The sequence below is a fragment of the Natrix helvetica genome (genome assembly GCF_964273705.1).
Source record: "Natrix helvetica genome assembly, chromosome: 1".
Taxonomy (NCBI): domain Eukaryota; kingdom Metazoa; phylum Chordata; class Lepidosauria; order Squamata; family Natricidae; genus Natrix; species Natrix helvetica.
Genome location: NC_138548.1, coordinates 263,027,144 through 263,171,322, shown reverse-complemented (window position 1 = coordinate 263,171,322; position 144,179 = coordinate 263,027,144). Strand labels below are relative to the sequence as shown.

General features: G+C 39.3%; 1 long non-coding RNA gene across 1 annotated transcript; it reads left to right on the top strand.

Moving 5' to 3' along the window:
- Positions 1-66,500: 66,500 nt before the first annotated feature.
- On the top strand, positions 66,501-138,816 carry LOC309383747. The gene is made up of 3 exons (XR_014173912.1): positions 66,501-66,604; positions 85,722-85,812; positions 138,255-138,816. It is a non-coding gene; the product is annotated as an uncharacterized lncRNA (long non-coding RNA).
- Positions 138,817-144,179: the final 5,363 nt, after the last annotated feature.

Here is a 144,179-nt window from a genome sequence, read left to right as displayed (position 1 = left end):
GTACTATAAATTTGACTTGGATGTTTATTGGGCCATTGGAGTCTTCTGCCACATATGGTAAGGTTATTGGATAAAGCCCTTCAGAACCTGAGCTTCAATGACTATAAGTTTTCTTCTCTGTCTTTAACTAGCAACCATATGGTGGCACAATAGCTCCACAACTCACCAGATGGCAGGCCCTGAATGGCCCTGGGCGAGACAAAGATTATATCCTTTAGAAGGTTAGACCAACATGAAATAAAACATTATGTTTATATAAACAGATTACAAAAATGTTGTTTGACTAGCACACATTAAATAGGATTAATTCAGTAGGCAGAAACTGCAAAGGATTCCCATTCCACTTGCTAATAATCCCTTCTCTAGATTGCAGTTTGCAACTCTGGTAATACAAGATATAGCTGTCTTTCAGTTACCCCGGCTTGCCTTTTTAAAATCACCTTTGGTTTATCAGCGAAACAGAACTCTGTTATAGGAAGAATGCCTGCAAGGCAGCATTCTGTAAACCTATTCCTGGGACTCATGGATCCAAAGTTGTATCTGACTGGTTGAAAAGGTATATCCAAGAGCTGTACTTACTCTGGAATGCCTGCTAGAAGAGTCTTCTAAAAGAAATTAAACTGATTAATAAAAGAACAACAACAACAAAAACACCAGAGTTTTCTGTTGTTGCACATCAATGTGGCAGCATTCCATCCAGCATTTTTGGCAAGGCAATTGAACCAGAGATATTTCTAAATTCTGCTGGTCATCAACTCATTTAAACATTGATTTTGGAACAGATATAGGCATAGTATCATCATAGTGTTCAGTGCTGACAGTCTTTATTAACTGTTAAATTGTTTTGTTGGAATGGATTGCAAGCAGGTTCCAAGGTGTTCCCATCCACAAATGTTGGATGACAGTCTCAAAAGGTCATGTCATGAGTCATGACCTTTGATCTGTGGAAAGAACAGATATGATTTTTTGGGATGCAAAACCCATAGTTTGCCTTTCTGCTATACTTAATTTTATGGGTGTGTTAGGTGTAAGGGTGGCCAATTGAGGCTTTCAAGCTTTCTCTCTCCCCCTACCTCTCAATCTTAAGGAACATCTTAAGAAACAAATTGTTTGAGGTACCTATTTTGAGGGGTCTGTTTTTTAAGGAATGGAACAAAATTCCTTAAACCTTGACAAGTTTCTCATTTCACCCTCCCCCCCCCCAAATATGAAAAGAACGCTGGGACACCACATGCGGCCTGAAGATTGCCATTCTATATGTTCACATGTTGTATGGCAATCTGCATGAAATGTAACAATCAAGTTCTTGAAAGGATTCCTAAATTATCAATTCTTCCTGCAAATTACATGCCTCAATGCATATTATGAATCTCAAACTGCAATTGAAAACTGCACAATTTAAATCTGACCAGTTGGTGATCAAGGCAAAGTCAGTATATAATATCTCATCCAAATCCCTTAGTAGAGTTGAATGTGTTTATCTTTAAAGCCCCTGGCAAGCAAGTCACAAGAATATATAATTCTTTAGCGTTTAAGCTTAATACAATCTATTAATCTTAATGTCAGCTATGATCTTACATTTCTTATTCTTGGGCTTCTAGCTGAATGGTTTTGATACAAAATAAATAAACAACAAATACAATCACCACATTTCTAGAGGCAAGGAAATGTTATGAACACATTCTTTACTTATTTATAGGGATGGGCTAAACTTTTAATGAATGAACCATTTCATCCATGGAACAGGTGGTTTGTGTTAGTCTATGTCCATGCAGAAGGGAGTGGACCAAAAAAACAGACACAAATATAGATGACTGCTGTTTCCTAAAAACTCTCTCTCTCTCTCTCTCTCTCTCTCTCTCTCTCTCCCTCCCTCCCTCCCTCCCTCCCTCCTCTCTCTCTCTCTCTCTCTCTCTCTCTCTCTCTCTCTCTCTCTCTCTCTCTCTCTCTCTCTCTCACACACACACACACACACACACACACACACAGTTTTGGAAGTTGGATTTTTTTTTTCTTCTCAGAAGGCCATAGGTTAAAACACAGTTGTTCTTGGTATAAATCCTTTGGAGGGAGATGGAAGCAAAAGAAAATCAGAAACAGAAAAAAAAAAACCACACACAAGGCTGAAACATTTTTCGTGATGATTTCCTTTATGTTGACAAAGGGTGACGGAAAATTAAAGCACCAGGACTATCAGGAGCAAGCAAGGTAGTGGGATATGCTATATGCAGACATTCATATGTCTGAGGGGAGAAAGAGAAGCCCTAGGTATATGAGATGTGGGTAGGCCAGCATAGAAACCATTTTGGAGGCAGAGTAGGTGATGATAAACATCAATCTTACCAACTGGCCACAGGTGAGTTACTGCTGGTTCGGCCCAGTTTGGCTGAACATGTAGTGCAATGGTTCTCAACCTTCCCAATGCCGTGATCCTTTAATACAGTTCCTCATGTTGTGGTGAACCCAAACTGTAAAATTGGTGTCTCGGTTCTTAATATCATCGAAAATATGTGTTTTCCGATGGTCTTAGGCGACCCCTGTGAAAGAGTCGTTCGACCCCCAAAGGGGTCCCAACCCACAGGTTGAGAACCACTGATATAGTGGAATTCAGGCCTGGGTTGCCATGCCCCCGAAGTGGTTCTCTCACTGCTGCTTGGCCACCACCATTTTGGATTTTGGTTACTGCACATACACAGTTCACTGTCAATTGTTATGCACATACTAAACCACAGCTGATCCAAAATAGAGTTCACTGCAAAATATATTTTCTCTATTGTGCAAAATGCTTCTAGTTGAGAAACTCAACATGGCCCACATAGTACTAACTTCCTCAATTTTATTCCTGAACAATCACCATGTGATCTAAGCTGAGTTGAAAAATAGCATCTGATCCAAAATCTCCACTTAAGCTTCTATAACTGAATGTGGTTTTATAACCAGATCTCATCTATCCTGTGTCTCTTGAAAATAATGTTTTATTTTATAAAAACAAACATTGGCATTAATCTACAGCATGTGTTTGCAAATGCAATTAATTAAAACTTTTCTCAGCTAATTATTATAGCAAAGATTGTAAAGAGTTCTTTAGCAAGAGAATACAAAGACTGCTGTGTTGTTGTTGTTTTTTTAGTCCTGTTCCAGTGGTGGGTTTCTGCCAGTCCACACCGGTTCAGACAAACCAGTTGGTGACCGGACCCGGAAGTAACTTCTGGGAACCGGCACTGGCCCTGTCGCTTGATCGCCCTACCCATCCCATTGCAGCTTGCTTGCTCCCCCGCCTTCCGCACTAAATTAGGCTAGCCCAACCTGCCGCTCACTGATTGGCTAGAGTTCAGCCAATCAGTGAGTGGGCTGGAGGCAACCCGTTTAAAAGCGTGGTACCAACGGCCAACATTCCTCTTTTGAAAAGAGTCTTTCTCTTTTGGAGACTTCTCTTTTCAAAAGAGTCTTTCATTCCTGAGCAGTCTCGCGTCGCGCTTGTTGACCCGGTCCTCCATTTCAAAACTCCCTTCCCTTCGCCTTCCAGGAGCTTGCTGCTTCCCTCAGGTAAGCAACTAAGCATGAGGGGGGACGCCGGGACTCAGGCGGCTAGCTTAGCCAGCTTACGAAAGCTGTGGGCTGGTGTAAGCCACGCAGCCAAAGGCAGGTGGGCGGCGGCGGCAGCAGCCTAGCTTTCATGAGGGAAGGCCTTCAGGCCTCCCTAACAAAAGCTGTGGGCTGGCGTATGCCACGTGGCCAAGGGCGGCTGGGCGGGCGGTGGCCTACGCCACGTGGCTGAAGGTGGGTGGGCAGGTGGCGGTGGCCTATACCACGCAGCCAAAGGCAGCCAGGCAGCGGCGGCCGCAGGTGGGCAGGCGGGTGGGTGGCTGTGGCGCCCTAGCCACGGGCTCATGTACGACACACAGCCGAAGGTGGGCAGGCGATGGCCGCAGAAGCCTACGCCACGAGGGCGGGCGGGCAATGGCGGCAGTGGCCTAACTTTCACAAGGGTAGGCCTTTAGGCCTTCCTTAGCGAAAGCCGCGGGCTTGCGTAAGCCACGCGGCCGAAGGGGGGCAGCCGGTGATGGTGGCGGCAGCCTACGCCACGAGGGTGGGCGGGTGGCGGTGGCGGCAGCAGCAGTCGCCTAACTTTCGCGAAGGAAGGCCTGAAGAGAAAGCCTCCCTAGTGAAAGCCACGGGCTCGCATATGCCAAGTGGCCAAAAGCCCCCCGCCCCCCCCTCCAGCCTCACCTGACTGGCTAAGCCTGCCAGGTGACCTGCTTAGTGACAACCCTGGCCTTCTCCCTCCAGTCCAGTGTCTTGCCTGTCCTGCTGCCTCTCTGCCTGCCTGCTCCATCGCATCGGAGTCGGATCAATCGCATTGGAGTGCTGCTGTTTCTGCCTCCTGGTAAGTGACCCGGGTTTTTTTCTTTTACTTTTTAATGTATTTTAAAATAATATTTTATTTATTGTGCATAGAATTTTTAAAAATAATTTTACTTAAAAGTATTGAGTATAGAATATTTTTAAATGGTTTTGTGTGTGGATTCTTTTTTTAAATTGTCTTAGACTATTTAAAAAAAGATTCTATCCAAAATAAATTAAAATAAACCATTTTAAAATATTCTATACTCAATACTTTAAAATGTATTGTGCATAGAATTGTTTTAAATTGTTTTATTGTAATTTATTGTGTATGGAATATTATTAATGGTTTCATTTTAAATTATTGTGTGTGGAATAGTTTGAAATGGTTACAGTATAAATTATTGCTGGTGGAATAATGGTTACAGTATACTATGGCTGGTACAATACCTTAAAATAGTTACAGTATAAATTATTGCTGGTGGAATACTAAACAATGGTTTTTATGGATTTTTTTTTTAATTTATAGAATATCTTTTTTTTAAATTATTTTTTGGAAAATTTTATTTTTTAATTGTTTATAAAATATATTTACTACAAGAAATGTTATTCCTTTTTGCAAATGTTTTCTTTGTGATGCACTATGTTGCTTAAAAGTGTTCAGACCAGGTTTATGTGTCTCAAAGTGGCTGCTTTTCTATGGGCAGGCCAGGTTGGTGCAAGGCAGCTTTGCCAGATTTAGTGTCTTTTACCCTCATTGTTTAGGTAATTCTGAGGTGGTTGATGGTTCTGTGAGCTTCCTGGCACTGTCCTTTATAATTTCCCACAATGCCTTGATGGTTTTTATTCCAATGGCTTTGTCTTTCCTGTCCTTAGGGTTAGGAAAAATAACTGGTTTCATTTGCAGTCTTTGGGGGGGGGGGGGTTGTTATTTTTTGGTGTTTTCCTGGCACTGTCATAGTTTGTGTGGGTGTGGGTGTGTAATGTCACGCAGTTATCTACGCATTAATAATGATCTAGTAATATTTCCTTATACATTTTAGGGACCTTTCAGTTGGTGTTTTCTTTCATACTTTTGGATTTCTAATTTCTGTTTCCATTAGTTAGCAATTGCTAAAACAAATCCCACGTGAAAAAGTATTCAAAGCCTTCTCGATTTTAATTGTCAAATTATTTATTCCTACACATTATAATACTTATTCATTTTCATATCTCTGTTTTTCCACTGTTGTGCAAACACAATTCCAGCAGCTGCTAACATGTGTAAAATTAAATATATATTGTACTCCCTTTCAAATAGCCCACAAAATATTTCTGGTTTTAATTCCATATCTTGCTTTACCATTGCTTCTAACCACTAACTTTTGAATAGCTACTTGGACCGACCTAAGTACTGAACCTAATTCATATATTCCTGTTTTTTGGAACTGAGAACTAAATTTCAGAAAAAGGAAATCTGTATTGCTTTGGGAATATGACATTTGTTCTTGAACTATCTTCTTGGATGAAAGACAATATCTTTCCTGTTTGTTTATATCGTTCCTGTTTCTCATCCTTCCTGAAAAGACTGTACATTGTTGGTTGAAAGCAGAGGTCCCTTCTGTTACCTGTAGTCCTCAGCTTACAACCACAATTGAGTCCAATGTTGTTTTATTTCTTTGGCAGGCAGTTAGTATTACTTAGCATAATGAAGAAGAGGCAACAGAGTATGACCGCTTTCTTCTCCAAAAGAACAAGAGTTGAGGAATCAGCTGATCCAAAACAGTCACCAGCACCAGAACCGCCAGCAGCACCAGCACCATCAGCACCACCAGCACCGCCAGCAGCACCCGTACCGCCAGCAGCACCCACACCACCAGCACCACCTGCTCCACCAGCACCACCCGCACCACCTGCACCACCAGCACGACCACTACCACCAGTTGAGGTCAGAGAAAGCAGCAAGTCCATCGACTCCACTGAAGTTCCACAACTTCCTGACTGCTGGAATTGCAGCAATACAGACACTTCAAGGACAAGTATGATGGACTGGCAGTATCCGACAAGAAGGTGGGTTGTGAGTACTGTGCAAAACCCATGTCCTCGTTAGAGAAAGGTATTCATGATTCCAAAGAGTGGAAACATTTCCAGGTGACACCAAACGGGAAAACCAGGATATACAACAAGCATCACTCAGAAAAAAATTAAGGGAACATTTTCAATCAAAAGCACACCTTATTTTCATGGAGAGCAGGAAGCAACGGGAGCAGGAAGCTTTAACCAAATCCCTGGATAAGTCAACTGAGAAATATTTATCCAGTACTTGCACAATATTTTCTACGGTTTACGGTCTGGCGCAAAGATGTAATCCATTCTCAGACATCGAAGCGCAAGTAAATTCGCTAAATACGATTGGAGTGAATATAGGAGTTGGTTTGCATTCATAGAGATCTGCAGTGAAAATAGTTGAATTCATTGCAAACCAAATCAAGACCACCGTGTTTTCAAGGATTATTGCAAATAATCAAAAGGTGTGCCTAATAATCGATGAAGCCTCAACACTTTCAATGAAAGCAGTGTTGATAGTGTTTGTTAGAGTTGAGGATCCAGAATGACCAGCAACTGTCTTCATTGAGCTTCTGGAATTACAGAGACAAGATGTGGAGACCATATATTCCGCATCGATTGGAAGCTTGCATAAAGTTGGATTTACCACCGAATATCTATGGAAGAATTTAATTGCTTTCTGCTCCGATGGTGCCAACGTTATGCTTGGAAGAAAATCTGGAGTCAGTGACAGAATAGCTCAAGACTTCCCAAACATCATCATCTGGCACTGCTTGAACCACCGCCTGCAACTTGTGCTGGATGATACAATAAGAGAAGTGAAGCAAATCAACCACTTCAAGATCTTCCTGGATAAAGTACACACCACCTTCCACAAATCCTGCAAGATCCAGAATGACCTCTTCCAAATCTCCGAACAATTGGGCATAGAAATTGTGAAGATTGGCAGAGTTTTGGGACCAAGATGGGCTGCCTGTAGTTTAAGGACAACCATGGCTGTGTGGCGTGCTTATCCAGCACTACATCAGTTTTTTCAGGGCAATGAAAGGTTCCCAGGCATGGCTTCCCGTTTTGAAATTTTAATTTTTTTGCAGGATTTGGCCCTGATGATGACATCCTAAATGAGATTTCTCTTCTGTCAAATGCCCTACAGGAGAGAGAGACAAATATCATTGTGGCCGAAAAGTTAGTATTGCGAACAATCAATGCTTTTGAAGTGCTTAGGCAGAGAAAGGACAGATATGAAAGAGAACTTGTGGAATTGCTAAAAACACAAGCCTTCAAAAACATCAATTTAGCTCCAAATCAATGATTTGTTGCCCTTCCTCATGAAAAACTTTTGGAAAGCATCATCACCAATTTGAAGAAAAGGCTGATGGATTGCGACCATCTAAGCCTATGCCAGCAGCAAACAAGCTACACTTTATCACATATTTTGAGCCAGATTACTGGAATATTAAAGATGTAGTCGTTCCACGGGCTGATGCAGAGGAAGCATTGGTTGCATTTGGCAGTATTTTTAATTATGAAATTAATTTAAACGACTACAGAGATTTTTTGGAAAATGTGCTGAAAAATCCAGAAAAGTACAAAATTCCTGACAGTATTAGAAAAGCTAGAGATATTGTCAGGACAATTGCTGTTAGTTCAGCAGAGGCGGAAAGGGGGTTCTCAAAAATGAATCTCATATATTCAGAGCAAGGAACACGCCTAATTGTTCCAAACATAAGTAATCTGATGGTGATAAGTGTTGTTGGCATACCTGTTGAGAGATGGGACCCAATTCCTACAGTGAAAGTTTGGCTCACAGCGCACCAACACACGGCTGATGATCCACGAGTAAAGACAAGGAAAGCTGCAACAGAGAAATCTGGAAGCCTAAGAACAGTATGGAGATATCAACAACCAGAAAAGCAATAACACAAGTAAGTACTTGAGTGTTTCTCTTTCATTGTGTTATTCTTATGCAAGGTGTAAGTGCAAGCAATTAAGGTCTTGCTTTCTGTGTCTGTCCTTTGTGCAGGTTTTTTGAGCAAAGTAAAGCGATAAGGTGGTGTGCAGAAGACCGGCAAGCCAGTGATCCTTCCTCTATAAGTAGCTATCTTTATTGCTGGGTTTGGTGTGGTCTGTGCTGTGTTCATCCTTGAGATAGTGAAATGCAAGCAATTATGGTCTTGCTTTCTGTGTCTGTCCTTTGTGCAGGTTTTTTGAGCAAAGTGATAAGGTGGTGTGCAGAAGATTGTCAAGCCAGTGAGATCCTTCCTCTGTAAGTAGCTGTCAGGTTGTTGGAGCAAGGTGGTGAGGTGATGGTGCAGGAGACGCAAAAAAGGGCAATAATTTTCCTTTTCTATTATTTTGTGTGCTTGTTCCATCCTAATGCAGTGCTTGCAATTAAAGTCTTGCTTTCTGTGTCTCTCCTTTGTGCAGGTTGTTGGAGCAAGGTGGTGAGGTGGTGGTGCAGAAGATGCAAAAAAGGAGAGTAATTTTCATTTTCTATTATTTTGTGTGCTGGTTTCATCCCAATGCAGTGCATGCAATGTAAGAGTTCATTTCTGTGTCTCTTCTTTGTACAGCCCATTCATTGGAGTCCGTGATATTGAAGATTGGCAAGAACAGTCATCTTCCTTCTGTAAGTAGCTCTTTTATTGTTTTTGTACTTATTTTAATCTTATTGTAGTTCATCCATTGAGGCAAAGAATTCAGTGACATCGTCTTGGCCACTCCCACCCAGTCACATGGCTAGCAAGCCACTCCCACCAGGGCACATGGCCATAAAGCCACTCCCACCAGGTCACATGGCCGGCAAGCCACCTCCACAAAGGAGGCCACACCCACAGAGTAGGTTCCAAAAAATTTTGAAACCCACCAATGTCTTGTTTTATAAAAATGAACCTAAAATATCCCACTGCCTGATATTTAAAATATTCACCCCAATATAAATCAGAGCTTAGAGCTGATTTGTTTCCTTTTGGTCAAATAAAAATCACAAAATTCTGAATAGTAATATGTTGATAATCTGATAATTCAATGACAATTGCTATTTCTGGTTTTGAAAGTCAAGGGCCAACAGAAGACACTTGAGCATTTATCTTATTATCTCAGGACCACATTTTAATGTACTTAAACTCAGAGTGTAATGCCAACTAAGAAATGGTTTGCTTTATATATGGTCCTTCTTTAATGCTTTCTTAAAGATATTAATAACAGATAAGCACTTCAGCACTGTGAATCATACTAAAGTGGCATTTAATGTTTTTTTTAAAAAACATACTCGGTTCCTGCATAATATAGAAACTAAGCTTGCTGTACAAAAAAGTATTTTAAAAGCAGTGATAATAGGTATTAAAAGGCTATATTTGATTTTTCCCTATCTTGTACATTCATGCTCTACCTAGCTGGAAGATTTGCTGCACTCGTTTGAATTAAATGGTTCCCATCTTAAATCAGAAGAAACATTTATATGAAAATCAAAAATTTCAAGGTTGTGTGACCTAAATCTTCCTGCAGTATTCATATAATGGATTTTCTTTTTTTAAGTAAAATATTTAAAGCAGAGACAAAAGGAAGTATAACTCTTGTTTATGTCAACATCAGCTTGTCAGAGATAGATCCTGCTAAGTTTCACCTAGACTGACTCAACTTGAAGATTAGATTAGAAAAGGATCAGTGGTGGGTTTCAAATTTTTTTGGAACCTACTCTGTGGGTGTGGCCTCCTTTGTGGGAGTGGCTTGCTGGCCATGTTACCTGGTGGGTGTGGCTTGCTAGCCATGTGACCTGGTGGGAGTGGCTTTCTGGCCATGTGACCTGGTGGGAGTGGCTTGCTGGCCATGTGACCGGGTGGGAGTGGCTTGCCGACCATGTGACCAGGTGGGAGTGGCTTGCCGACCATGTGACCGGGTGGGAGTGGCCAAGACAATGTCACTGAATTCTTTGCCCCAATGGATGAACTACAATAAGATTAAAATAAGTACAAAAACAATAAAAGAGCTACTTACAGAAGGAAGATGACTGTTCTTGCCAGTCTTCAATATCACGGACTCCAATGAATGGGCTGCACAAAGAAGAGACACAGAAATGAACTATTTCATTGCATGCACTGCATTGGGATGAAACCAGCACACAAAATAATAGAAAAGGAAAATTACTCTCCTTTTTTGCGTCTTCTGCACCACCACCTCATGCTCCAACAACCTGTACAAAGGAGAGACAGAGAAAGCAAGACTTTAATTGCTTGCACTTCACTATCTCAAGGATGAACACAGCACAGACCACACCACACCCAGCAATAAAGACAGCTACTTACAGAGGAAGGATCCCTGGCTTGCTGGTCTTCTGCACACCACCTTATCGATTTATTTTGTTCAAAAACCTGCACAAAGGACAGACACAGAAAGCAAGACTTTAATTGCTTGCACTACTATATTAAGGATGAAACAAGCACACAAAGCAATAAAAGAGCTACTTACATAGGAAAGATGACTGTCCTAGCGGTCATACTCTGTTGTCTCTTCATCCTGTTAAATAATAGTAACTGCAGAATAACTAAAACAATATTGGACTCAATTGTGGTTGTAAGCTGAGGACTACAGGTAACAGAAGGGACCTCTGTTTTCACCCAACAATGTACAGACTTTTCAGGAAGGGTGTCCCCCAACAAACAGCTGCTGGAATTGTGTTTGCACAACAGTGGAAAAACAGAGATATGAAAATGAATAAATATTACAATGTGCAGGAATAAATAAATTGACAATTAAAATCAAGAAGGCTTTGAATACTTTTTAACATGGGATTTGTTTTAGCAATTGCTAACTAACGGAAACAGAAATTAGAAATCCAAAAGTATGAAAGAAAACACCAATTATGTAAGAAAGGTCCCTAAAATGTATAAGGAAATATTACTAGATCATTATTAATGTGTAGATAACTGCGGGACATTATACACCACACCCACACAAACTATGACAGTGCCAGGAAAACACCAAAAAATAAGAATCCCCCCCCCCCCAAAGACTGCAAATGAAACCAGTTTTTTTCCCTAACCCTAAGGACAGGAAAGACAATGCCACTGGAATAAAAACCATCAAGGCCATGGAAATTATAAAGGACAGTGCCAGGAAGCTCACAGAACCATCAACCACCTCAGAATTACATAAATGAGGGTGAAACCCACAAAATATTGCAAAGCTGCCTTGCATCAACCCGGCCTGCCCATAGAAAAGCAGCCACTTTGAGATACATAAACCTGGTCTGAACACTTTTAAGCAACATATTGCATCACAAAGAAAACATTTGCAAAAAGGAATAACATTTCTTGTAGTAAATATATTTTATAAACAATTAAAAAATAAAAATTCCCAAACAATAATTCAAAAAAGATATTCTATAAATAAAAAAAATCCTTAAAAACCATTGTTAAGTATTTCACCAGCAATAATTTATAGTATAACTATTTTAAGGTATTGTACCAGCCATATTCCACCAGCAATAATTTATACTGTAACCATTTCAAACTATTCCACACACAATAATTTAAAATGAAACCATTAAAAATATTCCATACACAATAAATTAAAATTAAACAATTTAAAAGAATTCTATGCACAATACATTTTAAAGTATTGAGTATAGAATATTTTAAAATGGTTTATTTTAATTTACTTTGGATAGAATCTTTTTTTAAAATAGTCTCAGACAATTTAAAAAAAGAATCCATACACAATAAATTGAAGTAAACCATTTTAAAATATTCTATACTCAATACTTTTAAGTAAAATTATTTTAAAAAATTCTATGCACAATAAATAAAATATTATTTTAAAATACATTAAAAAAATAAAAGAAAAAAAACCAGGTTACTTACCAGCAGGCAGAATCAGCAGCTCTCCGATGCGATGTATGGATGCAACAGGCAGCAGACAGGCAGAGAGGCAGGAGGACAGTTAAGACTGTTTAAGACTGCTTAGGGCTTAGCCAGCCAGGCGAGGCTGGAGAGGGGGGGACTTTTGGCCTAGCCTCACGGAGGCTTGCCGCCCACGCCAGCCCGGAGCTTCATCGAGGAAAGGTCCAAAGGCCTTTCCTCGGCGAAGCTAGCCTCCCGACGGCCGTGCGTTCCACCCGAGCCCGGCGCTTCATCCCGGAAAGGACCAGAGGCCTTTCCTCGGCGAAGCTAGCCTCCCGACGGCCGCACGTTCCACCCGAGCCCGGCGCTTCATCCCGGAAAGGCCCAGAGGCCTTTCCTCGGCGAAGCTAGCCTCCCGACGGCCGCACGTTCTACCCGAGCCCGGCACTTCGTCGCGGAAAGGCCCAGAGGCCTTTCCTCGGCGAAGCTAGCCTCCCGTCTCCAGCCAATCAGTGAGCGGCTGGCTGGGCTAGCTAGTTTAGTGTGGATGGGCGGGGGAGCGAGCGAGTTGCGTTGGGACGGCAAGGGCAATCGAGCGACAGGACCAGTGCCGGTTCCCAGAAGTTACTTCCGGGTCCAGTTACTTCTGGGTTTGGTCACCAATCGGTTCGCGCGATCCGGTGCGAACCGGTAGGAACCCACCACTGAAAAGGATATTGTGCAATCACAACCTAGCCTTAACATCTTTATCACATATTGGCAAAGATTGAACTTGTCCACATTGAAACCACTTTATTTTTTTAATAAAAATAAATAAATAACCAAATAAATATTAAAGCAGTTGAGTCTACAGAATAATAATAAAGCTTAAAAAATACCTCTCTGTGAAGTTCCCAGAAGATGACCTAATTAATTTACGAGCCTCGAGACAAAGTTCAAAAGAAATCCATTCATTTATTAGGATCAACATTCTGGTGTGTACTCCTGTGAAGCCAGACCTGATTTACACTTAATGGTGTCTGAACTTTACCCCTGTGTCCCCTCCCCTCTGCCTTGGTCATAACTCACATTCACCACAAGATGCTACTGTAGGTATGGACATGCACAGCTGTAAGAATATGAGACCCGACTCTAGCCAAAAGTATGCATGGAATTTTCCTCCCTTCTCTATGCCACTTGATAGTAGTCATGGCAACACTTTACAAGTTGACATCCACATTTCTTTGATACATGATGCATAACAATTAAAAAATTATTCTAAAATACATCATGAGCAACAACTTCGGCAATCAAAATTTATCTGAAATGTTACAATGCTTGTTTGACAAAATAGCATTATTGCCTTTCAGAATTTCATTGGGAGAAAATGATATGGTCACCCTTGGGAAGAACTTCCTCAGCCAGCATAGCCATTAAAAATATTTCCATTGGTCCAATCCAGGGGTGCGTTGCTGCTGGCATTACTGCTACTTCGCTTTGCATGTGCTTTGCGTGCATGCTGCTTGCTTCACCCATGCGCATGCCTGCCATTTACAGTTGCCTATAAATTGTTCTGCACATGTACAGAACATTATAAAATGACTAAAAAACATGCCGGCAACATGGGTGATGGGGAAACCGGTTCAGGGGCGTGGCAAGCCTGCCATTTCTACTGCTTTGATGACCCAGTCCCAATTTCCACTACCGGTTCGCCCAAACTGGTGTGAACCGGTAGCAACCCACCTTTGCTCCAATCATATACATATAAAAAATTACTGAGAGATAGCCAAAGATCATGATGGTGGAGAGGCTGATTTACAAGGAAGTATCTTATCAAATAGTCTGGTTTTAATGCTTCCAAAGCTATAAAAATTGATCACTAGAAAACTATAGTCTGTTATTTCAGTCTGTTTGGTAAGAATCACAAATATTCCACTGACAGCTTCTTTCAACAAATAGGTCACAACATTCTGGACCATTGTTAATATTTGAATACTCTTAAAGATCAAGACATTTCTCTGTCTGCCTAGCTCTTTTAGTCAAAGGTTGTTTCTGGGCATTGCTGATGACATATTATTTGCGATTAAGAATAATCACATAGGATTTCCAAGACAATGAAACCACATTTTCAGTTGGTCTCGGGTAGGATGTAAATTCCTATTATCTGCATTTATAAAGAGAAAGTTCAACTTGACTCAAGATTTTGCTTTACTTTGTCTGATTTATTCAGTTCCAATATTGTTGCAAGTTTCAACAAACTGGAAAAGAAAAGAAAATATCAGCTACATGTATATATCACCCGCATACATATTAATTCTGAGACTCAACATTCTTCTTGACCTCTCCAACGCTTTTAGAGAAATACTAAGAAGCATGTAGGATAGGGGTAAAAGACTAGCTTTTCTTACTAAAAAGCTCTGAAGTTATTCAATATGAGGTTTCCAAAATCACTCAATGCAAATCAAAGATGAAGGGAGCATGACTGATAGTTGAAAAATTACTGTGAAGTGCTTCATAATCAAAATGAGAAAATGATTTCTGTGTCATTCAAACCTCTTTCATTCCCCAAACTGATCTCAAACTAGAATGATATAAATCAATCACTAGATTGATATAGATCAATGTACATTGACCATTGTACATTTATCATTTCCCAGAAAAAATCTTGAATTGAGAAGTCACTATACACCTGAAAATTTTTCTAAGAAACTTGGAAATTAATCTACTTTGCCATTTTTCCCTTAATGGCAGTATTTTTAAACTTGCAAAAAGACAGGGAAAAATGCAACATTCAGCACTCCCACCATTTTTATTAGCAAGGGGAATATATATTTCATAAATAAATACAATTTCAGAGTTTCTTTTGATATATGAACAGTTAAAAATTAAATAATATATGGAAACATTGTATCTCTAATAGATAGGTATCTTATGCCTGTACAGCATTCTTCCCTTCCTATATTAAATTTAACAAATACAGTGATACACTGAGGCCTTGTGTCTACTGTACAGATAGATCAATACCAATTTTATTGCTTGTGTTAGTAGGGTGTTGTTGTTGTTGTTTTTTCTCCACATTTTCCTATTAATCTATTAACGAGCTATATTCATTTTTACATGTAATTTTTCTTACCTAGAGAGATGTTGAATGTGACTGGGTGTGTGGGGTGTGGAATGGTAATCAACCTCCTTTCTACTCTCAGGACACTACTGAAATAACTTTATGAATTTTTCATTGTACGTCTTTTCCAGTTAACATATATTTCCAAGCATAACATTATATGAAGTGCCCTGAAACAAGAAAATGTCATCTGCTATTGTCAAAGTCAAGGACAAACCTGATTTTATTCTTAGTCATCTGATTCTTGGTGCACAGCCTAGGCACAAAGCGAGTTATAAAAAAAACCTGGAGGGAAAAGTTTAAACTCCTGAGAATCACCTGCCAATTGTTGAAAGATTTTGAACAAATAGTAACAAATAGTGTGTGTGTGTGTGTGTGTGTGTGTGTGTGTATGTATGTGTGTGTGTGTGTGTGTATATATATATATATATATATATATATATATATATATATGTATGTATGTATGTATGTATGTATGTATGTATGTATGTATGTATGTATGTATTTGTGTTACAACCCCCGGTATGCCTAAATATGGGAGGAAGGTCACTACTCCCTCATTTCTGTCCTTCGGCAGAAAGTCGTGGCTAACACTCCTGCCTAAGATATAATACAGCCCAGGTTCAAATCCCAGTAAGGGTATGGCTAGCTGATGATTAGCTCGAAATAGATCTATACTAGTCTCCCTTTATTTATTTATCAGTACAAAAATACAACACAAATATAAAAAGGCAACATTAAAAATAAAAATATGGTTTTCTGCCTGCATGGTCTTCTGTGATGAGCCGAAGGACAGAAAGAGGGAGTAGTGACCTTCCTCCCATATTTAGGCATACCAGGGGTTGCAACACAAATACATACCTATTTCCCTGGCTCAACTGATAAGGAGGCGAGCCTGTGGCTTAGTGGCTAAGACTCCTGCCTAAGATATAATACAGCCCAGGTTCAAATCCCAGTAAGGGTATGGCTAGCTGATGAGAGCAAATTAGCTCGAAATAGATCTATACTAGTCTCCCTTTATTTATTTATCAGTACAAAAATACAACACAAATATAAAAAGGCAACATTAAAAATAAAAATATGGTTTTCTGCCTGCATGGTCTTCTGTGATGAGCCGAAGGACAGAAAGAGGGAGTAGTGACCTTCCTCCCATATTTAGGCATACCAGGGGTTGTAACACAAATACAGGTTCAAATCCCAGTAAGGGTATGGCTAGCTGATGAGAGCTAATTAGCTCGAAATAGATCTATACTAGTCTCCCTTTATTTATTTATCAGTACAAAAATACAACACACACACACACACACACACACACACACACACACACACACACACACACACACACACACACACATATATATATATATATATATATATATATATATATATATATATATATATATATATATATATATATATATATATATGTATTTGTGTTACAACCCCTGGTATGCCTAAATATGGGAGGAAGGTCACTACTCCCTCTTTCTGTCCTTCGGCTTATCACAGAAGACCATGCAGGCAGAAAACCATATTTTTATTTTTAATGTTGCCTTTTTATATTTGTGTTGTATTTGTACTGATAAATAAATAAAGGGAGACTAGTATAGATCTATTTCGAGCTAATTAGCTCTAATCAGCTAGCCATACCCTTACTGGGATTTGAACCCGGGCTGTATATATCTTAGGCAGGAGTTTTAGCCACTAAGCCACGGGCTCACTTGTATGTAACACAAATACATACCTATTTCCCTGGCTCAAGTGATAAGGAAGTGAGCCCGTGGCTTAGTGGCTAAAACTCCTGCCTAAGATATATACAGCCCGGGTTCAAATCCCAGTAAGGGTATGGCTAGCTGATGAGAGCTAATTAGCTCGAAATAGATCTATACTAGTCTCCCTTTATTTATTTATCAGTACAAATACAACACACATATATATATATATATATATTTGCATCATGATTGGTAGATTGGTGCTGATTGCTGCTGGCTGTGTGTCCGTTGTTGTTTCATGTTGTTGTTTCATGCTGTAAAGGCCCGGAGGGTGGGTGGGGCTCGTTTGTTGACTAGGGCTGGTTTCCAGATGTCTGGTAGGCAGGAGGTATCATCATGTTTATTCATGTTGTGGGTTTTTTTTCTCTATTTCGATAGCTTCCATAATTATGGAATTACACTTCAACAAGAGAATAATTATGGAAGCTATCAAAGTAGAGAAACATTCACTAGCTATATGCACACAGTGTCCATACTTATTACTAGTTTAAGCATCAAAAATACCTTAAATTGCTCTGCCATATATAGGAACAATACAGACACAAGATAAAGAGCCCTCTTTAAAAGCTATCCAGACATTTTGTTTCACTCACAAGACTCCAAAGAAAGAGGTTTAAGTTTACCAGATTTGAAATTTTATTTTAATGTTTGCTGCTTAGTCTCGATGAGTATCTGGGTGACTCTCCAAAACAAGAGATTGCTCAAATTAGAAGGCCAAGAATTAAGATTTGGATGGCATGCCTACTTATAGTATGGAAAGGTTAGACGCCAAAAACCTCTGTGTGCATGTGCACTGGCCAGCTGTTTGCGGATCTGCTCTAGAACCCAGTTCGGCTTTTCCGGAGCACCAGCTCTTAGTGCGCACGGCTGTGCAAGAAAATGGCCTACGCATGTGTGTTAGCCAACTGATTGTTGGGTGCTCATGCGTGCTACAACTTGGAAGTTTGGTTTTTCCAGAGTACAGCCCCTCTGGGCATGCATGTGCTCATGCAATGTTTCCGCGTTACCTTTTTGGCACTCGGTGCCAAAAGGATTCGCCATCACTGGTCTAAAAAATGTTTTTATAAAATGATGTACTATAGATATTTAACACCTGATAAGTTGTCAAACATGCATAAAGGTACTTCAAATGTAAAGGTAAGCAAGGAATTTTCTACCATCTTGATGGATTTGTGACCCCCCCCAAAAAAAAAAATACTGGGGTAAGTATCATATGTTAATACAGAAGATTCTTAAAACAAATATAGAAATCAAACCAGAAATATTTCTTCTAGGTATAATGGACAGGTACGAATTAGAACTTTATTATTAGACATGTTAAGAGCAGCAGGAATTCTTTATGCACAAAAATGGAAGGATATATTGATTTCCACAATAGAAGAATGATTGGAGAAACTGTGGAACTAGTAGAGATGGCCTAATTAACTGCTTTAATCAAAAAGAATAATATATCTAACTTAGTTTCAATCTGGAAACCACTTCTGGATTTTGTGCTTGAGATAGAGAAAGTGAAATTTTGACTTTGGGATTTACTAATAAGGAAAAACCAGGGTGTTTTTTTTGTTTGTTTGTTTTTTTGTTTTTTTGTTATATAAAGGGCTAGCATATACTGAATAAGCAAAGTGAAAAATTGACGCTGGCTGTATCATTAATACATTCATTCTACTGCATTGAAAAGAGTCAGAAATTAATGCTTTTTAAATGTTTTTTTTCCTCTTCATCGTACACTTCTCTCCTTCCCCTTTTCCTATTTTCATTTCTACTTGTGTTTTAAACTCTAAGAAGTTTAATAAAATTATATTATAAAAAGACATTTGGTTTTGGCTTTGTGTCAAAATGATGATGTAAAATTATATGTTTATACAGAAAATGTGCTGTAAAAATGTGTACTTGGTACACATTTTCTGGTGTTGGGGAGCACATGGCACTCATTTGCTTCTTCTAGGTGACGATCTGAAAAATTGTGTCTCACCATTGGAGAAAAGCCTGTTTACTCCAGTCACGTCTTGTCATTTAATCAATATAAACTGCCCGATACTACTCTTTTTTCTACCTCTATTCCTCCAGTGGTGCAGATAATGTTTTGTTACCCCAGTAGCAGGACAGCAGAACTTGGGAGATCTACCATTATTCTTCCTGATTTTATAGTCGTTTTACTCGACAGTGGAGGTGTGCAGTTTATACCTATTGCTTGGACCAGTGCTGAAAATTCAATTGCCTCTCAGGAGGAATGATCCAAAGCCCATTTCCTGCTGTTTATGGTCTTGAACATTTAAAATATCTCTGAGTGCAAAACATGAAAATGGAACCTAGGAGAAAGTCTTCAAAGATCAAAAACTTAAACGGGAGTATAAAAGAGATAATACAAATCATAAAAAAAGTGTGATAGGCCAAAGACAAAAAAGAAAGGAACAAAACAAAACAAATAGAAGTCTCCTCGAGAATTGGGGAGGGTGAGGGGGTAGGGAAAGAAAATAATAGCACCATATCAGTTATCAAGCAATGAAAGTGGCCATATATTACTAATCTCTGAAATTTATGGAGCTCAACCCAAGCCTGAAGAAACACTGTGAGGGAGAGACAGCTATGTCAGGAATGGTATATATAAATAATGAGTGTAAGAATGAGTAAGATAAATGGTCTACTAGCATATCTACATTCACATTATAAATGTCCTGGTCTTGATATATAAAGCAAAACAAAAAACAAAAAAAACCTGAGGAAATGTGAAGGAAAAGTTAATTAGAAGAAAGCAAAACATATGCAAAAGAGAGAAATGCCAACATTCACAAGGACTTTGTCGCTTTCACTTTCTGTAGAATTTCCTTTCAATCTAAAAAGTATTGTGAGCAGAAAGAAATTAAAGGAACATTGCTGGCATTTCAAGGATGGCAAGACTAATTATAATCATTTTTTGAAGGAACAGATGAAGGCTAGGCATGGGAGCATGGGATAAAAGAACATGTGTGACTCAGTCACCAATGTGACTGAGAAAAATATATAAATGAGTCAAAAGGATACATGGAGGAAGTAAAAACTAATCCTGAAAACAAAATAAAACCTACTGGGAACCGTAGTGGAATTTGCCTGGGCTGAAAGGCATTCAGGGTTAGATAAAGGAAAAGTAAGATATTTCCCTCTCTTGTCTATTATTGAGCTGGAAGGCTAATCTATGATTCCCAGGAAGTCATTCCAGGAGCCTATGTTTATATTGAATTTCCTTTTTAACAGGGGTGAAATCCAGCAGGTTCTGACAGGTTCTGGACAAACAGTAGCAGACATTTTGCGTATTTCGGAGAATTGGCAAATGCCACCTCTGGCTGGCCCCAGAGCGGGAATGGAGATTTTGCAGTATCTTTCCCCTGCCACACCACACCAAACCAAGCCACACCAAGCCACACCAAGCCACACCACCAAGCCACACCTACAGAACCAGTAGTAAAAATATTTGAATTTTACCACTGCTTTTTAACGTCTGTCATAAACTTGAGGAGGGAATCTCAAATCTCCTTGCATTTTTCTAATATTTCCCTATCCTAAATGACCCCAGTATTATTAGGAAGATACCAATTAACCTTTTGGTTCCCTATAATAGCTTTTTAGATCATTCAGCATCAGTCAAGCTCAAGGTTCCATAGAGAGATGAGTGAAGCACTCATCTCTTTTTCTGCGAGTCTCAAATTGCCTGTTGTTGGGAGGCCTGATATTCTTTGTGAATTACATTAAATTTCATGCAACAACAGCGGAGTCTTTGCTGAATGCTTATTCTGTATGATTAGGGATGTTCAGGTTTGTATTTCATAAATCTTAAAAGAAAAAAAAATCCCAAGGATTCATTTTAATGTTCATTTAAACTCATTTGCCTTCTTCACATATAGCTTTATGAATACATAAAAAGGACTGCAAGAATGCCAGGTCCAGCCTCTTTGATGACAACACACCTGCTGGCAAGACTCCCCATAGAACACCGCTTGAGTTTGAAGGAAACCAATTTTATTGCATGTAGGCTTCACAATACAAGAAATGAGAACTCTGATTTGCTTATGCATTATGAATCTTCCTCATTTTAAATTGAATGTGATTTTGTATCAGTTTGAGTGTGCTGCTGGTGTGCTGTGTCACATCATATCAAGGGGATGGATCTAGTTACATGCAGATGAACAACTTCTTCAGAGATTTATAATGAATATATGAAAAGAACTTTGGTTTATTTCAGAGATAAGTATGATATGGAGTATGAAGTATGAAGACTTTCCATCGGTTTTTGATTGCCGCATTGTGTGTGTTTGTACACACACGCATACACACTATGAGTTTATAAATTCCATCTAAATTTTGTACACACATGAGCAGAATTCACTGGGTAGACTGTTATAGAAAGAGAGATGGAATCGAAAGATGAATCAATCAGATTTATAAAAATGGATCTTATATGCTAGAAGTAAGAATTGATGATACATCAATATTGTTCCAGAGACCTTACTTAGCCAAGGGTTCTCATAGGGAAGGAATGGAGATTTCATAGTATACTTCCCTTGCCATGCCCACCAAGCCACCCCACCAAGCCATGCCATGCCCACCAAGCCACACCCATATAACCGGTAGTGAAAAAAATTGAATCCTACTGTTAGATATTAGCATATATCGTAATAAGTCTCCCCTCTGGTCCGCTGCTACAGCGGGAAACAGGTATCGTTCTGATTGGTCGAGGGGCGTACCCGATCCCTATAAAAGGGGAACCCTCCAACCACAGAGCAAGCTGGATCATTACTACTACTAATAAAGAGCTGTTAAGTCACTACGTGTCCGCAGTCTGTCTCTCGTTGCCCAGATCTAACATTGGCGACGAAGGTGGGATCGAGAGGCAGATAGGACGAAGAACGCTACCTCCAGAATCTCCGGATTCGATCCAGCCCAGGAATTCGGCAGAAATTCCGGCAGCCATCTCAGATCACCGCAGCGCGGCAAATTCAAACAGAGAAGATGGCGATGCATGCTCCCCCCGCTCCTTTCGACCCAGCAAACGACGAATGGGAAGCCTTCATGATTCGTTTCGAGTGTTTCCTCGAAGCAAACGAATACACAGGGATCACCGACGCGAGGAAGAAAAACATCTTCCTCGGCTACTGTGGAAAGGAAGTCTTCAATACGGCCAGAGACCTCACCGCGCCTACTCCAATACAGGCAGTATCATGGACGGCGTTGCAACAGGCCCTGCAAACTCATTACGCGCCAAAACCTTCCCGCCATGTCTGCCGCAAGGAATTCAACACGAGGAACCAGAAGGCGGGAGAATCCATCAATCAATATGTTGCAGCCCTAGGAAAAGCAGCAACTCACTGCGAGTTCAGGGATCTGGACGAGCACATCTTAGCACAGCTCATCTGTGGGTTAAGAGACATTTCTCTACAAAAGAAGCTGTTGGCAAACCCGAATTTAACCCTACAGATAGCGCTGAACTAAGCAAGAGCGTCAGAGTCAGCAGAGAAATCATCGGTGACCATACAACGAGGGGCCAACGTAAACCAGCCAGCACCGAGGCAAACCAGAGTACACTACGAGGACACAAGCCCCGACTACGAGAATCCCGAGTTCGAGGACAGTCACATGATGCGGAGCAGTCACATGAGGCCAGGGGGGAGACCCGGATCCCGTTTGCCGCCCTGCGCAAGTTGCGGAGGGAATCACCCCAGGTCTACTTGTAGGTTCAGGAACGTTGTTTGTTCGCACTGCAACAAACTTGGGCACATCGCACGGGTGTGCCGGAGCGGAGTCCCTGCCTCATGGCAGCCACCCATGTACCGCCAACAGAAGCCCAACCCAGGGGTTTGGCGGAATCAGAAAGGGCGCCCAGAGAGAAATCCACAAGTGTATACCCAGAGAGAAAATTCCCAAAGAGCTGAGCGAGCGTATCCCCAGAGAGATTACTCACAAGGAGATGAGCGAGCGTATCCCCAGAGAGAATACACACAAAGAGCTGAAAGAGCGTTCTATCAAGACGCTCAACGAGAGTATTTTCAGGATGTAGACGATGAGATAGAGTTGACCCAGAGAGAGGAGTTGCGAACGTATCTCACCACAATACATCAGGTCCGCCCTAAGCGACCAAAAAGGCTGAGAGTCACAGTCCTCTTGGAGGGCTCACCCTGCGAGCTAGAAGTTGACACAGGATCGACCCTGACGATTATTTCATGGGCATCCATGAAACAGGCTATCCCTAGCCTCAGAAAGAGCCAACTCCGCGCTCCAGACGTCCTACTGCGAGACTACCAGGGGAACCAAGTCCCCATCGTGGGCCAAGGCACATTCCACATCCGTTTCAAGGACATCGAAGCCCAGCTGCCCGTGACCATCGCCAGCGCGCCATTACAGAACCTTCTGGGGCTTGATTGGTTTGAAGCCCTGGGGTTAGAAGTCACCGGAATCAACGCCGTGAGAAACAGCAGCGCTGATCAGATTTTTAAGGAGTTTGAGGACGTGTTCAGCCCCGGTCTTGGTAAGTATGTGGGTAAACCAATATCATTCAATTTAGACCCCAAAGTGGCACCAATCCGACTTAAACCGAGACGAGTGCCTTTTGCACTCCGCCCAAAAATAGATAAGGAAATAGATAAGTTAGTGGAGCAAGGAATCCTTGAGCCGGTGGATCACGCGCGTTGGGAAACACCCATCGTGACCCCAGTCAAACCAGACGGATCAGTCCGCATCTGCGCGGACTATAAATGCACAATTAATGTCGCGCTACAACAGAGCGCATATCCTGTGCCTGTAGTACAGCACTTATTGCACTCGTTGGGGCCAGGAAAGGTATTTGCTAAGTTAGACATGGCACAAGCTTACCAGCAACTGCCAGTTGATAGCGCCACAGCGGAGGCCCAAACTATAGTGACGCATAGAGGAGCATTCAAATGCAACCGGCTACAATTCGGCGTGAGCATTGCCCCAGGATTGTTCCAGAGCGTCATGGAACGACTTTTGCAAGGGATACCGGGAGTCGTCCCCTATTTTGACGACATCTTGGTGTCCGCTGCAAACGAGGAGCAATTAAATAAAAGAGTCAGAACTGTTTTGGCCAGAATCAGAGAAAAGGGTCTCCGCCTCAAAAAGGAAAAATGCCAAATTAACGTGCCTAGCGTAGAATTCCTGGGTTATAGAATCGATGGTCAGGGAATACACCCCACTTCAAAGAAAATTAAGGCGATCCAGGACGCCCCCACACCACGAAATCAGACCGAGTTGCAGGCCTTCCTCGGATTACTTAACTTCTACAGCGTTTTTCTGAGGCAGAAGGCGACCGTTGCTGAGCCACTACACCGTCTACTCCAGAGGAACGCACCATGGAAATGGGGACGATCCGAAGCTGCAGCTTTCGCCGGGGTAAAGCGCCTGCTCACCACTGACTCACTGCTTGTTCAATACAGCCAGACCCTACCGCTGGTATTGACCTGGGACGCATCACCTTTCGGAGTTGGAGCAGTCCTCAGCCACAGGATGCCCGACGGAAAAGAAGCACCCATCGCCTTCTACTCCAGAACTCTTTCATCGGCCGAAAGGAATTACAGCCAAATGGACAGGGAAGCGCTGGCTGCTGTAGCTGGAGTAAAGCGTTTCCACGAATACCTCTACGGCCGCGATTTTGAACTAATTACAGATCACAAACCGTTGTTGGGACTTTTGGCGGGAAACCGCCCCACCCCGATCTCCCTTTCTCCACGCATGACCAGGTGGACTGTTTTCCTGGCAGCGTATTCATACAAATTGATTCATCGACCGGGCTCCACTCTCAGACACGCAGACGCACTCAGCCGTTGCCCATTACCTGACATTCTGCCAGACCCCACTCCAGAAGTACCGGTATTGCTCATTGACTGTTTGGACTCTGGACCGGTTTCTTCATACGACGTTGCAAGATTCTCCTCTAAAGACAATGTAATAAAGCAAGTTCAAACGTGGGTTTGGAGGGGGTGGCCGAAAGGAAACGTGGGCCCGGAATTCAAAATGTTTTGGTCAAAACGGGACGAACTCTCAGTGTTACAAGGTTGTTTATTGTGGGGGGATCGAGTTGTTATTCCGTATGTTTTACGTAGGAATGTATTAGAGGCTTTACATGTGGGTCATCCGGGGATTGTTAGAATGAAGGCGTTAGCAAGAAGTTACGTTTGGTGGCCAAACATGGACAAAGAAATAGAAGAGTGGGTGGCCACTTGCGACCCATGCCAGGAATCGAGACCAGCACCCCCGGAAGCGCCCGCCACAGAATGGGAGAAACCTAAAGCACCCTGGTCGCGAATACACATCGACTTCGCAGGGCCATTCCAAGGTCAGACTTTCCTTATAGTTGTGGATGCATACTCAAAATGGCTAGATGTAGTCCTAATGACTTCAACCACAGCAGAGGCAGTCATTAAGGTTCTACGGCGACTTTTCGCCACTCATGGCCTGCCCGACCTCCTAGTCTCCGATAACGGGCCCCAATTCACGGCCATGCATTTCGAAACGTTTTTAGCAGGTCAGGGAATTCGGCATGCCCTCGTCGCGCCATTCCATCCGGCATCAAACGGACAGGCGGAGAGAATGGTGCGATTCGCAAAAGAGGCCCTCGCTAGGATGGGTCCAGGTGATTGGCAAACACGCATTGACCATTACCTCCTAATTCAGCATATTACCCCAAGCGCAACGACGGGTAGGAGTCCTGCTGAACTACTTATGGGCCGCCGTCTATGGTCTCACCTGGACCATCTTCACCCAAATTACTCTGCCACAGCTCCCCCAGACTCCACAAGTAAAATTCGGTCTTTCAGCATAGGGGATTCAGTATACGCCCACAACTATGCAGGGGGAACATTGTGGATGCCGGCAAGGGTCATTGGCATCACGGGTCCACGATCGTATTTGCTGGAACTAGAAGATGGGCGGAACTGGAAAAGGCACATCGATCAACTTCGGGGTCGCCTAGCACACTCAGACCTTCGAAACGAAGACGAGATTTCCCTGCCTACAGAAAGTCAACCACGCGAGAGCCCCATCATAGAAAACCACGACACCTGCGAACCAAGCTTGGAACAAGAAAACACGCACGAAGCAGAGCAAACCCCAGACAACGCAACCGAGCAGACTCCAGAACGCCTTAGCAACAAAGGCACAAAACCTCCCGAACGTGAAACAGGAAAAGCACCCGATCCTGCAACCACTTCTAACCAGCCCGAACTACGACGCTCCTCCTGAGCAAGACAAACACCCACATACCTAAAAGACTATGTTACCTACCGCAACGTTCCATCTAGGAGGGGAGGGGTGTTAGATATTAGCATATATCGTAATAAGTCTCCCCTCTGGTCCGCTGCTACAGCGGGAAACAGGTATTGTTCTGATTGGTCGAGGGGCGTACCCGATCCCTATAAAAGGGGAACCCTCCGACCACAGAGCAAGCTGGATCATTACTACTACTAATAAAGAGCTGTTAAGTCACTACGTGTCCGCAGTCTGTCTCTCGTTGCCCAGATCTAACACCTACCACTGCCTCACTTCCTTCAGCAAGTTACTCCTGAATAGCCCAAATAGATTTCCTATGCTTTGGCATTATGTCTTTTGCTCCTTTTCTTCAGAAGCTACTATTTTGGAGACTGGATGGAAGAGATTCCCGACAGAGACTACTGAGGGGAAGGCAAGAATGGTGGGGAAAATAAATATTTCATCACTGGGAGTTGGCAACATAGACTTTGCTGCTAGGATACAGTACATTCTCTTGATCCTCCTCCTCCTCTCCTAATATCAGGCTAGTAAATACCTGAATTTTTTTGATTTGGTAAAATGCCCCATTTCAGATTTATGATTGCAATAAAATTACATCCTGTAATTAAGTAAATTGAAAACTGCAAACACAAAATGACTCTTTTTTTAAAGCTAGGCTCACCAGGGTGGTGCAAGAAACAAAAGTTTGTGATTGATGATGTCTTCAAGGTTGACTTGAATGAATTTAAGTGGTCAGCTGACTGAAGATGACTGTTCTGCTAGGGAGCAATTCCCAATCAGGACAGAAATCATCATCTTTGCTAAGAGAATATCCTGAGTGAGCCAGAGTGTTGGATTTATGATCTGACAGCTATGTACTATTACCCACATAGACTTCCTATATGACACAGTTTTGGAGGCCTTGCAGTATATAACATTCTTCCACTTCATTACACAGAGAAGAATAGTAAGTAGTGATATCAAGGAAGCCAAGCCACCAAGCATCGTGGATGACTAAAGATCCCATTAGTATTGTGTTGTATCATTGTCTCCTTTGGGATTGGATCAGGGGTGCAATTCAGCAGGTTCTAACAAGTTCTGGAGAACCTTATAGCAGAAATTTTGAGTAGTTCGGAAAACCGGCAAATACCACCTCTGACTTGCCCCAGAATGGGGTGGGAATAGACATTTTGCAATATCCTTCCCCCAGGAGTGGGGAGGGATTTTGCAGTATCCTTCCCCTGCCACGCCCACCAAGCCACGCCCACATAACTGGTAGTAAAAAAATTGAATTTCACCATTGCATTGGACCCAAGGAACTGTCACTGCATGACATCTACATCATAAAGCCCTAGGAAGAATCGTTCCCATCATCTCAGAGTAGAAAACCACTAAAAGAGAACAGTAATCCATTCCAGTGTCTCTACTTGCATCATAAGATGCTTTCAAACATCTGAAACAAAGAAATCAATATTCGGGGGGGGGGGGGAGTTGAATATAAAAGTTAGAAAGTTATCAATTAAATCAACAGTCCCCAACTTTTCTGGCTCTGTGGAGCGATGGTAGTGGCAGAGGCTGCAGGGAGGGAGAGGACAGTTTTGTGCATACATACACATGCTGCTTGTGCAAATGCAGCTTTCTGTACTCACCCTGTGCTTGCATGGCCTGGTTTCCAATGGGGCACAGCCTAGTACCAGGCTGTGGCCAGGGGTTGGGGACTCCTGAATTAATTATTGATTTAAAAACAAAGCAAACACACCACAGGTATGAAGGGAACCACAAACACAGAATATACTTTTCTATCCCTGATCTCTTAATGGAGAAAATCTGAATGGCAGAGCTTAGGGACTCTGGAACATGCTAAGATGGTCATATATTTTTCTCATGATCCATTTCTTCTACTATATTTTGTGTATTCATTAGAACCATTAAAATTATGAACACGGGCTAAGTCAATTGTGGCTATAAGTCATAATGACTATATATTAATTCCTATTTTGGAGGCAGTAAACCTCTTGATACCAAGAAGGAAAAGAAAAAGACTCTCATTCTGCTGTTCTGTGCTTCCCACTCACATCTAGCTAACCAAAGTGAGAAGAGAAAACTTGGACTATACATAGCCATTGACCTAATATAGATATTGCTGATGCACCACTAAGAATCCCATTTGCTGTTCATCCATCATTTCTGTCAAGTATTATATTTATGAAAATTAAAAGCCTTAGATTCTTTCAGTTTATGGTATCTTTTGAAGCTGTTTACCCATGGACAAGTTCTTTAGAGAAAATCTGACTGAATTTCTATTTAGATGGAAACCTTTGGATATGATCCAGCTGAATTTAAGTCAAAATGTCCTTTAATTCTCTAATTCTAAGTGATGTTTGTGATTTGTATTAAAAACTCATGTTTAATATTTCCTTTTAAAATGTCAGCAAAAATGTATTTTTCTGGAATTATGTCTTCTTATCTTCTTATGACACTCTGTCCTGTATTTAAATATTGTTTTAAGATGGTTAGTTAGGCTAGAATTTATTTCATCTGGGGCCCTGTTTGTCAATAAGCCTGTAAGTCTAGGAATTAAAAGGAGAATCAGAATTTTTTTAACAAAGCATAACAGACTTTTAGAAGAACTCTTATCCAGCAGCAGTACCAAAAGGTTTTTGATTATAATTCTCAGTATACACTGGGTTGTGTTCAATTTCTTGGAATAATAAAGTAAAGATGAATTGCCTGAGTGACAAATGCATGACAACATTCAAACTTCAGGAAAAAGTTTCTTGAAGGAAATGTGGGACCCAGATGTTTCATCAAATGTGAAATAAAACAATCTGACTGGCAGAAAAATAGCTACTTGCTAACTCTGAAAGATAGTTTAGTATGATGGATTCTCCAAACAAAATTTGATATCAACATTCAACGAGAATAAATGATCTTTTTTCATTGGAAAAAAGGGACAGTTATATGTCATCAATGCAGAGATTACTTTCAAATAACATGCCTTGATTAGTTATTACATATGCTAGTAATCTCCAGTTGTAGTTTAGTTTAGGTATTTACTGTATACATACATACATACATACATACATACATACATACATACATACATACATACATAATACATACATATTTATGCAGTTCTACCAAGTTTTATTGGGTCTTGGATTCTTAGCTTATATGGTAGCTCCATCTCATTTTTATTTATTTCTTGAAATTTCTTAAACCAATGTTTTGAAGTTCATTTCTTAACATTCTTCATCAGCACTAAATTGATATCCCATGCATCAAGAACACAGCAGACTGGAAAAAAGTAATTGGAACCTTATTCAAAGAAATGCATGAAATCACAAAAGCCAACCATCCATAAAGTTTAAAGCTCCGATTAAAAAAAAAAGTGCCACCTTTCAGATTCAAATAGATGGTTCTTCTGTGGAGCAAAAGGATGCATAGTCACAAACACCAGCATATAATCTGAAGGCATGGTCAGAAACTCAATAGAATGTCAAATTCTTTATATTTTGTGTGTGAGAATGACAGGGATTAGGGAGGGAGTTGGGAGGGCAGAATCCTACATGTTACAGGAATAAAATCTATAAGCATATTTTTTTCAGGGCAGCCATGATATTGATTCGATACAATGTTTTGGATTCAATTTCAAAATACTGTTAGAAGGATGAATGAAAAAGTTACCTATCTGTTACTCTTTAAACTTACTGTGTCTTTTCCCAAGACCCATTGATGGCTTCTGCCACTGCCATGTGATTACTAGAAAAGACATAGCTACTTTAGTTCCAGAACAAATATTCTTTAAAATGCAACATTTTGGAACCAAACCAAGGGCACTGCATAAATCTAATAGGACACTCTGTTCAGATCAGTACAAGAAGGATGAGCTGGTACCCTACATGTAAAGCCTGAGAAACTGAATAGTTTCCCAGTTATTGCTTCCCATAAGTAAAACAAGAGGGGATCACTGGATAAAATTCAAAGCTGCTATTACTATACAGACATTTTTGACTCTGTGGCCTTTTCATAACTTGACAAATGTTAATAAGAACCCTGTGTAGTATCAAAGAAAATAAGAGTCTGAAAATGTTAATGATTCTTCTGCTACTGTGAAGAGGGGAAAAAAGTATAAAGTTAAAACAATATCCTAGCTTGTAGTCTAACAAGCTTGAAAACTAATAGATGAATACTGATGAGTTGCCTTTATATACAAAAATAACCTAAACATTCTATAATAATTTGTCAGGGGAAAAAAGGAAAGTAATATGAACTCAGGATAATTGTTAAGGATTATTACACCATTTCACTAGACTTAAAAGCAGAAGTGTTAATCTCAAAGTGCAGAAACGTAGTTTTATGTATACATATTTTATCTGACTCTAATTAGAATCAGAATAATTTCTTTTGTATACTAGATTTGCAAAGCAAATTCATCCAAAGAGATCAATTTTAACTTTATTCAAACACCCTAGATGAGGGTATTTCTATCTCCCTGATCAATATAATTCTATATATTCTCCTCTTAATTCTGAAGCCAACTGCCATTTAAGCAGTTTGTTGATACATAAACTTCTCAGTATCACATTATCCTCGATATCTTCATATAGATAAAATATTCAATTCTTTTCATATTTCTAAGAGCACATATTTGATAAGGGCAATTAGCAAAGAGGCTTTAAATCCAAACTGTTCCCACTCCAAGTCTACTCTTCATCAGCATTCAAGGTGTAAATTTCAACTCATCTCAAAGAAATACAGACCCTCTGTGGATGCCAGCAATATTCTCTTTGCCCTTCTCGTGCTTTTCTCATCTTAGTAGGTCAGACCATTACTTTATAAATAGAAGAATCCAGGTGCTTTTCATATCAAAGTAATTAAGCAATTTAATGAAAATGCATTAAGCTGTGTCCATCCCATTCGCGAGTGTTTTCAGCAGCAAGTGCTGTATATTTGCAAGTATTATGAAACGTGGGTCTCTGCTGTCACCAACAGGTTATCTTGCAACATGGATTTGAAGGTTTCCTTTTCAACTGTTTCTCTACCACAGTGAAGGCAAAATATAAAGTACAGATTATTTATCTCAGAAGCTTCCCTTACAAGCATCCTATCCATCCATCATCTATCTATCTATCTATCTATCTATCTATCTATCTATCTATCTATCTATCATCTATCTATCTATCTATCTATCTATCTATCTATCTATCATCTATCTATCTATCTATCTATCTATCTATCTATCTATCATCTATCTATCATCTATCTATCTATCATCTATCTATCTATCTATATATCTATCTATCTATCTATCTATCATCTATCTATCTATCTATCTATCTATCTATCTATCTATCTATCTATCTATCTATCTATCATCTATCTATCTATCTATCTATCATCTATCTATCATCTATCTATCATCTATCTATCATCTATCTATCTATCTATCATCTATCTATCTATCTATCTATCTATCTATCTATCTATCTATCTATCTATCTATCTATCTATCTATCTCTAATCTATCATCTGTCTGCCTGTCTATCGTTTATCTATCCTGTGCAATTTGAGGAAGGGTTGGCAGATACAAATAAAAAAATCAGACCTTGTGCATTTTGATTAGATGTCTAAAATATCTAAATTCAGCACTTATAAGCTATCATGCAAACTATAGCTGCCTAAAATCTTCACTCTTACACAGCAATTAAAAACTCAGGAGCCTTTGCATCTGGTTATCCTTTAACTAGGGATCTTTTTTTTTTCATCTTCCTTAGATTCCTGTGCTGTCATCTGTTTCTGTCATCTTTGACTGGGCTGGCTGAGGCCAATCAGAGTTGGGATAACAAAACTGTAAAGCCACAGGTTCCCTATTTCTGCTACAGCCCCTAATTCAAAACTCCAGATTTCAAGTTGACAAAAGAACAGGGATGCTGAAGAACTGTGTAGGGCAACGTTTCCATACATTTGATAGAACAACTTTCTTCTTTTCATGCCAGCTCCTTCTGACTAGTTTGCCACAAGTCCAGGGGCCTAGCAAACAGCATATTCTGTGTCTCTTTTAATAGATTGGAAGGATAATAGAAAAACATTGTAAAATGTAGGAGCTTTACACAATGTTAGCTAAAACAAGCCTTGCTGAATCTGACCATGTCTATCTTATTCTAGGATTTCATTTCATTCAGTGGCCAGCTTGATGTCTTTTGAGTGTTTGCAAACAGGAGAATTAAGGCATACATTATATGGGGATATTTTAGGCCTTGTGTTTTCACTATTATACTGTTGCAGCTTGGAAGGAAATACAAGAAGAGAACAAACAGCAGTGAGGTGGATGGACTCCATCACAGTGTGGAGTTACCATTGAAAGAGCAGAAAGAGCAGTTTGGGGATAAATCCCAAAAGTGCTTTTTCCGAAGACAACTGGACTTTGTTTTTCCCTGAGAAGTGAAATGTCTTCAAGGAAAAACAGTCTAGTTGCCTTTACACCTTTGGGACACTCTGACCTGGATGATTGAGAATCTCCATATGCATAGGGAGAAATCATCTAGGTGGAAATTTATGCATGTGCTACCTAAGGATCAACAGCAACATAATATATAGTCAATGAAAACTCTTGCAACTGACATTGCCTCCAGTTTGGACATAACAGTGTATCCTCATGACTGAACTCAATCAAAGAATGAAAAGCAAAGACACACTTTCGTTTTCCTCAGATATTTGTAATTTGGAAAGTATATGTTGGGATGCTGTCCAATTTGTATAGATGAGAAGCAGAAAGAGGGTTGTGCCATTGCTCCTTGCATAGGATTGGATCCAAAAGTATTTAATCTTAGAAGAGCACCAATGAGATTGTGATTAACTGGATTCCATCAAGTTGTACAAGTCTGCTATAAGCATGAGGTAGGATTTTTTGGGGGGTGGAGAGTATGAGGTGATGAAATTCAATTGCATTTCAGGTAAAAAGACCTACTTCAAAAAGCAAAAGCTTGGCAGGGTAGACTACGTGCTTAACCTTTTCCCTCCCCACTGCTTCTTTGTTGTAAAAGCCACACAAGAGGCCCCTTTTTAACCCTGCAGGGGTACAGTGAGTAAAGGACTGATTAGGAGCAGAGAAACAGCAGGTAGAAATAATGTCAGTTGCACAACTGATATGAAAGAACCTTGATGCTGCAACACAAAGGAGTTTCTTCATCTAAAAGAAGGTTCTTTGATAATGTCCAAGATAGAAATGTCCAGTTATTTTATGAATGATCATTAGACTTGTGACTAAAGGAAGGTCATGCATAAAGTTGAACAATTTAGAGAATTGTGTGTGTGGTATGGAGAGGGATTAAGAAACAAATAGTTTCCCAAATGTCAGAATTAGTGCTGGAGAGAAGCAGAGAAATGGTCTCAAAAAAATCTAATAATAGAGTTGAGATTTTGTAGGCATGCTAATGTGTTGAAATATTATTCTTGCCATTCATAGAAATAATCAGGTCTCAGATTGAAGTGGTCTGCCAGATTTGATTACTTATAGTATAAGGTACATTAGAAGCAAATAGACCCAAATCATGAAAAATTGTTACTCTGACCAAATGAACACTTGGTTCATTGGACTTTATGAACAAAAATCTTCATAGTTTAAAACTGAAAACCTAAAATGAAAAGGTTTTAAAATTAAGACTTTTTGATTATGTCAAAATGTTTGTAAAGACTACACCTTTATGGGTCAGTTTGATAACCTGTTTCCCATGACACAAAAATATTTTATAAAGTGTTTTGTAAACATCCTCATGATATCATCTCCAATTTATCCCCACTCCACTGCTGAGAAATTCTAGAGCCATCTTTAGACATTTGAATTTGGAAAGAAAAATGCTTTCTTTCTTCTCCTAACACAAAACAATCTTAGAGGCCTTAGGAATGAATCTATAGCTGGCACAATCAGGGACAATGGTCTCCTTAGCCTGTTTGGCCTGGTAAATCTGCCGTGGAAATGCCCTTCCCCATCTGGTTCATGGACATGCTGCAAAAAAAGACTAAACACCTTACATTTCCAGGAGATCATCCATGCCAGGCAGAAATCCTTCTATGTGATGTTTATTTCCACAGTGTGTATGTCTACTGGGGAAATTGTAAAATAGGAAAAATTTCAATCCCCTCACTGCCCGCACTGCCCAAAATAGAGATGGAAGAGGAAAGATCAGAAATAATTTAACAAAATTACCACATTCTAGAACTTGCAAATTGAAATTGAAGACTTATGGGGAAAAATCCATTGTAATGTCAATAGTGATTTGAACCTTGGAGCAGTGGTGGGTTCCTACCAGTTCAGACCGGTTCGGCTGAACCGGTAGTGGTTTGGCAGCCTGGGTCACTGGAACTGGCAGCAATCTAGGTCTGCCATGTCCCCGAACTGGTTCTCTTGGCTACGCGCTGTAGGTGCCGCCATCTTGTTTTTGGCTTCTGCACATGCGCGAAGCATTTATATAGTATTGCACATGTGCGCGCAGCGTACATCAAGCATGTGTGCATCAAGCACGCACATGCTGTGCGACCATGAGCAAACCAGCAGTAGTGGCTGCTGGAACACACCCCTGCCTTGGAGTGATACCTAAAAGACTTCCCTGATATCTGGAAAAATTGAATTCATCAGACCCAAACACCCTCATTTTATTACAAATCACCTTGCTTGGAATCTTAGATGGTATCTTAATAATTCTTAAGTCCTTGCTTTAGAACATGAATTATTAAGTTTTCCTCAATCTTAGACTATGAATCTAACTATATATTGCCCACATATAATGTTTTCATACCCCACTTCACCTTCAAGAGAATGATTGATGCATGTGCTTTTGCCAATAGGTTATACCAAGTTGGAGAAGAAATTATGTCAAGAAATCCACCAATCATTGCCCTGAAATTATCCTGTGTTAAGCTGTGTGAGGGCGACAACACAGATCAAGCTCATCGCTGAAGCGAGGTAAAGGTGGACAGTGGAGTCAGCACAATTTATGTCAATATACTTGTAGACTCAGTGATGGCAGGAAGGAATATTAATGTGGCTACGAGGGCAGCGATTTATCTAAAAGTATTGGTTTAGCTTTCTCTGTCTGAGATAAAGTGTGAGCCCCACTAGGTAAGCCAGGCAAGAAATCAACTACACAGAAAAACTGCAACCAATTTTACTGAAGCTGACTATACTGACAGAGTATTGAAAGTTTGAATGGGCCTCATTTGGGCAGCGGGGTTTTGGGGGGGGGGTATAAAACTCCAGTGAATCCGGGAGTGTCTTCCAGAGCTTCTTCCAAATATTTGTCCCATCCCATTTGTCAAAATTTTGAAACTTTGAAACAAGATAATGATGTGTGTGTGTGTGAATGTGTGTGTATATGTATATAGGTGTGTGTGTATGTGCTAATATATCTATCATCTATCTATCTATCTATCTATCTATCTATCTATCTATCATCTATCTATCTATCTATCTATCTATCTATCTATCTATCTATCTATCTATCTATCATCTATCTATATATATATATATATATATATATATATATATATATATATATATATATATATATTAGCACCTGTCTCTATATCTATCTCTTTCTTTGCAACTCCTATCACAACCCGCATTTTACATACATTTCACTGGAACCTGACTACATTTTAGTTGGCTGTTTTGGTCCAGCAATTAACTGCAAATTGAGTTTGGGTAAAAAGTTTTTAGCCTCACTAGCTATAAAATACATTTATAGTAAATGACAACATATGACATAGTGCAAAGCAAAATGTTAAATAGAATTTTTCTGCCACAGAAGTAGATATATGGGAATTAGGTTTGAGTATAAGAGAATATGCAGTTGCAAACTTTCATCAGATGGTATTGCATTTGCCTTCATTCTTATGAACAAAACTCATTAGCACATTTAGAAATCTAATTATGTCAGTAAATTTCCTCACGTCATACATGAACAATACTGATATTTATTTCCTATAATAAGATGTTACAGTCTAATTAAAGTTCTTTCTTTTGTAGTTAAGTGAGATGATTCATGATGAATATATTTTTATCACAATATACAACATTTCTTTCTATGTTACATCTCACTATCAACTCAGTCCTTCTCACTGTTAACACTGTCCTTTGTAAAGTCAAAGGTTTTCAGGAGAAAAGCTAGAGTACCCCAAATATCTTTCCCTAACATGGCACATTCCAGATGTGCTGGACTCAGTTTCTGTGATGGCAGTGGATTATACAGTCTACTATATCTAGAAGATTCCATTATTGGTGGAGGCTTGGTTGACTTAAATGGTGATGTTTCCATTTTCCAAGGGTGAGAAATGACTAGGGTTTACAGTTTAATATTGGTTTATCAGTTAACCATGATCTGCAAAATTCTCAGTGTGATCCCTCATCTCTGAAGTCATCTCAGCTACACAGTGTGATTTCTATGTCCCCGTTCTCAGTTTACAGAGTCAAAATCCAGATTTAACAGATTAACATTTGGAAGGGACCTTATAGGTTATCTAGTCCCTTTTTGGGAGAGGGGGCGGTTTAGAAATCTAAATAAATAAATAAATAAATAAATAGTCCAACCCCTTGCTAAAGCAGGAGAACCTAAACTGTTTCTGACAAATGGCAGTCCAATCTCTTCTTGAAAGTCTGAAATGATGAAGCTCCCACAACTTCTGAAGGAAAGCTGTTCCATTGGTTGATTGCGCTCACTGTCAGAAAGTTGCTCCTTATTTCTAGGTTGAATCTCTCATTGGTCAGTTTCCATCCATTATTCCTTGTCTGGCCTTCAGGTGCTTTGGAAAATAACTTGATACCCTCTTCTCTGTGGCAGCCCCTCAAATATTATAACACTGCTATCATGTCTTCCCTGGTCCTTCTCTTCACTAGTCATGCCAAGTACTTGCAACCATTCATTGTGTGTTTTCCAGTCTCCTGATCATCTTGGTTGTTTTTCTCTGCACTTTTTCTAGAGTCTCAACATCTTTTTATAGTGTGGTGACCAAAACTAGATGCAGTGTTCTAGCTGTACAAAAATCCACAAGAAATTCCTCAAATTGTCAATCTCACCTAATGGTTTTTTCTTCCATTCACATGTGAAAGCCGGTGCTACCTGCTGAAAATGTAATTGCCACTTATTAGTGTAACATGCTTTCTAAATTTCACAAGTTAACACATTCTTAACATAGAAGATTAGATAAGAAGTTATTCAGGTTTGGGTATTTGCTGATAGCATGGAATGGCATGGGATATTGGAACCCGTATGCCGATGAGAAGAAACAATTTGCCTACTGAAATGGGCAAACGCTACAGATTTCCAAAAATTGGAAACTATTATTTCTTCAACCAGCTCGCAGCAGATGGCTCTCTGAAGAGCCACCTGTTTTCCAGGTGGCTTTCCATAGCTGTTCAGTCACAATTCCCATAACACCTAATCATTTGCCCATACTATCAGAAGCTGGTGGGAATTGGAGCTTGACAACATTTAGGAAGTGATAAATCTCTATATTATTACAGAGCACATTCTGAAGTAATTTGCTAAAGAATCTCAGTAACTGAGGCTAGTAAGAACTTAATTTCTTACATTAAAACTTAATGTAACTAAAGCCAGTAAAACTTAATTTTCAATTACATTTTGGAAGGAAGCTTCCAAAATCTGGGACATCATCATCATCTTCATCTCAACTTCCCATTTTAACAACAAATGAGTCATTGTTACATTAGATGAAGTTATATCGAAGTACACAGGGATTTAGTAATAGCATCAAGGCAAGTTCAATTAATATATTAACCCACTGGAGACTATAAAATCTATATCATATGAGTAACAGCTGTTTTTGCTGAAAATAAAGTATAAGATATACATAGTACATGTAGATTATTAAATGAAACATGAATGAATAGCTTCCCATAAGAGGCCTTCTGCACTTAATTAACTAATCAATTTTCAAGGGCATGAATAAATGTTAATAGCACAAGTTTAATGCCTGTGCATAATAAATAAACTTAAATATCACTGGCATATATTTTGAAACATCAAAGAGAACAGAAGAAAAAGAGAATCATAAACGTGAACAGTTTGAAAGAAAATGAAGTTTAGGTGACCTAATTAAAGGTTTTTTTTCTCAGCAACAGAAAGACATCAAAGTACTGTTTCTGAAGTTTGAAGCTTCCCTCACCCCCCCATTCAAATAAAAAAGATTTCATTAAATGAGTCAGGGAATAGCAGCCATATGAACCTTTGGATTTTCAGTGTTTCTGTAGCAATATTTATTTTATTTGTTTGTCAAACATGTACAAGCTAGCAAGTATAGATATAAACATAAACAAAGGAAATAAGTACAAATAAATGGAGACAGTAAGACTGGGACGGTAGGCACGCAGGTGTGCTTATGCATGCTCTCTTTATGAACCTCTTAGGAATGGGTTGAGGTCTATGGTAGACAGTTGGAAGTTGAAGCTGTGAGGGTTTGAGGATGTAACAACAGAGTCAGGTAGAGCATTCCAGTTGTGTATATACTCTGTATTTTCTGCAATCAAATTTGGAGCAGTTTACATTGAGTTTGTATCAATTATTGTGGTTGAACCTGAAGAAGTCATTTACAGGTAAGACATTGTAGCAGACAATTTTGTGTACTATACTTAGATCAAACCACAGGTGGCGCAGTTTCAGATTGTGAGTACAGGAGTGGAGTCCTCTTCTAGTGAAATACCTTTGGACCCGCTCAATTGTGTTAATGTCTGATATATAGGGTGGGTTCCAGGTGTATGAGCTGTATTCAAAAATTGGTCTGGCAAAGGTTTTGTATGCCCTGGTTAGCAATACAATGTTACCAGAGAAGAAGCTTTGCAAGATTAGGTTAACAACTCTTAATGCCTTTTTGGCAATGCTGTTACAGTGAGGAAATATGAGGAAAATGATTTCTAGTTTATCATTTTATATAAGAAAATGTATTCCTCAGCATTCCTTTATTCATTCAAAAAACAAATATATAAAGTAACAAAAATAAATAAAACTGCTTGTGCAAATACAGTATAACATGTATTGGGCAGAATGACAGGCCAAATATTATGCAATACTCGAGTGAACAGTATCATTGCTTGTTTTATATAATTTCTATCTTAATGAATTTAAGACAAAAAAGAATATTTTTGCCAGAATAACTGCAATTCTGAACTACATAATTGCTTCCAACTTCAAAGCCACGTATCTGTTTTTCATTCATTTCAGAAGAGCCCATTTTGAAAAGATGCACGTTAATGTCCTTCTCATAAAAGAGATTAATATGCAATGTATTCATTATAAAATTGAATTAAGTGTCTTGAAGAAATCACAAAGGGATCCAGGAGGTGACAAACAATTTGTATGAAGCAAGACATTCCAACAAGAGTGTCTTTTAATAGAGATTGGCAACAATTCCTAACAAGATTGTTTTTATGATTTTTCCCTCTTGCTACCCAGATGTTCCAATGCAATCCCAAGTTTATGAATTTAGTAAAAAACAAATTGTTTGAATATTTTAAAGCATATAAAATATGGAAGAGGAACTTCTATCGCAACATTATACCAGGAGGAAATGTAGGGTTTCACTCCAGATGGGTTTGTGGTAGGACCAGCTCCAGCAACAAGACCTGGCAAACATTTGGCTTTTCATTTTAAAGATTTGATTTAGTTTTCAGATTATGAAGTAGCTTGGGATCTGCTATAATTAATTTATTTTACTCAAATTGCCCTGTCTAATTTCCAGTATTTCAGGATCTCATACAATGAAATGCTGCAGCAGAGAAGCTTGTACTAGTTTAAGAATACAAAACCTTTTTTTTACAGACTGGGGCCATTGTATGCATCTAAGTCCAAATAGTGCAGCAAAAAAAATTGTCCCATTTTTCCCGTTAAAATTCCAGAGGTGGACAAAATAACACAGTAAAATGTATTTTTTTATGCAAGGTTATGCAAAAGGGCTATTAAACACCATGAACTCAATTATGGACTGAAAGAGACTAAATGGAAACAATGGAAAAATATATGGAAATCTGTGTTTGGATGAGTGATGTAAAAAAGGGAAATTATTTGAATAAGAAACATTTAAAAGATTTAAAAGAATATATTTTATATTTTGAATCTCTAGCCCACATCTTCCTGGTATTCAAGGGATATATGACTTCAATTGCCATTTGCCCTCTTTTGCATGTCTAGCAAACAATTACGTTATATGGGTCATGTCTGTTCTCTACCCCACCCTACCTCTAGCAGCCATTTTGTGCAATCATTTTAAACTATGATTAATTGATATTTCCAGGATCAATTATTACCTTATTCGTCAATAATACTACACATATTACTTATATATCCATGAATAATATAGGGCTTTACAGATTTTCTAGGGCAGGTTTTGGTTTTTGAAGGATGGAGAAAAGCAATAGGGCTTCTTGTTTCCAACAAAAATAATGTTAGCTTCATTGCAGATAATAAGAATAATAGCTTCTTCAATTCTTTCTCTTTCAAACTTTCCACTTTAAATATTGTTTTTTTTTCTGATTGGCATCAGAAATCCACTTGTGTGATGTAGTAGTTGTTAGGGATGATATAAGTGTTAGACTATAGCTGAAAAGACCCAAGTCTGAGTCTACTTTTAGCTATGGCAATTCACTAGGTAACTTATAATGAGTCAATCTATCTTAGCTCATCTTTATCAGGCCCACAGGTAGGCAGACCAGAAAATAAAACTCCACAACACTAGAACGAAACTTTATTGAGGCAGGCTATAATATTAGAATCTTTCAAGCCAGAGTATGCTTTAGCTCCCTTCCTTTTTATATCCAGGCGAATCAAGAAAATCAGAGATGAGTCCAAGTTGTTTCAAGTTCTATCTTGCTTCTCAGGATTTAAAGAATATTTCAGCCCTCTTTGCTTATGTAACATTTCTTGCATATTTCTCTCAAGGTAACCTCTCAAGGTAATCTTCCTTATTCTCTATAGTCCATCCCAAAAGTCACTGTTGGGATAAAATGAAGGAGATTCCCATTTTGCTGGAGAAATGTGGCTATAAAGATAAATATGTTTCCTTTTCACAGCCTCCTATGGGAGTCTCCTTCATCATCTCTCTCAAAAGCCAGAAGAAGCTTCTGAAGAGGTCTTGAGCCTTTGCCAATGGCAAGAGATGCTGCAAAGGAGGCAGTAGAAAAGGAACTGCAAGGAGACATGAAGAGCCGCATCAAGGCAGATTACCTGGTTCCTTTCTTTTGCCTTAGCTAGGCAAATTGTATTTCCTTCCTGGTGCACAGCCCCTCACTGAGGCAAAGCAAAGCTTCATGCAGGACTAATAAATAGTGGTACAAAAAGATATCCAATGCTTCTAGGGAGTTAATGAGAAAGAGCTTTGATTTCACTATATAGCCAGCAAGATGTTTTATTTCCAGGCTCAGTATGAATATTTTAAATAGAAAGAAATGTATAAGCATAAAGAGGGCAATTTACACTGAAGATGTTAATCAGCTTTCTTACATATGCAAGCATCTATTTTAGTTTGCATTCTGCAAACATGCACAGAGATACATTTATATTTAGGACATTGATTATTTTTTTCCTGTTAGCTCACAAAGATACCTAGATAATTCTCTGAATGTGAGAAAGTAAATATACTTCCCAGAAGGTAAAAATGGACGTGACAAGTTTCTTTTTGAGCTTTAAAATATGAAAGAGTGGGAAATGGCAATAGGATTCATATTCTTACTGAATGGTTTTAGCTGTCGTCCTTTTACTTATTTTTTCATTCCTTGTGCCATATGAATTGTCTCCCTTAGACAGTCACACTGCTTTTAAGATCACTGCAAGATAAAGTCTTCTACTTTTGTTTCTGTTTTTCTGCATTTCAGCTATCATTTATATCAGCCCCTTTATTTCCATTTCTGTTCTATAAAATGTCTCTGCAAAGCCCCCATTCTCCTCTACCTCCTCCTCCTCCTCTTCTGCAGGCAATCCTTCTGACAAATTGTTTAGACATGTGAAAGTATTTCAAAGCCATTAAGCTTGCCACAGTGTGGTTCTGTGTTGAATATAGTCCCTAAACCCTGGGATCCAAAAGTTGAAGTCATAAATATATACATTTAAATGTCAGGGGGAATCTATATATGCAGATGTCTCATGCTTTCCACACAATTCCCAGTACCATATCCCTCCATTTCCTTTTGCAAAAAGTTGTACACAATGTCCTTCAGCTGGGGTTGAAAGGGGGAGGGGTCGGAATATCCAGGTACACAGAATTTGGATCCTTTTGCAAGTTTTTCTCCCACCAGGTGGCTGGATGCTTAGTTTATTTACTTGGAAAATTACCTCAAGGTTTTTGATAAATGGGTCTTCTAAATATGTGTGTTCATTAAATGTGCAAATCATATTTACAGGGTAAAAAACATTGCATGAAATTTGGAAATGGTTCCTGGTGCCAAGAATTTAGGAGAAAGCTATTCAGTAGTTGGAATTCTACATACAATTACCTGAAAGTCATTTCAATTGCAATCAATGGGGCCTTGCGCTGACTAAATGAAGATAAAATTGTGCTGTTACAATATGGTTTCCAAAGATTGATGCATTTGGTTCCACCTGTAGTAACTCTCTTCTCTCTAAGCCAGAAAATTCATTCCACCATTTGTATTAAACAGAATCCCATTTAATATTTGAATAAAAACAAAAAAAAATGTCATTGTCACATGCTGTAGAAGCCAGTGTCTGAATTAGTTTCTGGGAATTTTAGATGATTGGAATGGCTTTTAAAGTACCATCAAAGTATTTTCAATTCTGTAGAATTAATCATGAAATATGTTCCTGCCAGCTCACTTATCATATCCGAAATATTAATTTTGACCAAAATTAAATTGGACACCTACCGACAGCAACATTTTGCCCTTCAGAACTCCCCTTCATATTGATTTATTAACAGCTGCCAGAAGAGTGCACCCTAGCAATTTATTACTACTTTCTCAATGGTTTTTTGAGCATAGAAATAGTCCTCCAAAGTAAGAGGTCCTATCTGACATCATTGTGACAAGACTACATTCTTCAATTTGCATAATTCTCTTTAGATTTATTGAAAGGTAGAAAAATAGATTTCATTTTACAATCAACAGGAATGAAGCAATTCATTCTTTTTAAAGGAAAAAGTTTCAGGTGCCTAGAAATATTGTGTCACGTTTTTAAAAAAAATAAGTCTGGCTCATTTCACATTTTCACTGGAGGTTGGCAAATTATTTAGCTTGTTTGAAATTTCCAATTTTGCTAATATAATTTCTGAATGGAAAGAAACCCAGTTATACATTTATTTTACACAGGCATAAACAGAAAGACATATATACTGTATATAAGTATAAACATACCGTACATGTACATACACGTGTTTATGCTCCTATATGTATGCATACAGCTTTCCACAAAAAAGTCTCATTTAGCATATTGAGTTGCCACAAGACGTCCCATGCAGTGATATACAGTTTTGAAAAGCTATTGGTCTAAGGAATTAAACACCAGCAATGGAAAATATGTATATTTCTTGACTACTCTGTTAGAAATCTAGGTTACATTTTACTTTCTGTTGACTATCTGCGAACAATTTTGGAAATTGGTTCAAACAAGGAAGACTTCAATATATCCATAACAATATTAGTTAACTACTATTTGAATATTTTACCAACAAGCTGTTAGGTTAGTCTGAGAAGTAGCAAGTTAGTATTACTGTTATTGATGTGGTTCCTAACAATATTTCAGAAGTTACAGCAATTTTACAATAGGTTCAGAGTGTTCTTTAAGTCTTATTAAGTTAGTAAAAACTTTGCTTCTTAATTAAAAATTCATGTTTGTCTACCACCTCCCTCCCTCCTTCATCTACCTATCTACCTATCTACCTATCTACCTATCTACCTATCTACCTATCTACCTATCTACCTATCTACCTATCTACCTATCTACCTACCTACCTACCTACCTACCTACGCATGCATGCATGCATGCATGCATACATACATACATACATACATACATACATACATACATAACCCATTTCATCTATCTCAACTATCAACCCATGCATCTATATCTCCTTCTATCTATTTATTTCCTGTCTTTTCCTTTACCCCCCTCCCTTTCCCACCACTTTTTTCTAAATTGTTACAATGGCAATATGGGGTCAATGAGGGAAGGGATTGTATACACGTTGAGATTATATATACTCTCACTTTCCTTTGAGAATGTTAAATTGTTTTATTGTTACAAACTGTATCCTGAAAATGCTTCGAAATATAAGATGTTATAAATTGTGTGTGAGAGATGGGGGGGGGGGGAGAGGGATATGTGTGTCTGTGTGTGTATGTGTGTTGTATTTGTGCTGATAAATAAATATAGTATATATTTAAACTATATATATATAGTTTACATATGTAAACAAGTACCTAGATACAATGAGGTTCTCTTCTTTACTGAATATGGAAGTCATCTACACATCTACATCCGTATCAGTGGTGGGTTCCTCCCGGATCGCACCGGATCGCGCGCGCTCCCTTTCAGCGCTCCACCTGGCTTGCGCGCTCCCTTTCAGCGCTCCACCTGGCTTGCGCGCTCCCTTTCAGCGCACCACCTGGCTTGCGTGCTCCCTTTCAGCGCTCCACCTGGCTTGCGCGCTCCCTTTCAGCGCTCCACCTGGCTCTCGCGCTCCCTTCCGGCGCTGAAACCGGAAGTACAGTTTTGCCCGGCCCTGGCGAAGCAACGACGCCTGTCTGCGCTCCACCAGCTCGGCTGGGAACGGAGATGTTTCCTCAGCGGAGCGGAGCGCCTGAAAAGTCTTTTCAGGCGCTCCGCTCCGCTGAGGAAACATCTCCATTCCCAGCCGAGCTGGTGGAGCGCAGACAGGCGTCGTTGCTTCGCCAGGGCCGGGCAAAACTGTACTTCCGGTTTCAGCGCCGGAAGGGAGCGCGAGAGCCAGGTGGAGCGCTGAAAGGGAGCGTGCAAGCCAGGTGGAGCGCTGAAAGGGAGCGCTCAAGCCAGGTGGAGCGCTGAAAGGGAGCGTGCGCGATCCGGTGCGATCCAGCAGGAACCCACCACTGATCCGTATCAGATACAGCTCCCTTTCAAATTTCCTATGTACATGCAAGATGTTGCCTAATCATCTGAAGAATGAAACTTAATCCTCACAATCCTGTGAAGTGGGCTTTTTGGGTATGTTTTGAATTCATTAATTCTTTTCCCATCTCAAGGAGATAGCACTCCTTGTCCGCATTATATGAGAAATAAAAGAAAAATGAATCAATTTGTTTCAAGACATATTATTTAAAATTATGCTCAACAAAACAAAACACATTGCAATTTTTTATTCAAATGCATATTTAAATATTAATTTTTGAATATATTTCCTGAAACTCTGGGACAAAGTATCAAAGACACTTTTTTCTTAAAGCAGACATTTTAAAATGTGCATTGATGTAGTTTTCCACAAGTTGCGACACCACATTCGGAAAAGCAACATCTAACTGTGAGCTACATTCCAGTAACAACTGTAGCAGGCTTTAAATCAAGTTTATTTCATATCATTAGTTTCAAAAATTAAACTTCTTATGCATCCTTCCACTGTAGAAAAACATAACTCCCTTTCTAGACTATTACAATAGACAGCATTAATATTCTTCATTTTTGATCTTTCTGAATAATGAATAATGGCTATTTCATTCAGTTAATTGTCAATAAGATTCCAGTTCCATAGTTTTTAGGTTAATAGAGAACAATTTTTTTAAACACACAACATGTAGGCTGTTTTCACTTCAAGGTAAAAAGCATTTATGGAGAAATTGGTTAGAAAAATTATCGAAGCGCAGATCAATTATTCCATTCATTGGTTCTGTTCATACTTAACAAGGTCAGATAAATATCTAACAGATGCATTTACTAAGCTTGGTTAGCATTAACCTTAGTCAGATAGTTGCTGTTAATTTATGGTTCACTATATTGTGCAAATACTGAAAATGAGTTAATTCATTAACCAGGTTAAGAGTGTTTATAAACACAACCACAGTGTGGATTTTTGTCATTTTCACCAGTAGCATATCAATTTCTGCACAAAACAGTATTTTAAACTCCAAGTGTACAATGTGCAGTATTGAATTGCAAGTGAATATGCAAAATTGCATTAGCTCAAAGCATTTACACAAATAATTTTACTAGCATAGAAAAAGAAGAAAGAAGCACATTGATAGGGCTAAGGTCAATTTAGGAAAGAATCCATAAAATAATTATAAATTCATTCAACTATATAAATAGGTTTTGCATCATATTTGTTTACTGTGATCCAGTGACGTGCGGTGAGGTTTAGGGCTGGTGAGGCTGGTGATGTCATCAAATTATCATCATGAAGGGAGGATTGTGACAACTTTGATCTTTGTAAGCGTGCAAGCAAAATACCCCAGGATCACGGTGGTGGGGACAGCAACTCCTTCCACTGCGCTGCGGAGAAGAGCAACAGGAAGGAGGGGAATGGGACCACATGTGCAGGAGGCTCCTCAGCGCCAGTCTCAGATCAGCATGAGCCACAGTTCCCTTCCCCTGCACACGTGGTCCCATTCCCCTCCTTCCTGAGCCAACATGAAGGGGACCGCGGCTGCGCTGATCTGAGGCTGGCGCTGAGGAGCCTCCTGACACGTGGTCCCATTCCCTTCCTTCCTGAGCCAACATGAAGGGCTGCCTCCTGCACACGTGGTCCCATTCCCCTCCTTCCTGTGGCTCTTCTCCGCAGCGCAGCAGAAGGAGTTGCCATCCCAGCCACTGTGATCCTGGGGTATTTTGCTTGCACACGCAAGAAAGAGAAGAAAGAGAAAAGGAGAGATTTTTTTTTCTTTTCATGATGAGAGCGGTGAGGCTCTGCCTCCCCTGCCTCCCCTGACTGCACATCACTGCTGTGATCATTCTTAGGCTAGTCAGGTTCTGTCACGTGTATACTTCGATTTGATAGTGATGGACATAATCTCTTTTTTTTGTTGTTGTTTCTTACCTGCTTCCATACAAACACAAATCCACTTAACTGGAGTTTTGTTCTCCATATTTGTTTTTCAAAATAACAGATTTTATTTTGCTTTGGGACTCATATCAATGATGAGGGGGGCTGGTGTCATATGCAAAATTTGGGACTTCCAATTGTGAAATTAGCCTGGAATATCAGCTCCCATTTTCTATATGAGTTATAAAGGAAACTCATGTAGTTTCAGATATGATGAGTAATTATCCATCCAACAGAGAATTCATTGTACTTGAAGAGATAACAGGTAAGAAAGGCAGCTCTTGGGCTTGTTCCACTGGTCTGTGAAAATATTTCATTACTGTACTCTTATTAAAATCATGGAGTCAGTATGAAAAGGAAAGAAATGTAATGTTTAATATAAAACAATATAGAATCTCCAGTGGAGTTTGAACATAAGAACTTGTTTATGACACAAAACCTCAATCTGAAATACAGTGAGAGCAAATGATGTAGTCAATTCACTGCTTGACTATTAAGATTCCAACCATTCGAGGGGAACAGGAGCACCTATGCCCTTCTTTCAATACAATTCCTGTTCACTGTCAACTACTCTCGATCAGAAACCCACTATAAGGATCTATGCTGCTTGTTATCTATATCACGTGTGAGTAAGCGGCTGGATGAGGCTTCCAGGTAGAAGATGCTGACAAAACATAATGACAATGAAATCAAACCTGAGCATTTTACCCATTGCAATAGTAGCTAAAACACATTAGGTAGGCAGGCAATTACAAAAAAGAAAGAACCCTCAGTCCAAGCCAAATAAAAGAGAACACACCACTTCTGACTCCATCACAATCATGTTTCATAAGTAAAATGGTTTCAACATATTAATTTTTCAGAGTGCTCCTCTGCTACTTTTACTGAACCACCAAATGTTCCTGATCATTTCACACCCAGCATGTATTCCATAATGTGCAGATTCCCTGTTGTTCACAAATACATACATACTTAGACCCAGCAATGGCTTATTTGACACTTTTAAGGACAATTATGCTAGTAGCTGCAGAAGGGGAAGCACACATACACACACATATACAAACACAGCTTAATAGCAAATAGCAAGATATTATGTGCTTATGTATAGAACGGAAAAAATATATATGAGGTGAAAGAGCAGAATGGTCAAATGAGGGGGGAATGGAAATGGTGAAGACAAAGGATTTATTCTTAGACAAACACTAATACTGTGATTCTGTTTTTTGTCTATTCAAATAAAAGGCCCACTGAGCTCAATTAGACTTATGACTAAATACAAATTCATAAATTTGAGCTTGAGGCTCCCAATTATTAAATAGTCCATCACTAATTAAATAAGATATTCTTCATATAGCATTCTTGAAGTGATCTAAGTCCATTTTTCTTCTGACCTGGTAGTAATTTACTATTCTAAAATCTATATAGGATTTTAATTATTTGTGTTTGAGATAGAGATTACAAATGATCCATTGCTAAAATAAAATGATAAAACAGAATTAGATAATACCATAAAAACTAACCAGATGCCCAGAGAATCTCAGTCTTAGCTTTTTGACCAATTAGAGCCTCTTATCTCTTTTATTCATTATTATTATTATTATTATTATTATTATTATTATTATTATTGTTGTTGTTGTTGTTGTTGTTGTTGTTGTTATTATTATTGCTATTATTACTATTATTACTATTATTACTACTATTACTACTATTACTACTACTATTATTATTATAAGGTTGTATCACAGTGGCCAGTTGTTTCGCCAGATTTGGCATTGATTACTAGTCGGGCCCCACTCAAGAGCCTAGGATGTCATAACGTATTTTCGTAATATACATGCGGATCCAAGCAGTGCAGCTTTTTGCATTTGACTGATGGTGATTTTGTCAAGTTTTAGCTGTTTTAAATGTAATTCCAGTGCTTTTGGAATAGCACCCAGTGTGCCGATTACCACTGGAATTACCACTGCTGGTTTGTGCCATAATTGTTGAATTTCAATTTTTAAGTCCTGGTATTTCGCGGTTTTTTCATGTTCCTTCTCGTCGACCCTGCTATCACCTGGTATTGCGATGTCTATGATTGTAACCTTATTTTTCTCAACCAGTGTCATGTCTGGTGTGTTATGCGCCAATATTTTGTCTGTTTGTATATGAAAATCCCACAGGATCTTGACCATCTGATTTTCGGTGACTTTTTCAGGCTTATGTTCCCACCAGTTTGTTGTTGTTTTAATATTATAATTTTTGCACAAATTCCAGTGGATCATTTGTGCTACTGAATTGTGCCGCAATTTATAATCAGCCTGCGTGATTTTTTTACAGCAGCTGAGCATGTGGTCAACAGTTTCATCAAGTTCTTTGCAGAGTCTGCATTTGGCATCATCAGAGGATTTTTCGATTTTGGCCTTAATGGCATTTGTTCGGATAGCCTGTTCTTGCCAGCCAGGATTAGTGACTCTGTTTCTTTCTTTAATGTACCTGTTGTTAACCATAACCAAGTTTTTTCACTGTCCACTTTATCTTTTATTTTTTCCACAAATTGACCACACAATGCTTTGTTCTGCCAACTCTCCATTCTTGATTTTATCACATCTTTTCTGCATTCTTGTTTTGTCTGTTGGGCCTTCAATAGATTTTTGTTCTTTACTTCGATTAATATATGTTCTTGACTTTCTTTTAAACAATCAGCCAGTGCATGTTTTTCTTCTTCAACTATTTGCTTCACTTGTAATAATCCTCTGCCACCTGATTTTTGGGGCAGTTATAGTCTATCAATGTCACCGCGTGGATGTAAACTAGTGCATTGTCATTAGTTTCCTGGTTTTTCGGTCCAAAATGTCCAAATCAGCTTGTGTCCAGTTAACTATACCAGCTGTGTATCTTATAACTGGTATTGCCCAGGTATTTATGGCCTTGATTGTATTTCCGCCATTTAATTTAGATGTCAAAATTTTCCTAACTCTGTTGGTGTACTCTCTCCTGACAATAGTTTTTACTTCTCCATGTTTGATGTTATCCAACTGCAGAATGCCTAAGTATTTGTATGCTTCATTTTCATTGCATTTAATTAGTTGGCCATTGGGCATTTCAATTCCCTCACATGCAGTGATTTTGCCCCTTTTTATGGATACAGTGGCACATTTTTCTATGCCAAACTACATTGAAATATCGGTGCTGAATACTCGGACTGTGTTTGTGTTTTATTATTATTATTATTATTATTATTATTATTATTATTATTATTATTATTATTATTATTTCAATAATTACATATATACATTTACTGACTTCTTAGGCAAGCACTCTAATTTTAATTCCCTAAATAATATCCATCCTCCTTTTGAAAAGCTTTTCTCCAGCTTCAGATATTTTTATTTAAAACACATTCCATAATGATTTTACTAGAACTAACAACAAACCTATTATGGCAATAAAATAACATGGGACAGTATATCTGCTGACTGTGAGACAGCTAAATAAACAATCTAGAAAGATCTTAGCTTTGGTAAAGGAAAATAAATATGTAAGAATAATAATAATAATATTTTTAAAACTTGCATGTCACTTGTCTTTCAATGATTCTAGATAGCTCGCAAGCAGAGAAATTACAATACATCATAAAAAAAGACCAAAGGCAAAAAAAAAAAAAAAAAAGGGCAGGCACTTTAAGTGAAGGGTCTTGTCTTGAGTGAAAGCCTGGGTCTTCACAATTCTTCTGAACAACAACTGAGTGGAGGCCATCCACATTTTCAGGGGAATATGAAACTTTAACTACTAGAATGCTCAATAATGCCATGGCCATATTGGCTAAATCCTCACATATGGAAGGAATCCAGATCTGAGCTAAAATTTTCACATATGGAAAGCATTCAGTTAGGAAAGCCTATCCTATAAAGTGGTTAAATGTCTATGGAGATTCTCAATCATCCAGATCATGGTTGTCCCAAAGGTTCTTTTTCAAGTGGCAACCGGAATGTCTTTGTGTTTTTTTTCCTTGAAGACATTTCACTTGTCATCCAAGAAGCTTCTGAACTGAGGAACAGGTGGGTCTTTAATTTCTTGCGGAAGGAGCGGAGATCGGTAGTTGTTCTAATATCTAATAAGTGAAACATCTTTAAGGAAAAACAACAAAAGTGCAGTTGCTTCTTGTAAAAAATCATCTTTGGGATATCCTATAAAGTTTTACATTTTTCCCAAACCCTGCCCACTTTTAGGAATACAGCCTATTCCAAGCCATTAAAAGGCAAGTAGACTGGAAACAGAAAACACACGGGCGCGCGCGCGCGCGCACACACACACACACACAAATCTTGTACATTACTGACTTCAGGAACATTGTCTGTGTGCATAAGTGTTTCCTTAGGGGTGCAGTTGGCTTTTGGTAGAATTGTGGCAGCTGCTATTTGTCAAAATCATTGATCTGTGCCATCTCACATAGGTTGACCTTCAGCAGTAGGTTTGGAAATATCCTAGGAAAGGTTAGATTTAGCTGTAGACAAGGAAGCTTGTTCCTTTCACTGAAGCTCTAATCCTGGAGGCTTGCAGAGTTCAGTGCTGGCTGACAACAGGCTGATAGTTAGCAAAACTGTTCCCTGAAGCCTGTCGCTCAACATGTGCCTGAACATTTCCCAAATGAACTTTAGCTCCCAGACTGAAGGAAATGTGGGAAAAAATATTTTGCTGGATGGATTCTTAATTCCTCCAAATCATTCTTCCTATGTATCAGAAATGTTACACTACGTCTGATATTGCTGTCTCTCTACCTCCTTAGCTGTCAAACCAACTTGTCCTATTTTCAGTGAAGGGACTGAAAGAATTTCATTGCAGTCCTAGTGTTTGATCTTCATAAGGGCTTATTTCCTGATTAAAGGTATATAGGACTGCACCTTAATGGAGGGAAAGTGAGGAACAAATGGCCATGTCATACAACTGGGCGGAACATAACTTAGTGTGATCATATTAAGAGCCGTGGTGATTAGAATGCAGTATTGCAGGCAAATTCTGCTAACTGCCAGCAGTTCAATTCTGACTGGTTCAAGGTTGACTCATCCTTCCATCCTTCCGAAGTCAGTAAAATGAAGACCCAGATTATTGGGGGCAATATGCTGACTTTGTAAACCACGTAGAGAGGCCTCTAAAGCACTACGAAGCGGTACATCTCCAACTGCTATTGCAATCATTTCTATTTAGAAAGCTGCATGATACTGGCATATCCACTATGCTGTAAAAGTAAACGAGAGACAAGGAATAAACTTTGTTAAATCCTTGAAGAACAAAAGGAAGTTTGTACCTGGAAAAATATTAAAGAAATCCCCAAATTGAGTTTCCCCCCTCCCATCCAAAGTAGAAAGTGCCACATTGCCTCTCTACAATCTTCATCTACTTGTCAGTGTCTACTGCCTGTCTTTTCTAGTCACAGGCAAATGTCTTCTTTCTTGGAAAAATGAAAAGAATCAATTGGAAAGCTTCCTTTTCAGGCCAATTTAGAATGAAAAGGCATTAACTACTGGTTGATCTGCATTGCTACTTGTCTCAGGAGAAGTGGTTTTTTTTTTTTTTTGCAGAAGGAGATGCTTTCAAGCAGAATGGTATAGAGCAACAGTGACATCCAATGGTTGGCAAGCTCATCCCTTCTTCCTCTCTCCTTTCTTCCTTCCAGATGTTGTTTTCAATGGGAGACGAGAGGAAACGTGTTCTTTCTGTTTAATAAGGCTGAGTTGGAGATGAACTATTCTGTGTACAAAACAGACAGAATGAATCCCTGGAAACATATTTCAAGGTGTTAAGGTTTATCTTGAACCACAGACTTAAGCACACGCCAAAAAAAGGCATTCTGGAAACTTATTCAAATACCTTCCTAACAAAGTAAGTCCTGGTGGGAGCACACAAATGAGCAGGAATTATTTTCATATTTCATTCACATGCCAGTAAGATATGCAATTGTTCTCACTGCATAAGACATGACCATAGGGAGGCTGCTGGATTTTCTTTCAAGTGGCCAAAGGAAATAGGAGAAAATACAAATGCATCTTTCTCTATCCTATCACTTCGCTAGCTAAAGGGGAAGGGGCGGTTATGACAAGTGTTAAAATGCAGCTATAATTTGCTTTTCAGAGAAGCATAATTTACATTCTGTAAATCAGAAGCAGCTCAAGCTTTAAGACTGAAGCAGGCTAAATAAATCTAAGCTACTGATGGCAAGAGGCCCAAAATCTAAATGCCTATTAATAGTAAAGATGAGTTACAAGCGTCTAATAGTTTGATGGCAGTGAGATTCATTATGCAACAATAAAATCTACTTTATGAGTTTTTTAACTACTCACTTCTCCAAAATTTAGTTATTTTAGTGTGTGTGTGTGCATGTTTTCATGCAGTACAGACTCTCCTTGCTGTTATGGATTTGCTCTGTTCCAATGCCAAAGTCCCTGCATTTGTTAAAATGTTAATTTATGCACAGTCATATTTCTTGCTGAGAGATGTTTCTTTTTGTCTCCTTCCCCTGCCCCCCTTTTTTTCCTCCTTTCACTAAACCTTGTGGGACATAAATGATAGAGTCACAGTGAGAACAATTTAAATGCAGGAATAGGCCACAGGAATAACGCAAACAGTGAAAAGAAAGATAGTGATGATTCAGTAGTAGCTAAAAGGAGCCAATATATGATGAGTGTGTCTGTGTATGTGGGAGGAGATTAAAGCAAGATCTATACTCGATGCCCTTTGGGTTCATAGATCCCACTACAATGGTAGTTTTTCAAATGACACAATGAATGCAGGCAGCATACTGGGTGCTTGTAATACAATTATAGTGCTTTAATGGTGGGGAAAAGGCAGAGACTTGAGAAGCTGAATTTCTTTTTATGATTTGTGTCTAGAGAACAAAGACCACAAGCCATACTATATCACTGCCACTACAGGGAAAGCAAGAGCTCAGCTTGTCACTCTAGCTTGCTTGTTTAAATGGCTGGTAAATGACTAAACATCTGCACTACTTTACAGAAAGGCAGGTTGCTATGTCTGGATAATGTTCTCCAATGGGTCCAGTTTTAGTTTGTGAGGCCATGTAGGGGTATGTGAAAAACAGTCAAAGCTCTAACTGCCACCACACCATAAACAAAGTTTTCCTACTGCAAATCTCTCCTCGACTCAGAAATAGAAAAATTGGAGCAAGGAGGGATGTTGCAAAATCTTTTAAATTGAAGCTATTCCCACCAAGATTTACAATGCCATTAAATTTATCACATATTACCTGAAAATGGAAAGAAACAGCAATCACGGTGGGAGTTGTTATGAAAGTGTCTTGGGGAGAGAGGAAAAAACACCACCAAACAAGTAAGGCAGAGTGTTGCATGTCACCTGAGTGATCCAGGCATTACAATCCTAGGGGCAAATGCTAAATGCTTTGCCCCTAAAATAAGACATATTGTCTATGACCCAGATGGTTGTTCCTCAAAGACATGGGGGCATGGCATGAAATAAAGGTTCTTCAAAAATTAGAATTCTGACATCAGGCTAATTCTAAGGCTGACTGGGGAGAAAAAAACAGTGTCAGAAGGGTTATTTTTTTCAATCTTATTCCTAAAGCAGCATTTAGATTTCTGGAGTTATCTAGACTAGACGGGTCCCTCATCTGCATCAGTGAGCAGGAAATGAATCAGCATACTATTTTAAATGTACCTTTCCCTAGAAATCCCTCATCCCTCATATGGACTAATGATATAATCAAAGGTTTTATTACCATTATAGAAAAGAACATAATGCAAATTCCTCTGTCTCAGAGGTAAGCATGGCAGACACTTTCTAAAAACACATGAAAGAGATACCAGCTCCATATGTCCACTTCAATGGATAGCTATTGTCTCATATTTTGTCATACAAGGATATTCCTAGGAATGCTGGAACTACAAGCAAAATATTAAGGTGACCCCTAATGAAACCTACATTCTCTGGTCCTAATTTTAGACATTGACTGCATCCAAACAAATTCCAAGTAACACCCTCAATGAAAGAAGATTCTGAGGCTTGCATTTCCTCAAAGTTCCATTTTATTAGAGATATCGTACTGGCACATCTAAGAAAACCCGAATCTGAAGGCTTCCAAGTTTTTCCCACCCAAAGGAAAATTGAAGTCCCTGCCCAGCACCCACATGTCCATCATAAGATCCAATCAGGCACCACCCAAAATTGGAGATACGTCCCAGTAACCTAATGGCAGCTGCAGGGTAAGATGGCCTTGACTTTCTGAGAAAGAATGTTATTTTGACTATATATCACCCACACTGTATATTCCCCCTTCCCATTTTTCCACAGTAGAAAATGTGGCAGGCATGAAGTCCCAAAGGACGGCTTCCAGGACTGACAACAGCAAGTAAGGGAGCCAAATAACATTTCCTCCATCTGTAGTTCAAGCATGGTTTTCAACCAGCCACTGATATAATCAGTGTCTAGTTCAATGTATTAAGATTGCTTTTTATTTCTAAATACTATATAGTCTAAGGCATTTTCCATATACTCCTAACTAAGGTTATAAACATGCCCTAACTATAATATTTTTTCTGCCATGTCCCCATTACATGACTTTCAGTGCATTCCCTTCCCATGAGTAAGTAGCCTTAAATTATTCTCAGCCAAACAACTGTCAGAGTCTTGTCTTCCACCTTGTTCAACTCGGCCCAAAAGCAGCCTCAAAGTGCATCAAATCCGTTTGATTTTGTGGTCTGCTAGCCTGGAGGGAATCTGATGACTGCAGTACCTGAAGCAGAGGCAATAAAAACAGGATAGTTAGTGAGGGACATCATGTTGGGATATTTTTCTGTTGACTTCACAATGAATGGAGAGGATCAGTTCAGCAGTGACAAAGGACCTATGCTAGATCGCTAGCCTGAAGCTTTCTAGAATTCTTTATCCAGACAAATGAGTTCCTGTTAGATTTCTTGCCCCAAAAGTATCTGCACATTTTCTGACATAATTGTTTTTCCTTTCAATGGAGGTAAATGTTGTACAACATCACAATCTCTGTGGGCTGTATATGTGTTTCTAATTAGCTAGTTCCAGTGGCTCGCTAGAGGGTATTTGGAAATATATACACTCTAATTGTCTCTGCTGGGTGTCTAGGGTGTTTCCATAGATGACTTAACCTCACGATTGGAGTTTTGGGCTTGGGGGCATGTCTCAATGCTCTTTTCCTTCTTTCTAAATTTTCTATCTCAGATGCCACAGAAGGGTGACACAAGAGCAATATGCTTAAAAATAGAATAAACATTAAATGAGCCAATAGCCCAGAGATAGTATGAACCAATGAAGTTACACAGCTAATGTGAAAATAAAATAAGAATGCATTGGTGAATGGAAGCATTTAAAAAGCTCTGTTATCTCTCCCGATGAGTATCTTCTAGGTTTAGCTAACAGTTGGAGCTTTTTAAAAGGGAGTTTTAATCTTTACAATAGTAACCACTGTTGAGTTTCAAGTTACTTAGAATTAGTTGTCCAGGAGGCAATGTTTGTGGCTGCCAAGGATCTTAATCTAAAAAAGTGAATATCAGATTTCTGGAGCAAGCTAATAAACATATATTTTACTAATATGCAAAAAGAAGGGGGGAAAAGACTAATTTTTCCAAGTTGGTCCTGAAAATCTCTGAGCTATTTCAGTTTGACTTTTGATCTAGATATGTTTGTTGTGTGCTGAGAACAAACACTCTTTTGGTGGTATTCTGTATTACTGATCATGATATGCAAAACTATCTATCTTGGTTGTGAAATAAGTAATTAAAGTTGAGTAATTGGTTCCTTCTGGCAGACTGAAGAGCTGCTGGGGAGTTGCTGTTCAATTTTCTGGCATTTATGCTGGGTGCATCATGTTTTCCTTATTGTTTAATATTTATATTGAATTTCTGAGCAGATTTGTCCAGTGAAAAGTCATCAATACGCTGATCACATCCGTTTCCATTTCTTCTTGTAATATCTATGCCAGGCAGCTACTAGACCTAAAAGTTACTTATCAATTATGCCAAGAGAAAAAGGGATATGACCACTCTATGTAAGGAAAAAAAATGCCTTCAGGGTTGTTAGCCAATAATGTGGGTCCCAGGTACACAAAAGAAGCCATCAAGATATGGGCAAATACAGAATATACATCTGTTTTTGGATAAAATGAAACTATTGCTGGCAAAGTATGTTTTCCAAAGAACTGGAATTATTATTTTAGCTCCTTCTTAGATAGCCCTTCAAACCAATTTTTTTTTCAATTTATGTATGGATTTATTTGTTTTTTCATTAAATTTATGACCCATCTTTCTTCCATATGATGCTCAGAAAAACTATTACAATAACACTAGGGCTGGTGTCGATGTTACTTTCTTTTTGCTGTGGCAATACAAATGAGCCTCAACAGCATAAGGATACTTTTTGGTGATACTGACTTTATTAGCATTGTGGGCAGGCTAAAATAGTTTCCCCTTTAGGTATCTTTTGGATAGAGAGTTAAGAACCAAAATATGCACACCCCCAATTAAAGCAATTACTGTTTTCTCCACAAATTAGTCTGATATTATTGGTTTACTTTGGAAACTGTGCATGTGCGCATGAACCCTCCCATGTGGAGGGGGAGTTTTCACCCTCCTCAGGCTCTGGAGGCTTTCCTGAAATCTGGGGAGGGCAAAAACAGCCTCTCACGGCCCTCTGGAAGGCTGAAAATTAGCTGGCCAGCGCACACATGTTCACTGCAGCTGATGGTTCACATGCTGGCAGATATGGCTCCGTGTTCCACCTGTGGCATGGGTGCCATAGATTCGCCATCACGACTATATATTCTGCAAATAGCAGAAATACTGCTTTGTTAGATGGCATAATAAATTGCAATAACATTTTTTTCTTGTTTGTTGTATTTTAATTCTTAGTATCACCTACATGTATAAGTTTGTCCTATATTTATAATTGTAGTTGGTTTTATAGGTAGTGTAATACAGTGCACATGCAACAGAATAACTAGTTTACCCATTCTTTTGTTTCTTTGTGTGTGTGTGTGTGTGTTCTAGAGTAGGGGCGTCAAACTCATGGCATCACAGCAGCAGCATATGATGTATTGGAACTTTTTCCCCCTTTGCTAAACTGGGTGTGGGTGTGGCCAGTGCATGAATGCATCCAGCCCATCGGCCAGGAGTTTGAAATCCCTGTTCTAGAGAAATTAAATAGATGCCTCAATCAGAAGAATGGCCTTCTCCATGGTGGCTCCATCCCTTTCGGATAGCATCCCTTCAGAAATTAGACCGTACCCCACTTTGACATTCTTTTGCAAGGCCCTGAAAACCTGGTTTTGCCAGCAGGTCTAGGGAAAGCAGAGTGGAATGGCACCCATCAAATGGCTCATTTGACTGTGTGTGGTTTCCAGGGGGTGGGTGGAGGATTATTGTTTTATATTTTATTTCTGTATTGTGTTTTTATTGCTTGTTAGTGACTTAGAGTTTCTGTGAGCAAGTGCTATATAAATTTTCTAAATAAATAAATAAAATCAGTTTCTACATTTTTGTTATTGTTGCTGCTCCTGCAGCTGTTCTTTTTGAAATTATTCTATGCTTTCAGTTCACAGGGCACATTGCTACTTCAGACCGTGAGTTAATATTCAGAAATGGGAGGTGGCTGCATAATATGCAGCAGATGATAATTAAGTAAAATATCTGGTCATTCTGGTTTAATTGTTATCTATGGCTGCAATATTGTTGCCTGATTTATAAGTACGTGGAAAAGCTTGCCAGTTTTTTCTAAGATCATTAAGAGACATGAAATAAAGGGGGGAAGAGGTAGTGAGAACTGCAAACTCTACCCAAAATATTTCTAATAAAATATTCACACCCCCTTTTAGAAGGCCAGTAAAGTTCATATCCAGTCAGGAAGATTATAGTGCTGCTGTAATAAAGCCAAAGCAGGGCAAATTAAACAAAATGGAGAAACCATGTTGTATGGTGGGTTTTTTTTAAAAGAAATATACAGTAGTTTCAAACATAAATCATAATAAAATGATTTATGGCTGAATGTTCAAATTAAAGCTGAGTAGTTGTTACACTAACCTGGTGCTTAGCCAGGAACCGGAGTTAGCTGATGAGTGGTCTTCTTAATCCCAACCCTACAGCTTACCTATGTTGAGTGGATAGAAAGATTTATTTATTATTTATTTATTTCTTAGATTTTTAGACCGCCCCTCTCCCAGAAAGGGACTCGGGGCGGTGTACAGTCAATACAAATAAAATCAGTCATAATAATAAAATACATTTAAGATACATTTGGAGGGGGAGATAGGCTGTACTAAGAAATAAATATATTCTAATCCTAAAAACATCACAATTAAAACCCCAAACCCAATTAAAATAAAGTAAATCCCCGGGAGGTAAAACTAAGAAAGTGCCAGGCCAGCTGATTGAAATAGGTGAGTCTTTAACTTTTGCCGGAAGGAACGGAGGTCGGTGGTAGTTCGAATGTCTGGGGGGAGGTCATTCCAGAGGGTTGGGCCCATCACAGAGAAGGATCTACTCCTAGGTGTCGCCCGCTGGCATTGCCTAGCAGACGGCACCAGGAGGAGCCCCTCCCTGTGTGAGCGGATAGGTCGCAGGGACGCAGATACTACAGAGGGTGGTGAGCATAGCACAAAATATCATGGACTATCCCTGATACCACTAGGGCTCAGTGCCTTAGAAGAGTGAGGAAAATCTCCAGGGACAACTCACACCCTGGAGTAGTCAGCACTACTTTATTCTCCTATCATTGGGAAGGAGATATAAAAGCATAGGCAGCCACACAAACAGGTTTTTATCCGTGGGCTGTCAGACTCCTGAATGAAAAATAATCCTACAACACAGTACGATTGACTTGCGTGGCCAGCATGAATTGCAATAAGTTCACATGGTGCAATAGGAGTGGGTGTTTGTTTATCAGGATTCACTGGGCTAGGGATTTTCTGTCTTTCACTGTGAGTTGTATTGTGCATGAAGGGAGGCTCAGCGAATCTCACTGAAAACATGTAGTATTCTGACAATAAAGTTTGAATATTGAATAAAGGTTTGAAAATTGAATACAGGTTTGAATATTGAGCAAATGGAGATAAATAGATCCAGTTCCTTGCAATACTTATGATTTAAAGATCATAGCAAAGAAGAAATGGAGTAAACCAAAGGCTGAGAGAGACAATCTCCCCACAGAGACTTAAAAAAAAAAATACTTAGCCCTGTAATGCCAAAAATGAAGCATTTTGCCTGGATTGGCAAGGCAAATTGTCCCATATTTCAGAAAGTTCAGTTTAATTAGTAGAAACCTACCATACAAAATTTTAATAGAGACCCTTTGAAAGAGAGCAGCCCTGTGTGAAGATTCATCTTAGCCCCTTCCAAGTTTGTTACAGGAAGTTTCACATTTCACTCCAGAGTTTTAGACATTCTGATTCCATGTATATGTTTTGAATTATTATGGGAGTAGCTAAGGGTCCTTGGCATATCACAAAGAAAAAGGGGAAACTGTATTAAAAAGAAAAGAAGATGGCAGCACACAAGTCCCTTTCCAAAATAGAGTGCTGGTGGAACTTTTTAAAAGTAAAAGAACTTTCGAGAGAAGATTCTTAGGTTATTTCTTCTCCGTATAACATAGCCTTAATCCATTTTAGTACCCACACATAATCCCTGTTAAAATGTATTTTCCCTTAAATCTTTTGATAAGTTTGCCTCGACATGTTGCAAACAATCTAAACAGTGATGACTGGCCCTTTTGGGTGATGATGGAAACAAGTGTTGCTTTCTTTCTTCTAGTTTTGCATTCCCTGAAATAAGACTTTGAAGGATATCTCTAGAAGATATCAGAAGAGGTCCCTTCCATTCCCTGGAAGAAGACCTCAGACAGAAATTCAATGAGACTCAATGGTCACTAAGTTGCTGCTGTTCTAACTGCATTTGCATGTCATCCATTCTCAGCCAATGGACAGTTTGCTCCTTTTCTTCCCTATAGATCTGATTAATGAGAAATTTCTTGGCAAGGAGCAAAGGAATCAAGTTTTCCCATAGGGAAGGCAGCTGTATTGTGATAATCTGAGGAACTTGCAGCTAGAGAGAGTATTTCCACAACAGTCTTTCAGCTGTTCTAGTCAAGATAGGTGTTGGACAAATTCTTCCTTATTCTGAATCCAACATGTGTCAATTAATCCCAAACACCTACTATGTGGTGTTACATTTTCATTTTACTCCATCTTGATATATTCAACCTAACTGGGTATTACATATGATTTAGTTTTGTGCTCAGGAATGTCTGATAAAATCCAAGACTATTTTTTTCTCCAAATGAGAATGTGTTTTAACACATACTCAGTGGTGAAATACTACTGGTTCTGTGGGTGTGGCTTGGTGGCCAGAGGTGGTATTTTCCAGTTCTCCGAACTACTCAAAATTTCCACTACTGGTTCTGCACAACCTGTCAGAACATCCTGGTCATACTCCAAGATCCCAAAGTTAAAATTATAAATGTGAGTCAGGCACACAAACAGTATTCCTATACAAATGTATATGGAAGATAAAAAATGTTACCTGTCAGAAATAGCCTTGAAAAATTAAATGTCTGCTTACTGTGAAGCTTCAAGTTTTGCAAATGCAGCATTCATTATCATAAATGCAGTAGCATGATCTAATTAGGCATTCTGTATTCAATATCACGTGAAGTGTTAATACCACTTTATAATGCCTTGGTAAGGCCACACTTGGAATACTGCATTCAGTTCTGGTCGCCACGATGTAAAAAAGATGCGGAGACTCTAGAAAGAGTGCAGAGAAGAGCTACAAAGATGATTAGGGGACTGGAAACTAAAACATATGAAGAACGGTTGCAGGTGTAATGATGTGTATGTTTTATGTTATATTCCAAGTTCAATTGTTATGCCTAGCTCTTTAAAAAACAGTTAACTTTTTAAATGATGTCAGCTAGGGCAGAAGGTCGATTTCTAAGATGGCTGCCGCTGAATAAAGACTAGCCTCTAGTTCAAGCTCCTTGCAGTCTGCCTTTATATTATGCCAAGAGTTTATGGTACCTGGAGTGGGGTGAGAAGAGTCACGGCAGCAAACAGCAACACAAAGAACATTCCTTCCCTGGATTTGGAGTCAGGGAACATATCTGAAAACTGGTCAAAATGGAGGGAGCTGATAGAGCTTGTGTTTGCAGGACTTGATGCAGACAAATGGACTAATTAGCAGAAAGCAGCACACTTTTTCATATGTGTGGGACAGGAAGGACACGATGTGTGCAGAGCCTGGCAAGCAAGTGGGTAGATCACTGCAGAGGACAAAAAGAAAACAGAGGTACTGTTTGCAAAGTTTGAAGCATACGGCAACCTGAGAAAAAACTCCACAGTGCAGAGAAAATTGTTTTATGATAGAAACCAGTGTGGAGGTGAATCTGTGGATGAATGGGTGATCCAGCTGCACTTGCTTGCCAAACACTGTGCTTTTTATGATGCTGGAGATATGATTAAAGATCATATTCTGATGGGCAGTAAGTTTAAGGAAGTTCAGGAAAAACTGCTGCAGGAAGAAGACTTAAATCTTGAGAAAGCCATAAGGATTGCCAGAACATATGAAATATCAAGAAAGGACATGCAGATACTGGAAGGAACATAGCACAAGATCAATGCTATAGAAACTCAAAGCAGTAGATATGGTCAAGAAAAGGCACACAAAGGAACAAAAGGCACCTATGGCACTGGAGCAAGTAACAGAGAAGCAGCTTGTGAATATTGTGGAAATATGCACCACAAAAACAGTGTCTGTCCTGCAAGGGGGCAGGATGTAACAAATGCAAGAAAAGAGGATACTTTGTGTAAACACTCTTCGGAAACCGGAAGGCCACAAATACGAGCTGTTCACACCATAGAGGACAATGATGACAATGCAGGGTCAGACTCGGACTGCTCCCCAATATATTTTGCAGTGATACAGAAAGCACATCAGTCTGCAGATGAAGCCAAGGTAACATTACAGATAGGAGCCAACAAAACTCCAGTCACATTCAAAATAGACACTGGAGCACAAGTAAATTGTGTGCCAAGCCACATGTATCTGTAACACCTCAGGAATGAATCCCCATTAGAGACTCTGGACCTACCGAAATTAATGGGATATGGTGGTGAAAAGCTGAAAGTGATGGGTCGCTGTCAGGTAAAATGTGCCTACAAGAGATCTGAAAGAGTTTTACAAATGCAAGCCCCAGCCATGCTAGGTCTCAAAACAAGTAAAGAGATTGGACTTGTGAAGATTATAATCACTGTGGATGGTGGGCATAGAGGTCTGATGGAAGCTGATATTAAACATGAATACCATGATCTATTCAAGAGCCTGGGGTGCCTTCCAGGCATAAGCCACATACGTATAAAAGAGGGTGCACAGCCTGTCATCCATGCCCCAAGGAAAATACCTCTAACTCTTGTGGATAAAGTTAGACAGGAATTCACTAGGATGGAGAAGTTGGGAGTAGTAAAGAAGGTCACTGAACCATCGGAATGGATCAGTTCTATGGTTGTGGTGGAGAAGAAGAATACAGGTGCAATTCGCATATGCATTGACCTAAGTGATTTGAACAAAGTAATAATGAGAGAACACTACAAACTCCCCACCATGGAGGACATAGCACACAAGCTAGTAGGAGCAACAGTGTTCAGTGTATTAGATACCCAGTCTGGTTACTGGCAATTGTGTCTTGATGAAGCTAGCAGTTACCTCACTACTTTCAACTCCCCTGCAGGACGATGTCGCTTCACAAGGGTGCCCTTCAGTATAGTATCGGCACAGGAGATATTTCAAAAGAAATCACATGAACTGATTGCTGGTCTACAGAGTGTTGAAGTAATAGTTGATGATTTGTTGGTTTATGGAAAGGATCAAGTAGAGCATGACAGAAACCTTACTGCATTGCTAAATCGATGTTGTGAGAGAAATCTTAAACTCAATCCAAATAAAATGCAAATTGGGGTAGGAGAAGTCACATACTTTGGACACCTACTAATCAAAGAGGGCTTGAAGCCTGATCCAAAGAAGATCACAGCAGTTCTTAACATGAAGGCTCCGCCTTCAGAAAGGAACTGGAGACATCATTGGGTATTTTCAACTATCTATCTAAATTCTCTAAGGGCCTCGCTCAACAGACAGCACCATTATGTGCATTGGTGCAGAAGGATGCCATTTGGTGTTGGGATGCGAACATGGAAATGACTTTTGATGAAGTGAAGAAACTGATCACTAAACATCCAGGGCCAATACTGAAATACTTTGACGCAAATGCTGACACCGTGCTTCAAGTGGATGCATCCCAGTTTGGGCTAGGTGCTGTACTGACTCAACAAGGACATCCTGTGGCATATGCTTCACGTGCACTGACCACGACACAAGCTAATTATGCTCAAATTGAGAAAGAGATGCTGGCCATTGGATGTGAGAAATTTCATCAGTACTTATATGGTCACCCAGTAGTTGTAGAAACTGACCACAAGCCGTTGGAGTACATACTACAAAAACTACTAGCTTCTACACCTCCACGCTTGCAACGAATGGTTATGAAATTACAGCCGTATGATTTCACAGTGAAGTATAAGCCTGGGAAGGAAATTCCAATGGCAGATTGCCTGTCAAGGGTGCTTCCACAAGGATATGAAGCCAGGGATGACTTGAGTTGGAAGAGCAGGAATATACAGTACTAGTGAACATGCCAATATCAGATGTACTGCTGGAGAAAATAAGACAAGACATCAAACAGGACAAAGTACTAGAGAAACTAAGTCGTGTCATGTGCAATGGTGACCGTATCCTTGTTCCTAAGTCATAGCAGGCAGAAGTAATGGAACAATTTCACCAGAGACATTTGGGCATTACTCTGTGTAAGCGCAGAGCACGGGAGGTGGTCTACTGGTCTCATCTGGACTCTGATATTGAAACACTTGTAAAGAAGTGTGACACCTGCCAGACATTTCAAAAAAACAATGCGAAAGAACCTCTTACACCATGGAATGCTCTTTCATGGGCATGGCAGAGATTGGCTACAGATATTTTTCATTTTGAAGACATCCACTACCTGATGAGATTAGACTACTATAGCAAATACTTTGAACTAGTGCAGCTGGGAAGTCTAAAAGTGTCAACAGTCATATGGGCTTTTAAGACAATACTTTCAAGACATGGAGCGTGTGAAGAACTTGTGTCTGACAATGGGCCACAATTCACATGTGCTGAATTCCAGTGTTTCCTGCGTGAATGGGGTATCAACCACAAACCCACAAGCCCTTATTACCCACAGGCCAATGGTCTAGCAGAGAAGTATGTTGGCATAGCCAAATCCATTATACAGAAAGCACAATCATCAGGATGTGTATTTAGGCCTATTAAACTATTGTGCAACACCCATTGAGGACTTATGGTCACCAACGCAGCTGCTAATGGGGAGAACAATGAGGACTACAGTGCCTACTGCTCTGCATAAATTGCAGCCTCGTTCCATCCCACATGAGTGGGTAACAGCTCAGAGGAACATAAATATGAGAAAGCAAAAACTGTATTTTGATAAATCTACCAAGTCTCTTCACCCACTGTGTGCTGGGCAAGCTGTGAGACACAGAGTCACTGGGAGAACATGGGAACCTGCTCAAATTGTCAGGGAAGGCAATTCACCAAAACCATATGTAGTTGAAACCAAATGTGGACAGCAATTGAGAAGAAACAGGTGTCATCTTTGTCCAGACACTGCTGCTGATACTGTGTTGGAAGAAGTAAACAACAAGGAAAATGAAGTGCAAGCATATGATGGCACAGAATTCCCGAACACGGATGGATATACAGCGTACCGAGAACGCCAAGGATAATGTAAGCATATCAGCATGTGACAATGCCGGGACTGACTCACAACCTGACAGCAATTTTACTGATGATGAGACAGCGGTAACTTTCTCTCACTATGGTCGAGCTACTAAACCAAAAATATGGAAAGACTTTGTATCATATTAGATGTTTTATACTTAAGAAGGGAGATGTAATGATGTGTATGTTTTATGTTATATTTCAAGTTCAATTGTTATGCCTAGCTCTTTAAGAAGGTTAGGAAACAGTTAACCTTTTTAATGATGTCAGCTAGGGCAGAAGGTAGTTTTCTAAGATAGCTGCCGCTGAATAAAGACTAGCCTCTAGTTCAAGCTCCTTGCTGTCTGCCTTTATATTATGCCAAGTCATCACAGCAGGAACAGGGTATGTCTAGTTTAATGAAAAGAAGGACTAGAGGAGACATGCTAGCAGTGTTCCAATATCTCAGGGGTTGCCACAAAGAAGAGAAAGTCAAACTATTCTCCAAGGGACCTGAGAGTAGAACAAGAAGCGATGGGTAGAAACTAATCAAGGAGAGAATCAACTTAGAACTGAGGAGAAATTTCCTGACAGTTAGAACAATTAATCAGTGGAACAGCTTGGCTCCAGAAGTTGTGAATGCCCCAACACTGGAAGTCTTTAAGAAGATGTTGGATAGCCATTTGTCTGGAACGGTATAGGGTTTCCTGCCTAGGCAGGGGGTTGGACTAGAAGACCTCCAAGGTCCCTTCCAACTCTACTATTGTATTGTATTGTATTGTATTGTATTGTATTGTATTGTATTCAGCCTGTCAGATAACACACTTTTAAACTAGCACAACTAAATCAAACATGTCTACTTACCTATTGAATGGTAGTCAAACTGCTTATAAAAGACTTGGATCTTGAGTCAGTTTTGTGGTGCTAACAAGACAGTAAGGGATTATGCTGAGTTTCAAACCTTTACTATTAAGTAGAATTATAAAGCATATAGTGAGTTGAATATTATAAGAATGTTCACTATTCTCATAATTCTTTCCTACATTGCCTAGATGCCAAGTTGGTTGGTAAAGAATGCTCTCTTCATATATACCTCAACATATCCAACTATCCATTGCAGAATATGCAAAACACAGAAACAAGTTTTCTATGTATAGACACAGACTATCTTGTGTTAAACTACAAGTATGTGACATTAATAATTTTCCTTTTGCATCCATTCTATGATACAAATTAGAAATTCAGAATGGCTTTGTTGCTATTGCTCCACCTATTTATATTGGATACATTTGTTGTTTCTTTTGTTTGGCATTAATTCATAGCAAATTATATAATCTAATTGTAAGGTTCATGCTATATTGATATTCATGCTGTTCTACTTAATTCATAAAGGAGGTGTGATGGCAATTAAAGACACTGAGCTTGTCAGCTGGAAAGCTGATAGCCCAGGTTTGAGATTTGAGCACTGTGCAATGGGTTGAGCTCCCATTCCTTGTCCCAACTTCTGTCCACCCAACAGTTTGAAAACATGCAAATGCAAGTAGATAAATAGATGCCACTTAACAGCATTCTATGTGCCTTTGGCTTATAGTAATGTTGGCCATATGACCATGGAAATGTCTTCAGGCAATGCTGGCTCCCTGAGCTAAGAAACGGAGATCAGCACACTTTTTGAGTCAGATACAACTGTACAGGTAAAAGCTTTATCTTCACCCTTACTTAATTCATTTAACTGAATTAAAGGGAAGAAGGAACAGCCAATTTGGTGTTTGTCCCTTTCTAACATAATTGTCTTGATTACAGAATAATGACTTGATTACAGAATAAGCAGCAGAATGTATGACCTGACTGAGTGAGATGGAAGGGGGAGCCTTTTGAAGATTTATATCAGTTAAAATTCCCAGGGTCATCAAGGAGAAGTGATGGTCCTGGGCAAAGGTGGTATTCAACAGGTTCTCACCAGTTCTGGAAAACCGGTAATGGGAATTTTGAGTAGTTCAGAGAACTGGTAAATACCACCTCTGACTGGCCCCACCCTCATCTATTCTCTGCCTCCCGAGTCCCAGCTGATCAGGAAAAAATGGGGATTTTGCAGTAACCTTCCCTGGAGTGGGGAGGGAATGGAGATTTTACAGTACCTTTCCCCTGCCATGCCCACCAAGCCACACCCACCAAGCCATGCCCACAGAACTGGTAGTAAAAAATTTGAATCCCACCACTGGTCCTGGGTGAAATCTATTACCAAAGACTATGTTCTACAGAGAGTTGATCACTATGGAACAAGCTATGAAATCAGTTCATATTTTTGCCCAGTAGTTTCTTTTTCTGAAATCCTAGATTACATTGTGGGGCTTGAGGATAAATTCCCGGCTTGTAAGTGTTGTGTACCGGTGAGCCTGGCCAGCAGAGGGCAGTCGAGAGTAGGGCTCCTCTGATTGGCCCAGGCGCACCGGCCAGCCGGCGGGAGAAATACTTTGTCCCTATTGGTTCGTCGTCTGACAGCTCCTGGTATAAATAGCTGTCAGACGACTAGTTTGTGTTCCTGTCAGTTCTTGTTACAATAAACAACGTTACGTTATATTCGTCTCCGTCTCCTCATTCGAGACTACAACACTGGCGACGAGGACGGGCGACGTGGACCCCTACACCGTGCCTCCAATGGCTTCTAACGCTGCCTTTTCGCCGTTCCGGCCAGAGGCTGAGGCTTGGGAAGCTTTTCTCGAGAGGTTCGATTGCTTCCTCATAGCCCACGATCTCGTCAGCCTCTCCCAGGAACGAAAGCGCGGCATCTTCTTGAACTACTGCGGGAGGGAGATGTTCGCCACTGCGAGGGCTCTCGCTGCTCCCGATCCTGCCAATTCGCTGCCCTGGGACGAACTCCTGGCTCGCCTCAAGCAACACTACGAGCCCGCCCCGTCTCGTTTCGCCCGGCGGCAATATTTCCGCCGGTGCATTCAAAAGGAGGGCCAAACCATTGCCCAGTACGTGGCCGCTCTCCGCGCTGAGGCAAGTCTCTGTGAATTCAGTGACTTGGAAGACGCGCTGCTAGAGCAATTTATCTATGGGCTCCGAGACATTAAACTCCATCGCCGCATTCTAGCTAGACCTGAGTTAACCTTGAAGATCGCGGTCGATGATGCCAGGGCTTATGAAATGGCTGATCAATCCACACCAGATTTCAGCCACCTCAGTCAGCACCCGCATGCCGCTTACTTGCCGCCCGCTCCCTACGCGGCACCTTCTTCTGCCTACGCTCCATCTACCGCTTCTACGTTCCACGCTGAGGTAGACCAAACCGCCGACTGCCTCCAAACCCTCTCCACCCGGGATGGACGCCAGTGCCTCAGTTGTGGCGGCCGCCACCAACGCTCCCAATGCAGGTTCCGGCAAGCCCTCTGCCACCAATGCGGCAGGAAGGGCCACCTCGCTGCAGTTTGCCGTTCCGGCCAACAGGACCGCCGCAGCCCTCTACCTCAGCCTCCTCCGCCCCGTCAGCCACCTTCTATGGCTTTCCGCCGTCAGCACTCCCTCTCCGTGGGGGACCCAGCTGAAGCCTACCCTGAATGGCTTGTAGACTCGGCCTCCTCAACTTTGGAGGGCCGAGGTAAGCTGCACCTCCAAATCTCCATTGAGGGGGTTCCCTGCCCTATGGAGGTGGACACAGGGTCGGCCCGATCCGTAATGTCATGGGCCACCCTTAGCTCCTTACTACCCTGGGTCAAACCTCACCATTTACAACCCCCTGACTGCCGCTTGCGCGACTATCAGGGAAATGTCATAGACCTAATGGGCTGCCGACCTCTCCCTACCGATGTCCATTTTGGACATCGCTCAGGCCTCCCGAACTGACCCCATCCTGCACCATGCCATGACCGCTGTCACTCGGGGCTGGTCTGCAGCCTCCAATGATCCCCAACTCTCCCCCTTTTTCCGCCGCCGCCTGGAGCTATCCATCATGCAGGATTGCCTCCTGTGGGGCAACCGCGTGGTTGTCCCCTCTTCCCTGCGGCCAGCTGTCCTGTCTCGCCTCCATGACGGCCACCCTGGCATAGTCCGGATGAAAAGCCTCGGCCGCGGCTATGTCTGGTGGCCGTCCATGGATGCGGACATCGCCGCCTACGTCCAACGTTGCACCCCTTGCCAGCAGGTGCGCTCCGCGCCACCTTCTTCCCCACCTAGGGAGTGGGAACTCCCTATGGGCCCGTGGAGCCGACTCCATGTCGACTTCATGGGGCCCATTGAGGGCCGCCTCTTCTTCCTCCTGGTGGATGCCTGGTCGAAGTGGGTTGAGCTGTTTCCTATGCCCAGCTCAACCTCTTCGGCCACTATCCGCATCTTAGACTCCCTATTTAACACCCATGGCCTTCCGGACGTTATCGTTTCCGATAACGGGCCCCAATTTTCCTCCACCGAATTCCAGTCCTACCTTGCCTCCCTGGGCATCCGCCATGCCCCGGTTGCCCCCTACCACCCTGCGGGCAACGGCCTTGCCGAACGTGCGGTTCGTTCCGCTAAAGAAGCCCTGGCCCGTATGGCCACCCTTCCCTGGCCGTCCCGCATCTCCACCTACCTCCGCTCCCAGCACTCCACCCCTTGCCCCGCCACGGGCAAAAGCCCTGCAGAGCTATTGCTTGGTCGTCGTATTCGTTCCCTCCTAGACCGTTTCCACCCTCTCTACCACCCTTCCTTCCCTGCCGTTCCTCCCCCTCCCAGGTCTTTTCTGGTGGGTGAGGGGATATTTGCTCGCAATTACACCGGCGAGCCAAAGTGGCTACCTGGCAGAGTGACTGACATCACGGGGCCCTGTTCTTACAGGGTCCTCCTCGATGATGGCAGACATTGGCGGCGGCACATAAGCCAGTTGCGTCGGCGACCGGAGGGACCTGAACACAACACACCTGCAGAAAAGCAACCAGGCCCTAACGACGCCGCCTGCCGGCTCGACCGTCCACACGCCACTAGCTCCGACCTCGCAACAGCCCCTCCCGGTGCGCTGGCTCACTTACCATTGGCCGTTGGTGCATTGCCGGGAGGAAGACCCATCCAGGACGCTGCCAGGCCTGTTCGCCACAAGAGCGGAGCCGACACTCCATCCCCCCTGGGCGAGGCGCCATCTTCTTTGAGACGATCCCAGCGCGTGCGCAGGCGTCCGTCGTACTTAGACGATTACGCCTGCGCAATCCAGGGGAAAGGGGTGTTGTGTACCGGTGAGCCTGGCCAGCAGAGGGCAGTCGAGAGTAGGGCTCCTCTGATTGGCCCAGGCGCACCGGCCAGCCGGCGGGAGAAATACTTTGTCCCTATTGGTTCGTCGTCTGACAGCTCCTGGTATAAATAGCTGTCAGACGACTAGTTTGTGTTCCTGTCAGTTCTTGTTACAATAAACAACGTTACGTTATATTCGTCTCCGTCTCCTCATTCGAGACTACAACACTGTGTTGTAAGGCCTGCCTCAGCTTGAACCTCTAAGTGAGAATGGTCTTTACTCCATTTGTTGACAAAGGTATAGTTTACTAGAAGTGAATTACAATAATGCAAAGCCAGAACTGAAAATTACACATAAAAAACTGCCCAAGTCTAACTTTCTCTTCTATTGTTGTCCCCTTCATGTCCAATCAAATTCAAAGAAGAATTTGAATTCGAAGTGGCTGTTTTTTAAACGGCCACTTCAAATGTAGGTTGGCATGCAACTATATTCCATTCCTGCCCAAATGACTTTGAAGCTGCATCTTGGGGAGATTAATATTTTGGGCTAGTTAATATTTTGCCATAGTGAGATTGCTTGTTGGTAAGCATATAGTTAGTTACTTCTGCTGACCACTGCAAGGGATAGGGGCAATTCTACGATACAGATGGCTTGCACTAACCCATAAGATACAATTGTTAAATTTTCTTGAATTTTGTTAAATCAGTGGAGGCAAGCTGTTCCACTTAATCAGTGGAACAGCTTGCCTCCAGAAGTTGTGAATGCCCCAACACTGGAAGTCTTTAAGAAGATGTTGGATAGCCATTTGTCTGGAATGGTATAGGGTTTCCTGCCTAGGCAGGGGGTTGGACTAGAAGACCTCAAAGGTCCCTTCCAACTCTACTATTGTATTGTATTGTATTGTATTGTAAAGCAGTTGAATACAGATGTGAGTTTAGATGCCTAACCTGCCAATCAGATGTTTGTAGCTAGGACCTCAGCACAGCAGTGCCAATAGAGTTTGTTCTTAAACATTTCACAGCATACTCCTGGATGATTCACCCTAGGCATCTTATAAATCCTGCTGATTTCCAAACAGTGATATGTCAGAAAATCTGCCACAAGCTTCATCATTCTTTAATTCATCATCCCTTGTACAGATGACTAGGATGCTGAATGTTATTGCCATGAAACAACTCTCACATTGCAGATCCCAGGGTGTCTTCTATTTTTTAGACTAAATATGTTACATTCCTTAGCTGCTCCTCACAGAATTTAGTCTCCAAGCCCCTTACTATCTTTGTCATTCTTACCTGCTTTTCTCCAGTTCTTTTGTGATCTTTTTCTATTGTGGCACCAGAATTGGACAACCTTTTTCAGCTTCAATTTGACCAGTATAGCTTCTGCACTTGTCAGAACTGAAGAACCTTCCTGGATGAGAAATGAAACATCTTCAAAAGAAAAAAAACAAGAAAGTCCAGTTGCCTCCTGAAAAAGTACCTATGGGACAACCATGAGTTGGATGACAGAGAATCTCTACAGATGTTTAGCTATACAATTTGGGATGAACACCCTTTGAATGGTGTGGGAGTAGGAATGGATTTCCAGAGGAAAAATTGCAGACTACAGGAACCAGGATACATTACACTCAGGTGATCCTGAGGACACAGATAAACCTCCAAGTGCTTCAACAACTCTCTAAAACAGTGGTTCTCAACCTTCCCAATGCCGCGATCCTTTAATACAGTTCCTCATATTGTGGTGACCCCAGTCATAAAATTGGTGTCTCAGTTCCTAAGACCATCGAAAATATGTGTTTTCCAATGGTCTTAGGCTACCCCTGTGAAAGGGTCATTTGACCCCCCAAAGGGGTCCTTTGAGACCCCCTTAGAGCAGTTGAGAACCACTGCTCTAAAAGGATGCAAATTACCAGCTGTCTGCAAGGAATATAAATCCTTCCATTTTCCACTATCCTGTCAGAGCTGAAGATGCTTCTTGAATGAGAAGTGAAATATCTTCAAAAGAAAAAAACAAGAAAGTCCAGTTGCCTCCTGAAAAAGCAGCTTTGGGACAGCTTAGAACAATATTATCACTTCCCATCATCTTGACCTCTATACTTCCATTGATGCAGCCCCAAACTGCATTAGCTTTTTTGACAGATGTGGCATGTTGCTGAATGGTTAATCTGTGGTCTGCCTAGATACCTAGATTGTTCTCACAAATTTGTATGCAAAACCTATCTTGTACTTGTGCATTTTTTCCTGTCCACCTTACATTTTAACCATTGAACAATTTTTGTGGGACAAGGCTCAATGTCCCAGTGTACCAAGATCCTCTTCAATTTTGATCCTGTCATCTAGAATATTAGCAATTATCCCCAACTTTGTATCATCTCTTCTATTCCTTCATCTAAGTCATTCATTAAAATGTTATGGGCCCAGGACCAAACTCTGAGATAGCCGACTGCATACCTTTCTCCATGTGAACACAGACACATTATGGACCACATGTTGGCTGTGGTTTAGCAGCCAACTATGAAATCATTTGATAATAGGACTATCCATCCCACATTGTTTCAGTTTGTGAAGAAGAAAACTGATCTACATGAGCAAATTATTTAGTGAAGTTTAAGACATGACGCTCACAGCATTCCCAAAAATCTAGTCATATGTCAAAAAGAGCAATGAGATTTGTCCAACACCTATTAATCCCATTGTTCCTTTTTAAGGTGCTAGCAAACCTACTGTTTGGTTTTATTTTATTTTTTAGGATTCTTCCTGCTATTGATAACAAGCTGATTTGTATGTAGTTTCCTGGATCTACGTTTTTCCTTTTAAAAAATATTGGAACAATGTGACTCTTCTGTAGTCTTCCAGCTTTTCTCCAGAATTTCTCAAAAATTCTTTTAACACCTTGAGTTGCAATCCACCTGGTCCAGGAGACTTGAATTCATTCAAAACAACTGGGTGTTCTCTCACCAGTTCTGTCTCTATTTTGATCTGCAATTCTCTGTTGCTCCCCACTGTGCTGCTTCTGACAAGTTGGACTGCTTTTTCCTTTTGTGAAAAGACAGGTGCAATTAACTAGGTATCTTTCTCAAAGACTTTGAGAGCTGCATTAATGTGTATTCCCTCAGTCCTTGAGTTGGCAGAAAAATATGCTGGCATAATTTGCATTCCCTGATGGCTGGGCTGTTGTCTGCCTCAGGAAAAGGCTTGCCAATGGTCTTGTCCTTGCAGCGTTGCTACAGGACAGCTGAAAGGCAGGGAATAGTGGATTCCTCTTACTTTGTTTCTTCTCCCACACAGAATTATCAGCCAGCTGGGAAAACAAACCACCACTAATAATTAAAGTGAGAATAATCGGAGAAAGGCACCGACTGCCTTTCAAAATGTCCGAGTGAGAGGTCACTGCTGCAGTGATGCCTTGTACTGGTAACCTGCCATTTAGACTTCTTCTGAACAAGGGTCTGGAAGACCAGGAGGCTTGGCTCAAAAATAGTCTGGCTAATCATTCTGGGGGATAGAGGGAGACTAGGAAGTGAAGCAGTGGGAGGTTTTCATGGTCATTGAGAGATTTCCTTCCTGCTTTCTCCTGTGGCTATGTCTTCATGTAAAAGTTCTTTGTGAGACAAGCCACTAACCTGTCAGCTGGAGTGAATTACAACACAATCTTCCTGTCACTGGAGCTAGAAGGGGTAACTGGTAGAATTCCTATCCATTTCACCTAATTCTTAATATCCCAAACTGATTCAAAGCACTGGCAAAGAGTGTCCACAGTCAGCACCTGGGAGAATTACTTGGTGTATGGAAAATTATATTACAGTAGTCAAGCTGCACTGAACTCCTTCCAAAATAAGAAAAGCAGAAGGAAATTTGGCCACATAAACACCTTATTGGCAGAAAGTAGCAGAAAACAAGTAATGCCTTCATTGGGGACAGACCTAGCAACAACATTACTTTTCCACCTGAAATTAACTGAGAGCTCTTTTTTTTTCCAGACAGATGTAAAAGGATTACTGTACATATGTTTAATAGCAGCTCCAGAAGATAAGAGTACCAGTGTATTAGAATAATCCCTCACTGGTATTTTGCAAAGCATGAGTCAAGCAGTACACAGACAGAATCCTTCATTGAAATCAGATGCCAGTTTATAATTGCAGCTTAAGACCATAGACAACAGCGTCCAATGAATGGGGAGGGCATTCTGTTCATCTCAGTAGTTTTACCTGGCCAAGGCTCCAACCATATCATTCATTCATGAGGAAACCTAGATTAGCCATGGTGACTTGAATTAGGAGAGGCATAAAATAGTACTTGAAAAGGGGAACACATGAGTAGCTTTTGTGGCAATCAAGTTAATGCCCTTTATCTATTTTTAAAAGGAAAAGGATTTTTTTTAAATGACAGTATGTCAGGGAAGAAATACATATCTATCTGATGAAATATTTTTACAATATAGAAGTGCTTGATAGTCTTATATTCAGGATATTATTGACATTTTGAGATAGGCGTTAATTAGGAGGGCGAATTCTGGCTGCAAAAAAATGTGTTTTACAAGATGTTTTTTTTTTCCCAAATAGAAAAATATGTATTCAAATTTGGAAAGTATAGTCAGTGAATCTGCAATGAAAATGTAAACTGCAAATGACATTATGATTGTGATGTGTTCACTATATAACAACTTTCATCCATACTATCATCTATAAATTTGGTTTATTGTTAACAAAATCTTGCCCATTACTTAATTAGACAATCTTATGTGCATCCACTTGGGAGTAAAGATTCTTGAATGCAGTAGAAGTTATGTCTGAGTAAATGCACCTCGTTTCTGTTTGTTCTTCAAAACTAGAAAAAATATAGATGTCACGCTGCAAAATATGCAGAGATAAAGTTCAAGATAGATAGCCATGAACTGAAAATTCATATTAGAATACAGACCCAAGATGATGATGATAAAGCATTTGCCTACTGCAATTACAAATACACTTTGGGAGGTCTGTAATACCATTTCAATCATGGAAAATGAAATGTTAGTGCTACAGCTGAATTCTACAAGGAATTATGTGTGTATATATATATATATATATATATATATATATATATATATATATATATATATATATATATATATATATATATATATATATATGTTTTCTGAGGTTTTCGCGGGTGTTTGTATGTACGTCTTTGGTTGTTCGGGTTTTCTCCCGCGTAGAATTGGAAGTATCTTCACGACGTTTCGATGAAGTCTCATTCATCATCTTCAGGCTGGTGCTTCTGGCTTGGTGCTTCCGGCTTGGTGCTTCCGGCTTGGTGCTTCCAGGAGCAAAGGGAAGCTCCTGGAAGCTGGTGGAGCTTCCTGGAAGCACCAAGCCGGAAGCACCAGCCTGAAGATGATGAATGAGACTTCATCGAAACGTCGTGAAGATACTTCCAATTCTACGCGGGAGAAAACCCGAACAACCAAAGACGTATATATATATATATATATATATATATATGTATGTATGTATGTATGTATGTATGTATGTATGTGTATGTTACAACCCCTGGTATGCCCAAATATGGGAGGGAGCTCAGTACTCCCTCTTTCTGTCATTCGGCTCATCACAGAAGACCATCCAGGCAGAAAACCATATTTTTATTTTTAATGTTCCTTTTTATATTTGTGTTGTATAGATCCATTTCAAGCTATTTAGCTCTCATCAGCTAGCCATACCCTTACCGGGATTCGAACCAGGGCTGTATTACATATTAGGCAGTTATTTTAGCCACTAAGCCACAGGCTCTCCTCCTTATCAGCTTTCTTTCCAATTTGATAGTTGACACAACTGAGGTGGCATGTGATGAGATCGCAGAATAGATTTCAGAAACAGGAGAAAGCATGCCATTCAAGAGGAATATTTTTTTAACTATCTTGAACTTTGCCATAGCCTTGCCTTTTTCTTGTCGAAAATTGTTAGTAACAAACTCTCATAACAGATTGGCAAGAGACTAGAAACAAAGAAATCTGCTTTCCTGTTATCTTGATTTTTCTGGGAGGAAAGGCAGGAATTGGAGGAAGGGGAGTAGTATTCCCTAAGTCCTCCAAATCCTACTTCACCATAAAGTCATCTACAGCATTTTAAAGTGTTTTTAAGCAAAAAGAAGGGAGGGACTCTTAATTACTTCCTCTTCATCAAGGTTTTCTTTGCTTTTCCAACATCTTTCAAAATTATCATCTATGAACAGGGCTGCAAACGCAGGACAAATATGGGAGGAGGATTCAATTTTAAGTTGTGTAGACAATGGTTTGATGTAGGTATCTCAGGATGTGTAGAAGATGCAAGCAAAGCATCTCTCTATAATAACCATCTTTTTTCAGACTTCAGTGCACATTCCAAAACTTTTTCTAAACAATTTTCAAGACATAGTTGGACAACATTATTTCTGTTTTTAGGAATTTAGTACCAAGCTTATGACGTACCTATACCATATACAGGACCTAATATTCATTTATTTTATTGTTTGTTGGAGATTTTGTCCATAGGCATTCTCAGTTATACCTACCATTGAAATTTTCTAATTGTTTCTACATGTTAGCTTGTTCAGTTTCCTTTTTTAAACTCAACTCCACTGGTGAATTAATGCTATAATACAGTATATAACATAAGTCTAAGAAACAAGCATAGCAAAAGCTTTAGCATACTTACATGAAGTCTTCTAAGGTTAATGAAATAGGATTTCAAGATCTATGCTTACAGCATCTTCATCTTATTCAGTGGAAACCTTTATATGGCACAGAATCTACTCGGATATTATTATTGGCTTTGAATGATGTTTGTTCATTTCCTCCGATGTTAAGTACTAGCTTTCCTTGGTAGATTTTGGCTATCTTTTTTTAACAGAATAATTCATTAACCTGGCTCTTTTTTTCAAGAGGTGACAAGGACTTTTTTTTGTCATAGAATTCATTAATTTGCATTTACATGATGGGTGGTGGTGGTGAATTTTCAACTAATTATAATCAGTGGCTAGGTCTTTATGTAAAAGTTCTTTGTGCATTCACAAAGAAAAAGATCAGCAGGCATAGTGCTACTTTATGCCTCTTCATATTTTCCTTAAATGCTGCCTTATTATTACTATGCATCTCATTTTTGTTAACACTGCCTGTTCAGCATATATTTTATTGTGCAGTCTGAACATCCATTGCATTCCAATATTCTGTTTATGATGTCTTGATACCTCCCTCATTTCTCCTCTTTTTCATGCATTCTTTTCCTTAAGGCAGGGGGGGAAAATCCTGCAAAAATATACAGAAAACAAGTTTTCCAGGTGTCCCATTAAAATGCACAGGATGGTTATATGGAATAAATTTGTTATAGTGGCAATCCAAAGAATTTATATACAGATATAGGAAAAAGCTTATTGATCAGAAAGATCGGCAGTTCGGCGGTTTGAACCCCTAGCACCGCGTAACAGAGTGAGCTCCCGTTACTTGTTCCAGCTTCTGCCAACCTAGCAGTTAGAAAGCATGTAAAAATGCAAGTAGAAAAATAGGAACCATGTTTAGTGGGAAGGTAACAGTGTTCCTTGCTCCTTCAGCATTTAGTCATGCTGGCCACATGATCACAGAGATGTCTTCAGACAGCACTGGCTGTTCAGCTTTGAAATGGAAATGAGCACTGCCCCCTAGAGTTGGGAATGACTAGCACATATGTGCGAAGGGAACCTTTACCTTTACTTATAGGAGAAAACTGTATATGCTTAATCAGAGTGCTGCTTTCTGATAGAACCCAGGGTTGTATGAGCAGAGCTTATGGCAAGTGATTCTTTTCCTACTAGAAGTCATCTAAAATATGTTTGGGGTTGGTGGTTGTGGAGGAACACTGGCTTCCCATTCCCAGTTCTGCTTATACTGCAATGGTATAGCTTCAGTGGTGTCTGTTAAATATGTTTTCTTTTTCCAAAGAGCCAAAACATCTTACAAACCAGACAGCTTCTTCTCTCTTTGGGAAACTACTGCCATTTTTTTTTTCATTCAGCTGGTTGGAAGTTACGAACTGACACCTGCAACCTGTATGTCTGTGTTAAAAGCCAGTCAGAAGGAAGGAATGCTGTAGAGACCACAGCAGAATAGATCCCAGGAACCTCTCATTTTGTACTGCTTATTCTCCCAAACTAGGAGGAATGTTCATCCCTTACTGAGCACAATCAGGTTTCAATTGTGACTACTCATTCCCTTTCTCTCTCTCTCTCTACCCCCCCCCCCCCCATCCTCAAACCATTGCATAAAAATAAGTATACTATATGAAAAATACTGAAAACAGTTCTGGCTTCTTTGACGATCATGCCACCTTGTCATCCAAACGTTTGCTTTAAATAGTTGTAGGTGATAAAGCTTCCTTTTGCAAACATATGTCAAAGTGACAAGCTGTTTTATTTTATTTTTTTCATCTTCCCCCCTGCACATTCTTGCGGGACCTTTTTTAGTTAGTCAGCTCCCAATCCAAACTTTCATTTCATTCTTTTCATTTATTCTCCGAAGCATCAGAGGGTAGGACAAGAAACAATAGTTGAAAACTAATCAAAGAGAGAAGCAACCTGGAATTAAGGAGAAACTCCCTAACAGTGAGGACCATTAACCAATGGAACAGCTTGCCTTCAGAAAGTGTGGGTGCTGCAGCACTAGAGGTTTTTAAGAAGAGACTAGACAGTCACTCGTCTGAAATAGTATAGGTTCCCCTGCTTGATAAGGGGGTTGGTCTAGAAAACCTCCAAGGTTCTATTCTATTCCATTTCATTCCTTTTTGTTTTGGTTAACTGTTAATAGTGGGAAAACACAGCTTTCAGGTTTGTAGCTGGTGTTAAGCCTTCATACACATCAGGTTCATCACACAAATTTAGGAGATCATAATGTATCTGCATAGTTTATTTGTAGACCTAAGCAGTGTGGTTGACGGATCATAATGTATCTGCATAGTTTATTTGTAGACCTAAGCAGTGTGGTGGACAGATAGAAATTTTGTCAATGTGCAGATTTTACTTTCTTCTTTTTTTGTTTCCTTTTATGTCTATGTAGTTTGTTTTATTCAATCACTCTTTTGGGGGAGAGATATTTGTGTAGATTGTATAGGTTCTCCTGCTCGAGCAGGGGGCTGGACTAGAAGAACTCCAAAGTCCCTTCTAGCTCTATTCCATACTAATATTCTAAACCAATATAATATACACAGTGCATGGAACTCCATGTCGATTATGTGAAATTTTTCCTATTTCTTTCTCAATTTTTCAATTCATTCAGGCGGTGTCAGTTTAAACTCCTGAAATGTCCCGCACTTGAAACAGCAAGATTTGACTTTCTCTTCAATAAAGGAACATCTTATAGCCACCTCCTCCTTTTTACTTCTGTCATGAAATATTTTTTCTAATCTACTGTTAAAACATTTCATGAGCAATTTTTTATCATCTCACTCCTTTTCCATGTCTGGCCTGGAGCCCTTCCTTGTTTCCCCTAGGTTCATGTCGAAAGCCCCATGGTCATCACCCTGTTTACCTTCTGCCACGTAAGGTAGCAGCCCTTTAGAATAACCTACATTGGGAAGATTTTTTTGACCAGCCAAATAAAGAGAAAAATTGTAGCAGCTTCATACCACCCATCTTCCTCTACTGCTTGATCTCAGGTGACCTCATTGTTACAGAATCTTAGAAACTAAACAAGGATCAGGAGGAGCCATAGCTAATAGTATGATATAGTCGAGAGCAAGGCACCTGCCAAATAATTTTGCAAGCTCTAATTTTCTGAATAGAAATTGAAAATCTATGTGCTGGAACATAATTCATATATGTAAATTCACAGATGGCCACTGAAAGATTTGCAGTTATGTATAAATATCCATTTTTTAAAATTCTTCTTTGTATGTACAAGTCCATATAGTGACCAAAGCTGAGCAAGTATAAATTCCAACTGGTAGGGAAAATAAACTATTACAGTTATTACTGATTTCACATGACTGCACATAATGAATCTACTTAAAATTCCACTTTTACACACAAATAACATACATTTTTTACAGTAAAATATATTTCTTGTCTCCTTAAGAAAAAAAATGCCAACATGTCTTCAAACATTTGTCTCACTGATTTGGAAGTCCAGATGTTCATTGCTTTGTCTCATTGTACAGAGTCTATAATAACATCCATTCTGCTACTCGCTCTGCACACACAATTAGAGAACACAGCTGGCATAAAACTCTGTCTTGCTCATCTTCTACCTCGCACCAGATGGAAAACTAGTACATAATGACAGGCTTGTCTCAGCTACAGTTCTTGTCAGTCAGATTTTTCTCTGAAACTTTTCTTCTTTTAAAAAATATTCATATGAACAATTGAAGGAAGCCTTCCAATTTTGTTTCTCCTACCCCATGGACCTTTGTTGAGGTCTTATAGTACTGACTTGAAACTGCAAAATGGGAGAAAGCTGAGAGAAATTAGTAATGACTAATGAGACAGGATGTCTGAGAAATAAACCATTAGTAAGATTTATGGGTTTGCATTATAATGTCATAAATAAAATATAATGGGTTTAAGAATTTCCATCTAAAAAAAGATAACACTGTTTTATTATCTAGAGAAGTATTTCTCAACCTTGGTAACTTTAAGGTGTCTAGATGTAAACTCCCAGAATTCCCTAGCCAGCATGCTGCCTGGGGAATTTTGGGGGTTGAAATCCAGAAATTTTAAAATTGCCAAAGTTGAGAAACATTGGACTAAAGGCAGTTTTCCATAACCTAATGTCTTCTGCTTAAATTGGGATTGTAATTCTCAGAATTTCCAGTCATCAAGCAAGCTGAGAATTTTCTAAGTCCTAGCTCCAATATACATATGAAAAGTACCAAGTTGAGTAAGGCAGATTTAAGATTTAAAAAGGTGCCTTCTGTGGCTTCCTGGGGAAAAATGATACAGAGACCTCTGAAAACCATTATCTACATTCACATCATCAATCATTGTTTTAATTTGTATACCATGATTAACAATCAAATGCAATAGTGGAATTGTTTAGAAATCATCCTCCAATTATTATTTTTAAGAAATTTATTTAAGAAAATGTATGTGACCACCCAAATCACTCTCAGTGATACCAGGTGGCTTACAAAGATTTTCTTTAAAGTGAAAACAATAAAAAGCAATAACCTCCCACCTCGCTGGGGTCAACAGTCAATTTCTATTTGAAAATCTGGAGCTTACAGAAATGATCTGTGATAGGGAGAACATTCATGTTGAAACATGGTACTTTTGCCAAGCCAGAAATCATCAATATAGAATCACACATACACACACTAAGGAGCACTCTGGCACTTCCTTATTCATGCTGAGTATCACCTGAGGCTAAAGGCAGGATCATTAAATTCATTGAGAGCACAACAGCAGGTGAGCAGCTTGAATTCAAGAGCAGAACCCTGTTCATAAAATGGAGTTTAGACTGGTAGAAGACAACAATCAGTACTGATTCTTTTTCTTTCTTTCTTTCTTTCTTTCTTTCTTTCTTTCTTTCTTTCTTTCCTTCCTTCTTTCCTTCCTTCCTTCCTTCCTTCCCTTCCCTTCCCTTCCCTTCCCTTCCTTTAGGTATGTTGAAGTCAATGGTTATCACTTAAGTTAACTCTATTGATTTGTTGTAGATCATATATTTAATAGCCACCCACTTGAATATTACAATATTCTCTGGCTTCAGGGTAGACTTCACTGGGGTTACTAAATGAAATACTCTCAGTTCAGGGACAATATATTGGGAATGTTTGCAGCAAACAACTATTAATTTAAAACTATGCCTATAAGTGGGTTTTCCCCCAGAAATATTTAGATAAATATTGTAGAAAAGAGGAGGGAAACTACATACTTAACTTCATACAGAAAAGAATGTGCCATCAGTTCAGGACCTCTGGCATTTTCTAATGTGATTAAGCATGCTTAAGTACCATTCATAAACACTCATCTTCTAACAAGCCTGGCTAAACCATTTAGAAAGCTTGCTTGCTTGCTTTTTTTTATATACCTTTGCCTTGTACAAAGTCCAGCCTTTTTTATGGCCAGATCTTGCTAACTATTTAGGCTATAATCTAAGATACATTCACTCAATACAAATTTCACATGCAGAAATCAGGTCACTCAGGACATGAAGATTCATCTTATGCTATACATAGTATTGATCTAATTCTAAGACTTGAATATCTCACTGGACAAGGTAATATTGAGGCTTCAAGAAATGATAAAACAGTCTCTACGTGTTACCATTATCACCTCCCAAATAATTGATGGCAGATGTGCTCAGGCCTGCAGGCTACACTACTGCCCTCCACTCTTCAGCTTAGACTCTCCATTTTATATCTAGAGCAGGCCTGTCAAACTGGTCGCCCATGGGCCAGATATGTCCTGTGCAGGCCATACCTACCCTGGCCTGCAAAGGCAAAAAAACATCGTGATATGTCACAATCCGGCTCGTGATATGATTGAGTTTGATACCGATGCTCTAAAGTTTAGGATCTAAACCAGAAGTGTCAAACTCACGGCATCATGGTGACATCACTTGTTGTATTGGGACTTTTCCCCCCTTTGCTGAACTGGGTGTGGCCAGCACATGACTCATCCGCCTGTGGGCCATGAGTTTGACAGCTCTGGTCTAAACTATGAGGTCATATACACTTCTGCATCTTTTTGCTACTAACAACATGTTGCATCACTCTGAATAATTTGGCCACTAAAAACGTGGTGGGCTAAGTCCATGCCACTCAGAGTAGCTTCTTGGTGGGCTAAGTCCAAGGGAAAGGAGAGTTTTCCTCAAAGTATCTCAGCATCAAAAAATCATGAAATCATTCTGTTGGAAGGAATCCTCAGACCACTCTTGATAGATGCTGATGACTTTTGCTTAACAAAAAAGTTTTGCTTTCCCAATTCAAAATCTCCATGCTTAATGAAACTAGTTGTTTTGAGACGTAATAGCTTTTAGGGCAAGAAAAATCCTCCATTGATTGAGTTTTTAATAATAATAAATAGAAGAGAGGATGAAGTTTTGCAAATTAGGCAACAAACAGATAGAGGCAACTGAACCAGCAGAAGGAATTGAGACCTGGCAAATATCTTAGAAGAGACCCTCCCTAATTTCTTGGACTGTAAAGGTAGGGGAGAAGAAATGTAATTTCAGACTTGCACAATTCTGTTAATGTAACTGTTAGGGATGTAACCCTAGGCTTGGCTTGGCAATGTATATAAGCTATGATTACTTTACTGTTACTTTAAATGCTTAAGAGATGTAATTGGTTTGTTACCTCAAGCAGCTATAAGAGGGAGCCAGAACGGCTGTTAGATCTCTGTTTTGTTACAAGCTGATCGGTGTATACTGAGGTATTGTGGTTTGCTACTGTTTAGCTACACTTTGTGTGTTAAACTGACTATTTTGATAACTGAATTACTGAACCGTGTATGACTTGGACTGTTAACTGGACTCTGAATACTTCTATATTTCTATATAGTAAACTACTATATTGTTATACTATTCAGTGTCTCTGTATGCTGGTTTGTGCGTATTATTCCATATCACTCCCGTTACGCTTCTCTGCATACTCGCTCTTCTTACGGGGAGCTTAATTACTTAACAGTAACCTTCCAATAATATAATAATTAATATTCCTGGATGTGCTTTTTTTCTGGACTATTTCGTAAGGTTAGCTGTTTAGATCTCATTCTGTCAAATTTCCATCTTACTTTTAAAAATCAGACAGAATAAAATGATACCCTTCTTTCTGTGATAGCCTTTGAACCAGGGGTAGGTTCCGGCTTCTTCTACTGCCAGTTCGCTCAGAGATGCACTTCGGGGGCACGCGCACTTCATGCACATGTGCATGTAAAGTAGGTAAAAATTGCCACCTTAAACAAGATGGCAATGCCTATGGCACTGCCGATAGAACCAGTTCGGGGGTGTGGCTGGCCAAGTTAATACCTACTCGACCAAACCAGTCTAAACTGGTAGGAATCCACTTCTGCTATTCAAAGATGGCTGTTGTGTTCACTGGACTTGTATTCTTTAGGCTAAACATATCTAAAATGCTAAGTTAGCATGTGAACTTACTATGTATCAACCCCACTTATTTGAACTGGGCTAGAAATGAGATGCATGAAACTGTCTTCCAGACCTCCCTTTTCAGTCTTGCTATAGTTGAAGGTCTTCATGAAAAACAGAAAAACATGATGAAATGGATGATGAAAATGCTGTCAGTCTGGGGAAAAAAAACTGGCTTTGCCAGATTCCTGCTGCATTGCTCTTGCAAACTGCTTTCATTTTCTTCTTCATCATCATCATCATCATCAGGTTATGTCTGTAAAATGCCACCTTATGGTGCTGAATAAGGAAGTAACTGTTGCTTTAATAGATGATGCAGTCAACACACTGAGAATTCCAGGTACCTGTTTCCAATTTTTCATCATCAGATTAAATTATTTCATGCATTATAGATTTACTAGAGAATTTGTCCTTGAACATTAAAAAAGCCATTTTCTCATGCGATTTGGAATCACTATTGATTGTTGTGCCATTTGTTTCTGGATTTATATTTTATATATTTTGTTTAACAATCAAACATCTGAACCTTTAGTATTTATAAAAAGTGAGGTGTTATTTGCTTATTACAATCTTATTAGGGGGAAAAATGACTTGCCTTCGAGACAGATCATTTTGTTCCTATTACAACATGAGAATAAATTATTGTAACAGTAGAAAGGAGATGGAGAAATTGCAATTATAGATACAAATGAAGAATGGTGGAAAAAATACTGAAACATTTATTTTAAATAATTTTATGATGCTATTAAGGAAAATGGCACTATTTGTTTTATAAGCTTCATCAATATATTTTTTTGTGAATGTTAAACTTCATTAAAGCTGTAAACATGGGTACAAAGAATTTATCCATTTTGTGTGATGAAAGTGCTTTATTTTGCATCTGCCTCAATTTATTAATGCATAAAAGTTAACAATCATAAAAAACTATTTCACTTCTGAATAAATCTATGTAATTTTTTTGAAACATCTTATTTCGCTGTCTTTTTTAATATCTCTCTTTGTATATCCCAAAGGTGCTTTTTCCAGGTGCAACTGGACTTTCTGTTTTTTTTTCTTTGAAGATGTTTTGCTTCTCATCCAAGAAGCTACTTCGGCTCTCCAAGAAGCTTCTTGGATGAGAAGCAAAACGTCTTCAAAAAAAGCCCGAGAAAGTCCATCTGCCTCTTGAAGAACCACCTTTGGGACAACCATGACCTGGATGACTGAGAATCTCCACAGAGTAGACACTCTCTTTGTGTAGGTCAAAAGACCCATTGCCAATATTTCAACCAGTTACTTCAAAACACTTATTCTATATGCAGAAATATGGACAAAACTGATCAAGTCCAAATTTTTGAGCTTTAAAATTGACAAATATTTATGAAATATTCAGCATTACTGATAATTTATTCTGTTTTTAATATATCCTTTATTACACATGAATTTTATCTATCATCTTAAATCTGATGAAAATTTGAATTTGGATCTACTCACAAAAATGAAGCACTAGAATCTACCAAAATATTGCCACTCAACTCCTCCTCTCAACTCCTCTAATGATCACCCTTTTGTCCAAATATTAATCAATTCATTAAGTACCATCAGGTGCTGATTCTTAGTGACCATGTACATAAATGATGCTTCCACAATGATGCATTCAATGTGGCAATGAATGTGCAGATCCATCAGTATCTCAACTGGTCATTCTCTTCTGTTTCTTTTCACCTTTCTAGCTTGAGTTTGAATAGTACTTTGTATATAATCATTTGAGGCTGATCATTTAGAATTCTGGATTTGATTTTTCCCCTATTTGTTTCTTTTCCCGATTATCTATTGTATTCTCAAAAATTTTCTCTAACATCTAAGTTGAAAAGTGGCAATGTTCTTATCCTTTTTCTTCAAAGTCCAATTTTTACTTACAAAGGCTATCACAGTAAAAGCTATAGCTTGAATGAGTCTGATTTTTATAGATACAAATACATCCTGGAATGTGATTTATTTTTGAAATCCTTCATAACTACTGTTCCAAATTGAGTCTGAAACATATATCTTGACTCCTGGTTCCTTTCCTGTTTATAATTGATCCTAAAAGGCATAAAATGACTCTCAAAACCATTCATTCTAAGACTGAATGTACTTTGTCATTAGTTTGAGCTTCTTAGTCCTTATTTTATTTTTACTTGAGCTTTCACATAATTTATATTTTCATCTATTGGAGTAGTATCATCGGTATAATGGAAGCAACCAATTTTTTTTTGTCCAACTTTAAAACCATGCTTGTCTTCTTTCCATGCACACAATATATGTTATATATATAACATATGGGATTCGAACCAGGATTTGTATTAACAGTTGTATTAGCCACTTGTATTAGCAGTTGTATTAGCCAGCAGTTGTATTAGCCACTAAGCCACTAATGCCTAATATGTAATACAGCCCTGGTTCGAATCCCAGTAAGGGTATGGCTAGCTGATGAGAGCTAAATATCTTGAAATAAATCTATACTAGTCTCCCTTTATTTATTTATCAGCACAAATACAACACAAATATAAAAAGGCAACATTAAAAATAAAAATATGGTTTTCTGCCTGGATGGTCCTCTGTAATGAGCCGAAGGACAGAAAGGGGGAGTAGTGAGCTCCCGCCCATATTTGGGCATACCAGGGGTTGTAACACAAATACATACCTATTTCCCTGGCCTAGCTGATAAGGAAGAGAGCCTGTGGCTTAGTGGCAATTACATCGGCCTAATATGCAATACAGTCCTGGTTCAATTCCCAGTAAGGGTATGGCTAGCTGATGAGACCTAAATAGGTTGAAATAGATCTATACTAGTCTCCCTTTATTTATTTATCAGCACAAATACAACATAGATAGATAGATAGATAGATAGATAGATAGATAGATAGATAGATATAGATATAGTGTGTGTGTGTGTGTGTTATACATACATACATACACACGCACACACATACATACATACATGCATATACATATAACCTGTTTCATCATGTTCTGTGTGTACTGTAACTTCCTATATAGTTTTGCAATACAGTAAGTGATTCTGAGATTCTTATTATTATCCTAGGGTATTCCTCAGCTTGATGCAATCAAATGGCTGTCAATTATATGCCTTTCTTATAGCCAATGAAACACACATTGACTTAAATAGGGTATTCATTGGGTAATTCAATTATCCAGTATGCATCAATAATAATATCTCTTGTTCCTCAGCCTTTTCAAAAAGCAGCTAGAACATCTGGCACCTCTTTTTCCATTAGGGTTCTAATCAGTTTTGAATATTCCGAAACTTTATTTTAGTAGCAGGTGAAATTAAGGCTACTGTGTGATGGTTAACATAATCTCCTCAAAGAACCATATAAATTTGTTTTTATATTCTGGTATATGAGAGCCACATGAACTCAATAGATTCAGTACACAAAATCTCAGGACCAAAAAGAGAAGAGCAGTTCCACATGTTATGTGGTTAGCTAGACTATATGGAATAGAAAAGCATTGAAACAACTCTTCCACTTTCCTGAAGCAATGGGGATTTATCAGAATTTCATGCAGCTACAAACCCCTCCCCCAGCAACTGTGTCATCTCAGTGTCTTATGCTAGACACTAACCCACCCTTTAGCCAGAAGCCTTCATGCTTGAAGGAACACATTGGCACATTTCTATATACCAAGAGCCAATTCATTGTATGAGTTTAGATTTTCAAGTAATAGCAGTGAAATATTCTTCAAGAGAGAAGGAAAGAATAAAGAAAACCAAATGAGGGAAGAGAAGATGGAGGGAGGGAGGGAGGGAGGGAGAGATGAATATAATAGGGGCATGCATAAGCACACCAGTGTGCCTAACATCCCTGTCCTACTGTCCCCATTTATTTGTACTCATTTCCTATGTTCTTGTTTATTCCTATTCCTGTTATCTTGTACCTAAGTGACAAAATAGATAGATGATAGATAGATTATAGATATATAGATATATGATAGATAGATAGATGATAGATAGATAGATGATAGATAGATAGATAGATAGATAGATAGATAGATAGATAGATGATAGAACATTCAAACTACTTATTATGTGAGGTTAGGAGGGAAATATAATTGAATATCTTGCAATCTGAAATGACTAGGTCTCTAAAGAAAATGCTATGCAGGTGTATTCTAAATTGCTTTTACTCTCAACATTGGGGTATCCATACCTGATATCAGGGTTTAGCTGTCTCTATATGCTTTATTCCATTTCAAACCTGAATAAGTCAACTGTTCAACTAGAAATTATGAACCATGAAGAGAAAGGTATTGTCTGACCATTAAAAGTTAGCTGTTTTCATACCAGAAGGTATTCCCTTGCTTTTTGGTTTTAGAAACTTGTGTTATACATCATACTAGCCATAAAAATGGTATTATCAGCTTTTGGTATTGTCCTTTTTGCCTTTAGCATTAGACTCTTCAATGATGTCAGAAAGGGAAGAGAGAGGGGAAATATGTTTGTACTGTCTTTCTGATTGATCAAAGCAAAAACAAATCACTTAAGATAGCTTCCAAGCAGACCTAGGCAAAGGAGTAGGGTTCTTCCCCACCCATCCCCACCCCAGTTTTATGGTGGAACAAGTTAGAAATAATCCTTGGGGGTAAATGTTTCACCAGGAACTCCCAAATAAATACATACATAGCTCCTAACTATTGGATTGGATTGGATTGGATTGGACTGGACTGGACTGGACTGGACTGGACTGGATTGCACTGCACTGCACTGCACTGCACTGGATAGCATAGCATAGCATAGCATAGCATAGCATAGCATAGCATAGCATAGCATAGTATACCTTTTCTGCATAAAACAGGAACCATGTAAGCTTTTCCCTAGCAGTGTGATGACAATAATTCACAAGTATGGATTTGAAAGGGGATTGGATAATTCCATGAGAAAAAAGAAACTCAAGAGGTATAGCATATCTTGATGACCACATTTTATTTGCTATTTTAAATTTCAAATGTTTAAATGAAGTAATTTGGGAGCAGTTGTGTAAGATGTGATAGTCATCATATTCTGTTAGATTTCTGAATGTATTTGATTTGTTATCGAGTGATGATACAGAATAACATGTCCTTGGCCAATAGAATCTTTAACTCTTTCATGTTCTTTCTTTTAACATTGCATATGTCATCCACTCTGGTTCTCTATGTGGCTTACAAAAATTTAAACTTCACTATATAATTTAATAAAAATGAAAACTTTTTTTTTAAAAAAATCAACACCATACATTTCTAACCTAAAACTAAAGCTTGGATAAAGTCTGCTAAATTTTACAGGGATGTTCCATCTTCAACTCCAAGTTGAATAATACAGACACAAAGAAACTTTCTGCTAAGAGGCAACACTTATCATTCCCCTATTGCTGCCAAGAGGAAAGCTATAGGGCTGTGCATAAAATCATAAAGAGTCCAGCTTGACTTGAAGGAGATGTTATCTACCTTGCTACCTTTTCTTTATTGCTGGTAGTTCGATCTGGTTAGGGTCTGTATTCTCTCTTAATATACTTAATAAAAACTGTTCAATGTGTTTCTTATTGTGGATATGGTACTGATATTTTAAAGGAGCCAATTGGTATGCTTTAGGTTCTTCAAACTTTTGACATGCTTCAAATGAATCATTCAATTGTTACATTGTAGTATATTGTAATTACAGATATTGTATGTAAAATGCTTGCTTTCTCAGCTTGATGTATTTTTTAAAAATGTAGTTTAAAAATACAATGACTAGGCTTTGAGTTATCACAATATTAAAGCACAATGGTTGCTTTGCTTCAAGAGTTTTAAAAAGAAGAGAAAAGGAAAGAGTAGCATGGCAAAATCCTATTTTTGCAAGAGGGAAAGGTTTTGTACATATCACACATTTCATTTGCTGTACAAAAGAAATTACATTTTTGTACTTTAATAGCACTTCAAATATTACATTTCATCAGCATATGTGATTTATAAATTATGAAAGAAATAAAATGAAGTATTCTGTTTAATCCAATTAATTTCAAGTAACTTCCATTTCTACAGCTCTAGAATGGGCTTATCCTTTGTAGCCTTGTTACAGTTGTATGTTGACAATTACCCATGGAAAACTAATTTTCAGACTATTATTAGGCTCATTTTTCCTTCAAGCAATTTCATTTATTTGAATTCCCAAGCACAAATATACATTCTTCACATTATTCCCTTTTTGTGAAATATGTCCTTTTCTTTTCTTGACCAGGTTCTGAGTGTGTATAGGGCAGCATGACAGACTGGTGTGGCCTTTTAAACTTCCCATGCCTTGGGACTTATAGGATGTCAAAGGGACATAGAAACATAGATTCATAGGGCTGGAAAGGACCTTGGAGGTCTTCTAGTCCAGGGGTCAGCAACCTTAAACACTCAAAGAGCCACAAAGGTCCTAACCGGAAGCACCCCATTCAATTCTGGAGGTGACTGGAAGTCCGGTTTACCCATCATAGAGTCTCCTCCTAGTGCAGCATCCTTTTTCCTCTACCTATCCTAACCAAAAGCCCTATCAATTGTGGAGCTGACCAGAAAACCCACCCCTTGCCATAGAGTCTCCTCCTGGCATATCCTGAGCCTGCTCCCCCCCCCAACTGGAAGCTCCTTTCAAAATTGTGGTGCCGACCAGAGACAGGGAGCCACAGCAGAGGGATGGAAGAGCCACATGCAGCTCCAGAGCTGCTGGTTGCTGACCCCTGTTCTAGTCCAGCCCCCTGCCCAAGGCAGGGCAACTTCCCAGACAAGATAATAATATATTTGCTCATTAACATCAGCTTCTCAGCTGCAAGATTGGGGACATTATGTGAATGCACTTAGAATCAGGCGATCTGATTTAGGGCATTGACACTTTGGTTACTTTGGTGGGGAGTGTATGAGAAAAAGATTTTGATAGTGCCAGCCATGGTATCTTTCTTAACTGATAGCTAAGATGAAACAAAGGATTTTAAGTGTTTCTGGGTCATATAGAAAAGACCCTTTCAAAGTATGAGGAAGGAATATTCAATTTTCATTAATTAACTAATGACATCCCTCTGGTAAGATCTTGTGTATTAGCCATAGTTAAATAAGTTTACATTGTGACACTGCATACATCAAAGCTTCCTTTTCCCCCCTTTTTAATTGCTGCATATGCTGATCTATAAACACTTTTTCTCTTCTTCAGAATCTGACAATAATTATTTCTCGTGAATATCTCTAGTACGCAGATCAAAATCCAGGTTTTAAATTTTTTATATTTGAAGAAGACTTTCAGCATCCTGTAGGTCATTGGGTAGGTACAGGAAAGCTAACTAGACTGCTGCTTGAAGTGAAATTGGAACACAATGAGACTTTCATGTAATTGGTTACACAAGTATTCTCTCAGAATGGGTATAAAAAAAAAAACTAGGGCACCTTCAGAAAACAGACATGTTTTATGTTCCTACTTCAAAAGCCCAATTGCCTTTTTGCTAAATCAGATGCCAAAGCAAAAAGGGAATAAGGAAAAAAAATGTCCTGCATGGTTGAGTTGACCTAATTCTACATTTGTTCAGATTGGATTTAGGATAGTTATTTTCGTGCTATGAAATACAACTAAGAAGAGAATAGCCTATATTTCTCTATGTGCTTTACTTTTATCCCAACTCAACTTACACAACTACTTCCCTGAGAAATTTCAATTAATGGTCATATAAACTATATCAAATTATTGGGGGATACTATTAAATATATCATATATATATATATATATGGTCTATAATCATCAGAAGTATAATTGTCCTCCCTCTCATCTCCTTCTTTCCCACCCCTAAAAAAGCTCAGAATACACTAGACCAGTTTTCATTCTTTCAGCACAACAACCCCGTGGAATTAGTCAAACAGAACAAAGATGATTGGGTCAAAGTATCCTTCATGGTTGAATAAGGAACTTGCCTCATCCTAATCCAATTTCATTTGAAAGGGCTCATATGTTACCCAGCACAATTAAATCTTGAGATGATGTCTGGATGTGCTTCTAGCATATTGAACAAATTTCTCTCAATATTTTGTTTCATCTCATACAAAAAGAAAGCTCTTGAAAAGATTCATCTAAATTTCTTCTGTCTCAGCTCAGGACTAAATCTATTGAGGTAAGATATTGCCATATTTTACAGGAGTTTGGAATATGATCTTCAAAAAACAACCGCAATTTGGTGCACTCGGACAATCTTGGGATTCTGAATAGAGAGACTCTACATTGGAGCTTCTTTGTGTCTCTCTGTGAGGCACCATGGTGATAGTATTTCTTTGAAAGGTAATTGCTTCTCAGTAGGCATGTGCCTTAAATGCAGCATGTGTCTGTTGTGCTCAATAAATTAGTTTGAGGTACATCAATACATCACATTTTAAGTGTGAGGGAATAGGAGATATAAGAAAAACCGCATGGTTTTACGATCTATAATCTTGCAATAATGAATTTCCGTTCCTGCCACATTTGCTTGCTAACCTACTTGCTTATTTTCTTATACCATTTTCTGGGAATTCAGAGGGCTATGCAGAAATGATATTTTAAAATGAAATAATGGTTTGCTTGTTCACACAAACATTTCCACATCATCCTGAGCCTGAATTAGAAAAGGGAATTTAAAAATGTTGTCTGCAACCTGCCTCTCTGTGACATTCAAAGTCAGAACAGTTGTCCCAGGCTCATTTGCAACCATGCATATAAAAAGATTGTGTTTCCCTCAACATAAACTCAATTTGAAATCCTGTCAGTGCCAAGATTTGAAATCATTTTATTCCTAGTGCATTGAGCCTACAATTACCCAAAAAATGATCAAGCAGTCTAAAAGAAATTAAAAACACTAAGGAGGAAAGGTTGGGGAGTGTGCTATATGCTTTATTTATGAGTCAACTATAACATTAATGGGATGGAAGGCTGGTGCAGATTAACACAGGTGATTTCCCCTCCCAGTAGGACTTCTCTGATACACATTAGTATTAACCTGGGAAAGAGTAACTCTTGCTAAGCATATATCTAGCTATCACTAATTATTATTGTAGAATTATTGAACATATCTTAATTTTTGCCACATTTTGAGCAAACACATTAAAATCAATGGCATTCAACACTACACTAAATATAATTTTATTGATATGTCCTGTCTGTATCTTCTTTCCAAGCACTTGATTATTCCAAGAATTATCAGTGCCTTAAAAAGGAGAAGTGTAAAGGAACCAGAAGTTACAGTATTTCTATAGCAATAATTTATAGTACATTATTAAGATAATGTAAGCTTTGTCCTCGTGACATTATATTGACATGACAATAGTTGGATGTCTCTAGAACACACTTAAACACCAAGAGGAAAATGGAGAGAGGGGGGGAGGGAGGGAGGGAGGGAGAGAGAGAGAGAGAAGCAAAAGAAGAGAAGAAAGAAGAGAACAATAGAAAAGGAAAGATATAGAAATGGAAAATATGTACTAGAAAGCATGAGTGCTACCACAACAGTGGTATAAAAGAATTAGATAAGGAAGGATTATCGGCTACTGCTATAATTGTTGATGAGAGAGGGTTTGAAATTATCTCAAAGTTAATTATCTTAAAAAGGGGGAGAGAGAATGCTTGATAGGCCCAATGCAAAACTGTAATAGGGCTAAAAGAGTGAAGAGAAGCATGCCAACAGTACATCGTACTGATCTCCACTTGTTTTATGCTGAAAATTCATTGATAGTGTGCAGTCAGTACTGTTCTCTGTTTGCTTGGTTTTAGAGATAAAATAATTTCCTCCCCTTTCTAGACTATTTCATGTTCCTTATTTGATCCTGCTCTTTGGCCCTGCTCTATTATCAAACAAAATTACATTTCTAACCTGCCAGTTCATCTGTCTGGCTTCAGTGAGACATATATCTGAGAAATGGACAGTCTGGTCTCTTTTTCTGTGTACCAATGGCTCCTATTAATGAGTTTAGCTGAAGGTATCATGCTGTGATTTCTGCTCACCATTTTAACTAACACATTGCAGTCCAGGGAAATTGTCACTGAAATTCTGATGCTGCCCTTTATCCTTTAATTCTCATGAAACATGAGACTGGATTATGCCACATCTGTCAGTTAAAATACAATCACACTGGCCATTTGGGGCCTAATTACAACTAGTGTCAAATTCATATTTCATAAAAAATCTCCACTTTTTTTGTAAGTAAAAGCAATGTATTGCTGAGAAAAGGCAACTTAGCAATAAATAGAAATATTTTAAGGTCTTTCAAATCCTTCATATCCTGGAAGATCTACTGTCTATGTTTCTTCCTCTGCCACTCTGGTGGGGAGGGAGGAAGGGAGTGGTGATAAGATGCCCCTTTGACCAATCTGACTTTAAAATGGGCCCACATAATGTTAAATGGAAAAATGCTTAAAAAGTTATTTTGCTTGTTCCTGCTTGTTTGCTAGACAAAGTAAAAATATAAAAGTCCTGGAAAGAATAATCATTTTTTCCACTTCTCTCACTGACTCTGCATGCTGTGGTGGTTTTCCACATCGAGTAATGACAGGGGATGGCTATATTCTGGTTTCTCTTCAGATTTCTCTTCAATTTTTCAGCTTTTAAAGAGTATACAGTAAGTGCTGATGACAGATGATCAGTTAGCTTTTGCTCATTGGTTCTCTCCTCCTCCCTTCTTGTCAAGAAAGAGGGAGCTTTATCAGGCAGAATATAACAATATGTAACAGAATAACAGAGTTAGAAGGGACCTTGAATGTCATCTATTCTGATTTTGTGCCCAAGCACCTATACCATTTCTTGTCTCCTTTCCAATATTTCCTGCCTGCCCATTGTAGAAACTAAGGGAGATGACCTTGATCAAATTAATGAGAAACTGTTGCCTAGACAAAAGGGATGGAGTAATTTTAAACCCAGAATAGGATAAAATTTGGAAGTAGCTCAAGCAGATGTTCCCTAATTCACTTTATGAGGAATATGGGGGAAAAAGAAATACAGCACAATCAGATTCTTACATTCCATTATTAGCACCACCTGTGGAGGTGACATCCTTGTCTATTCTACTAGGTGAAGCCTACCTGTACTAAGTTCAGAGTTTACTTTTGCATTGGCCAAAAATGGAGGATAAATAAACACGTGGTGGGTCAACTGAGCAATCTAAGATCAACCCAATAATTATTTGGTCTCCCCCCCCCAAATGGAAAGAGCTAACTCATCTTTCTTCTTTATGTCTTACAACATAGAGAATTTCATGACCTGGCAAGAATCATCCCTATAATGTACTTTCAGAGGGAGAATAAGGTGATCAAATGTAAAGTGGTTGTAAGGGTTCTAAAGGGTTGGAGTAAAAGTGGGAATCTATCTTTAGTCATCCTAGGCCATGGAAATGCATTGGACGATTCTGAATGAATCTCTTTGTTTAGTCTAGTTTAATCTAAATCATGTCTTTTAGGACAAAAGGGAAACCTCTTCACAAACCATCTTCCACTTTGGAGGAAAGTCTGCATATAAAACTAAACAACAACAACAACAACAACAACAACAACAACAACAACAACAGAATTTTTCCTCTCTTGTCTAGCTAAGGGAAAGTGGAAAGTGGGCAGTTAGGGACACTCTATCTCAAGCGTTCTCAAGAATGGTCTAACCTTCTCATCTATGCTTCCAAAAGTAGATGAGCCAGTTAGGATACCTACTTTCTTCTCAGCCTGTCTTGTGTAGAAGCTCTGTAGAGAGCGACTACAGGCAGTTTACAAATGGCACATTAGGATGGGGCAGGTAGTAATGTTTATTTATTGATTAAACAAATTTGTGTAAGCATAAACAATTTTCAATTAGGCCAAAGTTCAAAAACATCTACTACAGAGGTGGGTTTCTGCCGGGTCAGGCAAACCGGTAGTGGTGGAGGTGGCAGGCTTTGCCCACCCACCTGGATGCTTCCGCGCCTGCCCAGAAGCATTGTGTGAGTGCACGAGCACATGAGCAAACTGGTGCTAAAATAAATTGAAACCCATCACTGATCTACTAGTGTGCTTCCAACAATCACCGGCTACAGCACTAGGAACCTTTCAAACTAGATAATGTTATTCATTGGAGGACTAGGACCACTATTTTTATTTGCAGTGACAAAAGATTGGATTTTGCTATTTTGGGAGACAATTTAACAAGTCAAAGAATGAAATAAAAATTGTCCAGTGTAGCATTCTATAAATTCATAGTTAAAAGAGTACATCTTTGTTTTCTTTATAGGAGATCTGCTGCTTCATGCTGGCTAACAGTTGCATTACTGTCCAACTGGATGTGCAAGATCTCTGGTGAAGTTTTGTCAGAAGGCAAAAAGAAAGACAGTGGGATGTTTAGTTCAACAATAAAGCCAGAATAAAGGATCAAAGCAAAATTTTAAAGTAAGGGCAAGAATCAACCCTTATCTAGTTTAACAAGCTATCAACTATTAGCTCAAAAATATGGAAGTACAATCCAGAAAGAAAGATGGTTGAAATCAGAAAAGGAAGTAACTTTAGCCAGACTCAGTATTTAGGGAGGGTGCTAGGAATGCCATGATCTGCAAAATTTCTTCTTTTTTGTAGAATATTTAAACTTTTTTTTTTTTTGCTTTCAGCCTTGTCCTGCCTTGATTGCTAAGATATTGGAGGAGGCTCAATTTCTTTTAATTCTCAGTCAGATAAAAGTGGCCTTAAAAGTTGATCAGCTGTATTTCAATTAGAGACAAAACTATCTCTATCTATCTATCTATCTATCTATCTATCTATCTATCTATCTATCTATCTATCATCTATCTATCTATCTATCTATCTATCTATCTATCTATCTATCTATCTATCTATCTCCATCTCTGTCTGTCTGTCTGTCCAACCATCCATCCATCCATCTATCTATCCATCTATCTGATAATATTTGCTTTCTAAATAAGTGGTGTTTCCTGAACAGCTTCTTATTGATCTTCATTCCCCAGGAACTCATTTTTGAAGCTATGAAGTTTTATGTAAACACCACTGAAATGAATGTACCAAGTACCAAAGCCCTCTTAATCAGTGCTCTAATAGATCATGTTCTGTTAACTTAATCAGCAAATATTATTTATTAGATGTTTTCATTGTTATGTCATGCATAAGGCCAGGATATTAACTGTCTTACAATATTAATAACATATCCAAGGGGGAAATAGTTTTAATCCTTGTATATATAGCTACAAGGAGTGCCATAATGTTTTTGGTGGTCACACAAATAACCATTTGCTTTCTTTAGGAACAAATCTTCTTGGATGGATACATCATTTGCTAGTTTACAGGTAGTTTATAAATCAAAAATGCCATTAAGTGATGAACAAAACTGGGATGTATTTTTCATAATTTCACCACTGAGAAAGGAGCAATGTCTTCTGTGTTAGAAATTTGCTCTCCATTGATAAAAAAGCAGGGACTGTTCATATAGGGTGATGGGAAGAAAAAGGGGAAATATCTCTGTTTTCATGCTAAAAAGCAGATGGCCCTTTGCATTACAGCACAGCAATAGCACTTAAACTTATATACCACTTCATAGTGTTTTACAGCCTTTTCTAGCCCATCTGTAGTTAAAACAGAATATCCTAACATTGTTTGTAAACTGTCTGATGATTGGATTGGAAAATTTGATTCCATTCCGTCTTAGAATGGACAGAAAATATTTAGCTATGTTCGGCTACAATGGACTGAAATAGTACAGTCTTAGGAATTATATATGCTCCTTTGCCTATATGAAGATCATCTCATAACTTTTGAAAAGTACACATTGTGTTATGACTCATCTTCAACTACTGTTCTTGACTACTGATGTTGCAAGATAAAGACTTCTTGTAATGCTGAAATATAATCTGCACTATTTTAAAAAAAATTCCATGCTTCCTCATCATTTAGCTAACTTCTCACTCTTGAAAATTTGGTAAGTTCTTAAAGACTTTAATATGTCATCGTGCTAATTAGATAACTTCAGTAGGTTGCTATCAAAATACTTAATAACATTATGGTGGTTAGCCTATAATAATATCTGTTAAATTACAAATTTAATATGATGGTTGCAACACTATTGATTATGTGTAGAAGCAACTCTATGTCTTGAGGATATTATATCTAAGTGGATTTTTAAATGAATGCCTACAATCATTTTTGTGTAGTAGGTTCCATTACTTCCTGAAATCTTTTTCTGTTCTAATATCAATCTCATTTCTCAGGCTGGATAGAACCAAACATACATGTGTGATATGAGCATGCCATATAAACAAAGAGTGATCTAAAAAACTTTAAATCAAAGGACACAAAACAATGCATATGTCTACATTCCGATTAATGCACACATTGAAATAGTTGCCAGCATATGTTCAATCTACCTCGTTCTCTTCTTTTTATATTTCTTCTTAAGTGTCTTGTTAACATTGCCTTCCATTATGTAATGGGCCACATAATTAACAACTGCTGGTAATTGAGTGACATTTTTATGGCAAACCACCATGGAAGATTCTATAAATTGTCCAAAGTTGTTGGGAACAAGCTGTATAAGTTTTTGGCAAAGGATAAAGTCTTTTGTGCTTGTTATGCAATTATAATAGCATGGACTATGTCGTGTCTCAAGGTTGAGTTGTTGAATATGGACCTTTCAAAAGAGCTGGATTGATTCCTGAGAAGTCTTCAGTAAAAGATGATTTCAGGATGACAAACAATACACAAAGAAGTAAATAGACCCTAGTAAGTTCAACTTCAAACACAAGACAAACTGTTCCTGTAGTCAGTAGTTCTAAGTTAGGTCTCTAGAGGAGAAAGACATGACACCAAGTTTCTTTCAAGAGGCTTCTTTTTAAAACATCGATAGCAGAGAATTCTTTTGATCTTGTATTTTAATCTTAAATTTTAATTATCCCTATAAAAATTTGATCACTTTCCTCCTAAGTTTCAAAGAGAGCGGTGCTCAGCATTCATGCATGCTAGACATTACACCTGTAAGGCCAGAATCATTTCATATTTGCAATAGCTTTGAGGGCTGCTGATTAAATTAATAATGACTGCCTCCACTTTTCAGTCAATGTTGTGTCCTGAACTGCAACTAAATTACATAAGAATGTTAGAGATTTGTTTTCATAAATATAATTGCACTGTGGAGTGATTCTACAGATTGTGCCCACAGGGAATTCTGCATTCATTTCATATATTCCCAGCAAGTTATTCTACTTAAGAAGGTTAAAGTGCAAAACACTTGCTTGCAATGCTCTGAAAATAAGCTTCTGTCTGCTTCTGCCTCCCCCAAAGCCAATATGAAATTTTGCACACTACAAGTCAAGTGTCATAATTCTGCCAGGTAATGGGTAACAATTTTTCTTCCTTTAACATGAGCCCAGGGGGAAAACAAGGTTAATTCACTTAAGAGGTAGTTATTACAACATGAAGATTTGTTTTGGCTCTCTTAAAAGTGACCAACGGCTGAGTATTCCAGAGCAAAAAAAAAAGCATTTCTCTTTCTCTTCCAACCCCTCCCCTCAAAAAATACCAATAAAAAAGGAGGGAAAATGATACTTCAGCTCTAATACCTTCTGACTGGAAAGTTGCAATGGCTTCAGAACAAGGTGGTTTGGGCTTGAAGATTTGCTCTTATTTCAATAATGATAAGTTAGTTGGCTGCATGAAAAACGTAAAAGAATGGTGTATCTGCAATTTAAGGGAGGTTTCCTGCCTCTCTCCATAAAAATCCCTCAGGGACATTCTAGACCTAAATGTAAGACAGCAAGGCAAAATTTGACCTCGTTAGGATAATGGAATGAAGCAGCAGCTTGAAAAAAAAAACGACTGGTTGATTTCAACTCAGTGTGCAAGCATTATCTATTGCATAAAGAATAGAAATAATCCCTGAAAGCAAAGCATACAGATCAGTGGTGGGATTCAACTGGTGTAACAACTGGTTCACTGAACGCTCTGCACACCTGCAGTGCATTTTAAAACAGCTCTAAAACTTACCTTGTACTGCAGCCCCAGTGAGTAAAACTGCTGAGGCACAGCAATCTGCTCTGCCGCAGCTATCAGCTAGGCTTTAAACAAAGGAAATATAGGACAGACTAGCGCAGGGGCGGGTGAGCGGGGTCAACTGATCACTGGAACTACCAGTTCACCTGAACCAGCTGAATCTCACCCCCATACCAATTATGTTCATAACCTAGGAAAGGAACATTTCTCAGTCTTGGGGGTTGAAGAAACCTTAGGCCTCTAACATTTGCAGAGCATGCCACCATAGGAAAAAACTGTAGACATCTCAGTGACAATGTACTGTTGGTTTTAATTGTTTATCCTTTCTTGCATTTATTTCTATGCATTATGAAAGTTATTTACATTTTTCAGGCACTAAATAGTGAAGCATTTCAGCAAATTGTACAGCCTCTGCTTCTCTCTTGATAATGCATGTCTAAGGGGAGAAATATATATATCTGATAATGTTGGGTTTCTGGCCTGACTCTTGAAGGAGCCAAATGAGGTAGGAAACAGATCATACAGCAAAATAATATTTCTTGCAATTAAGGTAAAACATTTTGATGCACTTCAACTTGTTTACTTTCATTCTGTTTGCAGCTGGCTACACAAGGACATGTTTTTACTGCCTGCATGTACAATAAAATAGGCAATGCTTAGCTGTCAGGAAACGTCTTTTAAAGTGAATGTCAAGTGTTGAGTGACCTCCAGACTACAATCAAAGAAAAGTAGCTTTTAGACAACCAGAAGGAAAAAAGGTGATAGATTTGTCCATTCAGAGTATTCCATTTCACAGCAGGGTAAAAAGAAATGTATAATAGTGTTGGATTCACTATGAATAAAAGCAAAGATGCTCCTGAGATAGCTTTACACCTGGTAACTACATCCACATGGTTTTCTTGGCAGCATTAAGGGAAGAGTTTGGCATTGTCTTCTTGAAGGATCTTTAAAAAGAAATTCCCAGTCTAACTACATCTGTAGGAATTCCCAGGTGGTCTCCCAATCAGATACAAAACTAGAAAAGCCCTGCTTAGCTTCTGTAATCACTCAAGGTCAGCCAGGTCCTACCACCTGTTGAGTCTTTTCTACTAAAAATAACCACTCTATAATAATTGAAGGAGTATTTGGCTTATTTGATCCCACAAGTGAGACAGAAAGTTGAGGAAAGAATAGGAGCAAAATTTATATACCTTGGATGAGTGTGTAGCTTTTTAAAAACAAACAAACAAACAAACATCAAAAGGTAATTACTGAATAGAGCATTCTTTAGCCCAGAAAGATAGAAATATTACTCTTAAATTGCTTCTTGCCACAAAAAATGGCATGTCCCTGTCTTGAATAGCACATTTCATCAGAATACAACTTTTACTTTGGAAAGATCAGTCAATAAATTCTATAGGAATAGGCTGTAGTAGCAAAAGCTTGGTCTGTGATCTTTTTAAAAAAAATATGCAGCTTACTTTTGAGAGCACAAATTATGAAAGTTGATGTATTATCAGATGAAATTCACAAGGATACTTTCAAAGAAAACTGGTGATCTTTTAAACAAAAATAATCTTACTGGAATGATAGCAAAGCAACCGTTTCGATGGTTTTAAATGGGGAGTCATCATAGTCCTTAAAGGAGAACTTATATTGGCTATGAATCACAGGTTTGCCTATGAATACCAGAATCAATCAGAATAGAGCTGGAAGGGACTTCTAGTCCAGCTTCCTGCTCAAGCAGGAGATCCTATACCACTTATTGCTCAAGCAGGAGATCCTATACCATTTCTGATATAGGATATATTATACCAGTAGCTAGGAAACATTTTCTCAAAACACACACACAACTCATCCACAGAGAAAATAAAAACCCACTAGATTAAAAGGTGACCACTGGTTGGAATTATCATCAGAAAGTAAATCAACATCTCAATCAACAACAGCCTTTTTCTAATTTTGGTCACATTTGAATAATGAATGAATATATATGCAGGTCTTGGCATATTGGGGTCTTTTCCCGTGTAAGATTGAAAGTATCTTGGTGACGTTTTGACGAGGTCCCACTCGCCATCTTCAGGCTGGTGCCTTCATCTTCGTGCTTGTGCGAGTAAAGCGTGATCGGAGCTGCCGTCTTTCTATAAATATAGGTTGGTGGGTGTGGAGTGCTGGCTTTGTTTCTGTAAGCAGATTGGTTGGCTGTGTTGTAACATCTTGATTAGTTAATGGAGTTGATGTTTGCAGATTAGTCGGCTGTTCCATAACATCCTGTGTGGCTGAGGAACTGGCTGTGTGCCTATTGTTGCTTTGTGTTGTAACGACCTTGGTAATGGGCTGTGTGATGACATCCTGAGCTCTTCTGTAGTGATATCCTGAGTCCTGTGCTGCAACCTCCTGGGGAGTTAGCTGTGTTGTAACATCCTGAGTCTTTGCATTGTAACCTCCTGAGTTCTGTGATGTAATGTCCTGAGCAGATGGCTGTGGTGTAACATCCCGGGCTTTGGTTTGGCTCCGAGTTCATGGTCTGGCCATGTGTTCATGGCATGTGTCAGTTTGCTTTGCATGGGGGTTGGAAGGGGGTGCAGCAGTTGGTGATGCCACCTTGATTTGGCTTCTGGATGGTGGTTGCATTTCGTCTATGGGATGGGTTTTGGGTTTGAGTCTGGTGAGGGTGATTGGTGATTGTGTCCTGTGTTGTTCTGGGTCCAGTGTTGGTTTTCATGGCTGGGACTCGTTTGTTGACTAGGGCTAGTTTCCAGATGTCTGGTAGGCAGGAGGTATCATCACGTTTATTCATGTTGTGGGGGTGTTTCTCTATTTTGATGGCTTCCATAATTATTCTCTTGTTGAAGTGTTCAGTTTTGGAGATTAATTTGGTTCTTTCAAAATCAATTTCATGTCCTGTGGCTTTAAGGTGCTGGAAGAGGGTGGAAGTTTTTTTCTTCTTTTCTGACTGCGTTCTTGTGTTCTGCAATGCATGCATTTATTCTCCTATTAGTTTGTCCAATGTATGTTGCAGGGCAGATTTTGCATGGTATTTCGTAGACTCCTTGGTTTTCTAGCTGGATCTTGTCTTTGGGGTTTCTTAAGATGTTGGCTATTTTTTGGTCAGTGCCAAAGGCTGTCTTGATACTGTGTTTGTGGAGAATTTTGCTGATTTTATCTGTAGTGCCTTTGATGTAAGGGAGGAGGGTGATGCCATTGCCCTGTTCTGTGTCTTGATTCTTGGGGGGGAGGGAGGGTTATCTCCTTTTGGATTGTGTTTCTTTGGAATCCGTTGGAAATTAATATGTTTGTGAGAGTGTGTAATTCAGTTTTCAGGTGGTCTTTGTCGGCTAGACATTTGGTTCTGGAGATGAACCTAATCTACAAAAAACCAATGGCTCCCTAGGACATACCATCTACCGGAAAAAAAACACACACCAACCGCTACTTAAACGCACAATCCCATCACCACCCTGCACAGATCAACTCCGTAGCCAAGACCCTCATCTCCAGAACCAAATGTCTAGCTGACAAAGACTACCTGAAAACTGAACTATACACTCTCACAAATGTATTAATTTCCAATGGATTCCAAAGACCTGCATACCATATATACATATACATACATACATACATACATACATACATACATACATACATACATACATACATATTCGTAGATTTTCACGGGTATAGGTATGCACGTCTAAGCCACAGGCTCTCCTCCTTATCAGCTGAGCCAGGGAAATAGGCAATGTATTTGTGTTACAACCCCTGGTATGCCCAAATATGGGAGGGAACTCACTACTGTTGCTTAGTGGCTAACAAATCTGCCTAATATGTAATACAGCCCAGGTTCGATTCCCAGTAAGTGTATGGCTAGCTGATGAGAGCTAAATAGCTTGAAATAGATCTATACTAGTCTCCCTTTATTTATTTATCAGCACAAATGCAACACAAATATAAAAAGGCAACATTAAAAATATGGTTTTCTGCCTGGATGGTTTCCTGCTGTGAGCCGATAGGCAGAAAGGGGGAGTAGTGAGTTCCCTCCCATATTTGGGCATACCAGGGGTTGTAACACAAATACATACCTATTTCCTTGGCTCAGCTGATAAGTAGAAGAGCCTGTGGCTTAGTGGCTAATACATCTGCCTAATATGTAATGCAGCCCAGGTTCGAATCCCAGTAAGGGTATGGCTAGCTGATGAGAGCTAAATGGCTTGAAATAGATCTATACTAGTCTCCCTTTATTTATTTATCAGCACAAATACAACACACACATACACACACACACACACACAGGCTTTTCACAAGTACTTTACTATCTTACTTTAAAATTATGTGCTTCAGTGCAAAGCATCTAGAGGACTACAGAGGCATACCAAAGCTTAGTGTTAATGCTTATACATGTTAAAGCTCACAATATTGATTACAGATTCTGTAAGTGATGACACTAAAAATTCACGAATAATACGGAGACATTTTTAAGTCAGCATTTATTGAAGGTGAACAAACCTGTTTAATGTGCCAAAACTGATAACCTTGCTTTTTCTCAAAGGAGAATGCCTTTCTTTGTTTGATAAGTGATAAGAGAGTAGTTATAAAATGTGGAGCTAAAACAAAGTATGCAGTTTCTTCTGTATTTTTAAGGCTAAAGAGATTTATCCTACTACAGAACCTGGAGAAGATATGCTGAGTCAAATTCTCAGGAAGATGCTAAATAAAGTCACAAAGGAATATGGAACTTTCACTGTCCCAAGGAAGTAATTGGATGAAAATAGGAAAAGGCATAACATAAAAGCTATCTCAAGGATTTAGAAGAGGAGAAAGCAGGTCTTAGCGGTGACAGAGAAACTGGCACTTCTTGGGATCCTAAATTAGATCAACCAGGACACAAAATATAGGAAACATACTATACAATATCTATTTCACTGTAATGGTCTTCTATTTTAATATTGTATTATCTATAGTGAAACAAATAGGTCTACCAACATCCAGGAGTTCCTCTGCAATGGATCTCCATTGTCCATTATAGAAGAGTCCAGGGACCATTGGATTCCATGCAAATATTGAAGATTGTTTGGTTTCGCTTTTATTTAAATAAAAACTATGTATGCATATAATAGATGTATAAGTAATGGATGTATTTCTTCTGAATAGTTCAGAAAATTTCAATTCTTCTATTTAGATTTATGATGCCTCCTTAATAGACTCTGATCCATCCAAGGTGATTGATACTAGGAATTTACAGGTATTATCTACTTTGCATTATATGATGATACCATAGAGATTTGTACATGGGCATCTATGAAGAGCTAATGAGAACAAATGATAAAACAAGCATCACAATGTTGTGATGAAAGCTCCACCTGTTTTATACTTAGATTTCAACATCATACCTAAGTGATGGAGTATCATAAAAAGTGAGTTTTGTTCTTGTTTACTAGATTCCTTTCTATATAATAATTACAAAGTCTATTTTATCTTCAAGGTGAGAACTCTGTATGAAACCATACAATGAATGTTCAAGATGAGTCATAAAACAAGTGTCAATCACAAATAAAATAAACCGTAGTATTGTGCCTATGAAGAAGGTATTCAGTCTTTCATTTTTCATCTTCTTTTTTCCCTTTGTTTTTCTGGGTGCCATGCATTCTTTTTGCTTGTGGGCATTCACTATATTTTGCACAAACAACTAAATTGCTTCTATTTTTCCAGGCACATTTTTTTCTAGTATAATTTTAATATTAGTAAGACCATTCATGGGAACATGAATAAAAAACACACTTGACTAACTTTGTTACTTCCATTACAGGGGTTTTAAAAATGGATTTTTTATTCTTAATCGGTCAACAATAGATTCCATGCTGGATTTTTTCCTTTCAAGAAAAGTGAATGCAACTTCAAGTGTTCACACCGGAACTGTTACCCAACAACATACACACATGAATCATTTTACTTTTCAATAAGAGGGCATTGCTGACCTTGGAGACGAGATAAAGTAAGTATGTAGAATCTTGTGGTATGTTTCTTTTTAAAATATATTGTTTCAATATTTTTTGTAACATTTGTATTTCTTGCTGATGCTTTTTGGCATTAAAAATCACTCAAGCTGTGTTGGAATATAATGATCTTCATTGAACCATGGTAGAGAAGAATAATTCAGTTCATGGAGGTTATTCTAGCTCATTGTATACACAAAAGCTTAGCAATGAATGCAGGGGAATCTCACTTCTTGACATGTGCTCTGTTCAATTTCTATTCAGGACAAGGAAGATTCACTTATATACAGAAATGCAGTGACTTGCATCTGCAAAGCAATCCAGCTGAACTGGGATTCAAAAGGCATACACAGGGAGGCATTCACTTATTGCAGTTCTATCAACCACAAACTAAAAAGATCTATGTTTCTCTTCTTTTCTTTATGATAATGTTGCTTACAGAACAGCTATGCTGTTAAATGTTTAAAAGCAGAATTCACAACTCCCATGAGTCTGGTTCTGGGTCTGGGTCTGAGCCTGGGATTTGGTCTTGGTCTTGGTCTGAGTATGGTCTGGTCTGGTCTGATCTGGTCTGGTCTGATCTGGTCTGGTTCTGGTTCTGGTTCTGGTTCTGAGTCTGGGTCTGGGTCTGGGTCTGGGTCTGGGTCTTGGTCTTGGTCTTGGTCTTGGTCTTGGTCTTGGTCTTGGTCTTGGTCTTGCCTGGCCTGGCCTGGCCTGGCCTGTCTGTGTCTGTGTCTGTGTCCTGATTATGATGCTGATGCTAGTGCTGGTGCTGGTGCTGGTCTTGGTTTTGGTCTGAGTCTGGTCTGGTCTGGGTCTCGATTTGGATCTGGATCTGGATCAGGATCTAGATCTAGATCTGGATCTGATCTAGTCTGATCCTGCTGCAGCATTTATCATTTTCTCATCTCTTAGTTCTGTTTGTTCCTTGTTTTGCTACACTTTTTAGTCTTCTTCCTCACTAACTTTACCTGTAGTTCCACAAATGAGAATGGAAAAATGAAATAATGTTCTGTATAAGCGCACCAGCGTGCCTAACATCCCTGTCCTACTGTCCCCATTTATTTGTACCCATTCTCTGTGTTCTTATTCATGTTTATTCTTATTCCTGTTATCTTGTACATGTGTGATGAACTAACTAACCAAACAAACAAACAAACAAACAAATAAAAATATAGCACACATTGGGGAAGGGAGGGAGAGAAAATTAGTATAGAATTTCTTCTTCCTAACAGTGTAAGAAGAATATGTACAATAAAGGGGGGGGGCTTGTAGCTTATCAACAGAGAATCTTTTTTGCCCCAAAATAAGGTAGTCCTCGACTTACAACCACAATTGAGCTCCAAATTTATATTGTTAAGTGAAACATTTAAGTGAGTTTTGCACCATTTTACAACCTTTCTTTCCACCGTTGTTAAATGAATCACTGCAGTCAGTAGGTTAGTATCCTGGTTAAGTGAATGTGGCTTTCCCATTGAGTTTGCTTGTCAGAAGATCACAAAAGGTAATCCCATGACCCTGGGGCACAGCAGTGGTCATAAATGTGAACCAGTTGTCAAGCATCTGAATTTTGATAGCATGACTATGGGAATGCTGCAAAGCTTGTAACCTTGAAAAATAGTCATAGGTCACATTTTTTTCAGTGCCATTGTAACTTGGAATGGTCAATAAGTGAACTGTTGTAAATCGAGGACTACCTCCATCTTCTGGGAATACCAGAACCCATGCTATCACTAAGCGAAATCTAAAGGTGATACTTGCCTTCATTTATTGCAGAGATACACAAACAGTATTTCTGAGACCTGCAGTCCACAAGCCCCTCCTGAAATTGCTGTGAAATTGTCATTTCTGATGCAAAATAATTGTATTCTGCTATTTCAGTTATATATTTGTTTTGCTTTGATTTGATTTTCTCTTTTCCGTATCTACTTTATGGATTGGGGATCCTAAAATACTGTTCAAAAGTCTCTTTGGGATAGTGGGAACAATGTGTCATTGGCATAATTTTCCTTGTAGGAAAATATCAGCTTTTGTTCTCTAGATCAGATTAACATTTTCATCACTTATCCGTTGCTGTATGTTTTAAGCAGTGCTTTCTTTGAAAGTCAGCCTGCCTAGTATACAAATCAGTGCACCCCTAACCCCAATCAATTAATCATCCTGTGATTTGCATGTAACGGGCATTCCTTTGTGAATAATAAGTTCACTTAAACAGTAATACAAAGCAACCTTTATCAGGCTTTCCTAATTCATTTTTTTTTTCTTTTTTTGCTGTTGCTTAGCATTTCACTACTTACAATCCTTAAAGCCGGATTTAGAACCATAATAGAGGGCATGGGGTCCATTTTCACCTCCTTTGCTTGGAAGGACCATCATCTTATGGGAATCTGCACTGAATATTTCACAATTATAGCTTTGCTTTGGTTTCATAAAGGGACGAAACAGCTGCACACTTTAGAAGGGCTAATCTAAATACCTGCTTCTTGTATGCCACTATAGGGAGATATTTATATTATCTATCAGGCTTTCTGCTAACCATTGGACTGAATGCTCCCTGTAGCTTTGCTGACTCAAAATAATGACTTGTAGGGGAGCTCTAATGACAGAACAAGGGGCAATTACAGACACAGCATGAGGCTTGAAATAACTGTGTGATGTATTTTGTGCAGTTGATTGACCTCGTGCTCAAGTTCATTTGTGCTTCACTGTTGTAGATACAGCCTATGCCTCAGGGTATATGGCTTGTTAATTTCAATATAAGAAGACAGAGCAGATTAGATCAGATCAGGCTGCTCCCAGAAAAACAAAAGCAGCAGCATTACAAAGAGGATCAGTGAAAGCAAGATGGGTAGGTTGCTGAGGAAAAGAGAAACCAACATTTTTGAATGACTTCAAAGGGGAGAGCACACGATTGGTGTATTAAGTCTGAGATTATCTTACTTTTCATCTTGGCACTGTCTTTTTTTTTCTTGATATATTCAGGGTATTGGATTCCGTACAAGACACCACTTAATTTTCCTCATCACTCAAGACGTTTTGAACCCATATAAATACTTTGTGAGAACTTTGGAAGAGACTCCTCAGTCAGCCTGACAATTCCATACCCAAATTACTTCTTTCTTTTTTCCCATCCTTCTCTTCACCCCTCAATGCTATGAGCTGAAATGAGAAATGTTTCGGCCAATTTTTTCCCCCATCTGTCAGATCATACAATATTTTAACTAGCAAAAACTACACAGGAAAACCAAACTGCCATGTCACAAAGTTTGAATGGCTCAAACATTTCTTTAAACAATAGAGTTCATTTATGTGTTTACTGAGGCACAAACCTATTGGATACACAAAAAGTCACAGAATGAGGTAGCTACAACAAAAAAATGGATAGATCTTTTTAAAGAAATATTTTAGTGTGATCTGATACAAAATTATGCAATGATTCTTTAGAGAGCATTGCATAGCAGCAGTTACATGTCATTCATTCATTCAAGGTAGAGTTCACAGTGAACATTTATGGGCTTACCGTCAAACAACGATGATTCATTCATTATATGAACCCAATGTGTTTATATGATGAACTAACCATTTGAACAGTTTAGCATAAGCTCAAACTTCTCTGGGAAGATGTATAACATTTGTCTTACAGTCAGTGTGGCATAGTTGTGAAATGCTAGCTTAGGGTTAAAGGCAGGGAAAACAAGGTTCTATTACTCTCTTAGGCATGGAAACTGGTTGGGAGAATTTGGACCAGTCTCTCCCTCCCACCCTCCCACCCTCTCTCTCTCCCCTATCTCCCTCTCCCTCTCTCTCTCTCTCTCTCTGTCCCTCTCACTCTCTCCCCTACACTGGAAAACTGAAAAACATTAATTGGTTAATCCACACTGAACCAGCATGGTGAATTATGGTTCATTATCTTTAAAAGGGATGCAGTGGCTCAGTGGTTAGGATGCTGAGCTTGTCGATCAAAAGGCCGGCAGATCAGTATCCCTAGCGGTATATCCCTAGTGCCGCGTAATGGAGTGAGCTCCCGTTACTTGTCCCAGCTTCTGCCAACCTAGCTGTTCGAAAGCACATAAAAATGAAAGTAGAAAAATAGGGACCACTTTGGTGAGTAGGTAACAGTGTTCCATGCGCCTTCAGCATTTAGTCATGCCAGCCATATGAGCACAGAGACGTCTTCTGATAGCGCTGGCTCTTCAGCTTAGAAATGGACATGAGCACCACCTCTAGAGCTGGAAATGACCAGCATGTGTTTGTGGGGGAACCAGAGGTGGGTTTATGCTGATTCACCCTGGATCAGGTGAATCGGTAGTGGTGGCAGCGGGAGGCTCCGCACACCCTCCAGGACACTTCTGCGCATCCGCAGAAGCGTTTCACTCACGAGCGAACTGGTAGTAAAATTAATTGAAACCCACCACTGGGGAGAACCTTTACCTTTATCTTTATTGGCAGATTGTGATCCATACCCTTCAATGGAAAGAAGTAACTGACCTAAAGTCACCGAGCTGTTTATGTGTCTTAGAGAAGACAAGAACCTGCATCTTCCTGCTCTAAATCAGCACCTTAACCACTACACCTTGCTGGCTTTCTATAAGAAGCAGCAATACTTTCTAATGATAACAAGCATGACCTGAATGACTGTATTAAGAAAAGCCAACAACCTTTGCTGAAGGAAGTCAATCAAGGAAAGCTCTTGAAAACAACAAATATGAAGGCTGGATATAGAAAAGAAACAATTTTTCAGGTATGAGATGCCCCCCCCCCTTCACTCTTCCTGCCTTTTGATGATACAGTCCTGCTGACTCACTTGGTGCTCACAGAGGAGCATACAACTGTGGAGGTGTTTAATGCCTTGAAGGCTCTCCCTCTACCTATCAATATTAATTATTTCTGTTTTAATTGCCTCCTATGGGAATCTAATATTTGTACATGGTTTTATGTTTTAAATGTATATCACCCAGAGTCACTCTGGATAGTTTCCAAATTTGATATATAAATAAATATGTCTGCCTATCCCAGATTCTTGGGAAGGACTCATAGGTGGATAAAATTGCCAATCCAGTCTAGCCATCTGGTTGACTGTGCAGCCAACCATAATAATAATAGGAGGCATTTATTTGAAAGCAAGATTGATAGAAGAATCCTTGAGTCAAACTTTGAGCATGAAATATTCTGGTGTTCACCAGGTTAAGAAAGCTAAAGAAAAGTCTACCTGAGTTGAGTGCCATCTTCTCATCATTTCAGTTGATATAAATACCTGTCTCATACATTTTAGAGATACTGTGAAGTATAGGAAAGTAATCTTTTTTTTTCACTTGTGTTATATTCCAATTATACAGATAAATTCTTCAATGCAGCACACTGGAACCAGCTTTCTTTTTATCCCTGTCATAAAATGTCAGCAAGACTATTTCTTTTGTTGTAAAGGTCAATGTCTGATTATCGTCTGTATTTGAAACAAAATGGTTTAATGAAATATATCCCAAGGATACTGTATCTTAAAAATAGTAATAATACTGATTCTTTAATCCGACATACTCTGTGGTGGTGTATACAGACTGACCTTTCTTGTAGCTAATGAGGATGCAATCGCAGGATGTACAACTTTGTTCTACCATGTTCATGAGTCAACAGTGACAAGATAAGAAAGAAAATGCCTTTGTGGGTTTTAAGTCTGCTGTTTACTTGCTTCGCTGCTTGCAGCTTGACTGGTCAGGTTTGTCTAGCAGGCTACAACCCTAATGAGACCTTTTCTGCAAAGTTTGGAAGAGTGTTAAAATGAGGAAAGTACAAAAATATGTTTCTATGGTACTGTCCACATACATAGGACTGAAAGGAATGATATGAAAAAAAAGTTTTACTATTTGGCTTTAGTGGTGGAAACAACAAAATCATTAATCATGAAGGAGAAAGAAGGAAGAAAATGGAGAGAGACAAATAAAATTTAAAAAATTAATAAGCACCTATTTGAAAGTAACATTTAGGTTTATTTTGATAGGGAAGTGGGTATTAAGATTATGTTCCTTTAGCAATAGTATTTAGACATATGCAATGTTTTATAGTGCTTTATGGTCCTTTCTAAGTGGTTTACAGAGTCAGCATATTGCACCCAATAATCTGAGTCCTCATTTTACTGACCTCCAAAAGATTGAAGGCCTTGTCAACTTTCAACTGGTTGGTACCGGTTTGCTTCACATGTGCTTTGTGCATGCGCTGCTTGCTTCGTGCACACACGTCGCCCATCGCTCACACAAGAGCAGTTGGCTGTAATTTGTTCTGTGCATGTACAGAGACATGCCAGCAATAGCAGAAAAAAAACGGGGAACAAGTTCAGGGGTGTTGCCAGCCTGGATCGTTGCTGGTTCTGCGACCCAGGCCGAATCACTAAATCGGGCTGAACTGAGAGCAATCCACTTCTGAACTGTTCAGAACAGAACTTCTGGTAGTGAGTAGAATTAGCCTACAATGCTACTCTGTCTTTAACACTTTAATGGAAGCAAAATCTTCTCAGTATTCATCTTGCATAGTTGCATAGACCACTGTTCTGGCACTGCCCCAACTAGTTCCCACAGCAAAGATGTTAATGCATGATGATACAAGTGGTTTTGTTTTTCATTTGGCTTGGCACAGAGGAGGACATGGATTATGACTAAGAGGGATTGACTATACAAGATCATACAGCTGACTTCTGGGTCCTGGCCTAGATGTCAGCCTGAAGCCATTTTGGGAGCATCTTCAGGGCTGCCACAGCAAGGCCAGGTGGAGCTGTGGTAACATGAGGGGGGGTAAAGATAGCTGGAGGGGATGTGTAGCCAAAATAGCATTCTTTCCCAATGGAACCAAAGACACTCTACCAGGTGTTGGAAAGGTGTGGATCAAAGCCAGCCAGAGTTGGGACTGCAACCCTATTGGACCACCTGATGGATATATGACCTGAGGACAAGAATATTGGGTTTTGATTTGAGTGGGGAAACCCCTGGGTCCTTCAGAGTTGGGTTTTCACCAGCTGTGCCAATATGGCATCCCAAATAAAATTATGATTTGAGGAAACTCTAGGCCTTGGAGTTTTCATTGCTTTGGGGTTGTTACTTAGAACCCCGACATTAGAATCTGGATCGCTCTTGTCTCAGCACCATATCATCCACAGTTTGCTGGATCCCTTTAGGAAGCAGAGTTACTTTTACTGTAAATCATTTCTCACTAAGTTAATAGAACGCCAACTAAAGAAAACCAGAAAATCTTGAAGTGAAGTACAATGGGCTCCTACAGCATTGGAGGAGGACATCAGCAATTCTCATTTTTAGACTAACAGTTGCTTCAAAAAAAGTCAGTAATAACATTTTAATTTTTTTAAAAAAAATTCTTAAAAGGTATTGAACTAAATCATTATGGATCTTTAATTAGGATCTAATATAGATATAGCGAATGGTTCCTGATCTAGATTAGATGAGGCAGGATTAAGAGAACGTGCCTGTAATTTTCACAGCCATATTGTTAAAATGATCTTTGAACAAATGTTTGATTTCAATGTTGTTCCGGGAACACAGATGGACCATTTGCACTTTATTGATGAAGATTAAAGCGCTGCTGCCAAATTAACATAATCATCAAAGAATCAGTCCCATTAAGTGGGCCACTCCAAAAGATCAGTTCAATGGAAAATTAAAACTACACTGAAATTGGATATAACAACACACTCTTGCAAGTCTGATTGTTCTTTACCCCTCCTCCTTATACTCCAATAACTCAGGGAGGCATTTGTTTAAGCCTGTTCCAATTATTTGGTTCCCCAGGATTTAAAAAAGTTTTCAGTCCTCTTTATCTAGATAAAAATATTTATGTCAAGGACATCTCCCTCTCTATACAAAGAGACAGTAGAACAACGCATACAAACCCAGGTTTCCTATCAATTGTTCACTGATCAAGAATTGACAGCCAGTATTCACAACAGTCAAAAACGGGTGTGAAGAGATTCATTAATATATATTGTAAAGATATGATCATAGATCGCTGTGGAAAGGTCACCTTTGCATCAAAGGAATACAAGTTTCCAAGTGAAAAGCTAAACTTTCTTCAGCCTTCTATGCTGCATCCCCAGAATAGCAAATGTTTGTTTACCTACATCCACATTTAAAGTTTTAGTGAGCACCAAAAGGATTTATGCATCTCCCTTAAAACAAAATTCACTCCCATACTTCCAAGATTATTTTATTTCCAGACCACAGAACATTCAGGCAGCAAAGTGGAAGAACACAAACACTTGTTTCGCTTTGGGATCACTCATATTCTTTGACTGCCAATCAGTTTCAGACAAAAGTGTCATAATTTTTTCCACAGAGATGTTCTTTAACATTAGAGCAATCATAACTAACGTATAAACGATTCCATATTATGAATGGCCTTTCACAGGAGTAACAACGTCAGCGAAAATGGCAAATAACTGAAGTATAACCTCTGCCATTTTGTGAATTTTAGTTTGAGGCATGAACAGAAAAGGAAAATGGATAAAAATAAGTGGCTCTCCAAGATTTACAAAGAAAAATTCTGAATGGGTGAGAAATTATATTGACAAAAAATAAATATGGTGCCTTTGAAAGTCAATTAGAAGCCTAGTTTTATTTTATTTGGACAAAATGAAATTAAAAGTAAATTTGCCAATAAGGTTTCAAATACTTGGCATTTCAACTATAGATATTACATGTGTGGTATTGAGTCAGTTGGCTGAAGTTTTGTTTATATTCCCAATTTTTAGAGATTACTTATGCAGAGTAATAGAATTACAGGATCAGGAGAGCTTCAGTGTGAGGCAAAACTACAATTCAGAGTAACACATACTGTAAAATATAAATTGTTAACATTCAAGAAGCCATCACATGCTCTTTCCAGAGTTGCAAAAAAGAGTGGCAAAAATGGACAGACCAACTCCGGTCTAAATATTGGACTTGTTGGACAACAACATTCAGAATACTCAATCACTGACCTTGTCAGATAGGTAATAAGTTAGGAAACTCAACAATAGTCTACCAAGCCTTTTTAAAAAGCTCCTTCCTTTTCATTTTTAGTCTACTGTCAATTTTAAATTGAAATGGAAAAAAATGGGATTTATCTCAATCAGCGTCCCCCAACCTTTGCAACTTTACACTGTGTGGATTTCAACTCCCAGAATTCTCCAACCTGTCTTGCACAATGGGAAATTCTGGAAATTGAAGTTCAAGCAGCTTAAAGCAGCCAAGGTTGAGAAACAATCCTCTAAATATTATGGGACTGTGGAGAGATACATACAGCAGGGCTGCTCCGTTAAAGCTCTGCTGTGTTGTCAACCTCTAAAAAGCATTTGCCTAGGTAGAAAAGGACTGTATAGACTTTTGGCCAGAGCTAGCAGTGTTTCATTAATATCACAAGGATCATTTTAGACTGGGAGTTTTAGCAAATACACATTAAATAATACCCCTTTCTAGGAGATTAATACCGGCAGCTCAATTAAAAAACAAATCTTCAGCATTTGCTTAAATATTTGAAGGCTAAAATTGTGAACAGGTGAAAGTCCATACATATCTAATCTCCTGCCACGTCCCATCCTAATAGTGACATTTCAATGGTTAGGTCCATTACCACACAAAGAGCTAAACGCATGCTCAAATGAACATCAATGCAGTTCAGATTTTTCTGCTCAGTCAGGGACTAAAGAGGCAGGGCATGATATTCGTGAAGGATATTGTGTTAGGAGGCTTCTATAGGCAATGCCAGCCCTCTCCACTCTTGCAGACCTCCCGTGTTCAGGAAAAGGCTTGAAGGTGTTCCAAATTTCAGTTGATTTTCTTTCTCCCCTCAGGCCTTTGTTTCCTTGCTATCTTCTGAATCAGTAGAGGTGCAACCTATCTATGCAGAATTTTTTTTAAAAAATCATAATGCATAATTACAACTGGGGAGGAGACAGAAACTGTAAAGACTAAAAGGTGTCCAGGGTTTGCTTGACTGAGTTTATTTGCTGTTTCAAAAGACATGGGAAAGAGCACTAAAGGGGCAAGAGATAATTATAGGGAAACCACCTTCAAGATGCTTTATAGATTCCCAGCCAAACAGCTTTTACTGATATGGTTTTAAAGAGTTCTCTCAAGCACATTGTTCAATTGCTGTAAGGAATAGAAAGCAGGCACCTGGTGAGAATGACAGATGGCAACCAAGGTGACTTGTCTGACAAACAGGTAAAGCGTTCATTCATTTGTAAATGGCAGCCATTTATCAGGGGCTATACAGCAAGACATGGTGATGGCAGAAATAAAAATGTAAAAGCAGACACGTTATTTCTTCTGCCCCTCAGCAAAGCTGAGCTTTTTGTACTTCATTTAAAATTGCCAGTGTGTGGCAGGAGGGGGAGAGAATGAGAAAGAAGAGTTTCCTCCTCCTTTTTGCATTTGGGTTTCAGAAGAAGAAAAGATCATAGTCTGTCCTTCTGTAAAGGCAACATTGGCTGATCTCCTTCTTCACCCACATCGAGTCAGCAGGAATATTAAGAGGACTGTAAGTGCTGATGGCCACCAAATGATTCCCTGAAAAGCTGAGCACTTGCATCAGATGTTCATGACAGGCAAAACTCCTAGAGACCCCTGCAAATGACATTCAGTCTGTGACAGGCAATTCAGTTAAAGGTTATCATTTTCCACATTCCTACAATGACTGAATCCCATGGCAGTGCAACAGATGAATTTTTACTCAGATTGGAGGAGTAACTGCACTTCAGAAGACAGCCCATGGGTACATTCAGAGGGAAGCTATGGTGCAGCAGTGAGAAATGACAGTCCTTAAGATATGACTCTGCATCACCAGGCTGATGCCTCTCACCTTTTTCAGTTGCTGGGATTTTATTTTATCTGGAAAACATCTACCGTAACCTTATCGCTCTCCGCAGCTCATAATTCTGAACCCATTTTATTCACTTATTTACTTACTAAATTTTTATGCCATCCATTTCACTGAAACGGTGACTCTACATATATTTAGTATGGCTGGCGAGGCTGGTTCACCATTCTAGTTTTTATATTGTAGAAGATCAGCATGACTATAGTGCTATCTCTTCCAAAGGTCAAAACCACAAAGCCTATTTCGGCGATAGGCTTTCAGTACAGTTTTTCCAATTTGGCCAACCCATTTGATTAACTTCTATAGTTCAGTAATTTATGATAGTCGAAACAAAAGAGCTTGGTACTGCATATATTGCTTAAGGATATGGATATTGCGGGTAGACCCTATAGGCCCGCAACCCAGTGGTGGGTTGCTGCCAGTTTAACAACTGGTTCAGTGAGTGTGTGTTTTGTGTGCATGCGTGCTTTGCATGTGTGCCTAAAGCGCTTGCATACAGCACTGAAAATAGAGCATTTAGAAACTCAGTTGCCGTACCCATTTTTCAAAGGCAGGTTTCTGTCTATAAACAGCCCATGGGTATATGTTTCCTATTACTGTAATTCATTGTTGGAGTGGGATGATCAGCAACTTCCGAAACAGAGCAATAGCCTACAACTGTATTCCCTTTCTACTTCTTAAGGTGTACCCATATGGCCTAAGTGGTACTCGGAGATATTACTGAAAATGCAGATAATGCTGATGTTAGAGTATTTTCAGAACTTCCCCAGCTTCCAGGGGGAAAGTAAGCAGTTATAGAGTAGGGCAAGGGAAACAGAGGCCAATGAAGGGTTGAGCACCCCAGGTTCGAATCCCAGTAAGGGTATGGCTAGCTGATGAGAGCTAAATAGCTTGAAATAGATCTATACTAGTCTCCCTTTATTTATTTATCAGCACAAATACAACACAGAGACACACAGAGACACACAGAGACACACACAGACACAGACACACAGACACAGACAGACACAGACAGACACAGACAGACACAGACACAGACACACAAATTTATATATATATATATATATATATATATATATATATATATATATATATATATATATATATATATATATATATATATATATATATATATATATATATATATATATATATATATATATATATATATATATATATATATATATATATATATATATATATATATATATATATATATATATATATATATATATATATATATATATATATATATATATATATATAATTTAATGCCTTTCTGTGATTTTGCTTGTTTGGACTTAATGTTTCCTTCCCTGAGTGCCTTTGATTTGGGTGATAATAGCTATTTAAATAAATAAATCATCTCTCTCAGTCAAAAATCTCTGTTGGCCTTGCTAATTTTTTCTCTGGTATGTTAGGTGAGGACAAGACATGCTGGTCAGGAGTTCAATTTTATTGTTTTTCATTCATTTTTTTTAAAAAAGCAGGGAATGGGGCTCTATATGTTGAATTCAATTAACCTGCATTTTGATGATCTATATCTACTTGCAGGTAAAGCTATCGCTATTTTCCTCCCTACCTTGTTATTTTGGAAACACTCCAATTCCTCTGTCAAAATAATTGCTGGTGTACTTGAGGGGGCTACATTATCATTTGCTTGGGTATCTGCCTCCAAGCAATCTTGATCCACCGATTTGCATACCCAAAGATTATGATATTCTTATGAGGTTTGTGATATGTCTGTCAGCAAGTTGTCAGTGGAATCAGTTAAATCCCTTCCTGATTTTAGAAATAGCTGCGAGGCTTGAAGCAATCAGTTCAACATGAAAAAAGTCCCTCCCCTCCTTCAGAAAGTATAGCAGTGGAACCACTGTCAAATTATTTGGAAAAGAGGAAAAACACGTATATACACTAGGAAAATGTGTTATATTTCCTTAGGGGCTCAAGGTGTTCTTTCAAAATACACTTAAAGCAAAAATTAACATTTGACCTCCATACAGTGCATCATTTGCTACAGCTCCCTACATTTGGTGACTGTTTTGTTAAAACAATGTGGTTTTTTTTAAAAAAAAAATAGAAAGTAAAAGATTTTTAATTAATATATTGACCCAAATTTGCAAGTATAGGGATGGGATATATTTAGAAATAACAAAGAAAAACAGGATACCTCTTTACTGACCTGTCCGTAACAGATCACCTCAATTAGGTTGGAACCACTAATGCATTATATACCTGTGCAGCTTGTATAAAGACATAAAAAATTTAAAGATCATAACTCATCCAAGGTCTAAGGAGCCAAATGTATGGCAGAGGTGTTAAGTGAAATAAGAAGGTGTTTCATTTTTAAGGCTGAAGGCTATGCTGTTCTGAATCTCAAATGTTTCATTTCAAAGAACAGTATAAATCATTTTATATGATACAAATTGACCTAGACTTGTTTATTTTGGAAAGCAGCAGCACTGTACTCCACAATAAGCCAGAAAGGGCTTGAAGAGCTGCTTTAAGGTAAGTTGGATCAAATGTGTTAACTGTTCAAAGGGGAAAGAAACTGAACATAGTTCGTAGGCGTGCCAAAAGTGATAGATTCCTAAATTAGCTACTTGAAGTTTATCGAATAAGAATATTTCAACAGATGGAAGGTGGATTTCAAATTTTCCTTGGAGATTTGTTTTTCCCATAGAATAAACATTGAATGTATTTTAGGACTTTCTGTTCCAACATTAAAGAACTGGAAACTTAATTCAATTTTCCTTTCCCACTCAATGATTCCAAAAAGACTTCAAAAATCAAAACCTTACTAAATGGTTTTGGTGGGGATGGGGCTGAGGTGGGACAAAACTATACCCAAGGGGGGAGGGGGGAAAGCTTGCCAAATCAGCCCCTTTGAGAGGCTTGAAATGGAATAACATCCATTGCTAAATGGTTTTGCATGGATTGAACAATGCTCCTTGTAGTAAACAATCTGTTAATTGCCAAGGAGGTATGGTTCTTCCTCTTCCTGACAAGAGAAGTCATCTTCATTTCATGCAAGTGTTTCTCTTTTCCTTGAGCCTTTTGGCCCAACCTAGCCAAGTTAACATTTTGTCAAGGATGCCTATTCCTCATGGACTATCATTGTTCTCATCACCCTTATTTTGGTGGAACTGTCAGCTCGAATCCTCCTTTGCAATTTGAAAGCTTTTTCCTCCCCCATCAATGTACAGACAACTAATGCTATATCATACAAGCAGCAGAAAGACAAATATGTTTGACAGTTATTAAATATCATAACTCAGCTGAAGTTGGGAGGAATCTGCCTGGTTGAAATTGTCAGGAAACAAAAGAAGAAGAAGGGGGGGAGGGAAACTTTGAGCAGATGCTGCAGATATTCCAGTTATTACTTCAATTTCACACCCTATATATTCACCATGACAGCACGTTTTGACAGCATGCACTCCTTTCTTCAGTTCTTTGTCAGCTGTAGACCTGTAATAGCTGGGTTACTGTTTAAACAATAGTGATTAGATCAGGTAGAGGAGGAAGCACGGTGGCAATAAAAATTAGGGTGCTTCGGTAAACCTTCAGATGACTCAAAGCCCTTCAATGCTAGGCAACTTTTGTCAATGACACCCTGTGAATGATGGGCCTATTTTCACAAACAAAAAGGTGACTTGGATCACTGTTCTTGTGTGTTATTGTTTATTTTCAGATTCTGCCAACACAATAGAAGTCTGGCATGCTAATAGGATTTCTTTTTCTCCTTGGTGTACATCATTTTACACTAGTTTATACTGAGCTATATTTTCTATTTATATTCACAATAACCCAGGTTAGAAAGAGGGCTTTTCCTGATGCACTTTCCCTGTTCCAAAACACTGATTTCTCTCATCTTATCAGCAGATGCAAGCAGAAATGTCTGGCTGGGAGGAAGGTTTTTGTTTTAAAGGAAAGATGACAGGTGCCATTACATAATCAAAGCCTCATTATTTTTGTACCTACATTGGTATGTGCATGTACAAAGGGATAGCTCTTCAGCACCACTGAGTCACCCTGCCATCTTGATTTTTTTGGCTCTCCCTATGGATTTGTGTATGTGTGCCATTAAGTCAGCTTTTGGTTCCAGGCAACTGTCTGAACTAGTTTCTGATTTATTTATTTATTTTGCCTCCTTCCTTAGTTTGAGATTGAGCAATTGTGACTTTGTGTCCAAGGTGGGATTAGAACTCACATTTCCCAGATTCTATCCTGGTGCCCTAACCAATGCACCAAAGTGGCTCAATGGATGCTTCTAGATCAGAGGTGGGTTGCTGCCGGTTCAGCCCAGATAGGTCGAACTGGTAGTAGCAGTGGCGAGAGGCTCCGCCCACCTGCCCGGATGCTTCTGCACATGCACAGATGCATTGTGTGCATGGCAAGTGCGCCCGAACGGGTAGTAAAAAGATTAGCAACCCACCTCTGTTCTAGTTATAGTTTATGCTATTGTAATTCATACTTTATAATAGATGCCTAAAGAAAGGAAGAAAAATTTAACCCCTAAAGAAGGTGGAAACTACTAGAACTGTGGAAAAGGCTTGGAAGAGGTTTGCTGAAGGTTTACCAAATGTACTGCTCAGGATATTGAGATAACCCATGTTTTTCAAAGGATGAATCTATGAGACCTTTCCCAGTCTGTCCTCTGACAGAACTGAGGGAAGCAAAGATTGTGAAAGAGCCTCAAAACTGACATAACTTAAATGTTGCTACTTTCTGGAAGGAGCTTCAGAAGGAGCTTCACAAAATGGAGCTTCTGAACAGCTAGCACAGTCCCCAAAGTGTTTTTTTTTCAAAAGACAACTGGACTTTGTTTTTTTTTTCCTTTGAAGTAGTTTCACTTCTCATCCAGGAAGCTTCTTCAGCTCTGAGCAAATAGTAGAGGATGGAAGGATTTATATTCCTTGCAGTGTTCTGCTCATTAGCATTTTTTCAGAGAGTCATTGAGGCCGCTTGAAGTTTTATTTGTGCCCTCGGGGTCACCTGAATAATGCAAATAGGTATGGAGCCTTCTTGGGGCTGCTGAAAGGGTTGTATTATAAACAGGGGATAGGTGGCGTCATATCCCTTCCTCTCTGTTGAGAGAGGGTGGTTCAATCTTAATGTAGATGGCCTCTTTGATCCCACATCAAACTAGTAGTCCTCTCTGTCCAGAATGTGGAATTTGCTGTCTTCAAAAGAGCGACCTTTGTCTTTCAAATGCAGATGGATTGCTGAATCTTGTCCTGATGGATTTGCTGTCCTGTGTTGTGCCATGAATTTGTGAAGGGAATAAAACAAAGTTTAGTTGCTTTTTGAAAAAAAGCACTTTTGGGGCAACCATAATCTGGAAGAATGAGAATCTACATAGAATACAGCTAGCACAGTCCTAATATAGGAGGTCCCTTCCTGATCTTCCTACAACTGTACCAAGATATAACATTCCAATGTAGTTTGGTTCCTTTTTAAAACAAAACAAAAGTTGTTCAGAGAGACAAGAGCGCAATTTAAGACTTCTGAATAAAACCCTGCTTTACATTTGATGATAGATCCATAGAAGAGGATATCTGTAGTTCAGGGTTGAAATGTGGAGTCCTTGATACTTGATTGCTGGCTTGTAGACATTTGATTACTTGACCAGGTAACATCATCAGTGTGAATGAGCATGAAGTTGGCTCCTTGTTTATATATAGTAGCTTGCCCTGCCTCTGTTGATGAGATTGTGGTTTTCTTCTTAATAGCTCCTTGATTAGGGTATTGATTTCTGCTTGATTGTTTGTCTGATGTTAATTGCTGCTTATTTGGTTGTGAGCTGCTGGAGAGGATGTGTTCTGTTCTTTTTGTTTTCTTTCTTAGCCATTTTATTGTTTCTTTTGAATGGTTTGTAAATGTCATTTATCTCTATGTGTCTATTGAGGGCTGATTTTTCTGAAAGCTAAGCTTCCAGGAATATTGTCATGTTTTTGGATTTATTTTGGTGTAGGATGCTGACAGTTTCCCAGTTGAAATTGTGATTGAATCTGTCCGTGTGCTATAAGATTAAGAAGTTTTCATCCTGACTGCTAGTTGGTATTTATGAATGCGCTCTGCTAGTCTTCTGCCTGTCTAGCCTTCATAGTGGCTATTACAATCCTTAAAAATGTATGTTGTAGATGACTCCTGCCCACCCCCTGCCTTTAGGATACTGGGTCTTTATTTAAAATGTTTTGGAGGGTTTTAGCTGGTTTGTGTGCTACAGTGATGCCGTGTGATTGTCTTTTGGTTGTTTTTGAAAAAAAATGATGTATGGCAAGTGTTATTCTTTTCATAGCCTGTGTAGGTTGTGCTATAGTGAGATGAGTGGTCATTCACCTTTTGATAGTTTCATGGGTATCAATTTTGTTTGGGAAATGTTATAACGGTGGTCTGTTTCCTTTTTCTGGTATTCTTGGTTGTTGCAGTGTGTGTGTGTGCTCATCTGAATAATGTTCTTACAAAGATTATTTTGTGGGAGGTTGGCTTGTTATTTTGATAAATAAAGCAGTTGTTAGTGGGTTATTTTTCAATAGACTTGCTTTTCTAATTTGCTGTCAATTCTTCAGCTTAAAGAAAATAACTAGAAAGGGTATTGTTTTCTTTTTTACTTTCTTTTAAGTATTGCTTTTTCTCTTGTGAATTTTACTCCTTTGAAGGTGTTGATCGTTTCATGTGTCTTCTATAGTTGTATCTTTTTTATTATGACAAAGGTGTCATCTACATGGATGGATCCAACCTTTTAGTGATGTGTGTGGGAGTATTTTAGTTTCTAGAAGCCGTGTTACAGATACAAATGACTTTCTAGACTTATTTGGATAGTGACTTAAAGGATATTTACCAATTCAAATCTTTTCTTTCTGTATGGAGTGACTTCTAATGCTAAAGGCATTAAAAACAAAAAAGGGAATGAATTCTTCTTATGATCAAGAGTCCAACTGATTTGCTAATATCACTGAGCATCCTTGCTGAGGGTATGCAGAGCTTCAGAAAGACAGTTTGTAACTTTGAACAAGCAAGGCTTTCGGCTCTCTTTACCATGCATACACAAATGTCTAAGCAGCAGTTAATCTATGTTCAGATTGTTCAGAGGGACCAAAGTCTAAGAAACCACTTTTTAAACATGTAAACACCATGTCCACTACCAGCAAGAGAATCATAGTTTACTCTAGTTTTCATTATTATTCCATTAAGACAAAATATATTTGTACTTGAGTAAGACATCATCTGAGAATCCCAAAGTCACTGGCTAGACTAGAAAGTCAAAGGAATATCTGGAAGAAAGCAGGAGCAAGCAAATCACTTCCATTCATGTCCATCTAGTAACCAAGAGTTGAACCCAACTTGAGAGTCTTGACCTTTTGCATTTATAGGAGTATAAACTACATTATCTACTTTGTGGAAGCTGCAAAATTTTGGTCCGTAGGTTAACCATTTCCAATGCTGTTTCCCTGGTCTTGATGTCTTATATGGAAATGTCCTTACCACATTTAGGAGTGGCAAAATTTGTTTTAAAAAATGTATTGATATCATAGATGGCATTGGTATATGAAACCGGATTTGCCATGGTGGTGTCCCAGACAATTCCTTTCAGTTAGTGAAAACTCGTGACTTTTATTATCATTAATCAATGTAACTAGCTCAGAACATGCTTTTTAAATTAAAAAAATGAAGAAATAATTCCTATGAACAATAAATGCTGCACTGAATAAAACTGGGCTTTACATAGTTAAGCATACATGGAGAATGCCTAGCTTGTGTTAACAAGGTTGCTAGTCTTATTTTCTCCCTCTATCCCTCCTCTCGTACACTTTTTTAAAAAAATCCTGTATCCAGGTATTTGGTTCTGTGGACTGACAATTGATTTACCATCTGAACAATTATTCTTTATTGATTTATGTTATATTGGGTCAACTACAAGCCTACAGTAGCTCTAATCAGAAAGAAAATTCTAAAGTTACTGTCATTCTTATTTAGTCAGGCAATTATAAGAGAGAATTACTTTAATACCTCTAGGTGACTTCTAGACATTATTCAATTATGAATTTCACTAATCCATGAATTATAATATATAGAAGAGAGTGAGATCAGGTAATTAATTGTTGCTAATAAGAACAATGTCATTTGAACAAGCAGGTATTTTAAATGTCAGTTCAGGGTTCTATAATGCTGCATTATATATAAGGAAGATTTATTTTAATGGAGCTTCTGGTCTTTCATGGGCTGAAAAGACAGTAATTTATTGTAAGTTAGACTAGAGAGAGGAAAAAATGAAAGAAAGAGAATAAAATGTGATGAATTCTCTTCTCACCCCAATCAAATGTTAATTCATCAGCATCCCTAATCATCTTCATAGCATTTCTAAAAATTATTCAACAAAATGTGTCAGTTGCAGATTATCAGATATCACATGGATATATAGAAACAAGTTTTTTCTGCCCCTGACTTTGGAGACAACTACGGATATTTCCTTTTTTTTTGTCAGCCATTATTTTAAAGAGAAGTCATTACAATAATAACTTTTAATGGAAGTAATAGGGCAAGACAGTATCAGTCAGCAATGGAGACCGCAAGTTTCATGACTTTATAACTTAATGCCAATTCAGTGATGAGTGAACAGTTCTTTCACTCAGCAGTAAAGACCTGCTGCATAAGGAGGGCAACTGCATTGGTATTAAGTGGCTGTTGGATTTGAAAAAGTGTAATGTTACAGCCATTTTTGTTTGTAGTATTCATAATATTCAATGTTTGGATAGAATAAAATAATAATAGAGTTGGAAAGGTCTTTGGAGGTCTTCTAGTCCAACCCCTTGGTCAATCAGGAGATCCTATACCATTTCAGACAAATAGTTGCCCAGTCTCTGTTTGAAAGCCTCCAGTGATGGAACACCCACAACTTCTGAAGGCAAGATGTTCTCACCATTAGGAGATTTCTTCTTAGTTCTAGGTTGCTTCTTTGCTTGGTTAGTTTCCATCCATTGTTTCTCATCCTGCCTTTTGGTGCTATGAAAAATAATTTGACTCTCTTGTCTTTGTAGGAGCCCCCCAAATATGGGAACACTTTTATCATGTCTCTCCTAGTCCTTCTTTTCATTAGATTAGACATACCTATAACCATTTTTTGTATGTTTTAGCCTCCAGCCCCCTAATCAATTTTTTTGCTCTTCTCTGAAGTCTTTCCATAGTCTCAGTATCTTTCTTATTTTGTGGTAACCAGAACTGGATGCAGTATTCCAAGTGTGGTCTAACTAAGGCTTTGTAAAGCGGTACTAGAACTTCACATTATCTTGATTATGACCCTCTCTTAATTCAGCCTAGGATTGCCTTGGCTTTTCTCGGTTCAAGTCTGTCAAGATCTTTTTGGATCTTGAACCTCTCTTCTGGGGTATTGGCTATTCCTGCTAGTTTAGTGTTGCATGCAAATTTAATGTGTTACCCTTCTACTCCCTCATCTAGATCATTTATGAATATATTTAAGAGTATTGGGGCTAAAATAGAACTTTGGGGTATCCCACTGCTTACGGTACTTCCCTCCATGTGAATGTAGTTTCATTGAGGACTACTCGATGTTTCTCTAACTGATAGCTTTTGGAGAGCTACAACTTGCTGGTAACTTTAGTACTGCACTAGATTATGATCAGTTCAGAATTTTATGTTAGCATTTAAGACAAGGCTAGGTATTCTTTAAATTATCCATTTTGTGGCAATAGAAAGAATGGGATCCCTTATAAATTTTAAATCCATGGTGTGTGTTAAAAAAAAGAAAAGAAGAAAAGAAAAAGTGGCTCAAAGTATGGAGAATGGTGGGACACCAAATGCTTTTATTCACCATTCAAAACATTCAGACCAATTTCTGTATTCTAATCAATGATGATTTGAAAGGATATGACAAGGAATACTCAGGTTAGAGAGCCAGTTTGGTGAAGTGGTTAAGACATCAGGCTAAAAACTAGCAGACATAGGTTCTAGTCTCACCTTAGGCACATAAATTGTTGGGTGACCTTGGGCCAGTTACTCTCTCTCAAACCAATTGTAGAATCTTATTTAGAGTTCACATCAAAAAATGTAACAATTCAGAAAAGGTGACTATACTGGGAATAACACATCACCTGATCGGTTTTCCATTTATCTTGGAGGAAAATAATGGAGGGAGGGAGGGAGGGAGGGAGGGAGGGAGGGAGGGAGGGAGAGAGAGAGAGAGAGAGAGAGAGAGAGAGAGAGAGAGAGAGATCCATCATGCAACTCAGACAGTGTAAAAACTTTATTCTTTTCACCCTTCTAAAGACAAGAAAATCACACCCACCTACCAAAAGAACCTCAGATCCTCAAAATCTTAATGTTAACATTTCAAACTCTGTAGCTCAGTTTTTGGCTATGCCAACGCACACTAATTTTGTTCAAGCATCGGTCACTCTATGTCATTTCATGGAAACTGAGGCATTTGGCCTTTACACATAGAAAAGTTCCCCCTCTCCCTGTTGTAGATGAGCAATTTAATGAAAATGATATTGAAATTGCCTTTTCTATGAAAACTAGTAAATCAATTACAAAAGCAATTTCTTTACCCAGTGTGATTTTATTGTGTTTGACCAGGGCATTTGATAAGCATTAGTTCTTGCTGAGAGTAAAGAGTAAATTTTGTTTCAGGCTTGGCTATTAAGATGAAATGGTTGCATCAGAAAAGTAGTTTATTTGAAGACTGAGGATTTTTTTTTAAATTCTCTCTATCTAATGGCTTATCTATACCAGCAAGAAAATGGGTATCTGAATTTCAGGCCAGTTTTAGAGATATCAAAGAATGTCATTGGCACATAGTTTAAGTCCATTTTTGTGGTCATTTTCATGACACTGACGTCTGTATAGATAGAGAAATTATTCTTTGGGTTCTGCATTTCCTTAGGATTTGTGATGGTTAAAAATTTCATATAAAAATGTATGTGTCATAGAAAGTCACGTTAAAATATGTACATTGGAGAACACTGCATATAAAAATGCAATAGGAAGTGACATATTGGAATAAACAAAAATGCAGGTAACAAAAATGTATTGGCTTTGTGCGTGAATTTTAAATAGTATTAAATAGCAGAATGGGCACACAATTGACCATATGCAATACTGAGATCAGCCACGCTTAGATTAATTCACAGATCTCTCGTGAACAAGAAGCCTTCTTAAATCAAACTTCATATTGTGCATCAGAAGCTAATTAACCAGAAGGAACACGTTTTAATGCAGAACTTGGGAGCATACACTATATTGCCAAAAGTATTCACTCACCCATCCAAATAATCAGAATCAGGTGTTCCAATCACTTCCATGGCCACAGGTGTATAAAACCAAGTACCTAGGCATGCAGACTGTTTTTACAAACATTTGTGAAAGAATGGGTGGCTCTCAGGAGCTCAGTGAATCCCAGCGTGGAACTGTGATAGGATGCCACCTGTGCAACAAATCCAGTCGTGAAATTTACTCGCTCCTAAATATTCCACAATCAACTTTCAGCTGTATTATAAGAATGTGGAAGTATTTGGGAACGACAGCAACTCAGCCATGAAGTGGTAGGCCACGTAAACTCGTCCAACATCAGTGTGTGATGTCACAAATGCGCTTCTGGAAGAATGGTCATAAATACCCATAAACACACTCCTGAACCTTGTGGACAACCTTCCCAGAAGAGTTGAAGCTGTTATAGCTGCAAAGGGTGGACCGACATCATATTAAAACCTGTGGATTAGGAATGGGATATCATTTACAGTAAGTTCATATGCGAGTAAAGGGAGGTGAGTGAAAAGTTTTGGCAATATAGTGTATATGCAAATTTTGTATATTTGAAACAAATCATTGTTAGGCTTAGCTGGAAAAAAACAAAGCAAAACAAAATCCTCATACATACTACCAAGTTTGATGCATTTTGGTTCAGCACAATATTTATAAAAGGATATGGATATAGGTGTATACATATGTGTATATTATACATTAGTCATGCGAATTAGGATATTTATTTATTCTATTCAACTCTGTCTGATTCTTGGACATTGCTTAGATAAGTCCCTGCAGGTTTCTTGGCAAGTTTTTTCAGAAGTATCGTATTTTTCAGAGTATAAGATGCGCTGAAGTATAAGATGCACCTACCTTTTGGGGAGGAAAACAAGGGAAAAAATCTGCCTCTGTCTCCCAGCAATTTGCCTCCTTGCAGCAAACAGACTATTTCAGTTTCAGTTCCAGTTTACCCTGATTAGCCCAAGGAGAAAAAAAAAATTGCCTCTGTCTCCCAGCAATTTGCCTCCTTGCAGCAAACAGCATGTTTCAGTTTCAATTTCAGCACAGCTTGATTAGCACAAGCAGCTGATTGTCAGTTGGATCAGCCTCCCAACTATCATCTGTTTCAGGCTGCAGGGATGGCCATAGCCTATAGCCACCTGTGCAAGCCCCGTTTTCAGCCTCTGCATGCTCTGTTTTTGGCCTCTTTTTGCCCCATTTTCTGCCCGTTTCGGGCAGCAGGGATCAGAATGAGCAGAAAATGGGTGACATGGAGGCCAAAAATGGGGCAGGCAGAGGCAGCAATAGGCAATAGCCATCCCTGCAGCCTGAAACAGTTGATGGTCGGGAGGCCGATCAAACTGACAATCAGCTCCTTGTGCTAATCAAGCTGTGCTGAAGCTGAAACTGAAACAGGCTGTTTGCTGTTTGCTGCAAGGAAGGAGGCAGAGGTCAAAGGACAAAGGGTGGCGTCCAGCAGGTGGGCTGGACTACATTTGGTGTATAAGATGCACCTAAATTTTCACCCTCTTTTAGGGGAAGTGCTTCTTATACTCCGAAAAATACGGTAGTTAGACATTACCTCCTTCCTTGGCTAAAAGAAAGAGACTATCTTTGTGGACTAGAACTCCTGGTTTCTAGCCTGATGCCATAACCATTACAACAAGCTGGCTGTGAGCATATTTATTATATCAACTCAAATTGTATGTGTTTCTATGTCTGAGTCTGTGTGATAATGGGGAACTTCAGAAAGGCCTTCGCATAGAGTCTTGCATTATATGTTTCTGTCACATCACCAGTAGCTCATTTCCTTTGAAAGCAATTATAGCAGGAAAAAGTCAGCTTGTCTATCTGCATCAATGTTAATTTAATACCAACTATTTTTCCAATAGATTCCTTTTTTTTATTTGATCCTATCTTTTTTATTATTATTATTATTAACAGTTGAAAGCAGACACCTCATTTCACAAATGATTATATCCTTATTTATGCCGCTTGCTCAGTCTCAGGCTGACAATGGTAACCTAATATATGAAAATTATATTTATACATTTGTGGTTATGGAGGTTCCAAAAGGGAAGCCAACTGATATTTGATATTATTTTATTTTTGTCATTGAAATGTTATCTTCCTATTCATCCTTCCCTCACTCTTAAAAAGAACAACAACAGGCGCTGCTTTTCTTCTCCTTTAAAACTATTCTATTCTGTCCCTTGCAGGACATCAAATGAAAATGATAGAAAAAGAAGCATAATCCTTTAGCAATATATCCATTTTCCCCACATTTTCTTTTATGATCAGAGAAGCCGTAGCCCCAGTGAGCATTTCAGCAGATGTAATCATTTGTGGAAATTCTGTCCTCAAATTTAATTTGCTTTCATAAAAACACACTGAAATAAAATGATAGCATGGCATATTGGCAAAAATATGATTCATTGATTTTAATTTAAAAATTGCTTGCTGAGATTTGTCTGAACACCACCTACTGTGACAATAGCAAAGGTGATTCAGGGAAAGACTCAGAGCAATTTTCTTTTGTCTCTTCCTGCTGAATGCAATATTTCAGACCCACCCATCAAGTAAATGGAAACTTTATTTGACTGTGCATGCCTTTGATCTCTGGAAGATATTATTTTCACTTTCTGAGACAGAACCAAACAGAATATGTTCCTTTATGTTTAGTAAGTCTAGAGATCATACACCCCCAAATAGAAGATGACTTTAATAGGACTACATTATGGCAGTGCCTCAGGCTTGTACTCGATTGCTCCAGAAGTCAGGACCAATACCAGTAAGTCTTGAATGATAGGACTGGGCTTATTACTTAGACAGTGAGGGAGAAATATAAGATTGTCCTTGCAGATGGTCCAGAAACTTCAGCTTTTGCAAAGAAAAAAAAAGGGACAATTAAAGTGCAGAATTGAAATGAGTGTTAGCTTTACATCCTGAAATAATTGCATCTTAGTCCCAAAAATCTCATTTATGGGGCCATCTCAACATTTGCAACTCTTCATGGAATCAATCTGTCTAATGGAGCCGTTCCTCTTCAGATGAGGGAGAAGGTCATTCGGTGACAAAATCTGTCAGTCAAGACCCACTACACCTTAGCAATTGGAGATTCTGGAAGTCTCCTTATTGGGGTTTTTTTTTGGTTTTATTTTGTTTTTAGCACTGAGCAAAACACTTTTTAATTCTTTCTGGACTTTCAGTTTATTACATTTTTATTATTATTGGGTATATAAAGATATAAAGCTTCTGAAATTGTTATTTTAATTGTTCAGTGCACCCAACTCATCTTACAGGACTATTGGTGTAGGAAAAATGGGAGGAGAAAAGATTATTTTGTATGCAAGATCCAATCTGGGTCAGTCACCAAGACAGAGGTTTAGTCTTTCTGAGCTTTCAGACTTGTGTTGGACTCCATCTCAAGGGAACTTCTCTCTAGCAAAATATGTGGTGCTAGAGAGCAGTTCCCTCAGGATGAGCTACAACATGAGTCTGAAAGCTCAGAGGAGTAAAGCTCTGGTCCCAGTGACTGACCCAGATTGGATCCTGCAACATTATTCTGGAACACATATATTTGCCTTCATTCATGAGAACTGTGTATGTTAGCTGCTGTGAGTTGCTTATAAAGTATTAAAGCAGGATTTAAAAAAATCAAATAAAGAAGTTATTATAATATGATAATTGGGATAAGTAGAGGTTATTATGCGATAAACAATGTTTAATTTAAAAATTATCTTGGACACCATCCACTATTAATTGCATTAATTAAGAAATTAATCAAACTAAAAACTGTTAGGATCATAATACCTTTATAGGAATTTCTGATGGGATTACTCTCGCAATACTTGTTATACTTCTGGTTATTATTTTTCAAATATACTGTTGGATATCCGGAAAAGATACAGAAATGAAAATTAAATTTCAAGGAACTGGAATTATTTATTTAGCTATTCAATTTCTATACTGCCATCATTAAAAAAAACTCTCAGCAGTACACTTAATCTCAAAACATCTATGATGAAACATCCTGAAATGTCTTAGTGTTCTGGTGTTTTGGCTTAATGAAAGCATGAGTAACAGGAATATGAAAGAGGTATATAAAACTATGCAGTGGCTAGTGGGCACATTTGACATTCTTTGAACCTTCTCTCAGCGAGATGGGTGATTAATAAATACAAAATATAAATTAATTTAAAATAATTAAAATAATAAAACATTAAAAAGTAATAAAACATTAGAAAACATTAAAAAATAAAAATAGAAAAATGAAATGAAATGAAATGACATTCTTGCAAAATACTTCTGGATTGGGCTTACCCAGGTAAAGCAGTTTCTCCTAGCCAGGAGCAATTTCATTCTTCATACTTTGTTTGATATATTTTTAAAACATTCCAAACTGACACATTTTGGTTTAGGGTGCTTGCTAGGGATGCTTTCATGTACACATCAGAAACACATTTTGTTATGTACTGAACTTTCCCTGCCATAGACTTGCATTGCTGACTCCTGATTGGCTAACACGCAGCAGCCTGCCGGCAGGAGAATCCAGCCATCTGATTGGTTACACGCCTGACAGCTCAACTATAAAAGAGCTGTCAGCTGTCTTTTGCTGCTGTTTGCCGGTCCGAGATTTGCCGTACTTATGAGCTGTTTGTCACTTTTAATAAAGGTTGTGTTAGCTTCAACCTGCCTTGCCTCAGCCCCTGTCTGCCTCATTCTCCCTACAGAACACTGGCGATGAGTATGGGATACGAACCCACGCGTGCAAAGCACAATGGATTAGCAAGGGTCAGACGCAGGTAGCCTCGCAATATCCCGGGCGGATATTGGCATGGTTAATTCCTCCACGAGGAGGACTGAGGCAGTGGGAGCAGGGTCCTCCATTGGCGCTGGCAAAGGGCAGCGACTGAGGGCATCCACATGCCCCAAATTCTTCCCTGGCCTATAGACAAGCTAGTAATTGTATGCTGCCAGGAAAACGGTCCATCTGGACATTCTAGGCGACAAAATTTGCGGCATCTGGTGGTGTCCCACCAAGAGACCCAAGAGGGGCTTATGGTCTGTAACCAACTGAAAGGCCCCACCATATACGTAATCATGAAAACGCTTGACCCCTGCTACAGCAGCTAGAGCCTCTTTGTCTAGCTGGCTGTAGTTTCTTTCTGCAGCTGAGAGGGTGCGGGAATAATAGGCAATTGGGCTTCTGAGCCATTAGGGAGAACGTGGCTCAGAACAACCCCAATGCCAAAACCAAGGGAAAGCGGTCACTATACTGGACCAGCAGTGACTGGAACATGAGAACATCCTTGACTGCCTTAAAAGCATGGGCTTCCTTAGGACCCCAATGCCAGGGAGTCTTAGAGTCGAGGAGCCTGTGAAGAGGCTCTGCCAATGAAGCCTTATGGGGCAAAACTATGGCATAAAAATTGAGAAGCCCCAGAAAAGCTTGAAGCTCTACCTTAGATGTGGGTGTGGGGGATTTTTTGATTGCCTCTATTTTGGACGGGTACGGTGGATGCCTTTGACATCCACGAGGTACCCCAAAAATTCTACACTGGGGACTCCTAACTTGCATTTGCCTCACTCACTTGGCGAAATCTATGCAGGACCACCCTTAACTTGACGATGAGGTCGGCTTGATCCTTGGTGGATACAAGCACATCATCAAAATAAGGCACCACCCCAGGCAGCCCTTGGAGAAATCGCTCCATTAGGCTTTGAAAAATGCCTGGGGCAATGCTAACCCCTAACTGTCACCTCTTACATTTAAAAGCTCCCCGGTGGGTCACGGTGGTCTGAGCTAAGGCAGTGGCCTCGTCCACCGGTAGCTGCTGATAGGCTTGTGCTAAGTCTAACTTGGCAAAGACATTACCCCGCCCCAGGGAGTGGAGCAGATACTGCACCACAAGTACAGGGTAAGGGTTGGCTTGCAACCCCCTATTGATAGTGCACTTAAAGTCACCACAGATTCTAATGTTCCCATCCTGTTTGATGGGTATCACAATGGGGGTCTCCCAGGGAGAGTGGTCCACTGCCTCTAGGACCCCCTGTGCAATTAGTTTGTCTAACTCTAGGTCTACCTTGGGCCACAGGGCAAATGGCACTCTCCTAGGCTTAAGGCGGATTGGTGCCACCTGGAGGTCCAAATTAAAGGAAATAGGTGTCCCCATATATTTACCCAGCCGGTCGTCGAAAACGTCTGTGAACTCGCTGGTCAGCGCAGTGAAAGGGTCTGGCACCACAGAGTAGATGCCAGAAACATTGAGCCCCAGCGCAGAGAACCAGTCCAGTCCTAGGAGGCTGGGCAGCTGGCCGTCAACTATGATGAGAGGAAGGGGCCCTTTGAAATTTTGGCAGGCGACTTGGAATGTGCCACAGCCCACAATAGGAATTAGTTGCCCTTGATAGTCCTTGAGGCGAATTGGGCATTGCTGGAGGGCAGCCTTAGCAAGGCTGGGCACTATCCGCTTGATAACGGCCCACGAGACAAGGGACTTGGAAGACCCCGTGTCCACCTCCATTTTACAGGGTTTCCCCTCAATGTGAACAGTCATATAAATTTTGTGAGCCGGCTTTGAGAGCGATGCGTGACTGACAGCCCATTCAGAGTGCTGCTGGTCATCAGCAATGGTGAAACAGTCCCGGCGGTGCACAGGTGCTTGTCTTGTGGACTGCCTTGGCAAGGCGTGTTCAGGAGGCTGAAGAGCAACAGGCATGGCCGCCCTGCACACCTTGGCCAAATGTCCCTTCCTGTCACAACGTTGACAGATGGCGGTTTTGAACCTGCAATTTGCCCTTGCATGGTTCCCGCCACAGCTGAGGCAACCGGCTGAGGCAAAAAGTCTCTTTGTGACCGGCTTTTTCAGGTTGTCAGGTTGAGGCGGCTGATGTCCTCTTCAATGTCTGAGAGATCGTCTGCTTCAACCTCATCATAGTGGACAGTGTGGCCCCTGCTGGCATGAGTGGCTGGACTGGGTGCTCAGGGGGTGGCCACAAGGGTCAGTAGGTCAGGAGTTCCAGCCCTTTTGTGTACACCAACATGAGCTATCCATTCTCAATGGATGCTTGCTGTGGGGAAACCGCTTAATACCTTCCCCCAAGCTCAGGGCACCAATTTTGAACTGCCTGCACACTGCTCACCCAGGAATCATGCGCATGAAGGCGCTGGGCAGGAGCTACATGTGGTGGCCCAAAATTGACCAGCAGATTGAAGACTGGGTGGCTGCCTGCCAACAATGCCAGCAGTCAAGGCCAGCTCCCCTGTCAGTGCCAGACAGGGAGTGGGACATGCCCCAGGCTCCATGGGCACGAATCCAGTTGGATTTCGCTGGGCCATTTCTGGGGCAGAATTTTCTAATTGTAGTGGACACCTACTCGAAGTGGGTGGAGCTGGCACTCATGCCATCTACCACTTCAGAGGCCGTCATTAAAGTACTGGAAAGACTTTTTGCAACCCATGGGTTACCTGATGTGGTGGTGTTCAACAGCGGGCCCCAGTTCATGTCGGCACCATCCCAATTGTTCCTAGGCCAGCTAGGCATCCGACATGCGACCACAGCTCCGTTTCACCCAGCAGGCAACAGCCTGACTGAACGGACCGTCCAGTCTGCTAAGGAGGCATTGGGCCACCTGGGGCCAAGCAATTGGCAAAATAAATTGTCCCAATACCTCCTGGTGCAACATACAATACCGTGTCCGGTCACTAACCAAAGCCCAGCAGAATGGCTCCGGACATCCCTGGACCGGCTGCTCCCCAGCTATGTTTCAGAAGAAAGCCCCATCACAGACAGCACTGCTCGAGCCTTTAACTTGGGAAACCTGGTCTATGCTCAGAATTTTGGGGCTAAACCAGGGTGGCTCCCTGGACAAATAACAGAGCTAACTGGACCCTACTCTTATAGGGTCCAGCTCGACGAAGGGAGGGAGTGGCGCCAACACATTAATCAATTTCGACAAAGATCGACCAGTGCCTCAGACTTCCAACCAGGGCAGGCCCAATCCTGCCCTGGTGAACTAACGCTGCCCGAAGCTGCTTCCGCGCCTGTCTCCAACGACTTCTCATTGCCAACCCTACCTGGTAGTCCAGTTGGTCCAGCGATGGTCACTCGTCCTGCCATCTCGGCCGCTCAGTCTCCAGCAGTTCCACAGGCTCAGCCAGCAGAGACTCCTCCTATGGCCGCCGCCCCTGAACTTAGAAGATCAGGGCGGATCCGACGTCGGCCAGCATACTTGGCGGACTACTCATGTACCAACTGGGAGGAGAGGGGTGTTATGTACTGAACTTTCCCTGCCATAGACTTGCATTGCTGACTCCTGATTGGCTAACACGCAGCAGCCTGCCAGCGGGAGAATCTGATTGGTTGCACACCTGACAGCTCGACTATAAAAGAGCTGTCAGCTGTCTTTTGCTACTGTTTGCCGGTCCAAGATTTGCCGTACTTATGAGCTGTTTGTCACTTTTAATAAAGGTTGTGTTAGCTTCAACCTGCCTTGCCTCAGTCCCTGTCTGCCTCATTCTCCCTACAGAACACATTTCATCCTATAAATCTGGATCATTATGTAGACCTAATATTTCAATCTGTTAAAAGTGGAGGAGAATGATGTTAGATTTGGACATCATTGGCAATATGTTAATTTGCAGTGTGTGTGAATGAGAGAGATTCTATATTATGTTTGTGTGTTTGTGTCTATTTTTAGGTGTGTGTCCATCTGAAGTCCTCAAGACTGCTAAACAAAGGTTACCAGGCTAAGAAGACGCATTAGAGAAGTAGAGGTCAGAAAGATAAATACTGTGTGCTCCAAAGAACCATCCAGCTGCAGTATAATAACACAGTAACAGCACAGCTACCGGCAGCAAAAACTGAACAGTAGTGGAATAACTTGTGGCAGAAAGATAAAATATATAACATCAATGTTAAGGGGTTGCAGGATCTGAGAGCACATGACAACAATCTCCCAGAACAGGAATCAGTCTCCATGACAGTAGCAAATATACAACAGCAGGTCAAGAACATGTAGAGTTGGACAGCACATGGCCCAGACATACCATATCCACTACCTAAGAAACAAACATCAGTGCATGAATGCCTAGCAGTACAGATGAACCAGGTTCTAGTAGCAAACCAGCTTGGCTATCACAAGGAAGGTCAATATTGAACATGAAAGACTCCTCCATAAGGTCCAATAACTGGCTAATGACCTGCCTCCCCACAACATTGAAAGCAACACTGGTCCCTGCATAGAACATTTTGTATGTGTCCAGTTGAAATTTCATATACTGTTTTGACAAATTTTCAACAGTTCACCAGCATGTAAGATTATTCTGTGAAATATAAATGCATTGTATTTACCATATCAATATATCCCTTTCTTTTTGTGCAAGATAAAAGAATCTATGCATCTAAACTATTATTTAGATAAAATGATGCTTTTATTTGGTTTTCTAAAACTGAAATATGATCTGCAATGGCATAGCTTTTCAAACTTTCATTTTTGCAGAAATAGGCAGGCATCAAAAACAGGATCTATCAAACTCCAGATGTGTCACCATCATGGGTTATAGCATGCTTGATAGGCTACAATAGTTTCCTATTTTTATTAATATCTCCAACAATTTTTAAATGAGGTTTACCTACAGAATACCCATAGGGTATAATTTTCTAGAAATTCTCAGCAAAATGCCTTAGATGATATATAATAATATGTAAATTAAATGCAAATTACAGACCACCAGAGCCACCTGGGCAGCGTATGCAGGTTTCATCCTGAGACCTAATAAATGCCTGCCATTGAAAATATGTGTTATCTTACCACAGCTCATGTAGACAACCTTGTAGGCAATATAGAAATGCAATCAATACCCCTATGTTTTGAATGATGGTAGGATTAATTAACAACTACATAGCTCTCTTGTCATTTGGTTGCTTGTGTAAATTACCAGAAGCTGTAGAAGAATTAATAATGAATGACTTTATGGGATAAACAATTTAACTCTGCAATTGAACTTGCCACAAGAAAAAACTGAGGAGATTCTAATACGCACCAACCTGACTACATATACAACTTCTCATATGATGGGCCGAAATCTAGGTACTGATGACATACCAAGAATTATTTTATATGTATGTACCACAATAAATGATCTGTGATCTAAATTAATGAAGTTTAATATTTAAATTGACAGAACCATTAAACATATGCAGTAAGGGGTGCTCTTATTGACACACAATCTTTTAAAAACAAAAAGGCACAAATATATCACCACAAAACAGGGGTGACATTCAATTTTTTCCCTAGCAGTTCTGTTGGCGTGGCTTGGTGGGGGGTGTCCTGTGACTGAGTGGACATGGCCAACTTGATGTCACTCATGGCCATGGCCATTCAGTCACATGACCCCCCAAGCCACGACCACAGAACCCAGTAGTAAAAAAATGTGTGCATGAGCACGAGAAGGACTCATATTGAATGCTGTGGCAGAGAACTGAACTTTTCTCCCTCCATTCACAGCGGAGCTGCTGCTCCCTTTATGGTCCCCCTCCTCCTCCCTCCTAGGGACTACCTTAAAGGGACAGGCTGCAGTAGCCCCGCTGTGAATGGAGGGAGAAACATTCAGATTGGGTGGGGGGAGCAAGGGGCTGGAAGGGCTGAGCAAGCAGCCAAAAGAGGTGAGCAGTGACCGGGCGAGCAGACGACTGAGATGGCGACCAGGCAGGTGTGTGTGGGGCCACCCAGCGGTGATTTTTAGTGAACTGATTCAAATTGTCCCTACTGTTTCACCCGGGCCAGTCTAATCTAGTCAAATTTCACCCCTGCCACAAAATAACACTTTGTAAAGATGTTATACTTCATGGGCATATTCTTTCTCAATAAAGCTACTCTCTGCAAATGCTCTCTATGGAGATGCCTGCTGAATTTCTGCAAATCATTCTCAATCCTGTTCTAAATAAGAAATTAATAAGTGTTTTCCATTGACCATGACATTCTAATTTGTCTAAGGTAAAAATATAGATGAGTAAGTGGAAATTAAGGTTTCTCAAATTCAGGCTGCAAGAATTTGCAGAATGCTTTTATGGCAACAAGGATATGTGGAAATTTCTCTTTATAGACATGTGGGGGTTGTCTGGATGTTTCCAGTTCAGTTCTGGTACACCATTTAAAGAAAATTTCTGTTCACTATGATATTTACTGTATTTTTATGTGTCAGCTTACAATTTAATTGTTTCCCACCTTCAATCAGTCCCAATTTAATGTATTTCTCAATCATAAAATCAAGGTTCTGTAATAGTTCTTTAATAGTTCTGAGATAAAGCTTGAATAGCCAAGCATTTCAATAAGCGAGTCAAGCTTCTCTCAACAATAAGAGAATCTTAACAATACTTCAATATGTTGAACTTACAATATAATAAATAAGAATGAGATGAACACCTTTCAGAAAACTTCGAAGCAAAATTGGCATAAATAAATCTTTACCTAAAGTAAGAATGATAATCAATATAAATAAAATGATGTTGCTTCTGTAATACACAGAATCTTTTCATACATTCAGTATGTAAATTGAATAAAGGCATAGCTTCTTATCTTGGTTTCATAGTAGTTGAAACTACTGTATTTTTCGGAGTATAAGACGCACCAAGATTTTGAAGACACAAATAAAAAAAAAGTTTTTGCACTCTGCAGACTTCCCCAAAATGCTCCATTTTTCACGAAAATGGCTCCATTTTTTGTCAAAAAAGGGCATGCATAACCTTTAGGATGCTTATGGAGTGCTCCTGGTGGCTGGGCGGGTGAAAATGAGCAACAAATGGCCCATTTTCAGTCATTTCTGTCCTTCCCAGCTCCCAGGAGCTTTCTGGAAGCTTCCTAAAGGCTATGCACAGTCATTTTGGTGAAGGGGCAGGGTTTGAGGAGACAAAAAATGCTGTATTCAGTGTATAAGATGCACCCAGATTTTCACCCTCTTCTGAGGGAAAAAGGTATGTCTTATACTCCAAAAACATGGTAGTTCTTACTACTTTCTGAGACTTTCAGGGGCAAAAGACAGGGAGCTAACAAGAAGACTGGCTCCTTTACTCTCTGGATAAAGAGATTAAGTAAGATTGCCCAAGGTATGCTCCATGCAGTTCTTTCTCACAAGGATACTACAAAGCAACAGTCTAGATACTGTGGAAGAATCAGGAGCCAAGTGAATTTACCATCCTTGCTCCAGCTGTAAATAGAGCCTTTTCAAAAGATGCTGAGGTAGCACTTCTCTTTCTAACTACTTTTATAAACTGCCAATTTACCCCTCTAAAGAAGCTAGACATCAGGGGACTTCCGGTGGCGCCGCTGGCCTTGGAGGACGCTCCCTCAGGAACGCCAGCCCGTGTTTGAGTAACAAGCAGCTAGGATAGCATAAATCAGCTATCCAGCAGTTTGAAAACCTCCCCTCGGGAAAAGGAAGGGAGGTGAGCCGTCTGGCAGAGGGTAGAGGTGTCCAGCGGCCCCAAAAGCAATTCTGTGGCGTGAAGGGTGTGAACTCCCCAGGAAGCCCGACAATTTCCTCATCACGGGATGCTGCTGCCTTTGCAGGAACAAAAGGCAGCGTCCACACCTGCAATTTCAAAGTTTATTTTACATCTGAATAAGAAGCAGGCAGAGGAAACCAGGAGGTCAACAAATTGCAAGTACAAGCCTTAACTCCGTAGATTATATCTCTTTCTGTAAACTTAAAGGGAACTTCTTTAAAAAAAATGGCACCGGAATAACAAAGGCTGTGTTGAAAATGAAAGTGAAGCGGAAAGCTGATTAGCATTGTTAAGTGCCTGTTAGTGCTGCTGGAAGACTTCAAAGAATAGGCTGACTTTTTTGGACTGAACAAATTGCTTGTTTAAAAGCTTGATTTGAATATTTTGAAATGGCTTCTAAGCTTGCAAAAGTCAATGCTTCAAAGAGTGCAGGCAGTTTGCCAGCGCAACCATCAAAGTTGCAATCTTTATTACCTCCGGTGGACACACAATCACAAACTCTGACACTGGAGGCCTTACAAAACAACTGACAAAATGCATTAAAAGAGTCTTGGAGGGGAAAATTACAAGTGCCTTTAAAGATGTCTCTGATGAAATATCTGGAATTAAGGATTTAATCCAAACACGTAACCAAGAGATAAGGGAGGATATAGTTGAGGCACTTAAAGGATTATTTGGCTACGTAGCATCTCTCGATGAGAAGATGGAAGAAATTAATGAGGCTAATAAAAGTTGGACAACAAACTTGTGGAGGCACAAATCAAAATTGACAAGTCGGAGGCAGACCTTACGATGATGCAATATAGAACAATGGAATTTGCTCTGAGGATAAGGGGGTTGAAGGAACATGGCCAAGAAAATTTAAGAGAGATTTTTGCAGACACTCTCATTCAATTAACTGGGGAATCAAAGGCCGAATGCGCCTGGCAAATTGACAAAATTTATTGCGCTAATTCATGGATTGCCAGACAAAGACAACTGCCAAGAGATATCATAATCTATTTTGTCACCAGGAAAATTAGGAATGAAATATTGCAAACAATCTATAAAAACAAACTGCAAGTGGCAGGTCAAGATGTGATAGTACTGAAGGACCCCCCCCCCCAAATGTTGAGATCTAGAAAGGATTATGCATTTCTAGTGGACAAACTTAGAAAACACCAGATTCAATACAGATGAAGAGATGGGAGACAGATGGGAGACCCCAGCCGGACTGGTGGTGAACTACCTGGGAGAAAGACATCACCTTAACTCTGTCTGGAAGGCAAAAGATTTCTATAGCATAGTACTAAAGGCAGGACGCCCCCCATCTCCAGGTCCCAAAGAAAGAAAAGAGACAGAGGATCCCAGGCAGCAAGATAATCAGGCACAAATTGGGGTTGTGAGTTTGCTGCAGAAATTATGGAACAGAGACAAATCCGTGTGGTTACTAAACGTAAAGAACAAGAATTAAAGTCTCAACAAGCCCAGATGACAATTCAAGATAATATAAACACGAGCTCAGAAGCAGTGGGAGGAGTTAGACCGAAGGTGAAATCCCAGCAAGATTTCCAGGCAGCTCTCAAAAAGCTTCAGTGTGCTAAAGATGACAATTAAATTTCTAACATGGAATGTCAATGCCTTAAACTCCCCACAAAAAATGAAAAAAATACTTCACTACTTGAAACAATTTAAAAATGATGTAATTTGCTTACAAGAAACACACATTAGCACACAGGATCAGAAATACTTGATGAACGCAAGACTGGGATCGCATTTTGTAGCATCTGCTCCAGAGAAGAAAAACAGCATAGTCATATATCTAAGAAAAGACTTAAAGGCTGAATTAATTGAAGCAGATCCTCAAGGTAGATATATTGCAATTGAACTAATAATAGAAGGAAAGAAAATACTCTTAACAGGAATATATGCCCCCAATCAACAACAAGAAAAATTTTATAAGTTGCTTCACACCAAACTAACACAATGGAGTTACAGATCCTGCGTTCTACTGGGCGATTGGAATGGAGTACTGGATCCTGTTCAAGACAGGAAGAGGCTTTTGCAAAATACCCAAACACGAACAAGATTACCTAAATCCTTTTTTGATATGATGGATGACTTTGAATTGAGGGACTTC